The sequence below is a fragment of the Choloepus didactylus genome, chromosome 8, assembly GCF_015220235.1.
Source record: "Choloepus didactylus isolate mChoDid1 chromosome 8, mChoDid1.pri, whole genome shotgun sequence".
Lineage (NCBI taxonomy): Eukaryota > Metazoa > Chordata > Mammalia > Pilosa > Megalonychidae > Choloepus > Choloepus didactylus.
In genome coordinates this window covers 116730576-116874754 of record NC_051314.1, presented here as the reverse complement: position 1 = coordinate 116874754, position 144179 = coordinate 116730576, and the positions used below count along the sequence as shown (strand labels likewise).

General features: G+C 37.5%; 1 protein-coding gene and 1 long non-coding RNA gene across 2 annotated transcripts; one reads left to right on the top strand and one right to left on the bottom strand.

Annotated features, from left to right (window-relative positions):
• The first annotated feature begins 7320 nt into the window (after window positions 1–7320).
• Window positions 7321–17046, top strand: LOC119542100. Its single transcript, XR_005218420.1, has 3 exons — window positions 7321–7418; window positions 12268–12344; window positions 16917–17046. It is a non-coding gene; the product is annotated as an uncharacterized LOC119542100 (long non-coding RNA).
• Window positions 17047–33563: 16517 nt separating this feature from the next.
• SLC15A5 (solute carrier family 15 member 5) lies at window positions 33564–132404 on the bottom strand. The gene is made up of 9 exons (XM_037848358.1): window positions 132038–132404; window positions 127298–127520; window positions 101189–101358; window positions 91663–91883; window positions 87635–87821; window positions 66293–66481; window positions 59580–59711; window positions 37061–37169; window positions 33564–33711 (listed from the first exon to the last, which is right to left on the bottom strand). Exons 1-9 carry the CDS (start codon window positions 132402–132404, stop codon window positions 33564–33566), a joined length of 1746 nt encoding a protein of 581 aa, XP_037704286.1.
• Window positions 132405–144179: the final 11775 nt, after the last annotated feature.

Here is a 144179-nt window from a genome sequence, read left to right as displayed (position 1 = left end):
ATGGTGTTTTGGGGGGACATAATACATTGAAACTGGCACACCTGGCAATCCCACTTCTATTCCCAGAGGAATTGAAAGTGGGGACTTGAACAGATGTTTTCACACTGGTCTTGGTAGAGGCATTATTCAATATTGCCAAAAGATGGAATCAACTCAAGTGTCTATCAATAATAAGTGAGTGGAAAAACACAATGCTGTGTGTATTTACAATGTAATATTATTCAACTATAAAAAGGAATGATGTTCTGATACATGTGAAAACATAGATGAACCTTGAAGACATCACACTGAGTGAAATAAGCCAGACATAAAAGGACAGATATTGTATGACCTCACTTATAAAATATAGTTAGAATAAGCAAATTCATAGAGTTAGAAACTAGAATAAAGGTACCAGGGACTGGGGTGGGGCTAGGGAATGAGGAGTTAATACTTAACAGGTACGGAGTGTCTGTTTGGGATGATGGAAAAGTTTGGTAATGGATGGTGGTGATGGTAGTACAACATTGTAAGTGCAATTAACACCATTGAATTATATTTTTGAATGTATTTATAAGTAATTTTTGGTTGTAGATATGTTATTAGAATAAAAATTTTTAAGAAAAATTTTTGATATCTACATAGGGAAAAAAAGAATCTTGATCCTTCCCTCACAACATACACTAAAATTCACTGGATATGGATTATAGATCTAAAGACAAATGAAAAAACTATAAAGTATTTAGAAGAATATATAGGAAGTCTTTTTAACATTGGGTTAAATAAAGATTTCTTAAGATGCGAAAAGCACTGATCATAAAAAAATTGTTAAATTGTACTGCATCAAAATTAAAAACTTCTGCTCCTCAAAAGATACCATTGAGTAAATGAGAGAAAATATTTGCTGTATCTAACAAAGAACTTGAACTCAGAATATAAGAATACCACTTACAACTCAAAAGACATACAAGCCTTAAAATAATCAAAAGATTAGAACAAATATTTAAAAAAAGATTACAGTGGCTATTAAACACTTGAAAAGGTGCTAAATACCATTAGTTGTTAGTGAAATTCAAATTAAAACCAGAATGAAATACCACCCACATCCATTAGAATGGTGAAAATGAAAAAGACTGACAATACCTACTTTTGGTGATGATGTGGATCAACTGAAACTCTTCTGTTTTGCTGGTGGGAATGTATGATAGTACAGTCACTTTGGAACACATTTTGACAGTTTCTTATAAAGTTAAATATTCATTTATCATATACCCAACAATTCCACTCCTGGATATACATCCAAGAGAAATGAAGACATGTGTCCATAAAAATATCCATACACAGACCTATTCATAGCAGTTTTTTTTTTTTTTATAACACCCCCACACAGGAAACAACCCAAATGTCCATAATCAGGTGAATGGATAATCAGATTGGGGTATAGCCACACAGTGGAATATACCACAGCAATAAAAAGGAATAAACTACCTATACAGCAACATTAATGAACTCAAAACATAATGCTGAGAAAAAGAAACTGAATATAAAAGAGTATATACTGTATGATTCCATTTAGATGAAATTCTAGATAAGGGAAAACTAATCTATGGTAAAAAAATCAGATTATTGTTGCCTTGGATGGGGAAAGATAGCAGTGACTGACTGAAAAAGGGTCTGAGGGCATATCTGGAAAAGTTCTATATCTTGATTTAGGTGGTGGTTACACAGATGTGTTCATTTATCAAAACTCATCAAACTATACATTTTAAATGAGTGTGTGTTATTGTTTATAATTATACCTCAATAGAGTTGACTTAAAAAAAATCTTATTTCCTAAAGTTGCCCTGAGAATATATACATATATAACTATATATGTACAATATTTAGCAAATGTCTTGCATATGGTGTTTAGTACATTTATCTACTATAACAGTTATCATCAGGAGACTTAGAGTTTTATTGAGGAGCAGGGCAATGGTGGAAAGAAATGGAAGTGTGTACACTCACCAGTTATACGCTGCTCAGACTGACTGAAATTCAAGAAAACACTTAACTGCTAACTTTAAAAAATTCAAACTGAAAAACAGTTTAAGCTATTTTGAGAGCTCACCAGTAATCTAATATTGTGTGCATATAACATTAAATATGAGCGGCTCTGAAATACAAGAATATAAGATATGATCTCCTTTAAGTGACACTTTATAGACAAAGACCTTGGTAGAAATATTCATTACAAATGAAGAAGAAATTTTGTTAGCATAACCTTCATTTCAGTTTTCCAACAAGAGTTTGTCAATATTAGCAAGAGATATGCTTCATCTCAAGATACAGACATGTAATACCACAATGGAATGAAACCTTCAGCGTGGGCCAGCAGTGAGAAGCAATACGGGATACTTTCTGGGGAAGACTTTGATTGAACTGAAGGTAGTCTAACCAGAAAAATAAAATTGTTTTATAGTTGGCAATTGATTTGACTCATGAGTCCTATCAAGCATTAAGTGGGGGATTGCACTTAGGTAATATAAAGAACAACAATACACAATTGCATGTGCATAAGATTATTTGTACTTTTAGTAATTCAGTGCTTGATGTAGGTTTTCAGAGTAGATTTTTCTCTTAAAATCATCTAAGCAACCACCCCCTCACCCACCAAGAGAGTCAGATGCTCTCTTAGGCTGCAAAGATGGCTAGTCTCTGTTCTGAAAGGGTGAGGCAGAGACTTGCTGTAGAAGCCTCATTAGAAGGCTGATCTGGTTAGTGAAGACCACAATAATTGCATTGGATGAAGAATGAACAAAAAGGTAAGGGTCAAATCTTTGAAGGTCTATAATGTGTAAGAGAGAACGGAATTTTTCTTTGCACCTCTAAAGGCCAGAAGCAAAACTGATGAGTAGGAAGTACAATATAGGAGATTTGGGTTTCAGATGTTTTGCCTGAGCTCTGCTTCAAAGGATACGTTGGGTGTTGTCGGGAGTTTGTGGATGACTGGGCCACATGTGTCTCACTATTCAACAAGCCAGTCTGAGCTTGTTCTCAGAGCAGAGTGAGGGGTTCAAGAGAATGTGAATGTTTCGGCCACCAAAGAGCCTTGGGTTAGAACTGGTACGCTGTCCTTTTCATCAAATCCCGTTGACTAAAGAGCATCACAAGCCTAGCCCAGATTCAGTAGGTGGGGAAATAGATTGGACGAACTGCAAATCCACACTGCAAAGAGAATAGGCACAGGGAAGCTAATAATTGGACCACGAGTATCCTCAATTTATTACAAGAGGTAATCATCAGAGAGATGAGAAGTGCTAATATAACCCTATTATAGAGCCAGAGTTAGACACGCGGCAAGACATTTTGAGATTAACCATATTTAGTGTACAGAACTTCTTAAAGGTAATGGAAAGGTGAGCCACACTGGGACTGCCAGTTCTGAATTTTTTTTAACTTAAGCAGTGTTCCTAACAGATGTCCAATAAGCTGACAAATGTATAAAAATTTTAAAATAGCAGATGATATCAATTATAAAATTATAGTGTCTGGAGAAATTTGACCAGAGGTACCAGAGTAAATAGCTAGCAATATGAGTGTTCTAGAGGTATGAAGATTAATTATATAGTAAGAGAACCAGGGACTTCTGTTTACAGACAGAGTTAAATTATCACAGCAACTCTAGAGAAGACTTTTGAATTAATGACTGATTTCAAACAAAGCATTTAATGTCACCACTTGAAATGTTTCAGTAATAATTCAAATGGTTTAATTCTAAGCCACTTATGATTAAATTTCAAATATGCTAAGGTATTATTAGACATTTATGGGAAAAATCATTTTCCCCCTGCAAATTAAATGTTCTTCTTTGAGAATGATGCAAGTTATGATGGGGGTTCTTGTTTCTTTTTAATTATAGCCCAAGCACTTACATGGATGAAGCAGCAATATGGTCTCTATTTTACTTTGGAGCCATTATTACCAAAATGCAAAATATCTCAATCTCTAGCCTTCTCCCCCTCCCTCTTGGTTTTCTTTTTAATCCCGTAAAAGCATCTGTCTTTGATTTCAAGTGGAGTACCTGCTGTGCAGGATGCAATGCAAATCCAATTTGTGTGTAACAAAACCAAATGGACTGAAATGAACTCTGCATTTTAAAGATGTTTTTGTTTAATCATCACCATCACTCCTCTTTAATGAATGCATAATCAAGTTAAACTTCAGGCAAGAAAGGGAATGGCTCTTCTTAAGACAGAGAAAGCAAAATTCTTGTGATATCCCTCATTGCAGATCTACCTCCTATTCCTGTGTTGGCAGGAAAGAAATAAGAAAGATCTGCAAATGCATGTTGTGGTAAGGTGTTGGGAAGCATGGTAAGAGCAGCAACACTGCTCATTTTTTCTGCTTTCTCCAGAAATAATTACTCCTAGTGTTTTGAGCAGAAAGTTAGGATGCAGGATTCCTGTTCTCCCTTTTTGGCTGCATTTCACAGAAGATAAGGTATAATAAAGTACTTCGGGAATTTAGGGGAGGTTACACCTTTCTGTGTTATGCCTTATCTACCTGCATGTTGGTCATTTCCTAAATACAGGGTTTGTGTTCATAGTGAAACTTCTGTGTCTGTCTTTTAGAAGGAAAGAATCTCTTACAAAGACCCCAACTTGTCAAAGGACTTTTGTACAGTCATACATTGGACAGATGGGTCAATTGCAAACAAGGCAATGAGATAAGAGAATGTTTTATCATGCTAGACCCTGAGAAATAATTTAGTTTAGTCATTTTACAGATGAGAAAGCCAAACTTGAAATGTGCAGTGACTAACTTAGGGTCAGATGGTTCATGAGTGGAACAGTCAGACCTGGAACACTGGCCTCTTGACCCTCAGTCTTGCCAAAGCCGTCTGTACAGTTTCAATGTATTATGTCCCCCCAAATGCCATTATCTTTGATGCAGTCTTGTGTGGGCAGGAAATGTATTGGTGTTGATTGCGTTGGAGACTTTTGATTGGATGTTTCCATGGAGATGTGATCACTCAATTGTGGGCGAGATCATTCATTGGATAATTTCCATGGACCTGTGGCCCTGCCCATTCAGCCTGTGCCTTGATTAGTTTACTGGAGCACTATATAAGCTCAGACAGAAGGAGCAAGCTTGCTACAGCATACTTTGAAGAATGCACAGGAGCTCAGAGAGGAGCTGAAGATGACAGACAGTTTGAAGATGGCCGTTGAAAGCAGACTCTTGCTCCGGAGAAGCTAAGAGAGGACAAATGCCCCAAGAGCAACTGAGAGTGACATTTTGAAGAGGAGCTATGGCCTAGAGAGGAACGTCCTGGGATAAAGCCATTTTGAAACCAGAACTTAGAGCAGATGCCAGCCATGTGCCTTCCCAGCTAACAGAGGTTTTCTGGATGCCAATGGCCATCCTCTGATTGTTGATGCATTACCTTGGACACTTTATGGCCTAAAGACTATAACTATGTAACCAAATAAACCCTCTTTATAAAAGCCAATCCATTTCTGGTATTTTGCATTCTGGCAGCATTAACAAACTAAAACACCATCCTGAAAGAAAACATTTTGTTACCATAAAACAGAGTTAGTAGATCTCAAAGAGGAAATATATTCTAGAAAAATTGTTAGGCATTGAACTGCCTATGTAAGCCTTGTAGTCAAGGTGTGTGGATAACAATAGGGTTAGAGTCAATGTAAGCTCCTAGAAATGCTTATTTTGGTTGTCAAGCAAAAATACAGGGATTTTTGAGGCATAGAACACAGGACTCTTTCTTCTGATTATTTTTAGTGGAAAAGAATTGGGATTGGCTTTATTTATAGCTGAAAGTCTACATTGTGGAATTTGCAAAACTCTGAGACAGACAGCTTGAACATCTGCCATCAGGCCTAAAATTCCAATGTTGCCAGTTATTTTTATGTGATAAGTGATTGCCTTCTATCAAGGGGAAAATTCTCCTAGAGCAGTAACTCTGTAAACCAACATTTGTGTTTTACTCTTTAATTTCAAAAGTTTCATCAATTTGTTTTCTGTTTAAGAACATCTATCTGAGAGCAGAGTTCTGCAATTGTAAAAGACTGACCAAACTTTTGGTGACTGATGGAAAGGTGATGGCATGTTGGAAATGGCCTAGAGGGAAAGTCTGTTAGGATCTGCAGTGAGGTATAGAAAGCAGGGGGATGGACCAAAATGGAGAAAGGCTCAGAGCTAGATACATTTATTCACATGTTCTTTGAGGGTGGCTGCCTCTAAATTAAGTCACTTGGAGAGCAGATATAATAACCTATGCTCCAAAGATTTTATCGTAGGAGATCTCTTGTCCTTTACCTGAATGATGACATTTTGAGAGATTGTTTATTCTTCTTCTTCATTTTGGAGTTTGTCTATAAAAAGAGGTTAACAAATCTGTGCTAACTTATAAAATAATTTATGATTAACTGTTCTGATATTTTCTAGATAAAAGGGTTTAATAAGAAAGTTTCTTTTTTTAAAAAAAAATTTGGTTTCCTGCTCAAGAAAATGTGAACTTCAAGCAAATTATTTTGATGAGTATACTTTCACAATATAAAAGAAGCTTTAATATTTAGGTTGCTCATCAGGTATCCAAATAAGGATCTGAATTTGGATTTTAAATGGTTTTAAAATCTGCCATGTGGTAGGAAGAAAGACTATGACCATAATAATTACACCACATTTTAAGAGAACCACCTTTCTATGGTATTTTATATAGCCGAAATATTTTATATCATATGAGAAAAACACCAAACAACTTCCAATAATGTTATTCTAAAGAGGTTAAAAGACACATGTGTTCTTTCCTCACTGAAAGATTTCAGTTCCTAAATCGCACTAGCCAGTCAATCTCTCAAACGTTTTCATTTTTCTTCAATTCAAAGCTCTTTTCAATACTGGTGTGCCTCTGGGGCCAAAAGATCATCCATGCAAATGGACCAAGGCAAAATAGTCTTATATATATATTTGATGAGAGTGATGTCATCTACTTTGTTCAAATGTGGTAGATAATTTTAGACAGTGTACTATATGACATAAGTGTCCAAAAATGAGATTATTTGGGGAGATATACCACCAACTGAAATATAGACAGAAGTATACTGGTTACCAAAGAGCCCCATTTACTAAAATCTAAAAAAATCATTAAAACCAGAAAATTTTTAAGACCTTTTGTAGCACAAGGGTCTATATCAAAATCAAAACATATCTTTGTCCCGATAATTCAGTTGTTATCAACCTTCATGGCCACTGGATGTCCCCACTCTTCCTCAAATGCAGCTGAGGCATCACTTAACTGGCAGTTATAAAAACAATGCATTTTCCAGGGAGTCTTCCGAAAGATCCTGCACAAGTTCTGGGTGTGCTTGGCAGCATGGCTTGTGTCCGGATACGGCAGGGTGGACTAGAAATGAATGGGTGACTTAGAGACTGAGGTCAGTGGAAGGGATTCTTTGAGTTGTGTCACATTGCGTCAGCGCTTATTTACTTCCGTAATCCCCTCCAATTGCCAGTTATTGTAAAAAGCTCTAAAAGGGAGGTAAGTCTGAGGATACTGCTGCTGTAATTACCATAGGTGAAACAGGTATGAGTTGGGAAGGGTCAGAACATGGGAGACTGCTGACCCTGCAAAATACATGAAAAACTGCCTCATGGGAGTGAGGAATACAAAATTTATGGAATTCTTTAGCACACTAGAAGGCCTGAAGTTTGATCATTTATGTATTCTCAGTAGTTGTACCTAACCAGGTAGCAGTCGTGGGGTAGCTGAACACTGGACTTAGAGTTAGGAGACCGGTGTTTGAATCCTATACCTACGTCTTACTTATTCTGTGACACTGGGTGAACTTGCTTTGATTCTCTTAACCTCAGGCCCTTGTCTGTAAAATGGGGATAATAGTACTGCTCTAAGATTTGTTGAGAAACTTAAGTGATATTTTATATAAGAAAGAGCCTAAGACACAGCAGTTAGGAATAAATGTCAAATTTATTGGGAATTTGGGAGGCAATTACAAGTTAGAAAAAGGATTTTAAATCTTCAAAAGATCTTTGGTTTAGTTAAAATGGAAAATAGAAGGTTTTAGTTTACTTACAATATATTTTATTATCTACTCAGAGTTAATGAAAATTATTTAACCACATAGTTCCCCTTTGGAATTGTCAGAGAGGGAGAATTATGCACAGCTAGTGAAAGCCTCACCTAAAAGAAACCCTTGGAAAGTGGGACCTTCTTAAAAGAAAAATGCTACAGTTAATTTTTAGGATTTTAAAGAGGGGGAAGTAGAGTGCAAATGAAATGAGTTTCTTTACTGATTAAGTAGCTGCAGTACAGAACTCTGTGCAAAGTTTAAGCAAAACGACTTTGCACCATCAATCACATGGTGGTGTAGAAGTTAAATTGAGAGGACAAAGTGCAGTAGAATTGACATCATTTGTTCTGGAACCAGGGACTGACGCATTCAGAGAATAAGGAAAACTGAATTTTCCTCTCTGAATGGGTTCGATCAGGCTCCCAAATGAAGTCTCGTTTCTCTAATGACATTCTGCTTCTAGACTATTTTATATTCATTTGGGGAAAACAGTAAAACTGTTTGTAACTAAGGAGCAGTCCCCGCACGCAGTTCCTGCTGGGAAAACAGTATTGGAGCACATCTACAGGGAGAGTGCTCATGATCACTCCTAAGCATGGACTACCAAGCTACTAATTGGTATTTCTCAAAGGAGGAAGCAGACTTTGTCTTTTGGTGATGTGATCTCTAAAATAGCACAAATTTCTCTATATAGTTTAGTAAAAATTAAAAAAAAAATCAGATCATACTTCTGGCATTGGCAGCTTAACTAAATTAATGCAGAGATACTGTCTGATTTGAAGAAGTAAGAGTCAGAGTCAAAGGTTTTTTATTAGCTTTGGGTTGGTTGAGAGAGAATCGAAACTGCTGAGAGTTGGGGAGATGAAGAAATCATCCCGAGTCCATGGCCAAAGCACAACTCATGTAAATTGACTTTGGCTGATGTGTGGAAAGCTTCTATTGACCGTATTCTGTAAAAAGAAACCACCACAACATAACAAGGTTCTGCTTGTAACAAATTACAGGCTCTGCTGCCTTTAAGATCTCTGTCACAAAGACATAGACATGAGTTTGCCAAGAAATGAGAAAAAGTCTTACTGATATTTTCCCCTTTTTGGGAAGTAATCCTATGTCTTGATTACAGGTTAGGTACTTTTACTTAGTCAATGAATGCCAATGGCAAAAAATACTGCCCTTTGCAAATAAAATTGGTGCCCTTGAAACTAGTTTTCTGTTGTGGTAATAAGCTTGACTTAATCTATCCAGACTATTTCTTCATGTCACCATGTTGTCTAGTTGTTTATGGTTTGGGAGATGGCTGAATGAATAGGAGCCGAACCATCAAGCAAAGCTGGCTCTTCTTTCGGAGCATCCAACTATATAGCTATGACCAGCTGTACTAACAGACCACAGAAGTCTAGAGGGAGCCCAAATTTTGGTTATCAGTATCACCCAAAGGTCTTGTTTAAAGCACAGTCTTGGGCCTCATCCTCAGAGATTCTGATGCAGTGGATCTACTGTAGGGCCCAAGACTCAGCATTTTTAATAAGTATCACTTACTGGTGGTTGATACTCAGATGGTTCTTGGACCAATGGTGAGAAACATTGGTAAGCGATGCTTGACATCTGAATTCACTGGAGACTAGTCAGGACTCTGAAGAAATAAACGTTATCTTCCTGATAAGGGAAGAGATGTGATATGGAGCGGGGAAACTGGGAGAGGGAAGGAATGAAGAGGGGAAACAAAATTGGCTAGGTGTCTGTAGTATTGCCTACTGTCTTAATGTGCCAGGGCTGCTATGGGATATACCATACAATGGGTTAGCTTAAACAGCACGCATTCATTGGCTTATGATTTCAGAGGCTAGAAGTCCAACATCGAGATGTTTTCTTCCCAAAGCCTGTAGCATTCTGGTGCTGGCTTGTCACAAACTTGGGGGTTCCTTGGCTTGCGTCTCTGCCTCCCGGCACCTGGTGTTCTCTCTCTCCTTGTGTCTGCTCTTCTGGATTCCACTGACTTCCTGCTTCTTATTCCTCCCTGTGGCTTTCTCCTGACTTCTGACTTCCTGTTTCTTTTCTTTATAAGGCATCCGGTAATATAAGTTAAGACCCACACTGATTCAGATGACCACTCCTTAACTAAAAATAACATCTTCAAAGATCCTATTTACAAATAAATTCATACCTACAGGAATGGGGATTCAGAACATGGTTTTTGAGAGGGGACATAATTCAATCTACCACAAGTGATACAACCTGGGAAATGTATCAAAACTTTCTTCCACTACCAGATCAATTACTACCCATTGTTCACTTCGGGCTGTGGACCATGCATGATGTGTAGAGTAGAGGATCTGAGCGCAGGGACTCTGGCCACATGTCTAAGTTTGTCTCCTGGCCCTGCTGATTATTAGCTGTGTGACTTTAGGAAAGTTACTTAATTTCTAAGTATCTCCATTTCCTCATTTGTAAATTGGGGATAATAATGGTACTTACTCCATAGAGTTGTTATGAGAATGAAATGAGTGAATATAAATAAAAGTGCTCAGAACAGTGCCTGACCCTTAGTAAGAGCTAGATAAAGGTTACCTATTACTGCTATTACTTAAAATTCAATGCTTTTGGGGGGAAGGACAAGGGATACAGTTGGGGCTGGAAAATGAAGCAATGGGATGGGGTTTCTCAGAGTAGAAGAAAAGGATATGATGCTTGTCAGCCCTAAAGTTGTGCCAAGACATTTTCTTACCAGGCTTTTTTTTTTTTAGGATAAGGTATCTTGTAAACTTGTATGTGTTTGAACTTTCACATTTTTGGTGTTCTCTTTTGCTTTTTGTTTTGATTTGCTTCTTGGGAAAGTCCTGTGTGAAAAACTCCAAAGTGGAGGTAAAGGAATTAATGCCCTAGAGTAGGCGTTCCTGGGTTGGAGGGGATCTGTGAAGTCAAAGTTTTGCTTATATATACTGAAGTGCATTTGTAGATGTTGGGTAAAAATTTTTCCCCCAACAAATTCTGTAAGAGAACTGGGACCCAGGGAAAGGTTAAGAATCCTCCTCTGAGAGCCAGCTTGTCTGAGGCCTCTTCCTCTCTCTACTTTCAACTCCACTTTCTACAAACCTAGAAGAGTGGTGCTCAACCAAGGGCAATTTTTCTTTCTCCTTCTGGGGACATTTATCAGTGTCTGGAGACATTTTTAGTAGTCACGACTTGGGGGGTTGTGATGCCAGTTAGTGGGCAGAGGTCAGGATGCAGCTAACCATCCTGCAATGCATAGGACAGCCCCCTACAGTAAGGAATTATCTGGCCCTATATATCAATCATGCTGAAGTTGAGAAACCTTGCCCTAATGGTAATATTAGCAGAAGCCCAGAAGGAGACTGGAGGTAGGTCTGGAGAAGCTGGGCACTTAGTGAGGGGAAATGGCAGAGCTGGGGACGAAGGAGATGGCCATTCCTTTCCTTCTGGGCTGTTCCTTTAACATGAGCATGGGCTTCCTGTCAGCGAATCTGTCAGATGCCAGGGCAACTGATCTTGTTTTATGTACAGAGATACTCCTAACACTCTCTCTGTGTCAGTGTAACTTGGTAATACATAGGTGAGTTCCCATCACGTTGTCTTAAAACTTACCCCACTCATGGGTCAGATATTAGGCTTATTGAAACTCTGGATATTTGATTCAGAAGCAGGTTCATTTAAATTTCTTTTTTCTGTAGCATCCGCTTTATCAGGGGAGACATTTCATCACTTGGGTAATGGAGTCACTATAATAATTAGCACTAATTGATATCCAGGTAGGCAGCCTTAGTAGAAAGACTGACAACTAAATCACTTATAGCAGTGACCTAGGGAACTAGTCTCACAGGTGTGCATTTAGTAACATGAATGAAGTGGGAGGCAGAATTGAATGGGATTATTAAGTCAGTTCTCAGGAAGCATTATGTTTGTTGTAAACAATCAGCAAAATATTTATTTGGGCTAAAGTCGATGAAACACACACATGTACATAGACCCTGATCTCTACTTAATTATAGACAGATATCATAGGGTCTGTAAAATTATTCCTTGAATAATATATAGGTTGTGATTAGAAACCTGGGGATGAGATCACACATGTCCCAGTCATGTCTCCAGGGTGTCTTTGTGTGATTCTCACTTAACTTTTTTTTCAGATTCTCCATTATTAAAATCATCTGAAGCTCTATTGTTTTCTGCTCTGTAGCAACCCTTCCATACCTCTGGAGAACTACATTTGGAGGTGAGGCCAACTGCAGACAGAGCTGTGAAACTTAAAGAGAGGTGAGTTCATTAACTTTCTAGAGTTATAGCCTAGTTTCTGGGGAAAGAGAATATGGGATGAAAAAGAAAGCCGCTTAGAGGAAAACATTCCTTTTTGATGGATCACAGATGAGAAAATATGCAATGAAAAAACTGAGAGAGCCCGGGTATTTGCCATGAAAAATAAAATGTGCATTGGTAAGGTTTTGGCTTAATGGTATAGACCTGGAGAATAGACCCCAACAGAAGTTCTGCTTGTTCTCATAAGAGAACAGAACAAGAAGTGGTCTAGACTGTGTAAGGGCATAGTTGATGTAATCCAGAACAAGTGCAGCAGATGTCAAAGCTGTAAGAAGTGCCAGTAATCGTTGCCCTATTCTTGGGATTTATCTGTATTTGCCATTTTGGTGAGAAGAGAAAAGAAAGAACTATCTGAATTCCATTTCCAGCTTTGCCACTTAACTAGCTGAAAAAAAAAATTTTTTTTCATATGCCAAGAAAGAAGGGTTGAACTAATGACATTTACGGTCTTGTTCAGAGTTAAATTTCTATGAAAGGTGACTCCAAGAACACTAATTTCAAACCAAAATAACTTTCTATAGCAAAAATTTCTATGAGAAACAGAGTAACATTTCTATAATCTATCACCCTAGAACTCCCCAATCCTGAACGAGATCCTGGGCTCAGATCTTATCCTGGCTAAATTCATCATCAGAATTAATTTATTGCTAGTGAGTTCCAAGTTTGAGCCTAAACTGCTGTCACCCCAGAGAATGGGACACAGCTCACTCCTTTCGGCAAAACCAAGCCAGTGAGGTCATTCCCAAGGAGGCTATTTGTGCAAGAGACCTGACAACTCTATTCTCTGTCCAGAGAAGAAATTCTTGGAGAGAGTGCTGGGCACCCAAGCTTGCTCTAACTATGAAGCCTTGGTAGTCGAAAGGGGTTTGAATACATAGTAGTGTCTATATTATTCTGTTTCCAATAATACTTCCACAAGACCTGAGTGCCTGGTTACTTGGCTTTGTTATTTGTGAGGAAGATCAGGAAATGGGGAAAACCCTTTGGCAGAGAACAAAAGTGTGGTTTCAGCAAACTGAGGGCTTCAGAATATAGAACCTGAAAACCTCTAGCCAAGTAACAATGCCTGGGGCAGTGAACACACCTATGGGTTCTGACAGGTATCTAGCAGTGGGGGTACCTGAGGTGGTCTTGGTTGCACTGGGAAGCAGGACCTTATGGGTAGCCTCACTGTGGGTACCTGCTGCCGCTGTGCCCGTCTGATCCTCTTGAGTATTTTGGTGGTGTGGGGATGGGTGGTGGTGAGTATGGGTGTGTGTGAGACACAACAATGGTGCCTCCACCTGGGGTGGAGAAGGATTTTCCATGAAACTTCAGTGGGGCAGAAGAAACCACAATTGTGGGACAAGCATGGTATATAATTGTAATGCAATTTTCTCCCTCTTCTATCTCTAACATACCCATCTCTCCCTCCAGTGTCCTTCTAAAACATTCCCAGATCCCTCATGCTGGTATTCTGAAAACCACTCAGTCAGGAGTGAAATCTCCTGGGAAGTCTGAATAGAACTGAGCTGAACAGTTGCTGGGCTGAGTACTGTGATATTTGACAGCAGTTCTTATATAACAGTGAGAAATAGAAATGAGTTTTAGGGGTTCTGGGTAATTTGAGGCTAAATTTAGGATGATAATGGCTAGAGTTCCTGGAAAATGCTACAGGAAGCACCCAAATGGAGTATCCTGAAGCAGAATTTGTATACATACCAGGACTACAGCAGATGGATTGCTATACAACCTTACCTGGTGGCCCTGGCTTGGAAGGGCTGTGACTTTTTCCAGCTCCAAGATCAAGCATAATTGCTTAATTGTACTAATTTTCCTTCCTTGACACCCCAGATCATAACTTCTGCAATGGTCTCTGAAGCTGACCTCTATTTATTTTTGCTTCCTGGCATCTATTTACACTATTTTTGGTGAGTGTGTCCCAGTTTTCCTCTGGCAGACTACTCTATTCCCAACTTTCAATCTATGTGTTTCTCTCATATGTGGAATCTCCATCTTCAGCTTCTGGGTGGGAATGAGAAAGAGCCCTGAGTAATTAGAGAAGTATATGCTGGAGTCTCAGTGATTGGTTCAGAAATGGACACATGGCCCATTGGTTCCAATGAGATGTCCTGAGGCAATTGCTGGAACTTTTGAAAAAGAAACTCCCTCTAGCTTGTTTTTTTTTTTTTTTTTTTCCTAGCTTGTTTTTTGTAGCCATCTGGTAACCAGAAGAGAAGAGTCTGTTTGTGAGTAAAGCCAACATGTGGAGGAAAGAGATAGAAAGTAGAAAAAGAGGCAGTGAGTTCTGAATTTTTCTTGAGCTTTCCATAATGTTGTATCAAAGAACTCAGGACTGGCTTCAGTATGTGGGCTACACAGGCACACAGGGCCCCAAGCTTAGAAGGGCCCAGTACTTGGTTTAATACTCTGCTGTTGATGCCTTGAAAATCTTAATACACTTTATCTCTGAAGTTGTGTTTTGTAAGTGATGTCTTATGGGACAATGGAGCCTCCGTATTAGCAGAAGAGATACACGATACATATGTCTGACATTCTTTGCCACCCCATTTGCACATAGCATTCATGATGACCCATGAACACAGAATTCCAGAGGACCCCACAACACATAGGGGTTCAGCAAGACTCAAAGTAAGCACAAGGTAAGCCTGTAAGGTCAGTGACTGAGTAAATGGAGAGGGCTGGTGAGAGGGGAGCCGACAGTCCTGAGGAACCACTCTTCCCCTTCGAACCAGAACTTGCATCAAATGTAGAAAGAAGGCAGTGGAATTTTAAGAAACACAAACAGCCAAAGAAATGTGGGATCCTTTTTCACTTGCTTCTCTGTATTAGCCAACCACTTTCACTGAAAATGATGATGGAGAAGGAAAGAAACATCCATAGTTCCTTTTCCTTTCAGTCCATCCTACTTATCAGTGAACCTAAGATAGAGAGTGTTGGTAGGACGTGCACATATCAAGAAATGAAATAAAAAAGTTGAGTTAATGGTTAGAAGCATTTCCACTGTGCTGGTAAGAAAAATATACATCTGCATATGCAAGCTATGAAATAAGAATCTTACAATTTTGGTGATTCCACATGCAAGTTAAATGTCTTATATTTGCATTTAAAACTGGCATTGCACAGTTTAGAGAATGGTAAAATTCATGATAATAATTCAAAATATTAATTTTTTTTACTTAGAATGAGTCTTTAGCAATGTAAAAACACCATGACAAGTTGAGTAGAAGACCTCAAAATGGGGAAAAAGTCTTATTTTTTAGTAGCATTAATCACATTTTTTTCTCTGCTTTATGAACCACATTTTCATTTTTCACTGGGCTCTGCAAATTATATAGCCAGCACTGCAAGGGACTTTTCAATGACACAAACCAATAAATTTCCTTTTTCTTTATGACATTAGGTTCTTCTTCTTCTTCTCCTTTTTCTTTTTCTTTTGGTTTTTTTTTTTTTTTTTTGTCACTTAGAACTTTAAAAAGTGTAATTGAGATAGCTTCTCAGTGCAAAGTCCTAGCTTCTACTCCTTGTTATTCTGCCGTCCAAGGGCAATTTATTTTTAATGCTCTTATGCAACTCAGAATTGAGGGAAGATAGGCAGCTGAAGTTGCCACAGGAATGAAACCAGATGCTTGTGAAAATATACCTCCACACTTTATCCACTGAGCTCAAAAAATGTTAGGGCTAGTGGAGATCAGATATTAACCCCTTCATTTTCACAGATAATAGAATGAGGACTTGGGAAAGTCAAATTAAATCCACAAAGCTCCAGAAGCAAAGACCAGAACCCACATCTCCTCATGCCTGTGTTAGGATCCTTTCCATTCTACTCCATGATACTTCTGGGATCCTCCATGATACATTGTCCGCAGTACAGAGAGAAAAGGCATAATTTTCATCCATACATTGGTGTACCTGATTCCTTCAAACTACCAAAATATGTGCAATAGAAGAGTGTTTTTCTCATTTTAAACAGCTTATTTTATAGATGTAATGCAAATAAATTCACTTCTCATTCATTCAAGTCACAAATGCTACACTCTAAACTGAGATCTTTGTAGATGTGACTTCAGTTACAGTTTATGTAAAGTGATCAATAATTACAGAAGGCACCTTCTCTAAGGCAATATTGGGCTTCAGAGTCAGGATTGAGATTTGAAAGTGAGAGCATCGTCCATCCGTCCCCTAGAGTCAATTCCACATGCAGGGCATAGACTTTGTTCTCAAGAACTAACAGGAAGGAGTAAAAGCACTATTTTTTTCTTGCAAAAATTTCTAAAGAGGAATCACGTACAGGGTGGGTGGATATTTTTTATTTATTGAATGTTCTCAGCATTCCTCATTGGTGTCTCTAAGCAGCAGAACTAAGATCAATAGGAAGGCATAAAGTTGCAAGATGGGAATAAAAAATGAGCTTAAGAGTAATGCTTGTTAAAATGCAGATACCTGCTTGAGAGGCAGTGGAGGCTGCGTGACCCAGATCCTCACAAGCTCTTCTTTCTACTTGCATGACAGTACCAGTGCTATGACCACCTTGGAAACAGCTCTTTCCAAAGTATTGAGAGACATAAAGTACTGTGGAGACAGTGACAAGGAGCATGTGACTTCACGTGAAATGCCTGTTCAAAGTTGAGAAGTTTGTCACCGCCTTAAATGCACACAATTATAAAGTAATGGGGCTGTGTTTTGGATTGTTTCCTGTTTTTCACAAATAAACTAATAAATCCGAATGAATGTTTTCATTCAAAGTTGTCACCTTGACAATACTTATGGTATAATGCAGTTGGCCATTGCTCTAAACATCTTTGGGATTCCCTTTATTTTTTGTCCCTTGAATTTTGGAAGCTGCCAGAAGCCAGCAAATGCCAAGCTTGGTGAATAAAACCATGATTTAAGCTGACCATTTTTTCATTTCTCTTTCTTCTTTCCCTTTTTCTTTCTTTTACAATTGGTAATCAAAAATAGAGAGTCAATATAAACTAATGGAATTGATTTTCTTGTATGGTTTATTGACCGATACCAGAGGCTTAAGAAGGGCTTGAACAAGACAACATTGTAGAGTCTCCCAAGATGGCTGTTCTGAAGGGGCCAATGTTCAAATACATTTGATTATGTTTGTAAAACAGACACACAGACACATGCACCTTGTATAGTGGTTGCAGTATTTTCATGTGTCTTGTTTGTCTATGAAATATAACTTTATTTTATGTAATTCAAATAAATACACATTCAGAGACATCATTACTCCCTGGTTATAGACAACACAATCTAAATCAATTCTAAGTTTTCTCAATTTCTGGCTTAAATTCCATCAAGTTAAAATTTTTCCTTTTTTTTTTTTTTCTAATCCCTGGGGCTTTCTAAATGGTGAGGTTTTCACAGCCTCACAGTAATGGTGAGGAGATAGTATTTAGTCCTTGCTCTTTACCTGTTCTGCACTGGTCTCAACTGAGATACACAACAGTCCTATTTGGTCCTCCAGGGCTCCTCCTGTGCAGTGACCCCTCACCATGACACAAGGACTGTCTGGGTCACTTACCCGCTCTCTCATACACACACCCTCAGAGCTGCAAAGGTGGGGAAGAGGGACTGTACAGAGTGTCTTCCATACCCCTTGAAGATGCCGGGACTTGGGTAAATCTTGGACCCTCTGCCTCAGACATTCCATGAAGCCATTCATCTCTTGCTCTGGTGGTGTTGGAAAAAAATCTGTGATCAAATTCCTAGCAGGTAACAGGATCTCTATTACTGTGAGGGTAATAGCAGTACCTGAATGGCTGATTGAATGCAGTGGCTGCTTCCCAGAGTTCTGGAAGAGAAGTAGGGTGCATATTTTCTCATGTTTTGGTTTCCTCAAATTATCCAAGTGTTTTATTATTTTCTCCATTCTCTTTGAAACTAATCCTGGGGTATGGGTGGGGAGAAGAGGACGAGGCAACTTCAAAGAAACCCTACAAGAATAACTAGATCTCCAAGGACTTTCCGTCACAGTGTGGTCACTTGGGGAGGCTGCCAGATTCTGAACCGTTCCTCCTTCTCCTCTCCCCACCTGTTTGGCTAAATTCTACTCATCTTTTAGGTTTTAGATGAGACCTCTCTTCTTGAGTCTTCTCTAGACTGTGTGCTCTCTGAGGGCAAAGTCTTTGCTGTCCTTGTCATCTCGGAATTACCAGATATGTGCTGGCACATCAGGCCATCAGTACTAGTCATCAAAGGTTTAATGTGAATATGAAAGATTGAACCCTTTGACTCAGGGTATTTTGACATTTCTTAGGGTTACTGGTGTTTTCTAGATTTTACTACTTCAGTTAACTGAGAAATCTGAAAGTATTTTAGTCCTTGCTGCATCTTTGAACCTGGAGATAGTGGGTGAAGTGGGAAATGTTCTTATCTCCAAGAAAAAAATCCCTTAAACAGACTAAAACCTAGGAAGGTGATTTCATTTTAAGATGTTATTTGTCTAACTTTCAAGATAGTTGCTTTTTTTAGAAAAATCACATACATTCAATGTCCTATTAGAGTGCTTTGGGACCTTCTGAGAGCTGACAAAACCAGTCATCATGTGCACATTTTCTGTTACATAACTAACAATTCATTTCTTACATTTCAAATCCTCAGTGACTGTAAATGACTTCGAAAGGAAGAGTACTCCTCACCAACTAGTACAGGGAAATCTCCACTGTACACTTTGCACAGTGAAGATTAGTGATGGCTGGTAAATCTTTAATGGACAATTGGCTCCATTCTTCATGGGTTTATGAGAGCAGCTGCACCAAACTTGCTAAATTGAAATATTCCGCTGGAAAAGATCAACTCTTTTCTTTTCTCTTTCCTCCCTCCCTCCTTCCATACTTCCCTCCCTTTCTTCCTTCTTTAATTTTCCTATTACATTTCTGAACACCAAGTCTTTAAACTAGTTAATTAGATTTGCAGAGACATAATCCTACCTATGATTGGCACATATGGGGGTAAGAGGAGTGTTTATTTCCAGTTGTTTAAACCTCATCCATCCCCATCCAGATGTACATAGGAGCTACATTTTTAAGGATGAAGAATAAAATTCAAGGAGGATACTAGTAGTCCGGGATTTTTTCTGAACATATGCCTTCCTTTCATAAGATATCAAAGACAGAGTTATATGTCTTCAAAGTCATGACAAAAATTGATCAAGTGCATGCATTTCATCTTTATAAACTTGAGTTCACTGCAGACAGGCAGCACAGCCAATAGGAAGGAAGGAATTTAGAGTATATTGGTCCTTTATTTTAGAGTTGGGACAGATCATTTAACTATAGTTTTCAAATCTGGAACTTCTTTCACTGGGGCAAACATAACATTTTAAAAAGATTTCTTATTTCCTTCTCCTTAGTTTTGAAAGTGGTTCTTCAAAACATTAGATGGGAAGTTGGATCATCAAGAAGCATCTGTTAAGCAACTAATTGCATATGTCACTGACATGCTGGTAGTATTTATAGCACACATTTTTTAAAAGTTTTTATTATGGAATATTTAAAATATATACAAAAGTAGTAAGGGATGGTGTAATGAACTCCTATGTACCCATGGTGGTTTGGAACTGTATATACCCCAGAAAAGCATGTTCTTAAAGTTAATCCATTCCTGTGTGTATGTGCTCATTGTAAGTAGGACCTTTTGATGAGGCTACTTCAGTTAAGATGTGACCTGTCTCAATCAGGATGGGTCTTAACTCTTTTACTGGCGTCATTTATAAGATAATGAAATTCAGACAAAGAGAGAGAGCCGCAGAAGTAGGAAGGTGAAATCAATGAAAGCTGGAAGAAAAGGGAGATACCACCAAATGCTGCCATGTGCCTTGCCATGTGATAGAGGAACCACGGATTGCCAGTAGCCAATCTTCACGAAGAAAGAATCGCCTTGATGATGCTTTGATTTGGACATTTTCCTGGCCTCAAAACCATGAGTGAGTAAATTACAATTATTTTACCATGTCATGGCATTTGCTTTGAGTAGCCTGGGAAATGAAAACATTTTGGTACCAGAAGAGTGGAGGGCTGATATTGCAAATACCAAAAATATGGATATGACTTTGGAATTGGGTAATGGGTATAGGCTGGAAGATTTGTGAGGTGCTTGATAGAAAAGGCCTAGATTGATTTGAAGAGACTGTTGGTAGAAATATGGATACTAGAGGTTTTTCCGATGGGGCCTTAGACCAAAGAGATGACTATGTTATTGGAAATTGGAGGAAAGGTGATCCCTGTTTTAAAGTAGTAGAAAACGTGGTGAAATGGGTTCTGATGTCACACGGAAGGCAGAACTTAGAAGGAATGAGCTTGGATATTTAGCCTGGTTTCTCTTTGCAGCTTATAGTAAAATATGAGAGGAAAGAAATAAGCTGAGAACTGAACTCCTGGGCAAAAAGAAATCAGAAATTGATGGTTTGGAAAATTCCAAGCTTCCAGAAAGTGAGTGTCCAGAGAATAGTGGTCCCTGTGAGAGTTTAACTGAACACGGACCTAGTCAGCCATTTCAATGCAAGTCAGGATTGGAGGTGGTTATTCAGGAAGGATCTGTGGAAAGTTATACTGTCTGATGGTTTGGAACCCTGTGTACTACATGCAAAACCGGACAAGATTTTTGTGAGATCTGTATGAATGGAACCACTGACAGCCTGGACTAAAAAGGACAGAAAAGGAACAAATTGAAGGGAAAAATCACTTCAAGGGCAGAACTGTGGAAGTTTAGGTCTGTACCAAAGACATCTTCTTGGGACAAGAGAGCAGAGACCCACCAATGTGTGTGGAAAGGGTGCATCTTCCCCGGCGCTTGGAGATGTTGGGCCTTCCACCCTCTTCAGGAAGAGTGCTGCCATCCCAGTGCTTTGTGAGTGTGGAGCCTGTGCCCTGGGGATTGCAAAGATCTGGCTCCCACCTCCATACTCTGAGAGGTGGGGCGCCTGTGCCCCAGCATTCACAGAGATCCTCGACACCATCCAGATGTTTGAGAGGAAAGAGCCTTCACCGCCAATTTTTGGGGAGAGCATGGCTGCTGAGGAATCATGTAGAAGGTGTGGGACTGCTGCTTCATCAGGTCCATCATTTCATAGATGACTCTCAGAACTTGAAATCAAATGGAGTATGCCCTACTGGGTTTTGGAATTGTTTGGGACCTGTGGCCCCTGTTTTCCTTCCAATTTCTCCCTATGGGAATGGGAATGTTTACCCTATGCCTATCTCTCCTTTGTATACTGGAAGCAGATAACTTGTTCTCTAGGTTTAACAGGTTCACAGATGGAGGGGAAATGTGCCCCATGGCATACCATACACATAATCGATTTTGATGAGGCTTTGTACTAAGCATTGTTTCTGAAATGACTTAAGGCTTTTGGGATATTATGATAGAAGGAATGCATTTTGCATATAGAGAGAACTTATCTTTTTGGGGTTCAAAGGGTGGAGTGTGGTGGTTTGGAACTGTATGTACTCCAGAAAAACATGTTCTTAAAGTCAATCCATTCTTGTGGGTGTGAATCCATTGTAAGTGGGACAATCTGATGAGGGTTTTAATCTGATTACTGGAGTCCTTAATAAAAGAATGAATTTCAGACGAGAGAGAAAACCACTGAAGCAAGAAGCTGAAATCAATGAAATCCAGAAAAGAAGAGAGAGACCCCAAATGCCTCCATGTGCCTTGCCATGTGAGGGAGGTGCCAAGGATCAACAGTAATCAGTCTGTGGGAAGAAAGAACCACCTTTATGGTGCCTTGATTTGGATTTTCCTGGCCTCAAAACTTGAGTGAATAAATTGCCGTTGTTTAACCCAAGCCATTTCATAGTATTTTCTTTGAACAGCCTAGAAAACTAAAAGTGTACCCAAATCCAAACTTCAGTATTTATCAACTCACATTCAATTTTGATTTATCTAAACCCTTATGTAGTCCCCTCACGTGAATTTGAAACAAATCCTAGACATCCGGTACTATACCCATCATATTTTTGTGTTGATCTCTGAAAGATAAGGACTCTTTAAAAACATGTAACCATCAGGCCATTATAACACCCCAAAATTAACAATAATTCCTTAATATCATCAGGCATTCATCAAATATTGTCAGTGTTTGAATTCCCCAATTTTTTTTTAAATTTGTTTGTTTGAATCAGGGTATAAATAATTCCATATGTTATTTTAATCTAAAAATGGCACTACTTTTGTTTTTCTTTCAGTATATTTATTATAGTAATTGAGTTTTATTTGTCCTGTGAGTGTCTCTTAGTCTTGGTTTTGCTGATTTCATCCCTATGGTATCATTTAACATATTCCCCCATACCCTGTATTTCCTGTAAACTGATAGATCTAGAGGCTTAATCTACTTCATAGATCGTGGTGTATATTTCTACTAGGTAGCATCTAAGGTCTGTTTTTTTTTTTTTTCCTAGTGTAGCATACATTTTAACAGTGGATTATACATCTTTTTGAATTATTTATTTCATTAGTGAATATCCTATCTGCCTAAGGAGTTTATAAGGGTGAGGTTGGTTTCATATATATTCTGTGTAGTGTCTTTCCAAAGGCTGGATTCATGGCAGGTGAGAATATTAGGCATAATTGTTGACAAATATAGCAAATAAGCAGACCCTATTTCTTTATTAAGAGGTTTAGGAAAGAGAATAGGTGAATACGTAACTGCTGTTCATTAAAGAGGAAGTTAAGTTAACTCTACCAAAGCTTGCACTCAGAAAGAAGAGTTCTTATGCAAATGTTCAATGCGTGATCATGACCTTACTTATTTCTTTGCATTTTTTACAGTGATTATCTGTAGGAAGCGCTATTTCCATTTGTAATTCAGATAGGAGTGCCAAAGAATAAGATAACTGTAAATTGTTTATCTGGAAAAATTCAAAATTCCATGGAATTTGAAGACATTTTATGATATATTGGCAGGGGCTTTTTATTCTGATAAATGATATTTCTGCTTCTCCATCTTATCCAGACCAAGAATTGGACTCATTTAGGGTCTAATATCAACATGATTGGTGTTAATGGATAAATATCTTATTTGGAGTAAAATAAAATAAATGGGAAAGATGGAATTTAGTTTTCCTGGAACAATAGTGAGGAATGTAATATTAATTAACATATATTCATGAATGGTTTGGGACGCATAGAAGATATCCAATAAATATTTGGTAATTGAGGAGAAGAAAAGAGTGGGTGACCAATTTGTATTTACCATCTACCATGCCTGAAGAGCCATGCCATATGTTAGATGGATTGATAGGTAGGTAGATAGATTAAAAAGTATATATTGATAAAGATGTAAAAAGTACTGTGAAGAATATTTCATATCCCTATATTGCAGGTGTGGAAACCAGGACTCAGAGAGATTAAATATTGAGTCCAAGGTCACCTACCTATACCTGGTGGAGACATGGTTCAAATCCAGTCCTCTCTGATTTCAAAACCTAAGCGCTTTCCACCCTACCAGCATTTACAAAAATGTGTAGTGAAGAAGACCAGTGTTGAAAATGTTCCCTGAGTAAAGAATTATGTGTCCATATGAATTTATAAAACACTGAATATCAATTCCCTTTCTGTGGAAATCCCCAATGTACATAATGAAATTTCTGAGAAGTCCTGTAGAAATCAAACTGAAGAATTTGACTATGGACACTTTTCTTCTTCTCTAATAATTCTGGGAAATCTGTATGCTACAGAGCTGTATGAGAGTCAGAAGTTGTGGAAGCTTTACCAGCTAACTAGGTGTTTATCCACCAGTAAGCCACGTCATTTCTCTGAGCCTCAATTACCATATTTATGAAATGAAATTTGGCTGTGTATTCCCTCAGTATCCTTTTAACTATAAATGCTCAATAACTCTGATTGTTTTCTATATGAACAACAAAACCCACTGTGCTTTCTCTAGATCACCAACAGCTTATTAGAAATCTCCAACTGGATTTTTCACAGGCACCCCAAATTTATTATGTACATTTGGACCCATCTCTCACCCTCCTGCTCTTCTGTATGTATTTATCTAGTTAAATGGCATCAACACTCACTTAGGTGCTGTGCCAGTTTGAATGTATTGTGTCCTCCAAATGCCATTATCTTTGATGTAATCTTTGATGTAATCTCGTGTGGGCAGACGTTATCAGTGTTGATTAGATTTCCTTGAGTGTTTCTTCGGAGATACACCCCACCCAGCTGTGGGTGATGACTCTGATTGGATATTTCCATGGAGGCGTGGCCATACACATTTTAGAGTGGGCCTTGATCAGTGGAGCCATACAAATGAGCTAATGGGCAGAGGGAACTCACTGCAGCTGTGAGTGATGTTTTGAAAAGGAGCTATAGCCAAGAGGGACACTTTGAAGAAAAGCACAGGAGGTGCAGATGAGAGAGAGTTTGAAGATGGCCATTTGAAAGCAGACTCTTGCTCCGGAGAAGCTGAGAGAGGACAAATACCCCAAGTGCAACTAAGAGTGACATTTTTGAGGAACTGCAGCCTAGAGAGGAACATCCTGGGAGAAAGCCATTTTGAAACCAGAACTTTGGAGCAGATGCCAGCCACGTGCCTTCCCAGCTAACAGAGGTTTTCTGGACACCATTGGCCATCCTTCAGTGAAGGTACCCTTTGTTGATGGACACTTTATGGCCTTAAGACTGTAACTTTGTAACCAAATAAACCCCCTTTTATAAAAGCCAATCCATTTCTGGTGTTTTGCATGCCAGCAGCATTAGCAAACTAGAACAGGTGCTTACACCAGAAACCTAGTAATGATCCTGGACTGCTTGTCCCCTGCCACCACCACTTCCAATCATTATAATATGGTAATTAAGTGTGTGGGATCCAGTATTGGTCTGTATGAGACCTTTGGATCCTGGCTGTAGTTATGGATAATAGGGAGATAGTTTGGGATACTCTCTGTGTCTCAGTTTCTTTAGCTGTAAAATGGGGATAATTCCAAGATCATAGTTATTGAGAAAATTACACAAGATAATTAAACACACAATGGAAATTCACTAGTTTCTTTCTATCATTCTACATTTGAATCTCTTATATCCTTTTCCTCTTTTCCATTCCCAGTTCTACCACCCTACCCCCAGACCTCATTATCCCTTACCACTATCATTCTGTAGTCACTTCACTGGGCTCTCTAATTCTCATCTAGTCCCTGCCAACTTATCCTCTACAGTTTTGGCTGAGTGATCTTTTTGAGTCACAAATCTGTAATAATCCTCTGCCCTTGAGTCTTGGGCTCCAGTCACACCAAACAACTTGTAGTTTCTAAAGTCTGCTGTGCTATTTCACACTTCACTATCTTTCTTATGCTACTCCCTAAGGTTACCTGGAATGCTTCTGCCACTGCCCCTTGTTTGCTTAACAGATTCATATTTAAACATAATATGAATAGCAACATTTCTGGTCCCAGATACTTTTCCAGAATCTTTCTACTCATGAAGAGATGGAGCTTATTCAATCCCCACTGAAATCTTGACAGGACTTCTTGATTTCCTCAATAAATAGAATCAGTGAAAGTGATGCTGTGCAACCCCCTAAGGCTAGCTCATAAAAGACAAAAGGGCTTATGCCTGGCTTTCTTTCTTGGGAGGCTTGCCCATGGATACTAGCCACCATAGTGTTGAAGAAATCCCAAGTAGCCCATGTGAGAGATGACATGGAGAGTACCACACGGAGAGGAAGTGAGGCTCCCAGCTGATGGCCAGCATCAACTGCTGACTAGGACTCTGTGTGTGTGTGTGTGTGTGTGTGTGTGTGAGTGTGTGTGTGTGGGTGTGTATCCCTGTCTTCATGGACTACACGTTGTATCTATGAGACAAGAAGAGAGTCCTCATTAAAGTATCCTGTTATATAGACTTACTTGCATGCAAAATCGTTTACTGTTTAGCATGAATTAGAAGAGAATGCTTGAAGGTGAGAAAGCCTTTGTGCTTGTCTACCTGCTCGTCTACCCAGTGAACTGCAAGGACAGTTATACACTCTAGCTTCCTTGTAATTTAAGCCTTCTCTTGTGTGCTGCATATGGTGATCTGGGCTAGCCGTCTGGGATGTGACTCCTGCTCCAAGTACAAGGATAAAGTTGCTAGCACTCACTGTCGTTGTGGGAAGCAGACTGTTGTTGAAGTGTTATTATTAATGAGAATTACTGCTGGACAGCTTGAACTAGAGGATAATTTATTCTCCGTGAACTTCTAATTGCAGTGAAACAGTTCATTCACTGCCACACTTGTCCATCTTGCATGTTCCTGTCTTTTAGGCATGGTTGGCTGCAATGATATAAGGCAGAACTGCACGAACTACACCAGAAACAGAATCTGCATTCCCAGAGACACCACGGAAACTGGTGAGAAAGGTTTAACTCATGTAGGAGAGGTTTTTGAATATGATAAAAAGCTGTCTGACATGCTCAAGGGTGTTATAATTGATTCCTATGAATTAAGGCACCTACTATGTGCATGACATTATGCCAAAATGGGTACTCAGTGTTTCCAGATGGCCTCTCACTACTCTCACTTTGAAAGTTCACACTTCCTCTCTGGCATTTTTCCAATCTGAATGATTTCTTATTTGCTTATTTTAAAATTCAGCATGTCCTCTCCACTCCCTTTCTCATTTTGCTTGAATAGATTGCTTTGGGAAGATGAAAACTGTCCATGATGATGACATGTATATTTTTTTGGTAATATTGTTCCTTCCCCCAGATTTTTGCCAAATCTCTGCCTACTGTTGATTCCATTCTCCTTCATCTTTTATCCCTGGTAGATGTTTGGCTTATTCTTTGCATAAACATCATCAAATGTGCTCTGACTTGCTGCTACCGTGGTAATAGACATTTGTCATGAGCTATTGACTCATTACTGCATTATATGAGATTTGGTCACTTGTAGCTTAGCAGGCTTAAGAAGCAACCTAATTCTTGACCAGTAAATGGATTCAAACCTGTCTATGATGGATGATAAATTAGGGTTTAGATCCTATTATTATTTAATAGTAAAGTCTCTGAGTGGACTGGTGACAGTGCATCATCACCTGAAGAAATGATCCTGGCTGTCAGATAACATCCATTTTACTATAGATGATCTTACTGGGACACAAAGCCAGAGAGAGAGAGACTGAATCTTGTCTTTTCTCCCATTCTTAATAATTTTATGCTCACTGGAGAACAGGGCTAGAGGAGTCCCAGGGAATGTCTGTAGATACTAAGGAAGTGGAGAGCGTGTTTGACTTCAGCCTCCCCTCTTGATCGAACTAAAATTGTTTACATGAGGAACAGATGGCTTACGTTGTGACTTGAGGAACACTGGGAAAGTATCCATACAACAATTCCTGCTTAGATATGTCCACTCACTGCCACAGAACCTGAAATTCTGCTCTTAGAGTCATTCCTTTGGGTTTAAGCAAGAGAAAGTAATTATTCGTGATTGGGGAGGGAGGGACACAATGTAGGGGTGTTGAGAATCACTCTTGTTGCAATCTGGTAGTTACTGATGGAAGAAGTCATATTCTGCTGTGTTGGGACAGAAAAAGACCAAAATCCATGGGGCTAAGGCATTGTCTTCTCTGGTATTCCCCTAAGAATATATAAAAACCCACTGAGGACCACAGCCATACCGAGAAGCATTTATATAGAGAGAGTTAGCGTCCACATTTTGCAGCCAGACTCCCTGGGTTCAAATCTTAACTCTGCCCTTATTGCCTGTATGCCTTTAGAATGTTATTAGCTTTTCTATACGTCAGGATTCTAATCGATAAAATGCAGATAACAATTACACTTAGTTCATAGGGTTTTTCAGAGGATTAAATGAGCTAATATACTGTTCTAGTTTGCTAGTTCTGCTGAAATGCAGATACCATAAAATGGGTTGGCTTTTAACAATGGAAATTTATTAGTTTACAAGCTTATAGTTCTGAGGCCATGAAAATGTCCAAATCAAGGCACCATCAAGGTGATGCTTTCTTCCTGAAGACCAGCTGCCAGTGATCCTAGACTCTTCTGTCACCTGGCAAGGCACGTGGTGGGGTCTGCTGGACTCTCCCTTCTCTTTCGGGTTTCATTGCTTTCAGCTTCTTGCTTTCTTGGCTTTCGGTTTGTATTCATCCCCCCCTTTCTTTTTTTTTTAATCTTCATTTTATTGAGATATATTCACATACCACGCTGTCATACAAAACAAATCGTACTTTCAATTGTTTACAGTACCATTACATAGTGGTACATTCATCACCCAAATCAATCCCTGACACTTTCATTAGCACACACACAAAAATAACAAGAATAATAATTAGAGTGAAAAAGAGCAATTGAAGTAAAAAAGAACACTGGGTACCTTTGTCTGTTTGTTTCCTTTCCCTATTTTTCTACTCATCCATCCATAAACTAGACAAAGTGGAGTGTGGTCCTTATGGCTTTCCCAATCCCATTGTCACCCCTCATAAGCTACATTTTTATACAACTGTCTTCGAGATTCATGGGTTCTGGGTTGTAGTTTGATAGTTTCAGGTATCCACCACCAGCTACCCCAATTCTTTAGAACCTAAAAAGGGTTGTCTAAAGTGTGCATAAGAGTGCCCACCAGAGTGACCTCTCGGCTCCTTTTGGAATTTCTCTGCCACTGAAGCTTATTTCATTTCCTTTCACATCCCCCTTTTGGTCAAGAAGATGTTCTCCGTCCCACGATGCCAGGTCTACATTCCTCCCCGGGAGTCGTATTCCACGTTGCCAGGGAGATTCACTCCCCTGGGTGTCTGATCCCACGTAGGGGGGAGGGCAGTGATTTCACCTTTCAAGTTGGCTTAGCTAGAGAGACAGGGCCACATCTGAGCAACAAAGAGGCATTTGGGAGGAGGCTCTTAGGCACAACCATAGGGAGGCCTAGCCTCTCCTTTGCAGCAACCGTCTTCCCAAGGGTAAAACCTGTGGTAGAGGGCTCAACCCATCAAACCACCAGTCCCCTATGTCTGTGGTCATGTTAGCAACCATGGAGGTGGGGTAGGCGAATACCCCTGCATTCTCCACAGGCTCCTCAACGGGGCACTACATCTTTTTTTTTTCCTTGTTTTTCTTTCTTTTTTTTTTTTTTAACTTTCCCTTCTTTTTTAAATCAACTGTATGAAAAAAAAAGTTAAAAAGAAAACAAACATACAATAAAAGAACATTTCAATGAGACCATAACAAGGGAGTAAGAAAAAGACAACTAACCTAAGATAACTGCTTAACTTCCAACATGTTCCTGCTTTACCCCAAGAAAGTTACCTAATATAGCAACATTTCTGTGAACTTGCTCCTACTATATCCATCAGAAATTAACAGACCATAGTCATCGCCTTTTTAAAGGACCCCAATAAGGGAATTAAGACCCACCCTGGACCACCCCTTAACTGAAGTAACCTCACCAAAAGGTCCTACTTAAAATAGGTTACACCCACAGGAATGGATTAGCTTTAAGAACATTATGTTCTAGGGTACATAACAGCTTCAAACCATCACATAAACAAACAAACAAAAACCAATTAGAACACTCTTCCACTTAACAAGTACTACAGATGTCTCCACAATTATTAATAATACTTTTTGGGGTAAATCTGTTTTTTCTCAAACTGCTCTTTTCTTTGGCAGTTTGCAATTGACTGTAGTGCATCCAGGGTATTTTGATGGAAAGAGAGGGAAAGAACAGTTTTGAGCCTGTATACTGCTCCTTACTCCCCAGCGTTGGCTCAGTCCGGGTGGGTCTCTTCTGTGGGGAGCTTCCGACAGCCTGTGGTGCACAATGAGGACAATACGCAGCTTGAGAGCTGAGTGAGAAGAGATGCAGGGGAGATGCTTGCTTTTGTTAACCATTTTGCCAGGGTCTGTAGTCATGACATGATCTTCCCTGCCATTCACATTTCCTCTGTGACACTATAGAGAGGGTTCTGCTGAGGTTTTTGGGGAAGATGCAGTGTTGGCAACACATGAGTGCTGTTCATAGAAGGAACTGGCACTTTAGAGACAGTAGACCGGGCTCAAGTCCTGTCTGTGCCACGTACTACCTCTGTGACTCTTCATAAATCGCTTAATATCTCAAAGCTGCATTTCCTCATTTACAAATGGCCATACTAAAATGTGCCTAGCTCCCAGAGTGGTGGTGCTAATCAAATGTGATGATGTGCATGACAGCAACTTGTAAACTGTAAAGGGTGACATAGATATGCCTTGCTATTATTAGTGGTTCTTTAATTTCCCTGCTCTCTACCAGCAGACCTGAATTTTAGCAGCACCTGTGTGCTGTCATCACCTAGCTGATGGTTTTATTTGAGGGCTTTACTTAGAAGGCTGTGACCAGTAATTGCACGCTGGCTTCCTTTGCATTGGAGAAGGTGTATGCCCATTGTGGGACTGGCTCAGGGTACTAAGGCTGAAGCCCTGTTCTTGCAAAACAAGGGAGCCTGACAGTTTTCAGCAGGGGTTATTCTCTCTCCTTCAATTTGTAAATCACACAATATTAATAGGAAACTTGTTGCAATCATGAGCTATTTTTTGGTGATACTGTTAGTCTGATAGTGGATAAAACACCCTCAGAAACCAAGAGAATTAAAGGTTGGCCAGGGTGGAATGAATGCTATAAATCAGGATTACCTGAAGAGGATATGAGAGATAAGGGATTAAGCTGTGTAAAGAGATAACAAGGGGAAATATCCAAGGAGCTTGGGAAATTTACCAACTTCCAGGAGCAAGTCTCTGAATGCTATTTTGTGCCACTAAAAAAGCTACTCTTATGGAAACATTTTTACTTGTAAATTCATGTGATAAGAATGATGGTTTTCTTAATTTTGCATACCGGGTTCAGTGTGGTGATTTTCGACTGCTTTGGCTTGAAGCGTTACGAGAAAAGAAGATGAAGAGGAAAGAGATGTCACTGTCAGTTTTGGACAGAATAAGATGAGGTCAGACCTGTGTTCTGGGGGTGACAAGAAACATTTTTTCAAATACCTTTCCTTACTGATCTCAGCCATGGACAGAAATAGAGTACAAGAAGGTGCTTCTTAGGGAAGATTTCATTTTCCAACCTTTCACCACTTGAAAAACGGAGCCAGTGAGTGGCTGGGTAGAGACCCTTGGCACTGAGAGACCCGGAGTAAATGGGACACTGCAGGGACATAGAACTTTGCCCACCACTGAGCATATTACTGGAGAAATACAGTAGGGAACTCAGCAGGCTTCTGCAAACAACACATCCCTTTAAGTTAATTGGTGTTCTATAAAAGCTGAAATGCTCCGCTTATTTGCAAAGCTACAGATTTATGTAAAGCAAAACCAATTACACTTAATGCCTAAACTATTCCAGGTGCTCAATGATAATGTTGCAGGCAGTAGAGAAGAAACTGCTGTGTGAATGCATCCTGTTCAGACTGGAAGCACATGTAGTCACTGCAATTTAGCTAATCATGGGTGTCAACCCCAAAGTGAGAATTCCAAGCTCTTTTGGTGTTTACTTTGGGTCAACTTTGTAATTACGTAGATCCCTTTTCATCTCTAAGGACGAATGAAAGCATAATGAACACCTTTTTTATTATGATGTAGAAACTAAGGACATAAATGTAAATTTGGGGGGAAAAAACCCAACAAAATAAGGTCGTCCCTTTTTTAACAGTGAGAGAAATGGCAAGAGCTCCTCACTTGTTCTGAGGTGAGGTGTTTCAAGGTGTCTTGAACTTTGGAGTGTTTATTAAACCTAACTTGCAAACTTGGCATTAAAACCTTTTGCAGCAAAGGAAAACTTTTAAGGCATATCGGGGGTCTGCTTACTGTTTTGTCAGAGAATGAACGCTAGGCAAAGAAGGACTGGAAAAAGTTGCCAGAGAAAGAATTTATGCCTGTAAGAGATAGTCTTTTCACTTGTCCTCAACACAAACAAATGAAAAAACAAAAAAAATAATTTGAGTAAAAGAAATGCATGGTGCTTTACAGCTGCTCTTCTGCAATTAAAAATGTACATCATACCTAATCAAGTTGCATAAATATTTTATTCTACAGACCTAAAATATTTTATGTACACATAATGGGGTGCCTGATTACAAGATCATTCACAATCAGTTGACCTACACATCCATCCTACCCAACATGAATTGTCCTGGGAAGCAGCAGGTCTCAAACTTTAGGAAGGATTAGAACAATTTGGTGTGCTTAAAACCACCTCTTCCTGGACAGTACCTGGAAAAAGGTTGGAATTAAGGCAGTTTGTGCATGGGCCAGAGACGTTCGCCTGGAGCAAGTGATTCTCAACCAAATATTGACAAACTGCTACAAAGGCAACAGGCAGTAGTTTTATTTTACTTTTTTGTTTAAAATGAGTTTCCAGATTTCTTTGTTTATAAAGGGAGAATCTCTTTTGGAAGATGACCCTGCATGTGTTTGAATGGGTAGCAGTGGAGACCAGAAGATGTCATTTGGGTTAAGGACTCCCTTAAGCATCTCTTTTTGGTTTGGTCATTTCCCGTCCTCTCAGCACTCTTATGAGCTTCGTTAATTATCTTCTTCCTGTTAATCCCGATAGTTCCCTCATTTACATTTATTTTATAAATTCTTCAATATGTGGATATTCTCTCTTTGGGAAGGCCCTCCATTTTAGGAACTGTGTTTCTGAATTCAGAGAAAATTTCCTTAATCAATTCATATTTTGATAATGAGAAATCAAGAAAATATATGGTAAAATGGTATATAGATTTATTATTTACTCTATTACATAGAAAGCCAATGTTCATAATGTCTGGTATGTAGTAAGTGCTCAATAAATATATTGGAAGAAAGAATATACATATACTATTATTTTGCTTTCAATGGCTCTTATTACACCTCCTCTAAACAATCACATATGTTGCTTTTAATGGCCAAACTATTGTAAAAGTTGTAAAATATTACGATGTATAAGAAATTATAATTTTCTTGGAATAGAGCAATCACTTAGATTTGAAACCACCTTATTAATTCTAATGCATAACACAGTACAAAAACATAATAGTTTGCTAGAGAGGTCATACTGGTCTTCATAAATGAAATAGACATATGATATTCATAAAGCCACTCCCATATATATCGGCTCTTATACTAAAGTGCATGAAGTGTTAGACTGAAGCAAACAGCGAGTACTGTGCTCAGAAGGCAGGTGGAGTCAAATAAAGTTTCATAGGGCTGTCTCCCAAAAATCAATACTTGAAGAAAATTCCTGTATACTGCCATAAAATTTCAGAGACTTTTCATGGAGGAGAAATGTTTCTTCAAGATTACTTCCACCGATGTTCTGGGCATTAAAATGATTTAGATTACAATATCTAAAAAAAAGAAAGAAAGAAAGCTTTTCTTAGGACTAGATGCAGATGACTTGATAAATCATTTGCTCTCCTCCTGTGCTTGTCTACCTTTCGTGAAGGGCCCGTAGATATTGGCACAACAGTGGTGATTATTTAGGAGCCCTGCTCCCCAGAGTAGGCTCTATAAAAAGACAGAAGGAGCTTTAGTACATATTAGGGTGTCTCATAAGGATTTTTAGATGGCGCTCTTCTACAGCCTGCAGTGAGTCTGTTTTCGGTGCTGACAGAGACAGACGGAAGGTCTGAAACCCCACTGACTTTACAGATTTCATGGAGGCAGGACCCAAAAGGTTAATCAGTTGGCAATGGAGATTAGTAAATTTGGTGCTGAGACTGTGGAAAGCACCATTGTTGAAGAATGAAACCATGAATATTTTTCTGGAAAGAGCACACTCCCCCTGCCCCACCATCCCCACACTCAGAAGAAACCTTTTCTTCAGAAATGGCTTCCCTGAGTAACTTCTGTGTACCACGTGCTGTGCTAGGGCACAACACTGACCCTAACACTGAATTCTCTCTCTGATTTGAGAAGGATGGTATCATCCCCATTTCACAGATTGGGAAACCGAAGTTCCAAGAAGTTAAATAATTTTCTTGGATTTAATGTCAAGTTAAATAGCTTGCTTATTGAATTGGGGTTATTGACAGAGCCTGTGTTTAGAACCAGAACTCTTTATTCTGAATCCTGGGTTTTCCCTCTGTGGTGTGGTGCTTCTAAAGACAAATTGTTTTCTTAATCGCTTTTGTGTAAGCTCCAGGAGGGAGGGAATATCTGACTGCTTTATTCACTGCTGTATTCCTACCGCCTAGACCAGTGCCTGATACATAGCAGATGTTCAGTAAATATTTGTTGAATGAGCAAATGTAAATGGGCTGTAAGTTTGGTTTTATCAAATGGATGTATGTTTCTAGGGTTGGACATTTATTTTTGGTTTGTGAAGTTTTCAAAAGCTAACTTCACCTTTTTCTTCTCAATATTTAGCTAAGACTAACTGTAAGAGAATGAATACTGCCTGAATCGCTATGGCCATATGTCTCTGATTTATGTGTCTTTCAATAATTGGTACAGATTATGCACAAAAGATTACTGGGATCTATGTAACAGGGAGGTGGTGGAGATAAAGTTAGGTTATTTGTGTGTGCCTAACATCCTTCCTGAGACATAGGGGTGCTCAACATATGGCGAATTAATTTCTTCCCTTCATGCTTTGTTTCATCCTCTTCATTCCTTACTTTAAAGGCATGCAAGGGAAAAGGAAGTAGTCAGGAAATGGAGATATGGTAAAAATCAGATTTATTTCTGAAAAAACCCTACATTATCATTTAGTCCCAACTCATCTGTGGTTCCTCCAATGGTGCTTTGTTTTTATTCTTACCTCCTTCTCCATATTCCACCTCACAGTATCTCACTTCTTTATAGTAGCTCACTTACTCAACAACCAGAAAGACAGAATCACACTTAAATATTCTAATTTGAGCAGTAGATGCCAACTCCATGTAGACAGGTACTTTGCTTTGTTTAACTCTATTTCTTTAGGGCCTGTAACAATACTTGGCATGTTTGTTGAATGAATGAATGAATAAGGAAATCCCTGAGCTAATAAATTTGATGCTCCAAAGAGATTTGTTAGATCAATAAAAGAATTGGGAGAACTAACAATGGATGAGATAACATACAACTAAATAGCTAGTTAGCTCTATCTGAATTCAGGGCATAATCATGATCATCTTGGTTATACATCCAGCATGAGTATAGAAGAAGAATGAAAAGTAGATTGGATAGAACACAAGGCAAAGTATGAAGGACATTATTACCATTATTGTTGACATTTTTGAGCATTTACTCATCCTGGCAACAACTTTATGAGGTAGTTACTATTCTTATTGTTTCCATTTTACAAATGAAAAAACTGAGGCTTAGTGAGGTTGAACAGCTTGCTCAGGTTTGTACAGGTTGATAAGATATGGAGTTGAATTCACTTGGGCTGTCTCTGCAGGTTGCCTTTAAACCACTGCATGAAAGATAAGGGTAAGATCTTATAGTGGGAGAAAAAGTAAACCTTTTGAAAATAAAGTAGAGTTTTGTGAGAATTGGCAGGAGGACACCAGTTATGCTTTTGGAGGCCATGGATGGAGGGGAAAGAGATTCTATCTTCAGATTCAATTTTCTTTGCCTGCTGTTTTGCTGCGAGGCTGAGGAAGTTCCTTTCAGATCTTTCTGCAAGAGTCTGATTCTCTAATTTGTTTTTCGATCTAAGAATGAGACTCGTGTTTTAGGGAAATCACACATTGTCGAAGGTGAGTTCTATAAATATAAACTTTGGATGGTAAGAAATTTAAAAATTCAGGGAGCCATTAAAGCTCTTGAATTTGTTGTTAATATACTGCCTTGCATGGGGTTTAAGTGCCTCTCCTTTATACTGGATCACAAGCTCCATGAGAACAGGAGCACAGATGGCATTAAATAGTTACTGACTTACAACTATATATCCTTCAAGTCTACTGCAGTACATATCGCATGGCTGGTGCCCCAAAGAGATTTGTTAGGTCAATAAAAGGATGTCTCAGGCAAGGTAGAAATGACAATGGATAAGCTAATATACTACTAAATAAATGAATGGAGAGAAGTGAAGAAAGTGAAGATCTGTTTAGTCCCTACTATATGGCAGAAATTGTGCTTGGCCCTTTATTAAAACTCAGCCCCCTAAAACCCACTTGATAATTGTTTTTGTTTTACACGTGTGAGAACAGAGAAGCTAGGCAATTTGCTCAAGGGCACACAGCCATTCAAGAATATGTCATTGGGAGAGATGGGCTGGTGATGGATTAAGGGTAGATGAGATACATTAAGCCACTGAATGGTCTCAGGTGACTGGCTAAGCAATTTTGCCTAGTTTTCTATTGACCTTGAAATGGTCACTGCTGACTTAAAGGCCTGAATGGGATCCAAATCTTAATTGTCATTATATTCCTAGCTATTTGTTTAATGATATTTGCTTCTGACGATAATGTTCATTCATTCTTATTATCAATATGGTTATTTCTAATTCTAAAGTAGTAACATATAGTGGACAAAAAAGTCTTGCTTTAGAACATGTTTTAGAATTTGGTTAAGCACTATTTTATTATGACTATCAATGGAAAAAGTGAAGTCTAAATTGCAATTTCTTGCTCTGAATAATCTGTCAAATTTTTCTAATATGCTGATTTGTCCAGTCATGGCATATAGGATTCCCATTGCTTCAGTGATGGTTCCCAGACCAATATTTCATGGTCTCAGAAATTGTTCCTCTTACCCACACTTAGTTACCTTTGTGAAACACTCCAGAATCCCAGGACGTTCAACAACGTTAATGATGCCAGGAAGAAGAAGAAGCTTTCTAAATTGCCTTTGTTTAATGTGTTTGGAAACCAATTGCCTGTTTGGAACAAATGTAATTGTTATTCAACTGCAGAGGTGTAAGTTTCTCTGAATATTTTATCATTCCACAATTCATAGAGCTTTATTCGCTTCAGTAGTATCTACAAGGCAACAATGCTCATCTGAAACTTCATTGTCAAAATTCATTTAATTCTGTAATTAACAGTAAAATGATAAGCAAAGTAACCCAAATAGTATATGTATTTTGAAGGTCAAAAAACTAAATTTGCATTACATGATTTTGGTGTCAGAATAACTAGGTTCCAAAGGTGGCTCTGATTATGCTGTTAATTTGCAGGAAGCATGTTTGTCTTATTCATTCTTATATTTTTAGTACCTAGAACAGTGCTTGGCATGTAAGGATTGTTCAATAAATATGTATTGAATGAATGAGAAATATTTAAAAGTCTCTCTCATATGCTTATTTTTAGGTTAGTGAAATATTTATAGATGAAAGATGTTATATTATTTTGACAACTTGGATCAATCCAGTGTCACCTTATTACAATACAACAGACTCTACTGGTGAAATTATTTGCAATATCTGGTTGATACGGAGATTTTATTTTGATCTGGTAGGTAATACCTTCAATTTAATATCCCAAAATAAGGGATCCCCACTTCCTTATAATGCCAAACTGTAGGAATGGGACTATCCAGAATCTAAGGTAATTGCTGTTACCTTGCTATTAAGTTTTGACTTTTTCTTTGGATCTTTGCTGTACCTCTATATCTCTATCTGTCTATGCATCTGCTTGTTTTTTCCTCTTTGGGTTTGAGGTATTATTGAATACATTATATAAAATATAATGTAATATACTATATATATTTTGTATGCAATATTAATTTTATACAATACTTTTAAAACAGTAATGGGATCTAGTATTACCAAATATATTACAGATAAATAGTATAGTGTTTAGGATATTGTCTGAAAAGGAAAATCTATCTTCACAGGGCTTCAATTACAGCTCTGAATGGGTAAAATCTTGCAAAAAATAAATATTTTGTGAATAGGAATTGATCATCTTTGAAGGATCAAATGCTAAGGTTTTAATTCCTTGCCTTTTGGTAGGACTAGCTCCTATAATGGATGAGGAGGAAGGGTGTGGGACCAGAACAATCAGGCTATTGTCCCAATAGACTTGATCTTTGGTGTCATCCTCGACACATGGGTTGTGGGTTGTTTCCCGAACTAGAAAATGGTTCTTGGCTTCTTCCTTGACTGTGCATGCTTTGAATTGGGACTTGAATTAAATGCTTTGTTCAAGGTTGATAATCAGCAAGTAACTAAGTATAACAGCTCTTATTAATTATGCCACTTCTCATATAAAGCTGTTTCTCTTTTGTCACTTAACTTCCCAATGGCCATTCTTATGATCAACCATGAAAATTAGCTTGGGTCCATTGTAGTTTTGAACCCATAAATGAAAGCTGGAACTGAGTTTAAAGCTATTTTGTAAGTTCCACTTCCCCATTTTATTATTTTATGTTCTATTGCAAAGAAAATCATGGTTGTATTGCTTTATTGATGTGATGCTTCATCTGATGTTTGGATATAGTTAGATCTTTTACTGACTGTTTCTCCACATGTCTGTCTACTCAGAATTTTGTAGCCCTTTTAGTATGTGTGTGTTTATGTTTGTGGGTAGGAACTAAACATTTGATTGTACTTGAATGGGGGAGTTGGAGTGGAGGTCAAGATAAGGTGAGATAACATCCTGCTTATTTTCAGGAAGAACTAAACCATCCTGCCAAACTACTCAAACAGTCCTATTTTCTTATTTTTCTTAAATTAATATCCTAGCCATATTTCTGCCCTTTTCATTTCACATCAGAACTTTGCATGTCACACGATTATATCATTTGATCACCGTGTTTCTATGGCTGGAGTAAGAAGAGTTGCACAGAGTATGTGAAGCCTTAGAATTAACATGACAGTAATTCTTCTTGGAGCATGAATTTTGATCCATAATAAGCAATTGAAAAGACTACCTTTATATTATAGCAAAGTCAGATGAGGGAGAAGAATATAAATTTTGTAAGATCTTTAAGGGTAGAACATAATATTTCTGAGAAATTGTGCAATCACAGCAAATAGACGCCCTTCAGGAGAGTGCACCAGATACTTCCGGGCATGTCGGCACATGTCAGTGAGCTTGCATCTGTTGTTAGGGATACTGTGGTGGACACAAATGAGCAGCACTGAGACTCGGGGTATGATGGTGTGGGGTGACAGGAGGATGTTGTACTAGAAAGATTAGAGAAAGGTGGTGGAAATTTGCAGCCACACACAATGCATTTTGTGAGTGAGGTTATTAGAAAATAAAATGAAAGAGTGCCCTATCACTTATTCAAATAATGTTCCCATATTTCTTTTTAAATATCATTTTCAGGATGCAGCTTTCTTCCTAATGCTGATCTTTATTTTAGCCCCACATTTTTTGCCTGATTTAACTATAATTTACCATTCTCCATGTAGCTAATTTACATGGTGAGCTTCATTGTAAAGAGAACCATCACTTAAATTGATAGCATGGAAAAAATACTAGCATCAGATCTGTCAGAGAGATTCTTTCAGACCTTAAACTTGCTTTTTTTTAATATAGAAATTATTATCTGACTGTAAAGAGACAGCATTGGGTATAAAAAGATATAGAAAGAGCATGGACTTTGGAGTCAGACAGGCTTTTAAAGTCAAATCTTGCCTCTATTATTTAACAGTTTTGTTGTCGGACAAGTAACTGGACCATTTGATCCTCAGTTTCTCCTCTCTAAAATGAAGAAAACAATACCTCTCTTACTGAGTCATTATGTGATATAAAAGAGATAATGAATGTCAAGAGGAGACACTCCATAAAAGTTGGATTATTACCCTCCCCCTGCCCCTTTTCAAGGTAGTTCACACGAAATCATGTAGTCTGAGCTTGATCTTGGCCCATTTCCTGTCAGATATTTCTTCATGTTCCGTGTGCCATTTTTTTTTAAATCATTATCCCAGGACTGGTTGTAAAATGTTCCATTTAACATTGTCAGTTGACTCAGCTCTTAGGTACTATAACTTTATTTTAGTAGCTTATAAACTTTTATTGTCATAATTCACATTTGTGCCATTTTTCATCTGCCATTTCCAGTAGCTGATTGAAATCTGGGGCATCCTTGCAACAAGAGTTAAAGGGAAGACTTTTGGTCTAGAATGGGAATAACTAAACTTCTCTAGATTTCAGCTTGGGTGGACAGGAGGGTTAATAACATGAGAACAAGTTTGCCACATAAGAAGGCTAGTGGGTCACCACGTATCATTTGCCAATGCTCACAGTGTACTCTAGCAAGGCTCTAATAGTGTAATCAGCTAATGACTAATGAGTGTTAGGCTGTTAAAGTAATATAGCACTTACAAAATATCTCACATTGTTCAAAAGTCACCCCAATACCTCCAGCTCAGTGAGATTTATTTTTTCATTTTAAAATCATTTATTAAGACCTTTTCATGTACTATGAAATGATTATTCCAAGTTGCTTCAGAAAAGGAGCTCATAGATTAATCAGGGAGGCATGCAAACAAGTAATTACTCTTACAGATACTAAATAAAGTTTTTCTGTATATCCTAAAGTATCATAGTCATTTTAGAGACAAAAGGACTATAGAATAATCTCATATATTTCTTTTATTTTATATATTAAAGAGTGAAGGCACTGAGGGAAGGTGAAACATGAGTCAGTAGAACCCTCATCTTACTCTTAACACAAATACTCTGCAATAGCCCCCGTTGGTGTGAAAGGAACTTTCGATTTGGTTAACTTAACATCCCACCAGTTTAAAAATGTGCTTGGACTGCTGTCTTTGAAATAGCCTACCCCAAATTCCCTCTAAAACACCTAGGACAACATCTCCACCTAAATGGGATTGGTGTTCAACCTGTTATAAGGATCTTGGAGTAATTTGCTCTAAATGTAAGGTTTTTGAAACTGGATTGAGAAACATATATGCTTATCTACACATGCTGTGCTATACTATAAACAGCAACAGTTGCTAATGTAAAACAGGAATATAGTTTATTCCTTTTCCATCTTTCCCCCCCACCACAGAAATCAAGGTCAGTTCTAGTCAAAATATTAATAGCTGTTGCTCTAATGCATAGCTACTGGTTTGGAGAGAAAAGGAGCGTCTCTCTATACCTCTCTATTCTGGTACCTAGAACCAAGTACCTCTGCTTCTAAAGTACATCAGGCAGTGCAACTCCCATACAACCACAGGCAACAAGTAATGGGATACAAGCATGGCGCCCTGCATCCCAGGAAGTGTAGTTTCCAGAAGTAAGGCATTAGAGATGAGGGTGAGCCCCTTGCCTATAGCTAAAGGGGAGCTCCTCATAGCCCCGTGTGCTTGAGACTGCAGCATGGGATTACTCAATCTGATCAGTGTTGGAGAACCTGACAATGGGTGTAGATAAAGTCCTCTGCTTGTTGTAGTAACTTGGGTTTTAATGGGACACTTAACTGCAGACTTGAACGCCAAAATGGAAAGTGAGCAGGGTTAAGGGAATCCATATATACTCTATTGGTAAACACTGCCTCTCGGTATCTCTCTTCTTTTGAGAATAAGTAAATAGAAAAAAAGGCCAATATGGGGAAGGAAAAGTGACTAATATTTGTACATAAATGTTGCTAACAAGAAACACCCCCAAAACAAAATGATATAGGTAATCATCACCATCATCATCATCATCAACATCAACTCATAAGGCAAAGACAAATAAAAATAAAGTAGTGGAAAATATTAATTTCAGGCGAAGTTGAATTCAAAGGAAAAATCATTCAAAGGGACATTGAGGATCATTTTATAATGATAAAAAGCACAATCCAAATTAAAAATATACCAATGAACATCTAATAAGTAATGAAAACATAAAATCTATGAGAAATACAGGGATAAAAAAGGTAGAAAAACAATTCTTGTGAATGATTATATCACATTTTAATCAGTCTTTGATAGACTGGACAAAAAAGAAAATGATGTAGAGAATTAGAATAATGAAATTAATAAGACTGTAATGAAGTTATAACATTGTTTTGTATAAAGAAAGAATATACCCTTTATAGAAGTTTAAATAATAGCAAAACCTAGCAAAATCACCTAGATATTAAAGAGACTGCTCCTAAATAGATAATTGATCAAAGAGGAATTCAAAACCACAATCGCAAGCTACTTAGAAAATAAGGAAAATGAGAAAATTGCATTTACAAATGTGGGGATACAGATATAAAACTCTACTCAGAAGCACATTTAAAGGTATACGTTTTCATTTTTAAAGCAAATATGAAAATAAATGAATTAAACAATCAAAGCAAGGAATCAGGAAAAAAGAATAAAACAAATCTAAGGAAGGTAGGACAAAGGAAATAAAGATGAAAGCAGAAAATCAATATATTAATGTATATTAGATTTAATAGTTCTAAGCGCTGATTCATTGGAAGAAAATATAACAAAATATATAAAACTGGCAAATCCAAACAGAATATATATCAAACGATATAGAGGATAAAAATGTTGAATTATGAGTCTGCTATAATAATGTTGAAAATCTTATGGAAATGGGGTGATTATCTAGGAAAATGTTAATTGCCAAAATTGAACCAAGAAATGAAAAATTGTAATGGCCAGTAATAATGGGTAAAAGTAACAAAGAATGATCTCTGAAAGAGACATTTGGCCCTGAATTCACCTTTTAATTTTCACAGAAGAAACAGATCTTTCCCCTGAAATGTAAAGAGTGCCAGAGAATAGCCAAAGGGTCATCCATCACTACCAAGTATTATTTATCATACATAGGTAAAGATGGTTTAATATTGAAAAATCTATTAGTTAAATATACCATAATGTTAGCTCCAATAAGAGAAATCATGAAATAATCTCAATAGCTGCTTAAGAAGCATCCAATAAAATTGAACCTGACTTGTTTAACCAAGAAATAAAAATTTTCTTATGATAAAAAAAAATCCTTTAGGATTACCTTTATAAACTTGCAAATATACTTAATGGCAAAATAAGGGAGATAATGAGAAAGATAAAATGATCATTGTCACTATCTTCTGATACTAATATTGTCCTGGAAGATCTGTGTTTTGATAAAGGCACAAAGCACTGGAGTTAATATTAGAAGTAAGGATATAAAATCATATTTGGAGGAACCTAAGATGGTGACTAGGTGAGACAGAGAAAAAAACACCTCTGTGGAAAACGCTAGATAAAAAACCAGAAAGGACCCAGAACACCACTTCCAGAGTAGCACCAGCAGGACAAGTTCTGCTAAAGCCACAGGGAACGTGTGCTTGGTGAAACCAGGAGTCTGCATTCTGAAATGAGTGAGTGAGTTGGCTGAATCCCTTGGCCAGGCTGCGGTGTGGGGAAATGGTGGGTTGGCAATTTTTTTAAAAAAAAGAAGCCCAGGAACAGCTGCAGATAAGACGGGAGCGGTCTGGACTAACGCCTCAGTGTCTGGGGTGGAGGATACCCCTTCCCACACCCACTGCTGATTGTCTCGGGTCCAGGGGAGCAAAGGGGAGACGCACGACTTGCAGCCGTCTCCCCAGCAGGCAGAGCTACTCCTGCTCCGGGGCCGAACACACAGCACAGAGCCAAGCCAAGAAACCCAGCCTGACAGGGAATCTTTCCTGCAGCACCGCTCACACGACACAATACTGGCCGTGGCCAGTGGCCTTGAATACACCCACGGCTGATTGTCCCGGAGCTGGGAGAGCGGAGCTGTGCGGAAAGGGGGAAGTTAACGCGTCCCATTCAACCATCTTTGAAGCGGGCTGGGAACGCCCCTACACAGCCCGGCGGCCCAGGGCTTCCCTGGAGGCCGGCGCTCACTTGTGACGTGCACAGCCCTCCCCCCCCTCAACAGAGGTCCTGGAAAAGCACAGCAGGGAGGGGGGAACCGCTTGGAAATCCCAGGGAACCTACGCCAATACCAAGGACTTTTGTGTCACTGGCAGAGAACAGCCTTAAATCTCTGGGAACACCTGGGAGGTTTGATTATTAAACCTGCCCTTCCTCCCTAACTGCTCAGGCACATGCCCCTCATTGAGGGCAGACAGCACTGACAACACACCCAAATTAAGTGCATCAATTGGACCCCAAAAGAATCATATACCCACATACCACAAAGTTGGGGAGAACTGACTTGAGGGGAATAAGTGACTCATGGACACCATCTGCTGGTTGGTTAGAGAAAGTGTATGTCACCAAGCTGCAATTCTAACAAATTAAAGAACAAGTAAAGCAAATGCCAAGAGGCCAAAAACAACAGAGAATCTTAAAGCATATGATGAAACCAGATGACATGGAGAACCCGAATCCAAACACTCAAATCAAAAGATCCAAAGACACACAGTTCCTGGCAGAATTAATCAAAGAACTACAGACAGGCAATGAGAGCATGGCACAGGATAGAAAAGACTTGAAGAAGAGCATGGCACAGAATGTAAAAGACATAAAGAAGACCCTAGAAGAGCATAAAGAAGATATTGCAAGAGTAAATTAAAAAATAGAAGATCTTATGGAAATTAAAGAAACTGTAGGCCAAATTAAAAAGACTTTGGATACTCATAATACAAGATTAGAGGAAGTTGAACAACAACTCAGCCTCCTCGAGGAGCACAGAACAGAAGATGAAAGAACAAAAGAAAGAATGGGGAAAAAAATTGAAAAAAATTGAAATGGATCTCAGGGATATGATAGATAAAATAAAATGTCCAAATTCAAGACTCATTGGTGTCCCAGAAGGGGAAGAGAAGGGTAAAGGTCTAGAAAGAGTATTCAAAGAAATTGTTCGGGAAGACTTCCCAAACCTTCTACACAATATAAATACACAAAGCATAAATGCCCAGTGAACTCCAAAGAGAATAAATTCAAACAAACCCACTCCAAGACATATTCTGATCAGACTCTCAAATACTGAAGAGAAGGAGCAAGTTCTGAAAGCAGCAAGAGAAAAGCAATTCACCACATACAAAGGAAACAACATAAGACTAGGTAATGACTACTCAGCGGCCACAATGGAGGCGAGAAGGCAGTGGCATGACATATTTAAAATTCTGAGAGAGAAAAATTTTCCAACCAAGAATACTTCATCCAGCAAAACTCTCCTTCAAATTTGAGGGAGAGCTTAAATTTTTCATAGACAAACAAATGCTGAGAGAGTTTGCTAATAAAAGACCTGCCCTACTTCAGATACTAAAGGGAGCCCTACAGACAGAGAAACAAAGAAAGGAGAGAGAGAGAGATAGAGACTTTTAACAGACATATATAGAATATTACATCCCAGGTCACTGGGACAAACGTTCTTCACTAGTGATCACAGATCTTTCTCCAGAATGGACTGTATGCAGGGACATAAAAACAAGCCTCAATAAAATAAAAAATAAAAAAATGAATTTGTTCAAAGCACATTCTCTGACCATAGTGGAATACAAATAGAAGTCAATAACCATCAGAGACTTGGAGAATTCACAAACACCTGAAGGATAAAAATGAGAGGGAGATGAAAACATCCCTGGATAGTCAAAAGCTGAGGAACTTCATCACCAGTAGATCAGTCCTAAGCAGGCTGAAAGGAAGGGACACTAAACAATTGACTGAAACCACATGAAGAAATAAAGATTTCCAGTAAAGATCACATGGTAAATATAAAGACCAATACTACTGTATTGTTGATTTATAACTCCACTATTTACTTCCTATAGGATCTAAAATACATAAACTATAATGATAAATCGGTGGTTTTGGACTCAATGTAAATATGTAATTCTTGACAAGAACTACATAAAGGTGGGGGAATGGAGGAGTATAGGAACACAGTTTACTTGTCCTATTGAAGTTAAGTTGGTATCAAAGAAAAACAAGATTGTTATAGATTTAAGAGGTTAAATTTAAGCCCCATGGTAAACACAAAGAAAGTATCAGAGAATATGACCAAAGAGATGAAAAGTAGAGTAGGGGTTATGAGAAGTGGGGGAAGGGGCAATGGGGAGTTAAGAAATGAACATAGGGGCTTTGGTTTGGGGTGAAGGGAAACTTCTAGAAATGGATGGTCGGAAGGTGATAGCATTGCAACATTCTGAATGTGATTAATCCCACTAATGGAATGCTAGGGAGGGGTGGAATAGGAAGATTTAGGCTATATATATCTTTCCACAATTGAAAAAAAAAAAAAAGTCTAAATAGATGACAATTAAATGCCAAGGATGATCCTGGATGGGCTCCGAGGTCGGAGGAGAGGAGGCTCAAAGGACACAGATGGGACACAAGGAAAAAAAAAAAAAGGAAATATAGAATGTAAGCTTTATATCAATGTTGAATTTCTGGAACTTCTTAGCTGCATTTAATGAGATTGCATAAAATAATGTTCTTGTTCATGGGAAAGGTATATGTGAATTATATTGTTTGTTCAAAGACATGTGCAGCTTGCTGTCATATGTTCAGAGGACAGAGCAATAGATGATGGGTGTTAGGGAGGGAGGGAGGGAAAGAAAGAGACAGTGGTGTGACAGGATCTTAAAGGTGATGTATCGGGGTATCGGGGAAGGGGGTCGGGGTATGATGGAGTTCTATGTATGGGGTTTGTACTGTTTTTACAACTGTTCCTGTAAGATTGAACTTATTTCAAAATAAAATTTATTATAAAAAAATCATATTTACTTGAAGAATGGATAATTTTGCTACAAACTTAAAAGGATGAACTGAAACACTCTCATAAATTTACTAAGAAAGTTTAGGGAATTGGATGCAAGATGAAGACATAAATGTTAATAGTTTCCCTATATAATGTTGAAAACTTTAGTTGAGTTGTAATGGGGGAAAATAATTCAGTTCATAATGGCAAGAAATAAAATAAATTAAAATAAAATAGCATAAAATGCTTACAATAACTCCAACAAGAAATTTTGAGGGTATATATGAAGAAAACAGCAAAATCTTACTGAGCAGAATTTTAAAACATTGACTAAATTAAAAAGGTATTTGGATGAAAATATTAAGTATTGTAAAACCTCAGTTTTCTAAAATTAACTTACAAGTTTTACTCGTTTTATTAAAATATAAATGGGATTTGGGGAAATTGATAAAATGACTCTAAAAATATTTAGATTGTATTCTAAGGACACAATCAGTGATGTACTCAAAGATTGTACATAAAAATGCTCACCTTAGTAATATTTATAGCAAAGAAAAATTGGAAACAACCTAGATTTTCTATAAGAAAAGAAAGGGAAAATAAATTAAGATACACACTTATAAAAAAAGATATATTGCTAAAAGTGACCTTCATATTTTTCTTTTTGGGGAATTTCCAGTGTCATGGAAATATACTTGTAATATTATTTAAGAGAAGAATAAAAGGTGGAGGACTGATACAAATTTGTCTATTGAGCATTCAGCAAGGTCCATTCAGATTCTAATCTTGTTTAAATCTATGTAAAAATATATGAATTTAATAAATGCACACATAACACATATACACAAATAGAAAAAAAAAATGGAAGAAAATTTACCCAAATAATAATTACCATAATTTCTTCAAAGTGTTTTTTTTTCTCCTTTCTGGTTTTGATTCATTTCATCATATACTACCTTTACAGCAGAAAAATAAAATTTTAAAACCACTTCATCAAACACACTTTTCGTAAAATTTGATTCTAAAAATTATTTCTGATTCATTTTAATACAACAAAAGGGGACAGTTTCCTATTTCAATCAACTTTTCTTTAGCAATTCAAGTGTGGGACAGCAGGCCTGTTATTAGCAGACTAGATACTGTAACTTGGAAGTTAGGTTGTATTTATAAAACTGTCTTACCCTAGAAATAACATAACCCCAAATAAACAACAAGTAGTTGATTCTGAACCCTAAGACTTAACTCACTTCAGTGATATGACACTGTATTCACTACTGAAACCACAGATTTACCAAAAGCTTCAAGTATCGCATTATTCTAAGTGCTACAGAATATTGCTTTTGATTGGAGGCAGATTTCTGTTATCTCTTTTTCAGATGGAAGATGCAACATTTCCCCTTTTTACTAGTATTTTAGTTTTAATGTGATGGAACCTTGAAAATCTTAAAATGCACCCTTTGGAATTTCTTCAGATGATAGTTGCACACAGTGAGCAATTATTTCCTCCACACTTCTTTGGATTTTTTAAGAAGTTATTTTGTACTGCTGATGCTGTAGCAAATGTCCAGGATTGTTGAGACAATTTTGAAATGGCTTTTAAACACTGCTTCATTTTAGGCACATCTTTCACTGCATTGTGTGTTTTTTTGCTTGGGAGCAAAGAAGTATGGAATTAAAAGATATAACAATCATTCTCCAGGGTGGGCAAGCTCAGTACCATGGGAAATAACCCAGCATAGTGAAAAGACCTTTGGAATCAGGGAGCCCCTGCTTCAATACTGCTATATGATTTGAGCAACTTATGCAAGTTTTTCTGAGCTCATTTTCCTCTTATATTTGATGGGGCTATGCAGATCTACCCCCGAAGAATTGTTGAGAAGATTTAATGAAATAATATCTTTGTGAAATGCATATAGCAAGGTCTGCATATAACTGACACTTAATAAATGTTAATTTCTTTCCTTCCTCCTTTCAGTAACCTGATTTAAATGCTTCATTTGAGATTCATAGCTCTCCTACCTGAGTTAATTTTTAAAACACATTAATTTTCATGGTACCTGAAGGAAATAATACCTAACAACTGTATTTTAACTTTGACTTTTCTACCATTTTTTTCATATTTATCTAATAAGAACTCGAATTGCTATTACCCTCAATTTACAGACGAGGAAACAGAGGCACAGAGAGGCTGGACTATTTGCCTAAAGTCATATAAAGGAGACAGAATAAATATTTGTTGAATGAATGGATGAACTGAGACTGGGCCCCAGATCTGCAAATGCTTAATACTTTGCTACCAATAAAAATATGTGTGTTGTGACTAATTTGCATTTCTAGTTCTTGGGAATTGTGGATAAAAAATGAAATCAGGTTGCTGTTTCCAGGAAGGGACAATGTGTCTTTCAAACTTTTAGAGAAATAGCTATGCATTGTTCACCTGACCTGTAGAGAGAACAGGCATGGGTGTATTTGGCATCAGAAGCTTCCCTATAAGGAGGAGTTCATTCTTTCTAAGAGCACTGGGAGGTAAAAACCCATCAAGATAGTGTGTTCTCATGGTGATTTCAATGAATTATCATGGAAATGAGTTTTAGAAGAGAGGTAATGCTTTGTGATAATAGCCCGATAATGCCATTAGCTATGAACTGTAATTGTAATAGCATTAGTCAAATGAATATATCTGATATTAATTTGAGTGTCAAATATTTCTGTAAGATTCTTCTTGTTAATTAAACATCAGCCTTGGTATTATGAATTCAGTATCTAGCCAACGATTGCACATAGTAGGAATGCAATATATATTTGTGGACTTAATTAATTAATCTCTAAGTGGAGCTATTTAAAATAGTAAAATACTGAATTTAAATAATATTACTGATATAGAAGAAACTAACTTTTGCCCAATATCTGCTTGTTTACATAGTCTTTTATCTTCATTTGCAACTCCAGTTAGCTAACGGTATAGACTTAATTTCTGAATTTGTGAGAAGAAAGCTTTTCTAATATTTTGCATATTTGGGTGGAAATAGCCTATAAGATTTACCCCAAATTACTTTAATTCAAGATTAAAGTAGAGTTTGTACCTTTTTATCCTGTGTCTTGTGATCCACAGACCATTTTTAAATTTACCAGGCATATTCCTGCCTGCACTGGGTACCTGAATATTGCTGGGCAAAATCATGCTTTAGGTAGATTGGTATCCCTTTCCATGGTCACCAACATTAACTGGGCCTTCAACACTGCTTCTCTTCTAAATTATCGTCTCTGCTCTCACACTGATGGGTTCACATCTCCTTGCTCTTCCTACTCTCTACCCTTATCCTAATCTCCCTTGCTTTCATGATTGGCTTGCTATGTATTTCAGAAAGAAAATGGGAGCCTTCGAAAGGAGGTCCCTGCATCTTCTCAATACCAGAACCATACACCTGCTTGCACCTGCACCCATCCTCTCCTTTCTCCCTTCTGTTTCCACCCAGGAAGGAGAATCCTCCTCCTATACGGAGCCAATCTCTTTCAGGTGATTCTTGACTGCGCCCCTCACCCCTTTCCTCAGTGCTTCAGCTCCATCCATTCTCCCCTCTTTTTCCTGTATTTTTAAACATTCTGTTTATACCAGATATTTTCATCAGTGTTAAATACACTCAAGCATTGCTCATAAAAAGGAAGTATCTTGAATCCACATCTAGGATTGCCAGATAAAATGCAGGACTTCCAGTTAAATTTGAATTTCAGAGAAACCACGAATTACTTTTTACTATAAGCATGTTCTACATATTGAAAGAATAATCTTTAGTATAAGTTTGTACCAAATATTGCATGGGATGTACTTATACTTAAAATTATTCATTGTTTATCTGAAATTCAGATTTGACTGGGCATCCTGTATTTTATTTGCAAAATCTGACAGCTCTACCCGTATCCCCTCCAATCACCACTCTAACTCTTAAATCCCCTTTAGTGCCAGTTTCTTTAAAAGAGTTGTTTAAACATGGTGCCTTTATTTCCACAATTCCTAGATATTCTTCATTCAACCCCGAGCTGGTTTTCATTTCCATCTCACCAAGACAGCTCCTGCTAAAGTTATCAGTGACCATACTGTTACTAAACTTTATGGACACTTTCCGTTCTTCAACCTACTTGATCTCACTGTAACATTTGACACAGCTTACCATTTCCTGCTTGAATCAGTCATCTCTGTTGTATTCAAAGAATATATATATATATATTTATAGGTTATATAAATATATAATATATTATTATGAATATATATACTTACACATATATATTCACACGTATTTTTATTAATTTATATTTCACCTTGCTTTGGCAGGATATTTCTCCTCCATCTAACCTACAGTGTTGGGGTTTTTGAGGTCTTGGTCCCAGGCCCCTATTTCTCCTCATTCTTAATATCCATACTAGGTAATTTTATTCACTTCAGTGGATTCACATGTTAGTTTTGTGCCAAAGATTCCATATTTATGTTTCTAATCCAGATTTCTTTTCTAAGCTCCAGATATTGCTATTTGGATATCTCACAGGAATGTCAAACAATGTGTTTAAAAATGAATGGGTGACAAATTTCTTAATCTGTTCTTTTCCCAGTGTTTTCAATTTCATGAATGGAGTTTATATCCACCCAGTTGTTCATGCCACAATCTAGGATGTTTCCTTGGTACCTCCTTTTCTATCCTGCATCCTGCCTCCCCTGACTGTGTATGGAAACCATCACTAAGCATTACTGATTTTACCTCTACTATATAGCTGTATCCATTCACTCCTCTCTGTCTATTACCTTTCTAGTTCATCACCACTCTAGACTTGCCTGGCCTACTTCAATAGTAACCTCTCTGCTACTCCCAAATCACTCTTTTTCCTTTGCCAATTATACTGCATCCAGAGTGATCTTCTTAAAACACAAATAGGTTATGTTACCCACCTATAAAGTCCTTTATGATTTCATGTTACTTTCAAGTTAAAAAAACATCCTGGTAAGCAAAGGTCCTACAGGATTTGGCCTCTGTCTAATTCCCCAACCTGATTTCATGCCATTCTCTCTCCCTCTTTCTCTGTCTCTCTCTCTCTCTGACTATTTTCAGCTTACTGCCCTTCTCTGGGTTCTTTGGATGTCCCTAATAATTCCCCATTTCAGGTCCTCATCATAAGCACTCTCAGCCAGAAATACTTCACTCCTAGGTTCACCAAGTAAAATACTACCCATTTTTCTAGTTTCAGCTTCAATACCATTTGTAGAGACTCCTAGTGTGATCAGGGATGTGTCTCTAACTCTCCCTAGACTTATAAATTTGCCATGCAATGGAGGATCCCTTAATGACATGGTTGCGTGAAGCCAAGAGGAAGCTCAGAGCACTGCTTTATTTCTTCTGATTGGAATCTGGACCTGGAATTGGAGTAGAGCAGAACAACTGAGCCCTGCATTTATTAAGCATATACATTTGTTTTGAGAATTATTAAAGTGTCATTACCAAAATATCATATCCATTGGGAAAGCATTGAAAGATCTCACTGAAATCACAATAACAACACAAACCAGTATTTTTGTAAGCCTATATTTATCTGATACTTGGTATCTATTTCCTCTAGTACCCCCAATAATTTTGCAAGGTAAGTTGTTAGGAAGATTATCTTAGAGAAGAGAAATGGAGACTCAAAGGTTAAGTAATGGGCCCAAGATCTCACATCTCATTAAGGACTGAGATGACTTTGAACTCTGAATTTCTGACTAAAAAGTTGGTCCTTTCTATCTCTTGTGAGCCAAACGCAGCAGCAACAGATTGTTTTCCATATTCTACAGGATAATTTGGGCTCTGCCCTGATATGGTTATGACCCAAGGTCTCTGACCAGCTTCCAGGATTTCTGTGGAGCCAGAGTTGAGGGTGTAGAGTAAATTGTTTCTCAGATACATAGCCCCATTGTTTGAGGAGGAGTCTGTATCTAATTCTAACTGGGGCCTGTGGGCAGTGTTGGCCTGAGGGAGCCTTTGGGCCCGCTGAATTGGCCACAAGGACACTGCCACTAAACCACTGATGTACAAGCAGAGTATGGGCAGGCCTAAAGATGGATTATAGACTAACAAGCTGTTTCTCTTCCCCTCTATCTCTAAAAAACTATAATCTCCAGACCCATATGAAGTTGGACCTGAGGCAAGGCACTACATTTGAAGAAAAACACATCTCCTAAAAAATAGACATGGGCCCATAAAATCCAGTCAAACACATTTCTGTATGCATAAATATTTTCTTCTTTCAAGTTTACTGCAACTGCAAATTCCTGTTTCAAGAGCAACTTGGTGATTCATGCTGACAGGGCTGTCAGGGGCCTCAATAATCATAGATATTTAAATAAGGATTTAAAAACAGCTCATTTATAATTTAAAATTATCTTAATCAGAATTAAGCGGCTAAGTTCTTTGCTCCTTTCCTGAATTTCAAGGACTCAGAAATAGAGGGGACAAGAAATACACTTTGACCTCTTAATTCTGCCCAATTATCCTTTTCCTTTTGGACATTTTGTTTTGGATCTTTCAATTACCTGCACATCCATAACTAAGATGTCACCTTTCACTGAAGTCTATTTTGTTATTTTTGTCAAAAGGTAAGTTTGAACTCCTGAGTGTGAGAAAAGTGATCTTGTTGCTAATGGAAATCGTGGAAATAAGCAGTTTGACTGACTTCTTCACTCCCTTATATTAGCATTGCTACTTTTAGATAAACTATTCCTGAAATGATTAGTGTAGGAGGATGGGTTTAGTTTTGTGTCTTCTCCTTTAAAGCACTCCGAGTTAGAGATCCCAGAAGGATCAGTTTTCTCACTTGTACTGAAAATGTCACTCTAACAGTTATCTGTCTGCACAGTCAAGTTTTGAGAAATCTTTTGAATTTACCGCATTCACACCATTCTCCATCACAGTGCTAAAAATGACTAATGCAGCTTGGAGACTGGGAGACTGTGATAGCTAATCATCTTTTCAAATCGTACACTAACACTCACATACTCACGTATACACATGCTCAGCTGACATTATGAATCCTTAATGCTTTAAAATATCCCATGTGCTAAATGGAACGCTGAGGGATATGAGTGGCCTAAACATATAGCTGTAGTGTTGGTTTCACTGTGGTTGGTTCTGTTGAAAAATTGGTCCATTTGTTTGACTGAATAGACTGATCTTGTTTTTAATCAAATGGGCCATTGTAGTGGTTGACTTGATTTTTATATTTAAAAATAATCTCTGACATTAAAAAATTCAATACCTTATTTAATTTTATCCTCTCATCTCTGAGGAAAATGAAGTGCAGCATCCTCAGCATTACCTTTTTAAAATAGGATGAAACCGTCTTTGAGAGGGAATGACCTACCTGAGTTCAGGCTTATGGTCAAAGAGTCACTATCTTTTAATGCCCCTAATTAGTCACTATGAGCCAGTATAGGGCCACTAGAACAAAATCATCTCAATGAACCTTATTTCCTTTCTTGAGAATGATATCCTGATGGTTCAAGGAACTGTCATAGACAGACATATTCTCCTCCCAGAAAGACCTATGACAGTATCTCCTACTATGTCATGTAGAACATGATGGAGAAGTGTGTGGGCTGAATGATAGTGATTAAGTGACCTGGTAGCTGATTACATCCCAAAAGGAATGATTAATTGGTTGTTATTAACTTGCAGTAAGGTGTCTGGGAAATTTCCATAAAGCTCTATTGTTGGTCCTGTCCAATCAACAATTTTGTCAATTACCTGTAATAAGTCCAAGAAGTTGCTTAGCAAATTTGCAGATGACACAAGGCTAGCAAAGAAGTAAAAATTAGTAATTCAATGGGTGAAAGAATCAAGTTTCAAAAATGTCTGATTAGGATGATGGGTTGACATTTATTAACTATAGAGTCCTGCATTTAATTAGAAAAAATAACCTTGATAAAATGAATGGAATTGAAGAGAGAGCAAATGCTAAAACACAAAACAGCTTCAGGGTATAATTGACCATAAGCACGATGCAACCACTGAAAAAAGTCAACACAATCTCTGAAAGAGAGAGTGTTGGGATGATAAAAGTAACATATATATTCTGGTTGTACCCTTCTTCAGTCTTGTTTAAGTCTGGAAACTGCATTTTGGATGGAGGGGCCTTGATAGTGAAAATCAGGGAATCAAGCCATATGAAAAAGCTAGGAGTGGCTTGTTTGTAAAATAGAAGGGGATCATGATAGCTTAATCTGTGTCACAGACTATTCTCAATATTTCTTGTATTAATTCACTTAAACCTTAGGAAAATATGATGCGGTAGTTATTGTCAATACTGACATGGTAACTGAAGACACACAGCTAGACTGCCTGCATTCAATTCCAGATAGTCTGCCCCTGGAGTCTACTCTCTTAACCCCTATACTGTATAATTTCTCCAAATATTTATCAAATGTTGAAGAGCTACTAAGTGGACAGAAATAGACTTCTTCCATGGAACATAACTAGTTACCAATAGAAGGGATGACTCAGGTTTTATCTCAAGGTAGAGAATTTTTCCAGACTCTAGAAGATGCTAGTACATCAGATTTTGGTACAAGGTTAGACTAGATGTCATCTAGGGCACCATCCATCTGTAAGATTCTAACTTATTGGGGTATGCTTTTATGTAACACAGTATTGTTATAGACAGAAAGAAAAAACATGAAGAAGTAAATTAAATTAGTGATCATTTACATGGTGTTCCCTAGAGTACAAGTTTAGAGAGTACCTTACACATTTTCCAACTTGCTAAGATATACTTCCTTGTATCCTTGGTAACCCACCTTCCATGAGCACCAACTCTGCCAAAGTTATAATAAGTTAGTTCACTTATGTTTGGGTTATATCTAGAATATTATTAATATTATTTTATGTTCAGACACCATCTGTTTTAGTTTCCTATGCTGCTTAAGCAAATACCATACCATGGTTTGGTTTAAACAATGGAAATTTAGTAGCTTACGGTTTTGAGGCTAAAAGAAAGTCCAAATCAAGGTGGAATCAAGGCTATGCTTTCTCCCCAGAGACTGTGGCATTCTGGGGCTGGCTGCAGGTGATGCTGGGGCCCTTAGCTTGTCACATGGTGTTCTGGTTTGCTAATGCTGCCAGAATGCAAAATACCAGAAACGGATTGGCTTTTATAAAGGGGGTTTATTTGGTTACACAGTTACAGTCTTAAGGCCATAAAGTGTCCAAGGTAAGGCATCTACAATAGGGTACCTTTACTGGAGAAAGGCCATTGAAATCCAGAAAACCTCTATTAGCTGGGAAGGCACATGGCTGGCATCTTCTTGCTCCCAGGTTTCAAAATGGAGTTCTCCAAAATGTCATTGTCAGCTTCCAATGGACGTCTTCAAAATGTGTCTCTCAGCTGCAGCTAGCAGTGAGCTCCTTCTGTCTGAGCTTTTATAGGGCTCCAGTGAACTAATCAAGGCCCATGCTGCATGGGCGGGGCCACACCTCCATGGAAATTATCTAGTCAAAGTTATCACCTACAGTTGGGTCGGTCACATCTCCATGGAAACAACCTAATCCAAAGGTTCCAACCTAATCAACACTAATATATCTGCCCCCACAAAACTGCATCAAATATAATGGCATTTTGGGGGACATAATACATCTAAACTGACACACATTGCAAGGCACATGGCAGCATCTCCTGGTCTCTCTGAGCATTGGGGTGATGGCCAGAGTCTCTGCAACTGCCAAGACAGAGGCTTCAGCGTCTCTGAGTACTGGAGCGGTGGCACTCTTCCTAAACAATGGGGCGGAGGGCCAGCCCTCTCCAAGCTCTGGGGCAGGCTCACCCTTTCCATACATGTGGGTGGGTCTGCTCTCTTGGCCAGAAAAGATGTCTTTGGTCCAAACCTCAGGTTCCATGTTTCTGCCCTTGAAGAGATTTTTTCCTTCAATTTGTCCTTCCTCTGTCTGTTTTAGTGTCTGTTCAGTGGTTTGTTCAAATAAATTGCACAAAAGTTTGTCAATCTTGCATGTAGTACACAGGGTTCCAAACCATCAGACAGAATAACTTTTCACAAATCCTTCCTGAAAAACTGCATTTCCAGTCCTGACTTGCACTGAAATGGCTGACTGGATCCATGTTCAGTTAAATCCTCACCTGGAGCACTATTCTCTGGGGACTTGCTTTCCAGAATCTCAGAATTTTCCAAACCATCAATCTGGTTTCTTTATGCCCAGGAATTCAGTTTGCAGCTTAATCCTTTCCTCTTGCATTTTACTATAAGCTTCAAGGAGAAACCAGGCTGCCCTTACCACATTTAGCTTGGAAATCTCTTCAGCTAAATATCCAAGCCTCTACCCATTACCCAATTCCAAAGCAGTTTTCATATGTTTAGTATTTGCAATAGCAGCACCCCACTGTCATGGTACCAAAATCTGTTTTAGTTTCCCAGGCTGCTTAAGCACATACCATACAAAGAGTTGGCTTAAACAATGGGAATTTATTAGCTTATGGGTTTGAGGCTGAAAGAAAGGCCAAATCAGGACATCATCAAGGCTTTTTCCCTGAAGACTGTGGCATTCTTGGGCTGGTTGTTCGTGATCCTGGGGTCCTGAGCTTGGCAAGGCACATGGCAGCATCTCCTGGTCTCTCCCTTCTCTTCTGCTTTGGCGTCTTGCCTCCTGTGGCTTTCTCTCTGTGGGTCTGAATTTCATTCTTTATAACTTATAAAGGACTCCAGTAATAGAATTAAGACCCATCCTGATTGAAGTGGGCTATACCTTAACTGAAGTAACCTCATCAAAAGGTCCTACTTAAAATGGGTTCCCACCCACAAGAATGGATTAACTTTAAGAACATGTTTTTCTTGGGTATATACAGTTCCAAACCACCACAGTATCCAAGGAGGTTCAGTTACAGAAGTAACAAATGTCATTAAAAAGCCTTTCTTTGGGGGACTCCTAACAGCTGCCTGGTGTGTGTCAATCAATATTGGAATTGGTTTCAGAGTGCCAAGGTTTGGATCTCTGCCCAATAGAGTTGCAATGACTGGAACAATTCACTTTCTCTTTTCTTCCTTAATGGTTACATTAAAAAATATGAATGTTAATATTACTGCCTTTATACGATTGTAGTAACAAATGAGTTAACACATGTAAAACCTCCTGCTACATTATGTGGATTCTCAGTATTTAGGTTAGCAGTGAAATATATTTGCAAAAGTAGATGCTTAAGCAAGTATATGAAAAATTTAGATTTATATAAAAGTTAACTAGTAAATAATGTTTGCTCTTACAGTTCTTCTAGAATATATCAATTATTACTTGATTATAATTAAACTTTTTAGCAAATTTTCAGAAATATCCCCCTTGAGTAATAAGAAGCAAAGAAACAGTGTGTTCAAGGCCTAAAACATTTTGGTTAAAGATACAGGTAAGACTTCTCCAAGTTATCTTACAAAATCCTAATAGCATTGCTTCATCACTTTTCACATATTAGGAATCTAGAGAAGTTGGCAACTTGCTGCAGTTTACCAAATTAGTTACAACAGGTTAGATTTAAGCTCTTTGAGGACTGATATCTTTGAGGAGCCATATCTCACATAATTCTGTGTTGCACATGCTAAGTATTTACTATGTGCTTTTGCTTACCTTTCTCATGTAACTAAGAAAAGGGCAGAGCTTGATCTTGTTAACTATCAATCAAGGATTGGTGGGTTCAGACTCTAGAACTGTACTATACCTATCATTGAATTTATCATTCTTAATTTTATTGTTTCCCTGCACCCTTGTAAATTTTGTGGTGCCTGGCACAGAGTGGATCCTCAAAAAATATTTTTTGAATGGAGGCATAGTGTCCAAAGGAGTTTCTCATTCATAAATGTTAATTTTTCTACAGTTTGGAAGTAGGTAAATTAAATGTGTTATAAGAGAACACAAATACTTTCTTTACATTACTTTAAGTGTACAGCTATATATATATTTGAAAGTAGGGAACAAAAGCTTATAGTATTTTTATAAAATATGTAAAAGTACATTAGAATACAATTTAAGCTATGTTAACATCTTAGAACAAAAAAAAGAGAAAAAATTCCCAAAGTCCATGAATTTAAAATACAAAGACATTTCATTGTGACCAGTCATCATGGTCATCTTGTTTATTTTTCCACCAGTGCACCTAACTAAAAAGTAGTACTTTTTATGTTTGCATCTGAATTTTTCAGTTTGGTTGTTTCTTCTAATCAAAATATCTATTGGGAAAATTTTCCATGATCATTTGTTATTCAACTCACAATTTCTCTTTAGCCGCATAGACAAGATTTCTGGCAAATCAAAAGGAAAAAGATCAGCCAGATACCCTACCTACCTATATTTACATGGCACTTTATCTTTTCTGAGATTTGTCTATGCCAGCTATGAGGCATTATTGAATATGGCCTCATAGAAAGACCTAATAAGAATATAATGACCAGTTTGTTTCAAAATGCACTTAAAAAAGATAGCAGACAGGGTCTCATGAGAAGTGACATTCTGTAATTACCTTCTTCTATCAAAAGAAAAACAATTCCCAGAAATTAATGAATACAGCAAGAGTTTATTTCCTATCTTAATTCCATCTTAATTGCAAAAGTGGATCAATTAAAAATAACTATACTGGCAAAGCCCCTCTCTTAAGGTTTTGTTTCCCAATTCTCTGGTCATCAAATCAATGTGTATAGCATACCATGAACCAATTTTTACCTTCTGAGATGAGATACACCAACTCCACCAGCAGTGCCCCCAGGAAACAGCCAAGTCCATTGAACAGTGTCAAAAAATTCATAGAGGTTCCTCTGATGTTACTTGGAACAAAGCTGTATGATATTACAGAGACTGGGAGAAAAAGAGGTCATTTCAGAACATCCTCTCTAAAACACTTCATACTTATTATCCAAATTAATGTTGATTATTCCTCAAATAAAGTGTGCTGATACGGTCAAATTTTGAGTAACTTTGTTGAAGTTACTATAGTTAGATATATTTTAATGTTACAGTTTACAGATGTCTACTGGAATAAAATATGGCAAAATATACCCTTTTATAGATATCAGGAGAATTTGATTACTTGGTGGTTGGGTGTCCCAAAAAATTTCCTCAAATGTCACTCCATTTTGGTAATTCGAACATTTCTGATGAATTTGGGATTGAGGTAAGGTCTCCACTAGACAATATCATCACAATCTATTAGTAAGAGCTATAATTCCAGGATTCTATGTAAATCGTTAATTTCCTTGTGGAAAAACTTGAATTTATCCTATACAGTTAGCATAGCAGTTAAAAGCATGGGCTCTGGAGTTAGAGAAGATTGTACTGAAATCCTAGGTCAACCATTTAACTCCTCTGTGACTTTAGATAAGTTACTTAAACTTTATAAGCCTCAATATCTTCCTCTATAAAATGAGAATAATATCATTACTCACCTTGCTGAACTATGAGCCCGATGTATTGTATATAAAATGATTACCACAATGCTTGACTTGTAGGGATTGAATAAAGGTTAGCTATTTTCAATATCAATCAAATAAAATAGCACTTATTTTAAACAAGGCACTGCACAAAGCTCTTTATGAACACTATCCCATTTAAGGACAGAGGACTTAGAGAGAAATAATAGCTTAAGCACTGGGTCTCCAAAGTGGTGATCTTTTTTTTCCCCAGTCATTGTTGGGGTTTTAGCAGTGATGATGGCAATAGATTGAGAGAAAATTATGGAAGAAATTGTTCAATTAAAAATAATTTTTTGAAATAATTTTTAGAAATAGATGAAAATAGGTATATGTGATTTTTATATACCATATTAACACAATTGTGTTAAAATATTCATGGAAATATTAGTGATATACTAAAGTATTTATGATATTTATTAGAATATGATGTCTGGGATTTGCTTTAAAATTATACAGCAGAAAGGATGGGTGGAAGGAATATGCAAATGAGGGTAGAGATGAAACAAGCTTGTCCATGAGTTGAAAATTGTTGAAGCTGGAAGATGGATACATGGGAGTTTAGTATACTAATCTCTCTCTTTTGTATATGTTAAATTTTTTCATAATAAAGTTTTTAAAAATTCGATGGCAGAAAAATTGTAAAGAACACATCAATAACATTGATAGTTTTAGCTTAGAGTAGCTGAATTATTGAACTGTAGTTTTTTCTTCTACTTATTCTTCTACACTTTCCAAATTTTCTGTGGGAAATTGTAAACAAATATTAAGGTTCATTTTAAAAAGAAAAGGGATAATAGAAAATTGATGTTACCGTAAACACTAAACCTTTAATTTCCCTCTCTGTAAGAAGAGACATCTTATTATCTCCTCTTTTCCCTCTCAGGAATATTTCACCCCTAATTTACTTGTTCTTTACCTCAGTAAAACTCTGCATTTGCCCAGCACTTTTAATTGAACTTACATACTGTAAATGTCTTAATGTTCCTTCCTATATTAATTTAACATTTCTGCCTTAGTTTCTGTGCATCCTCCGCAGGTTTGTATTTATTTATCCAATAAACATTTAAAGGAGTCCCTGTTGATGCCTTAGGAAAGGTTCCATGTGCTCAGCCTGAGGTGGGAAAAGGTATCACTGTATCTTTCCTGGATTTTAAACTCTGGGAGGGCAAAGAGCAGAGAGATGTACAGTTCCAAGGGCAGTGCCAAACTCTTACACACTTAATACCGCCAATAAAGATTGGAGGTGATGATAACCACTGTAACAAATAAAATACCGTGGAGAAGGGGTTCAAATATTTGGCAGCAAGAAGCAGTATGCACCACAGCTCTCTTGAGCAGCAGTGTTCAAATCACTGGCAGGAGCCAGAGGCCAGAACTTCAAGTTTTTTAAGGAAGGTGCAAATGAGAGTATGTGGGAAATGCTGAAGAAGCTTGGGAAGAAATGATTCACAGTAACAAAAGGGAACTTGGCCGGTGCACTTTCCTCTTTATAAATACAGGCAGACAAACAATGGGCAGAAAGACTAAGTAGGCCTATCTTTTTCACAGAGAAAAAGCAGAAGTACAAGCCCATTATTACTCTGCTAGTTAATTATTAATCCTATGCTTTTCTCTTGCTAGAACTTCTGGTGCAGTATATAATTCATGAACACACTTGGCCAGCTCTCTGCCTGCTGGTTAATCTCTCTTTGGTGTCATTTTAGTCATCTTGAAAGTCTCCAGTTCTCTTTTATAGGACTTCGCTTTTCAAGCCCTAGGATCTCCATTTTCAGGCATCTACTTGCATGTTTTGATCATTTTCAACTTTAGTGATCATCAACTTGATTTTTAGTCTCCAAAATTCTTCTTTTAGCCCATTATTTTAGAGATATTATCCAAAAGTGTGTTGCTATTCTAAAATTCTCATTTTACTATGAAGACACAGTAAAAAATATTCAGAGTGTATATGAAATCTGGTTTTCTTGCGAATGAGAGCTAAAATATGTCTCCAGGTGGTGGCTGGTTAGTGTTTGCAAAGATGCCATGTGAGAGCATATGCAGGATCTACAAAATATGGGGCCATAACCACCTTCCTAAGGCACCTGGGATTGGGGACTCATTGTCGGAAATTTTCTTCACTCCAATTATTCTTAAACAGTTGAAAAATCTTTATTGTGTTTGGTGAGAAGTTGTTGTGAACATGTAGAAGAGAATTGCAATCTCAGAAATGGAACTTTCTCCTATTGCCATTTTTGGACCATTATTCCTTCCCCATCCCTAAAAAGCCTCCGCTTTGTATCTCATGCTATCAGATTATATTAGCGAAAACTTCCCCTTTGTGCTATCATCTGCTCATTTCTGGGCCATAGTTCTCTATTTCTTGATGTTCTGTCTTATTGTCACACTTTCCAGTAATAGTCCTGCCTTAATTCTTGACAATCCTAAATTACATATAGATCATCTGTCCAACCTCTATCCTCCCAAATGTTGGCTTCTTAGTTCCTTGACCTCCTCTCCAACGACCTTGTCCTCCACTCCACTTTAGCCATTCTGCCCAAAAGGGGTTAGCCAACGAAGGCCAGGTAAAGACTGACCTGCCACCTATTTTCATGAATAAAGTTTTATTAGAACATAGCCAGACCCATTCATTGTATATTATCTATGTCTGCTTTAACATCACAGCAACAGAGTTGAATAGGTGTGACAAAACCTATCTAGCCTGAAAAATATCAACTATTTACTACCTGGATCTTTACAGAAATAGTTCGTGAGCCCCTGCCATATACCAATAACTGTGACCACTCCATAATCTCAATTTTGTGCATCACACATAACCAGCTTCTATCCTCCCAGTGTTCTTTTTGCTATTCTGTCCTCAAAATACTTTGTTTTCTCCAGGTCCTCTGATCATTTCTCCTGTCATTATTTTCATGTCTCTCACCCCCTTGATGGCCCACACTGCTGTTTTTACCCAGGTTAAGTTCCATGTTCAACTATTATAATTCTGTTCTGTCACACACCCTTAGTCCCTAGCCCATCTCTTGCTTTTTGGATCTTGATTGGCAAACAGTCAGCTCTCTGCTATCTGTCTTCATGTATCCATGTAGCCTAATGTGACTGGAGAAAAACATACAGCAAGTTAACCAATTCATTTTATATTCTGCCCGCAAACCTCAAGAGGTCTCCTAATGCTCCCTGGGTCATACTATATTTTGGGAAGTGATCCACTGTGCTTCACTGCTCAGTGCCATCAATGTAGGACATTACCAATAATTTGAGTAGTATATTTTGTTGCAGCAGTAAAAAATATGGGTAGATTTCATTCATTCATTCATTTGTTCACTGGTTTATTCAATCAAAAATATGTGTTAATTGTGCACTTTCATGCACTGTGCATGCACTTTCCAGAAAGGAAACTTGGGGATGAACAAGGACAAGAGTCCTGACTTCAAGGAATGTACATTTCCATGGTGAGAGGCAGGCAACAAACCTACAAATATAAAGAAGTTTAGATGAGAAAATGGGACAGGGTAGTGGAATGGAAAGTGACAGGGGGACCAGGGAGAACTCTCTAAAGAGGTGAATGACTTTGAGAAGACTCAACCATGAGAGAAGTCAGCCTTTGAAAAGAGAAAAGGGGACTCCAGGTAGAGAAAAGAGCAAGTGCAGAGGTCTTAGGGCAGAAATAAGTTGGGCACTTTTGAAGACTATCAAATTTCTAGGGAAGTGGTCAAGGGACAGAGTGTTACAAAATATGGTTTGAGCACCACACAGAGGGTAACCGGGTAAAATCTTATTCACCATGGTAAGGAATTTGCCTATGAAACCCCACTGCAGAGTTTTAAGCAGAGGAATGATAGGACCTGTTTTGGAAAGAGCACTGAAGCTGTTCTGAGAACAGACTATCATGTGGCAGGAGAGGAAGCAGGGAGACCAGTCAGGATGCTCTGGGAGAATTGGTGCTGGAGATGATGGTGCTGTGGCTTAGGATGACAGTAAAGGAGATGGTGAGACAAGAGCATACTTGGCTTAGATTTCAGAGTGAAGTCTAAGACTTGCTGTTACATTGGAGGTGAGAGGTAAGGGAAAGGGAGGGATCCAGGATGACTCATGTAAGAAAGACACAATTCTGATTATACCACCCGGTCTCCTGAGTTGGAGTTTGAGTTGTGTGAAGTAGGAAGAGCAGGGAGTAGGGCACTTGTGCTTGAGTCCTGACTCTGACACTGTTCATTCATGCGGAAGATAAAAATAACAACAGTAACCAAACACATTTTATAGCTTCTAAGAATTGAGTGACTTCTATATACCAGGCACTGTGCTTGGTGCTTTATGATAAAATATTCCACTTAGTTCTTACAACAACTCTTCTCCATTTTGTTGATGAAGAAAAAGGCTCAGAAATGCAGAATATTTTTCCCAAGTTCACATAGCTAGTCAGTGGCAGAACTGGGTTTGAATTTAGATCTGTCTGACTTTAAGCCCACTGAGCTTAACCACTATGCTGTACTGACTCCTGGAAGAGTAATATTTGACTTTATATTTTAAAATATCCTTTCATGTATTATCTCATTTGATTCTCAAGGAGTATTCTCCCATTCCATAGATTCCTAAACTAATGCTATGAAATAAAAAAGAATTGTAATTATTTCCACTTTAAAGATGAGAGAGGTGAAGTTTGGAGATTAAATGAGTTCCCGAGGTCACACAGCTGGTAAGTGACAGAGGTGGAACTTCAATGAACGACTTCTGGTTCCTACTTCATGAATGCTAAATCAGTTGACTTCGTTGGATCATTGTTTCCTGATGGGTAAAATAAGGTGGGGGTGGACTAAGTGATTTATATTATATAATCTGCCTTTTAACAGTCTATGGTTGTAAGTACATCTCCAGCTGTCATATCTTGCTTGAACCAATGTCGCTAAGCTGGTTGGGAATTTTCTGACCGTATTCACTCATTACCTGCTTCCACATCTATCCTGAAAATTTTGATTGACTCCTTCCATCGATTTTCTGGAAATAACATCAGGAAAGATCACAATGTTTATGTAGTAGCATTCTTTTGTATTTTTGTATCCCTTGCAGTTCACAGTGTTGTCCCTATCATAGAATCTCATAAAATAATTTATTCATATAAAATAAATGGAATGAAATTATTTAAAATTATATTTAAAAGTTATATGACTATATACAAATGTTACAAATTATTTTATTTTTATTTTTTTCATTGAATTTCTTTGGTATCATATAGATGTGTTTGTGTATTTATATATATATATATATATATATATATACACACACACACACACACACAGACATATATTATTCTATTGCAGGAAGTCACTGAAATATTTTGATGAATTTTAAACTGACTAGTTTGATTAATATAAACAACCCAGATAATCCAGAAACCCTTGAAATTTAATAAAGTTGCTTCTGAATCTGTCTTACAAAACACTCGTGATTATACTTAATTTAATGTACCATAATTTAAATACATTGAGTTATCTGGAAAGTTGGCTTAAATTTTTATTTCATTTGCATGTTTATAAAACTCAAAGTACATTGGATGTCATTTTTGGAGGGGGTCTGTGTGTGAGTTTAACTGTAAGTAAAAAGGAGGGAGGTTGGAAAAGGAAAGGAAAGAGAAGAGAGGAGAGTTTTCATTTGAGTATTTTGGAGTTTCCTTCTGGGTTTGAGCAGTTTTACCCCTTCTGTTGTGTATTTGACCAAATAGTAATTGCCTTTAGCCTACCTAGAATCAGGTAATAATAATTATAATTGTTCTATATGTGGTAGAGGAATCAAGAGATATTAGACACTTTAAAAAAAAAATAAGGGTAAGAAATAGGCTTGTTCTAAGGGATTGTGGGAAATCGCCAGGGAATGTGTAGACTGGCAATCATTTTAATTGTCTTTGTGAAGGTGATGTATTCTGTGGAAAGCTTCAGCATGTTCTAACACTAGTTGATTCAAATTGTTACTCACCGGCTGGGTTTACCAGTGTTTCAGCCACTCCAAGTAAAACGTACTGAAGAACCAGGTGGAAGCAGGGCATGGAAGAAACAGTGAGAACTTTGCCTGAAGTAGTCTGCTCCACTGGAGGGAAGTGTTTCCTGTGTATTTCAGAAAAGCCAGCTACCATAACAGAAGATGCAGCAGTAAGATTTCCAGCAACTGGAGGAAAAGAATGCAAAAGAAAAAGATTTAAAAACAAGCTAGAAATTAGTGTAATCAACCAGAGTGTTTCTTATATATTAGCATTAGGGGATGTTTCCCCAATATTTTTTTGCCTGGGGTCATCCAGGAGCCAGCTAAATGTTGTATATCCATTCCGTGCCTGGGCTCTGGCTTCAGAGAAGCTGTGTTGGTTTCCTCTTTCCCAGCTTATTAGTTACATGACTGCAGACTAGTTACTTAAGTTCACATCACTTTCCTCAGCTTTAAGATGGGGTTAGTAATTTTATGAATTATATATATTAATTAATGTAACATCTTAATTATAGTCTCAGGGTCTGAGATTTAAATAAGATAATGTACTAGTATTATAAGGGTTTCTAGTAACGATTAGGAACAATTCATTATTGTTCAAGAATTTATTATTGAGATAAAGCTATGGTTTTGAACTTTTATCCCCAGATGTGATATATGATTATAGATAATATTTTTGGATATATATGAATCAAAAATGATACTGGGGAAATTAAAATAAAATTATCTCTTCATATGGTTTTAATCATATTTTAAAAATGGTTTTGAAACAACCTTTAGGCATTATCTGTCCTCAGATTTTCTGACATTTCTCTAATTTTTGCAGAAAAAGTAAAACAGCTGTTAGAGAATTTAAGGACTGGAGACTTTAGGTTAGCAAACTTTTTTTTTAAATGGGTGAATTAGCTAGATGAAAAGTATAAATGGAAGCATTTTTCAGATAGTAGTCTAGATCTCTTCCATTTGCCTTTAAGGAATTTTCTAGGGAATTTTGGTTGGAAAGTGAGTCATGATTTTGTTACAGTTTATATCTACTGCATCCATTATATTTCTCAGTTTATCTTTCATATTACTGGACTTAATCCCATTGTTAGAGCAGAGGCAAACTTTAGCTTGATGGAATTTATTTGAAATTTAGAGATAGTCACATTTTGCTAACTTGCATAAACTTTTAGATAAGGTAAAGCTTTCAATTCAGAAAAATCAATCTCATTTTTAAATAGCTTAGTGTTTTGTTTTGGTTGATAGCGAAACTGGTAGGTAATTTTTTTGATTATATCTCAGCATTAAAATATATCAATTAAAGTCTGCTCTTTCCTGGGTCCCCAAGAAATAGAAACTGTAAAAAAGGAGGAAACCTGAATAACAGTTTAAGAATTTAAGGATTTTATTTTTTATTACTATTTCAAATTGAATTCCATAAAGGCCCATTCATAATGAAGTAGAGACTGTGGTTCTGAAAACAGCTCATATGGAAAATATGAATTTCACAAGTTAACTGCCTTTAAGACCAAATTCATCATGTAATTGTATTTATCTAGATTACTTTGCACATTATAGACCCATGAGAAAGAGAGCTAATATGTCAATTCAAGTTAATATTTACTCTGTTACTGCTATTTGCAAGGCACAGTGGGGGATGCACGATGAACTAGATCTGTTCTCAGTCATTGCAGACTATTGTCCTGTTGGGGAATATAAAAAGAAGAATTTACTTCTAGTTGGAGAGGTGAGAGACAATATTTTGTGCCTTAAAGGAAGTTCTCAATAGGAAAAAATGAAGGCAGCACAAATGGCAAAGGCACAGAGTTGTGAAAGGGATGGAAAAATTTTTAGAATGGTGAGAAGCTGAAGTTACTTGGGATCAGGGAAGAAGATAGATTGGGGTCAGATCATAAGAGGCATTTAATACCCTTCATAAGGAATTCGGAAATTACTCTGAAGATAATGGATTCACTTAAGATTTTAGATACAAATGAAATTATTAGAATTGTCATTTAGGATGATTACTCTAAAGGTTGTGTGCTAGGTAGTTGAATGGGAGAGATATTGGGAGGTAGGATGACAGGAAGCTATAGAAATAACCTTTGTAAAGTTTAATGGGATCTTGAATTACAATCAGGGCTCCCACTGCAGGAAAATATAAGGAGGAAGAAACATAAGATGCAAGAGATTCAACTGATAAAACCATAGCAACTGAAGCAAGGAGCAAGGAAGAAGCAGATCAATGTTGAATATGAGTCTAGGTGACAGGAAAGATGGTAGTGACATTAATATAAATAGGAACTATTTTAGATTTTGCAAAAGATAGTGAAATTTATTTTGAACATGCTGAGTTTGAGGTACAAAGGGATCTTCTGAAGAGATGTGCTCAGAATATAATTGAAATTGTGAAACGTAGCTAGCTGTTCTGGTTTGCTAATGCTGTTGTTATGCAAAATACCAGAAATGGATTGGCTTTTAAAAAGGGGGTTTATTTGGTTACAAAGTTATAGTCCTAAGGCCATAAAGGTGTCCAAACAAAGGCATCAACAATAGGGTACCTTCACTGAGGAACACTGATGGTGTCTGGAAAACCTCTGTCATCTGGGAAGGCATAGGCACAGGTTGGTGTCTGCTCCAGGGGTCTGGTTTCAAAATGGCTGTATCCCAGGACATTTCTCTGTACGTGTCTGGGGGTATTCTCTTTTTCCCAGGCAACTCTGGACTAGCAAAAGTCTACTTTCAATGGCTATCTCCAAAATGTCTCTCTAAGCTGTAGCACTGAGGTCTTTCTGTTTTTGAGCTCTTTTATAGGAATCCAGTGATTAAATCAAGACTCATGCTAAATGGGTGGGCCATACCTCCATGGAAATAAGCTAATCAAAGGCATAACCCACCGTTGGGTGGGTCACATCTCCATGGAAACAACCTAATCTAAAGATTCCAACCTAATCAATACTACTACCTCTGCCCCCACAAGACTGCATTAAAGAACATGGCATTTTGGAGGAAATAATACATCCAAATTGGCACATTCCACCCTTTGGACCCCAAAATGACATGATGTTTCCATATACAAAATACATTAATCCCATCACAATATCACAAAACCTTAAATCATTTCAGTAACAATAGGCAAGTACAAGATCCTATCAAAATCAGTAACAGGCATGGTCTGTCGTAAAGCAAATCCCTCTACCTTTGGACCTGTGAAACTTAGAACAAATTATCTGCTACCAATATACAAAGGAGGGACAGTTATAGGTAAACATTTTCATTGCCATTAGGAGAAACTGAAATGATAACAGGGTTCAAGGGACCAAAATAGTTCTGAAAACCCACAGAGCAAACCCCATTAGATTTCAAAGTCTGAGAGTCACTTATATAGTGATGTTTTATCCTTGGGGCTTGAGAGTGCAGGAGTCCAACCCTTTCTAAGGGCCTCTGTGGCAGCCCTTTCCTCTCCAAATGCTGGGGCAAGTGCTCCAACATATTCACACATTGGGGAGACCACCTTTTTGACCCCATGCTCCTCAAGCATCAGGGCAGCACACAGACTCTCTTCCATCTCCAGAGCACATGCTCAACCCCTTCAGAACAGTGGGGTGGTGGCCAGACTCTTCCCAATCCCCAGGGAATGTGTTCCACCCTCTCTGAGCCCTGGGGTGGCAGCACTCTTCCTAAGTATCTAGGCGGAAGGCCCACCCTCTGCCTCTGGGGCAAACTCACCCTTTCCATGTGCACAGGCCACTCCACTCTCCCTGCCTGAGACCTCTTGACTCCAGACCTTAATTTCCATGGCTCTGTCTTTGAAGTTGTCCCTTCTCTGTGCCCCCCAATCCAGACTGGCAGTGGTTCCATCTATACAGATCTCGCAAAAAATCTGTAGGCTTGGCATGAAGCATACAGGGGGTAAAAACTGTCATACAATAGGACTTTCTACAAATCCTTCCTAGATAACTCCATCTCCAATCCTTCAGTTTGTACTGAAATGGCAATTGTGTTCCATGTTTGGTTAAATCCTCGCATGGGGCACCATTCTCTGAGGTCTCACTTTCTGGAAGCTCAGAAACTTCCAAACCATCAGTTTCTGGTTTTCTTGCACCCAAGAGTTCAATTCTCAGCTTATCTCTGTCCTGTCACATTTTACTATAAGCTGCAAGGAGAAGCCATGCTACATCCTCCACTTGTAGTCTGGAGATCTCCTCAGCTAAATATCCCAACTCATCGCTTTCAAATTCTGCCTTCCATCCAACAGCAGGGCACAATTTTGCCAAATTCTCTGCCCCTTTAAAGCAAGGCTTACCTTTCTTCCAGTTGGCAATGACACATTCAACATTTCTTTCCAAGATCTCATCAGAGCTATCTTTACAGTCCATATTTCTACCAACAGTCTCTTCAAAGCCATCTAGGCCTTTTCTATCAAGCTCCTCACAATTTTTCCGGAATTTTCCCCTTATCCATTTAAAAAGCCGTTCCAACATGTTTGGTATTTGCAAGCTCAGCAGCACCCCACTCCTGGTACCAAAATCTGTTCTGGTTTGCTAGTGCTGCCATTGTGCAAAATACCAGAAATGGATTGGCTTTTATAAAGGAGGTTTATTTGGTTACAAAGTTATAGTCCTAAGGCCATAAAGGTGTCCAAACAAAGGCATCAACAATAGAGTACCTTCACTGAAGAACACTGATGGCATTTGGAAAAACTCTGTCAGCTAGGAAGGCACAGGCACATGGCTGGCATCTGCTTCAGGGTTCTGGTTTCAAAATGGCTTTCACTCAGGATGTTTCTCTCTAGGCATCTGGGGATGATCTCTTAGTTTCTCCTAGGCGAACTCTGGACTAGCAAAAGTCTACTTTCAATGGCTATCTCCAAAATGTCTCTCTAAGCTGCAGCACTGAGGTCCTTCTGTTTTTGAGCTCTTTTATAGGATTCCAGTGATTAAATCAAGACCCACACTAAATGGGTGGGGCCATGCCTCTCTGGAAATAATCTAATCAAAGGTGTCACCCACAGTTGGGTGGGTCACATCTCCATAGAAACAACCTAATCCAAAGATTCTAACCTAATCAACACTACTACCTCTGCCCCTACAAGATTGCATTAAAGAGCATGGTGTTCAGAAGATTGGTTGGCTCAAGAGAGAAATATTTATGAATCATCTGCTTAGAGATTCATAAATTAGATGATTTCCACCATACTAATCCAGGCCATCACAATGTTAACCCAGACTATGTGCAGTAACAATAACTGGACTTCCTGTGCCACTGTTGTCCACCTTTAACCTATTAAGCAGAGTGATCTCATATAAATGCAAATTGAATATTATTCCTCTGCTTAAATTCCCTGTGATTTCCCATTCAGTTAAGATTAAATCCAAAATCCTTAACACGGCCTGTATGATCTGGCCTGTGATAATTACTGCACTGTGATTGCTTACTTTCTCCTATCTAACATGTTTCAGTCACTGTTTTAGTTTTCTTGGTTGCTTAAGCAAATGCCTTGCAATGAGTTGGCTTACACAATGGGAATTTATTAGTTCAAGGTTTTGAGGCTAGGAGAAATCCAAATCAAAGCATCATCAAGGTGATGCTCTTTTTGCAAAAACTGGCATTCTGGGTCTGGCTGCTGGTAATCCTTGGTCCTGAGCTTCTCTGTCACATAGTAATGCACACAGCAGCCTCTCCTGGCCTCTCTTCTACTGACCTTCAGCTTCTTGCTTTCTGTGCCTTTCTCTCTGTGTGTTTGAATTTCATAAGGATTCCAGTAATAGGATTAAAACCCATCCTGATTTAAGGTGAGCCACATATTAACTGAAGTAACCTCATCAAAAGTGTTACAATTGGTTCACATCCACAGGAATGGATCAAGTTTTAAAATGTGTTTTTTGCAGTACACACAGCTCCAAACCACTATACTCACATTGGTCTTTGTGCTGGTTTGGATGTATTATGACCCCCCAAAAGCCATTATCTTTGATGCAATCTTGTGAAGGCAGATATATTAGTGTTGAATAGGTTGGAACCTTTGGATTAGGTTGTTTCCATGGAGATATGACCCACCCAACTGTAGGTGATAACTCTGATTAGATAATTTCCCTGGAGTTGTGGCCCCACCCATTCAGCGTGGGCCTTGATTAGTTTACTAGAGCCCTACGTAAGAGCAAAAAGAGAAGGAACTCCATGCTGCAGTTTAAAGAGACATTTTGAAGATGGCTGTTGAAGGCTGAAACTGACACTTTGGAGAATGCCATTTTGAAATGCAGCCTGGGAGCAAGCAGATGCCAGCCATGTGCCTTCCCAAATAACAGGGTTTCTGGACACCATTGGCCTTCCTCCAGTGAAAGCACCGATTGTTGATGCATTACCTTGGACACTTTATGGCCTTAAGACTGTAACTTTGTAACCAAATAAACCCCCTTTATAAAAGCCAGTCCATTTCTGGTATTTTGCAAAATGGCAGCATTAGCAAACCAGAACAGTCTTCTTTATCTTTCTTGAATATCTTAAATTTTTTCCTACCTTAAGACTTTGCCATGCTTTTCCCTTTCTCTGAAACATTCTCCCTTCACTTGTTACTTGCTAATGCCTACTGATCCTTCAGGTATGCAGTTCATAAAATCTAAACTAGATCCTGCCTGTTAATCTCCCTGTAGTATCTTTTCCTTTCATCATACTTATCGCAATCGAATGTGAGGACAAGAACCAAGTTTGTTTTGTTTACCACTTTTTATTAGCCAGAAAGTGCCCAAACTCACAGTAAGCAACACACATCCCCCCACCACATGCAAATGCTCCATCTCATAATTGAATACATGAATAGATAACCATAGAGTTAAATATTTTGAGAGATATAGGATAATGAAGGTGGTGAAAAGGCAACTGTATTGATGAATGGATTATTGCTTACCTTTTACAATGAACAGAACTCCCAGGGCAGAATCAGAAAGCGAGGGGTTGAATAATGAGTGGGTGGTGAGTGTGTGTAAGTAGTGTCATCCAATCTTTTAAGAAGTTTGGTGGTAAAGAAAAGGAGAAAGCTAAACCTGTAACTTAAGAAGTAAGCAGGGGGATTCTGGGAAGATGGCAGCATAGAAAGAGGTGGAAGACTTAGTCTCCCCCAGAACAATTCATAAATGGACAAACAACCAGTTAATAACCTGGAATGGTAGCGGGGAGACAAATGTGACAGTACACTCAACATCCACTGACATGAATTGGGAGGAATGCCCGAGATCACAGCATAAAATCTAACCCTATCAAGCAAAACAAATGCCAAGAGGCCAAAAACAACAGAAAATCTTAATACATGTGATAAAACCAGATGATATGGAGAATCCAGCTCCAAACACACAAATCAAGATTTCGGAAGAAACGTTATTCCTCGCAAAGTTAATTAAAGAACTACAATCAAAGAACGAAAACATGGCAAAGGATTTAAAGGACATCAAGAGGACCATGGCCCAGGATATAAGCGCAATAAAAAAGACCCTAGAAGAGCATAAAGAAGACATTGCAAGAGTAAATAAAAAAATAGAAGATCTTATGGAAATAAGAGAAACCGTTGGCCAAATTAAAAAGACTCTGGATACTCACAATTCAAGACTAGAGGAAGCTGAACAACATCTCACTGCCCTAGAAATCCACAGAACAGAAAATGAAAGAACAAAAGAAAGAATGGAGAAAAAAATTGAAAAAATCGCAATGGATCTCAGGGATATGATAGATAAAATAAAACTTCCAAACTTAAGACTCATTGGTGTCCCAGAAGGGGAAGAGAAGGGTAAAGGTCTAGAAAGAATATTCAAAGAAATTGTTGGGGAAAACTTCCCCAACCTTCTACACAATATAAACACACAAAGCATAAATGCCCAGTGAACTCCAAATAGAATAAATCCAAATAAACCCACCCCAAGACATATTCTGATCAGACTCTCAAATACTGAAGAGAAGGAGCAAGTTCTGAAAGCAGCAAGAGAAAATCAATTCACCACATACAAAGGAAACAATATAAGAAAAGTAGTGACTACTCAGAGGCCACTATGGAGGCGAGAAGGCAGTGGCATGACATATTTAAAATTCTGAGAGAGAAAAATTTCCAGCCAAGAATACTTTATCCAGCAAAACTCTCCTTCAAATTTGAGGGAGAGCTTAAATTTTTCACAGACAAACAAATGCTGAGAGACTTTGCCAATAAAAGACCTGCCCTACTTCAGATTCTAAAGGAAGCCCTACCAACAGAGAGACAAAAAAAGGAGAAAGAGATATAGAGAATTTTAACAGGCATATATAGTACCTTACATCCCAAATCACCAGGACACTCATTTTTCTCTAGTGATCACAGATCTTTCCCCAGAAGGGACTATAAGCTGAGACATAAAACAAGCCTCAAGAAATTTAAAAAAAAAAAAAAATGAATATACTCAAAGAACATTCTCCAAACACAATGGAATACAAATAGAAGTCAATAATTTTTGAACTATAACTCCACTATTTACTTCCTACATGATAAAAAATACACAAACTCTAAGGACAAATCAATGGTTTTGAACTCAATGTAAAATATGTCATTTTAGACAACTATATAAAGGTGGGGGAATGAAGGACTATAGGAACATAGTTCATGTGTCCTATTGAAGTGAAGGTGGTATCAAAGAAAAACAAGATTGTTAGGGATTTAAGAGGTTAATTTTAAGCCCTACAGTAAACACAAAGAAATTATCAGAGAATATAACCATAGAGATGAAAAGTTGAGTCTGGATTAAGAGAAATGGGGGAAGGGGCAATGGGAAGTTAAGAAAGGTGTGTAGGGTTGTTGTTTGAGGTGAAGGGAAATTTCTAGTAATGGATGGTGGGAAAGAGCATAACATCATTCTAAATGTGATTAACCCCACTAATGGAAGGCTAGGAAAGGAGTGGAATGGGAAGATTTAGGCTGTATATATGTTTCCACAATTGAAAAAAGAAAAAAAAAAAAAAGAAAGAAAGACAGTCTAACTAGATGACAATTGAATGCTAAGGATGAACTTGGAGGGGATTAGAGGGTGGAGGACAGGTGGCTCGAAGGGACACAGTTTAGACATAAGGAAAAGGAAATACAGAATGTAAGCATTGTATCATTGTTGAATCTTTTATAGTTCTTAGCTGGGCTTAATGGAATTACATAAAAGAATGTTCTTGTTCATGGGGAGTACATACGTGAATTACAGTGGATGTTCAAGGATGTGTGCAGCTAACTCTCATATATTCAGAAGACAGAAATATATGATGAATGATAGGGAGGGAAAGAAATAGTGATGTGACAGCATGTTAAAGTTGGTGGATTAAGCTATTGGGGGAGAGGGGTCAGGGTATGATGGAATTCTGTGTATGGGGCTAGTATTGTTTTTGCAACTATTCATGTAACTTTGAATTTATTTCAAAATAAAATAAAAAAATAATTGAAAATTAAAAAAAAAAAAAGAAGTAAGCAGGATTAAAGGAAGATGTTTTGTAAGATGTGGAAGTTTTGGCCCTGTTTGTATGCTGAGGGAGGAGCTAGTGGAGATGGGAAAAATTAAAGATATGAGCAAGAAATAAATAATAAAGAAATGTCCTAAAGTAGGCAAGAGAGAGAAAAGCATCAAGGGCCCAAATATGTTAGTTATAGAAAGGAGGAAAAAATTCATCTTCTAAGGCAAAAGAGAAAATGTATGCAATGTTTGAGAATACAGAGGATGCTGAGAAACAGAATGGTGAATTTGAAGAGAGTCACACCATATGACCTTGATCTTGCAACCTAGAGGAGCCAATCATTTGTTAAGAGTGAGTGGATGCACATGAAATTGATGGAAAAGAGGGGAGAAGCTTTTCAGCAACCACTGTTGCTGGGTTTAGCTGAAGATGGAGAGCCTGTGGTAGAATTAGAGCTGGTGGCTATGATTTGCAGCTGACGTTACTAAGTCAGTTTTTTCTCAATAGTGTAACAGCTGAACTATCCCAGACAATGGATGTGCAGTCCTATATTTTTTCCATTATGCTTTGCTTTAGACATTGTAGTAAACAATTAGAATGATACTCAATTTGTTTACAGAATTTAGATGAATTGTCTTTATGTTTCACCAAGAGGATAATGCATTGGAGTCTTTATTTTTTTAATTTGTATAAAAGGACAAAAAATCCTTAAACAATTGTACTCTTCAATTTTCAATTAATCAAGTTTGGGACTACATAATGGTTAAATATCTTCCAAATTGAATAGCCACTAATGGCAGCAGATAAAGGATAGAAAAAAAGAATCCAGGGCTGAGTATACCTCTTGTTAGTCACGTGACTGTGGGCAAGTCAATTTGCTTTAAAGAGTCCTAGTTACTTTTTTTTTTCTGCAAAAGCTTTGCTGTTTACACTCGGTTCACGGCTTGTTAGAGGGTGGCAAGGTGGCTGGTTAAGAAGATGCCTCCTGGCTGGAGGGAGGGACTCAGGCAGAAGCCTGGATGCCAGGGGAATGCAGAGGAATCCCCCCACCCCCCACTCACACACAAAGGCCTCCAGGCTCCAGAAGCTCCTAGTCATGTGAGGGTGAGCCTTTTGAAGAGATGCTTACCCAGCCTGGCCTGTGGCCCAGCCAGCCTGTGGAGGTTGGTCAGGAGGCCACCCATCTTTTTGATGAGTTTTACCTCCTCATCTAGGAAATGGCTCTCCAGGAAGTCACAGAAATGAAGATGTTGGCAGAATCCAGGGCATGCAGACCCAAAAGGGCCTGGTTCAGGGTCTTCTCCAAGACTGGGGAAGCTTCCATGGATCTTTGTTATTACCCCTCTTACCCTTGGAAGAGGGCACAGTGGCTGTGCTGGCTTTGTATCTTTGAGAGCCTCTCAGCATGTTTGGGCTTCTCTTTCTCCAACTCACAGAAGAAATGGTCCACACCCTTAAGGGCCACATCATCAGAGCTGAAATAGAAGCCCAGAGAGAGGGAGGTGAAGGAGGTCCACAGATGCAGGCTGACCAGGAAGTTAACAGAGGCCTCCACATTGGCAGAATAATTCTGATGGATCTGGGGGCTCATGGTTGCTCGACCGTGAGGAGCTATCCACAGGTAATGGTGTTAGCTGGTCCCAGAAGCAGGGGATGACTCAGAAGATGGTCCAGGAGGTTGCCACTAGAGAGGCAGTTGGAGGGTGGTTGAGGCTGAAGAGGTGACAGGGAATTGGGTCTGTTCCATTCAAACATTGTTGAAGCAAGAGACAGGTCTGCTGGGTGCACTGGGTCCCAGTTACTTTTCATACAAAACAAGAATTATTAGATCATGTAGGTGAAAGTTCTTTGCAAATTGGAAAGAATGTTGTAAATTTAGAAAAAAAATCAGCATTCTCTTCTACAGTTAAATAGATTTTTTTCTACATTCCAATTTCTAAAAGAGGATAGAGAGACCTCCAGATGGTTGATTGACCACACAATTTTATTTCTCTCCTTCCTGTGATCTCAATTAAATAACGATAAAGGGATTTTAAACATGTAAAAAGCCAGAGAGGGAGGAGACTCTGGTGGACAAGAGTTTGAAAGAATATTTGGAAATTGGAAAGAGAAGTGGTAACTGATTTAACAAAAAAAGAAAGATCTACAACCTAAACTCACTGCTGAGGGAAATACTTAAGAAGTGTCATCCAAGTCCCCCTGAAGCATCCTTCAGAGGCTTATGACTTGGAAGCATCAGATATTTCAAAAAATGGGGGATTTTGTGAGGGTTGATTTCTGAGCTCTCAGTTTGATTCCATTGGTCTGTATGTCTACCCTTGTGCCAGTACCATGCTGTTTTGATTACTGTGGCTTTGTAATAATTTTCAAAATTGGAAAGTGTGAGTCCACCAACTTCAGTGTTCTTTTTCAAGATAGCTTTAGCTATTTTAGGCCCCTAACCCTTCCATATAAATTTGATGATTGGCTTTTCCATTTCTGCAAAGAAAGTTGTTGGAATTTTGATTGGGATTGCATTGAATCTATAAATTGCTTTGGGTAGGAATGACATCTTAACCATATTTAGTCTTCCGATCCATGAACACGTAATGCCCTTCCATTTATTTAGGTCTTCTTTGATTTCTTTTAGCAATGTTGAATGGATAAATAATATATATAATTGAATATTATTCATCCATGAAAAGGAATGAAGTCCTGATACAGGTGACAACATGGATGAACCTTTGAGACATCATGTTGAATAAAATAATCCAGACACAAAAGGCAAATATTCTATGATCTCACTGATTTGAAATAATTAGAATAAGCAAACTCATAGACTCAGAATCTAGAATATAAGTTATCAAGGGATGAGATGGGGATAGAGAGGCGGACGTTAAAGATTAAAATGTACAGAGTTCTATTTGGAGTGATAGAAATGTTTTGTTAATGGATGGTGGTGATGGTAGCATAACATTGTGACTACAATTAACAGCACTGAAACATATATCTGAATGCAATTAAAAGGGGTAAATGTTAGATTGTATATATGGTGACAGAATAAAAATTAAAAAAAAAAAATCCATGGAACTACATTTCACAAACAGTGAATCCTAATAGCATGATTGTAAAAATCTGCTTTCATCAATTGTAGCAAATGTTCCACAGCAATGCAAGGTGTTAATAATAGGGCGGTATATGAGAATCTTGTGTTTTATGAAAGATTGTTCTATAAATCTACAACTTCTCTAATAAGGAAAATTTTTAAAAGGTGGGTATAAGACACAGAAGGAAAAGTTGGAGGACTAGTTGAAAGTCTGTACACTAGGCAATGAAATCCTCAAGTTATCCAGGCCTCATTCTCTCCCTCTGCAAGAAACTGGAGATGTGCTCTGGAGAGGTTAAATAGGTGAGAGCACAGATGAATGAGACTGAAAATTGGGAAAATGTAAAAATTAGGATTCTGAATGGTGAGATCTCTTCTTCCTTCCCCACCTCATACTCAGCTTTCAGGAATATACCTCAAAGGAGGACATTGGAGGAGTCTTATCTCAATAACCCAAATGACTCAATTAAAAAGTCATCTATATTTAATATTTGGGAAGGCAGTTCTCCCAATTAAATGGCTGGTTCTTACCAAAGGATTTTACTTCATGAAACCCACTATTTCTTAAGTTTGAACTATGTAGGCAGAAATTCCTCAGTCATACTATTTGTTTAGTGTCTATATGAATGGATAGCTGAAGATCACAAGACATTTGACAATATCCTCCAATAAGAAAAATAGAGGGACAAATAGGAACCTGAGGTAATCTCTAGTTAATATCATCAGAGAAATGAGAAAAGCTATTCCATCTGTAAAATATGAATAGATAGTTATAAGAAAGGGATGAAAAGAAACTTTGAAAAGATGACTACTGAAATTCAAAATTCAAAAGAAAAATTGGAGGCTAAAGTCAAAGAAATCTAGATAATAGAACAATAACAACCAAAAAATAAAAAGGCAACAACAACAAAACAAACAACAACAACAAACCCACAAAAAAACAAAAAGCAAAACCACGGTTAGACACCTGGAGAGGAAATATTAGACTGAATGGGTTATTTTAGATGGGTCAACATCTGATCGATAAGAATTCAAAAAAGGAAATACAGAGAAAGTGGATGGGAGGAAATTATTTTTAAATCTAAAAATAATTCCCTGATTATAAAAGCCTGTCTGTTTAACAGTACAATGGGTGAAAAACACTTTCACTAAGGCACAATAACATGACATTTTAGAACATCATGGATACAGAGAGGGTGTTCCAGTTAGGAAAACACAGGAATGAGAATCCTCTGCAGTAACTTAGGCCACTGGACACTATGACTGTGAGTAAGGCTTTACAATTCTGATGAAAAATGATTTTCAACGTATAATTCTAGAGCAGGTATAAGGGTAAAAAAAAAAAAAAAGCCATTTTTTTTGATCATATAAGTGCTTGGAAAATTTACCTCCTGTGTACCCTTTCTTAGGAAGCTGTTAAAAGATGAATAAAACGAGACAGTAAACCAAGAAAGAGAATGACCCAGGTAAGCAGAGGTCTGGCAGAGGAGAGCACTAGGGTTTGTGAAAAGATCTCCAATACAATGGGTATTAGTCTACTGTTCTACATGTTTCAGCATTTGGGAAAAGCTAGTGACAGTATGGTGAAACTGATAAGAACAATTTGAAAATTTAGGGGAAAACTTAGTAGGAAAAAAATTACATAATTATTAAGTACAGAGAAATTATTTTATATGAAAAAACTGAATCATAAACCTTTTCTTAGGTTTTGCAATAATATTTGTAACTATAGTGATATATGTGTGTTTATTATATAAAAAGCTGCTTATTGATTTTAGTAAAAAATATCCTTATAATCATGTTATTTAGCAATATTTACTTACACAAATAACACCTAAAAGATTTAGAGGTGATGTGGCTCTGGGAACTATAACTTTGTGGAAGAAAAAGCTAGAGTTGGAGACTGTTATTTATTATTATAAGGCTTTCATCACAATTTTTTAACAAACCATGTTTCCCTGAATCTAAGATTAATTCGACTATAAGAAGTAACATTTTTTTTAAGTAGTGCTGAGAAAGAAAAAAATGCTGCCAATACATCATAACACATATCCCAATTCCAGAGATGTGCATTCATACATTGTATGTTCTGGTGTACATAAAATTTGTTACTCAAATTGAATAAATTAAATTGTCCCTTGATAAGCAAATGAACTTTAGGGAAAGTGTCAGGTGGGTAGGGATAGAGTTTTCAAACTTTCTTTGGTCCCTTGTTTTAGAATTTGAATTCTATGAGTATCCTACTAAACACCCCTCATCCTAAGTAATTTAGGTTAATCTAGATTTTTTAAAAACTCATGGTTTTTGGTTATCATCTCTATAGCTGTGCTATATAAAAAATATTTTTTATCCAAGAAAGTTTATTAGCATTATATGCAATAGTTTATACCAGGGTCAGCAATTTTTTTTTTAGCGAAAGGCCAGATGATAAATATTTTAGTCTTTGTGGGTCAAAAGGAAAAACTGAGAATGTTGTTTAGGTATGTATGTAACAGGAGAGAAAATAAATTTCTACAAATTTTTTATTCCTGAAATTCAGAGTTTAATAGTAATAATTTCAGGGGGATGGGTGGTAATAAAATTTCATTTATCTGGAGTACAAAGTTAGTGCTTCCCATCATCAAATCAATTGCAAATGTTTGTCTATGGAAACTATTCATAGCTTGTAGGATTTACCAAAACAGATGATGAGTCAGATTTGGCCTGTGTACCACAGCGATTTGCCAACCCCTGGTTTAGTCATCAGTTCTCATTGCCTGCTTTTGAATTTTTACTCTGACCTGGTGAAAAATGGTGGCATTTTACCTGGGGGCCAGTGTTGCCTGTGCACATGAATGAAACCTGGGAGAGCAGTCTTTTTGTCTCTTTTTCTGTTCTTGCTACCCCATAAGTCCATGACCAGCTGCAAAGATATCATCCCCAGGTGTTTGTTGGACATGCAGAATCTCAGGCTGTCTCCACTCTAGAATAACTGAATCAGAATCTGCATTTAAACAAGATCCCAGGTGATCCCTTTACATGTTAAATTTCGAGAAGTTCTGCTCTGACTTAGATCACCATCAGACTTGATCTACCAAAATCCAACCAAAATCCTTGTCCAGATAATGTTGAGCAAAACACACATGTTCCAGTTTGCCAAAGCTTCCATTATGCAAAATACCAGAAATTGATTTGCTTTTATAAAGGGTATTTGTTAGGTTACAGATGTACAGTTCTAAGGCCATAAAAGTGTCCAAACTAAGGAATCAACACAAGGATACCTTCACTGAAAAATAGCCGATGGCCTCGGGAACTGTTAGTTGGGAAGGCACGTGGCTGGTGTCTGCTGGTCGTTTGCTCCCAGGTTCTGGTTTCAAAATGGCTTTCTCCAAAATATCTCTGGGCTTCTGTCTCTCTTCTCTCTCTCAGCCTCTGTGCATCTTTGTTCTCCCAGAGTGTCTTTCTCTAAGCATCTGGGTGTCCTCTTTTAGCTTCTCTGGGGCAAATTCTGGGCTTCATCTCTTAACATAGCATCTCCAAATGTCTTTCTGTCTGCATCTGCAAGCGTTTGGATCTCTGTCAGCTCTTAGCTTCTCCCAGAGGCAAATTCTGGGTTACATATCTTAGCATCTCTCCAAAATGTCTCTCTCAGCTTCTTTGAGCTCCTTTTCTCTGTGAACTCTCTTGAAGGACTCCAGTAAACTAATCAAGACCTGAATGGGAGGGGCCACACCTCCATGGAATCAAAGGTCCTACCCACAATTGTATGTCACATATCCATGGAAACAACTTAATCAAAAGATCCCACCCACAATAAGTCTGCACCCCCAAGAATGGATTAAAAGAACATGGCTTTCCTTGGGTCCATAACAGTCTCAAACCATCACATACACATATTGAACTCACTTAGCCAGATATTTCAGGGTAAAGAATATTTCATCTGAAAAATATAGATGACTTCTTTTGTTCTCTAGTTTTATTTGATAATGTACTCTGATGCCAGTGAAAAATGACTTTTTTAAAATTCGAAACAAGTTTGATTCCAACCTAAATTTAATCTATTCTATTTTTATTTTAATGTGTATGAGATCATAACATTTCCAAACGAGAGTGCAGTTTATCAGAATGCACACATTTTAAACCTCTAGCAGGTCTGTATTTACAAGATAAAGCACAATGGTTCCAATGGAGATATTATATTCAGATAAATAATGTTTTAATATTGGCTATGTGGTTGCAGGCAAGTCCATAAGAGTCTTGAAGCTCTTATGGTTTATTCTATTATCCTACCATGTAATACATTTCCAAATTAGACCACAATGAAATATAAGAAAGTCAGAATACGTTCAAAAATTGAAGTTACACTTGTCATTTTATATTGGAGCAAAATCTTTATATTAAAAATATGGATATTTTAGGAGTCTTCAGTTATTGGCTGAATTTACTCACTATGAAAACTATGGGTTTTCTATAGGTAGTCTGATGTATGAGTATATGGTATGTAAGCTCAGAACCATAAATATGAAATTCTATTGAGTGCTTGAAATAGTCCCCTTTGATCCATGATTTTCACAAATTCCCAGAATAGGAAATTTGCTCATCCGAGAACACACTGGTACTCATAAACCACTCTCATAGAGGCAGCTATAATTTTATTGTTGTATGTATCTTCTGCCTTAGGGAAAGATATTTCTCACACACTATTAGGTTGGCATATGCTTTTTATTTTTATTTGCTTCTCCTATTAGTAGTGTGTTCCTATATTTGAACCGAGTTGTCTACCTTCTTTCCTTTGTTTCTTTTTTGACCATAGAAACTTATTTCAGGAGATTTAACTTCAGTTCTTGTTTTCATTTTTGAATATGGGACAGATAACTCATTTACATGGAGATCAGATACACAAATATATCTCTATAAGGAGTCAACGATTATTTCAGATGGTGTACTAGATAGCCACTTTACTTCAAATTTAGTTCCAAGGTTGATGTCAACTTTAAAAATATGAACCTGAGAAAATTGATCTGCTTTTATTAAATAAATGAACAATTGCATGCATGACTTACTCAGGCAAAATATTTATAGATTATTTCTTTTGAGGTTTGTGCAGTTCCATCTATCTGGTACTTTTCAATGGATATACATTGTGGTGTTTCTTGGTAAAATGTTATCAGTTCTGAAACTATAAAAGAAAGAAGTAGTTTTGCCCAAGATAATCCTTCTTCCAATGAAGGTGACTGGATCCCTGACTTGGCTTTTAGTTTACCAAACACTTTGGTCTCAGCTAAATAATAAACAACTTCCATTTATTTGAACTAGTAGGAGTAACTGGTTATGTACAAAGGGATCAACACCCTCACTGTACCCATATCATAAAGGACCTTTAGTTAGAATTTAAATTTTCAGGATTTTGTTTTAAAGAGGAATTTCTTGTAGATATTTGGGTATACTTCATTTGCATTCAATTTAGATGTTATTTAAAAGTCAAGATAATTGCTACCTATTGTGTTATATACTTCTGCTTTGTGTGAGGCTTAATAACAATGTTAATTAGGCTAATTTTAGTCAGAGTAATACTTGTGTGTGTTAGCAGTAACTACTGAATGCCACATACCGCTGGATTTAATTAATGCTAAGGAAAGGAAATACTCATGAAGTAAACATTTCTGTACTGAAAAATACTAAAGTGAAGTATGCCCAGTTGTAAGAGAGGATAAATCACAATAGTATCACTAATTATAGATTTTTTTTTGTCTGAAACAATGTTAGGAAATGATAAGGAAACACAGTCTTGATAAAGCACTCTGTACACATTATACCTTTGCATTTCACAGTTACAGAAGTTTTGAAGAATTTTTATTGTTAGTACCTTGGCATGCTTCTTGATTTTATTAGGTGATGATTTCAGGAACGTGTATCTTGGTTTAGAAACACCCACTATCACTTTGCTGCACTGTTCAAGAGTTAGGTAAAGGAAATAAGTTTATCGGTGTTTTTTTTTTTTCCTTCATTATTTCAAGTTTGACCAACTGGCCAAGACTTTCCATTTCTCATTCTTGACCTGGGCTGTGATTATGCATGTCAAACACAAGGTATTGGCATTGTGCACACTCTGACTTCTTAAAGATGTCAGTCCTTAGACAGGGAATGACTAAATGTGGAAGGGAGTGGAGACGTGTAACACCATGTATTGTGGTGACAAAAGGGTTTTTCCATGTACTTCATAGAGTCTATTAGAAATAGCAGTGAGGATTCCAAGCTAACACTGATAGTTTAATATAATTTAGCTTCTATCCTATATAGCTGGTAGGTAGTATAATGATAATGATAATAATAATGATAATAAAAATAAAATAATAAAGCAATGGCCTTAGTTGACCTGAATTAGAAGACCTGAATTCGAAAGACATTTGTTATCTTTGTGACCTTTCATCTACTAAATGATGGTCTAAAATGAAGTTAAATGTGATATGGATATGAAGATGCCTGGGTTCAAATGAGGAACTCAATAAACATTTGTTAATTCATAATTTATGTACTTATAAACGTCACCCACATTTTCAAGGCACTTGAATTCAAAGTGAAAGGAAATTTTAACATAAGACTAATTTGATTGTGTAAATTACTATTAAAAAGTATCCTACATTTGTTTTTTTGTGTCCTGATAAAACGTGTTAATCTTCCATAATCATAACCAGAATATGGAAAACTTAAGCAAATATATAATTAAGATAAATATCATTACACTTTTTTATATTCCCATAGCAAAATATTATGCAAATAAATAACCAAGTATGCAAATGAATGGAGTCTGGTTTAGAAAGAACTGAATTCACTATTCTGTACCCAGAGGAATTTAAGTCAGGTTCATTTGAAATGAGTCTAGTTTTCCTTCTTTCCTGCAACAGGTCTTTCTACTAGTCTTGACGGGGAATATCTAGTTCATAAACATCAAACAATATACTAGGTAACTCTGTCTAATGCCCCTCTGTCCAGCAAAAATATACTTATCCTTAAATCGTGCATGATTTCAAATTACACAAGCATAGAGCAATGTCCAAGAGAAAGTTGTCCACATTTAGAGTGAATTTGAGACTTCTTATTCTCAGGAAGGATTTCTAATATAGTCCTTTCTGCATATTGTACAGAATATTTTCCTGAAGTAGCCCAGGTTTGTTTATTTATTTTGTAATTAAGCATAATTTGGAAGCTCAGGCAGGGATATTTCATGATACTGTACAAGGCTGCCAAGGTTTTGGCATTGCACAATATGAATTTACCCCCATTTTGTCTTGCATTCATTCTGTTTCAATAGCATACTTGTTGAGGCTGTATTCAATGTCTTGCCTTCCTTTCTTAGGTTCAAAGGGCACAGGATGGTGCTGGGCATCCCCTAAGTACTGACCAATTTTGGATTTCACATTGGCAATTAAAAAACACTTTCTAAGATTTAGGGATTATCAAAACCAAATCAGATTTACAGTTTGCCAAAAACCTATCATAATAAATAAATATGGGGGTTACTGGATTAAGATATAAAACAAGTGAAGTTATGTATTAGAGGCCTCAATAACTGAAGATAATAAAATAAACTATGGTGAGTTTAGTCACTTTGAATTCTTTCCAAAAACAAACCCATTATTTGATGGCATGGATATATTACAGGAAGAATGCACCTTAGAAATTAACTTCCATGAGCAAAGAAACAGCAAAAATATAATGTACTAGTAAGTGTGACTAGAAGGCTGTATGATCTCCACAAGTGTTTAAAAGGAAGAGATTAAAAATAAGAACAGGTTAGCCAAGAGGAAAGAATCTTCTAGATGCCTGATCCAGACTATTTCAATGGAATTATCTCTCAAGTAGAGGATAAGACATCAGGCTACTACTGGGCTATATTAAAGAGTTTTAAACTCCTTTTGCTTTCTGTTTAGGCTTACCAAACAATTAGACCTGTCTCATGCAAATTGTCACTCATAATTATAGCTAACATTTATAGAACTTTCATTGTGTGCCAGGAGCTATGTGCCATGCTCTGATGTCATCCCAAATCATTTCAAAAGTCTTACAGAATAAAAGGGACCAAAAAAATCATCTAGTGTAAGTCCTTAATGAAAAAAAAAATTGGTGAACTAGAGATAAGGAAGGTTGAGTGACTTTTTCAAAGTCACCCAGCTATTCAGTTCAAACTGAAGACTAGAACCCAGATCCCTTATTCCTAGGCTGAGCCTGGTTTTCCTTTACCAGCAATGGACCTCGTGTTCATGAAGTTGCCCGAGGGACCACAGCTGGGTAGAGGAGGCTGTGATCAGCATAGACTTCAGTTCTTCTCCCATTTCAATCAGAGAAATTCTATTTTATGTTCTCTTGATTGTGTTCTGATGTCATAAATTTTTTCACTTATAAATATGTTTTAAAATCATTGCTATACACCTCACTATTTGAAGAAGTATTATATTGAAGCTGTGAATCAAATACTAATTTTTAATAAAATTCACTACTAGTTCAGAAATTAGTGTCTTTCAAGTATTACTTTTTAGGTTCATGGACTTTGTTAATTTTTAAAGAAATATTCAGCAGACTTAGGACTAAGGACAGCCCTACTTGAAAAGGAATAGGCCAACTGGCGTTGCAAATTTCACCATCTCTTTATATCAGTTGTGTCTTCTGAGGAGGCATAAAAGGATGAGAAGGAGACAGGATATGGAGGTAGAGATTTGGGGAACTGGATAATATCACCCACAAACTCAACTTCTTCCCAATTTGCAAAAATCTGGAGCTTAGAGCTTACATTAATTTTTTTTAGAATTGTAAATGGTTCACTTAGGATGCTCAATTGTACTTACTGATGCATGCCAACAGAAATGGTCCATCTCTCTTAGAGGGAAATAGGCAGGTGCTGAAATACTCCATAAAAGGAGCCAGAATTAATAATGGTAAGATGCTAATCACATTCATAGCTGCAATTGGCAGAAGAAATCCATCCAAATTCAGGTTGGAATTCATGGTCTGCAGATAAAATCCTGAAGGAAACTGCATTTGAGGGGGGGGAATAGTCGTTCATTAAGACAATGGTTTAACTTAGGGGAAATTCATAATATTGACAATACTGTGGAATAATTTTTTGTTATCTCATTTGTCTTCTTACTTTTCCTATACAAAATAAAGTCATAATTTTGTGCTTAGGATAACACCTAAGAAGTTAACTAACTTCAGTTCTGCATATAAGCAACTAGACTTTTTGTTCCACAGACAACATAGTTAAAACCAGCACAAAGTATTAAGGATGTTTGTTTTCACCCCAGTAGGGGAAAAATGTTTTTTGCTAGGATAGATCCTTTAGCATCTAGTTTAGAGGCAAAATAGGAATGACTTTTTTTCTAAGAAGAGGGACTGTATGGAAAACACATTACTGTTGTAGGCTGTTTTTGTGGGCTCCATGGATTAAGTTTCATCTCTGATGTGAGCCAAGTAACACAAGAAGAAAAGAGATACAACATGCCAGTGCCCCTACTCTCCTACTAAATTAATTGTGTGGTACTAATGGACTGCAAAGGGGACTACACAAAAAAGTAAAAACTGCCCTGCTCCCTGCAAACCCTCAATGTATTGTTAGAATTTCTTCATTTTTTTAAATAGCCCCAATCATAACTAAAACCCTAACCCTAAACTGAAGGCTCTTCCTGTGTTCCAAGCCTCTCCAGAACTAAGATGCATCATCCTGTGAAACTTGCTGCAATCATCAGATCATCATCCTTATCATTAGCAGTGTCTGGTATTTCTTTAATGCCCCGAGGCACAAAAAGCTACCCAGAGGGATGGAGAGAAAATCAGTTCTCTTCTCCTGGAGGATGGATTCTCCAAACTGTCTTTCTCACAGTGCATGATCTGCATTAGGTTCCTGCCTCACCCAAATCTTGGAAAAACAACCTGCTCAAGCATCCAGATGGAAACTTCTCATTTAAGACCTTCACTAACTCCTTCTTCTATAATAAATTGTAAATGTTAGGAGAGAATGAGAAGAACCAGAGTCATGGAGTCAGTTCAGCAGTTACTGAGTCCACCTTTTTAAAATGAGCCTTCTGCTGTGTTAACTGTCAAAAAGAAAGAATGGACCACATTCTCACCAAGTTTCTTCTTTCTATCTGTAAAATATGTCCTGGTGATAATTTATCTTCCAATCTTTAATTTGACCCTTAGGATAGTAAACAAAGATTATTTTGGTTGGGTACAGATGGTGAGAGTGAAGGGAAGATTAGCCAGTTCTGTCCTAGTTCAATAAAATTCATAAGCACACATCCCCCAATCAGAGAAAAATGAATGATGTTTTAAAATGAAGTGCTGGCAGCAGAAATACTCCAAGACTGACAGGCTCCCAGCACAACTTGGAAGTTTCTGTTACTGATTTCAAATGAGAATTATTGTTAATAGGAATAAAGTTATTATCCACATGAATCACAGACACAGAAACCTGTTAACTTAATAATGTGGCAAATGTACTATTAATCTTTAGTGAAGCAATATTAATATATTGCCTAATCTAAGAAAAGGCTCCAGAGTCTTGAAAGCTTGAAATCATTTCTGCTTCTGCCTCAAGTTCTGAAATCATCCCCTTTTAAAATTTTAAATACTTTTATTTCATACAAGCCTCTGAGTATTCAGGAATAATTGCTGTCAATAGAGATTCATTGTCACCTTTGAGTGGCCAGTAATGTCAAATGGCAACATCATCAGCCTTAATATCAACATATTTTACATGTATGTCTTGGAGCCGAAGGTCAATAATGTCTACTAAATTTAAAATATGGAATCTATGATGTTTTATTCTTGGTACTTTGATTGCCTTTGTATGGGTGATTATTTCATGGGGAGGGGGGGAGGCAAAAAGGTAATCCCAGCCTATCCCAACGGAAGTTTCCTCTGCCTCCCAGTGGAAAAGAGGCTCGCCACTTTCTTTGATGTTTCTGGCACAACAATACTGTCTGTCATTTGGAACCTAAATGGTCCCTATCAAGGATTTTTAACCCAGCCACGAGACAGGCATTGCCATGACAATACAGGCATAGGCACTGACAGCAGCCCTGAGCTGGAATGGCTGCTCTGCAGACAAGTTACTTAATATCTCTGAGGCTCAGAGATAGGATAATAATATCAGCCTTTGCATGTTTGCTGTGAGGATTAAATTAGACACTGTGAAGCCATCTTTTAGAAGCTAGGACTTATCAATTAATATTAGTTTTTTACTTTGAAATAAACTGGGCATCTAGAATTGGTGAAATGCTTAAAAATTAGTTTATCAAAATGTATTCTAATTGGTGTGAAATTTAAAAAAAAATCTAAAAGTTTGCAGAAAATGTTCAAATTTAATCAAAAGAAATACCAGGTACCATTATGAAGATTATGCAGATTAGAAGTAGGTAGTTTGTGCTGTTTCCACAGTAGGTTTGAGGCTAGCTATGGACCATGTAGGAATTTTTGTTCTCATTTTTAATTTCTCCATTCTAAACTTTTAAAATGATACTAAAATCATATATTTGTGTAATATTCCTGCTGTATTCTGTTTTTGTGCCAGCCATTCTTATAGAGTCAGAAGGGAGGCTGAATCTGCTTAATCAGTCTAGTTTTAATGCATTGCTTACAGCAGGGTCAGAAAACTTTCTGTAAAGGGCAACATAGTAAATATTTTCACATAAAGCCTCTACTGCAACTAATTAACTCTGCTATTGTGTGTAAGCAGCCATTAATGAGACAAACAAATGAGTGTGGCTGTGTCCCAATAAAACTTTATTTATGGACACTGAAATGCAAGTTTCCTATAATTTTGTGGGTCACAAAATATCATTATTATTCTTTTGATTTTCTCAACCATATAAAAATGTAAAAACCTTTGTAGCTTATGGGGCCTACAAAAATAGGCAGTGGGCTGGATATGGCCTGCAGGCAGTAATTTGCTAACCCTTGGGTTAGAAGAAGCAGCATTGTACTGAGGCTCAGAAGGTAGGTTCTGATTTTCCTTTCAGTACTAATTAACTGTATGATCTTCTCCCCCTCAAATCAATATAGTTTCCAACAAATCCAACAAATGGGGTAGGCGAGTAAGTTAATCCTTAAATTTCTTTTTACCTCTGTTGGTCTATGATTTATGAATATAACTCACTATTAGCCTTCCAAACTCCATGTTGGGTGTTTGCAATGAAGAAAATAGCAAGTTTGTTCAGAGATTTTTATAACCATTTATTTTTCTTCTTAAACTAGTTTGTCTTTGACCATAACCACATTAAGTACCACTTAAATCACATATATTTATAAAAAGTACTTTGGTCTTAGTATTTTTCCTCCGATTTATGCACAGTGTCGGTAGTGATTCACCAAGGAACCGAATAGAGTGGGTGGGGAGAGAATCACTTGCTCATCAGTACTTCTTAAGAGTGCGGGGGAGGTGGTAGCAAATCAGTCAATTTTGCTACTTGCTAGCGCCACATTTTTAAGGCTTAATGAGGAGGGAGGGCAAAACCTTCGGCTAAAGGGAGATTTTGTAATTGCCTATGGATCCAATATTTTTGTGTGCTGCTCCCGTGCCTTTTGACTATACACTCTGAAATCTTGTCCATCCTGGGCACTTACTGAGGGACATTGATCTCTATAGGAGATCAAAGACAAACAATGCCAAGGTACTGCTCAGGTAGCCGCCTTCCTGACCCCGCTTAGCCCTTGAAATTAGAGCCTGTAATGGTTACAAGCATTTGTGGGATAACTCCTGGAAGAAGTCTGTGAAGCATTTGCTGGGGTGACAATAAACGTTTACTTATAGTGTTAATCTGTATCCACTATTATTGTTGTTGGGGTACCGTAAGTATCAATTATTCTTCCTTACCTGAGTAACGCACATTCTGTAGAAGAGCTGAGCAACGAAGAGAGGGAGAAGCCTGAGGAAAAATTTTGTGCCTTCCACTTGACGTTCACTGTAGCAGCCACCATTTTTTGCCTTGGCATGATCTAACCAGCTCACTACATCTCTGCCAAGATGGTAACAGTGCAGACAGCACATTTTCAGTGCATTAACAAACACCCCAAAAGTCATCAGGAGGGAGCAACCTGCAAATAATGGGTGATATTATGCATTAGTAAAGGCATTGTTCTTCAATTTTCCAAGACGACGATCAGAAAGATGACAATTGCATTGATGCAATGCAGCAAAGTAACTGAGAAGGTTTTAGCACCCAAGGGGTTGGATTCAAAGGAACAAGCTTCTGACAGGGGTTCTGGCATCCTGGTGACCAGCCCAAGGTGGTGCCTGACAGCTGATATAAAAAATGAAAAAGATAAGATCAATGGGAACATATTTAAAAGGGAAGAAAGGTGACAAAATAAAACACCAAAGTAAAGGATTTCAGAATCTCTCAGAAGTCTCTAACTTTAACTCATTAATGAATGACAGCCTGAACTTTCTTTTACATCCTTAAGACAAAGAACTAGTACTATTTTTTAAAATATAAATCATTATATAAATAATCCTCACTTTACTTGGCAGGTAGTAGGCGGTTTCTTATTTTGACATGGAGATGAAGGGAAATGTATTCTCTGCTTTGACTTTATCCTTGAATTTCAGACATAAGGTTAAACTTTGAACTCTTCAAATGACTTTATACATGTTGATGGTGTCACCAAAAGTTCAGATTGGATTAGTTGGCTTTTGACTTTTTCCAGTAGTTTCCCCTGGGTTTATGTGGCTATTGCTTTGGTTTCAGAAAAACTTTATTGCTTCAGATGTTAGCAGTCACCTACTGCTAGTGATTTGTAACCTCATTGTTGCTTCTTTTTATGATCTTTCAAATTCTACCTTTTCTTTTACTCCATTAGGACTTCCTGATACAATGACCCATTACTGACCCCTGGTTAGTTAGCAGTTCAGCTGTGCCATCATGATTGTTACAATTTCTCATAGCACTCCCTTTGATCAGATAAATCCTTCTACAAATTACATAGACATTAAACCATGGTTGCAAGATAAATGGCATAGTAAATACAAAAAGGTTTGTGTTTCTCCTAAAGAAGGCTACTATAGAAACTCAGAGTATAGTTTGATCATCATTTTGATTGTGTTCAAGTTTCCTGTAATAAAATTCTGGTTGAAAGGCTGAATGAATTCATTTAAAAGCCATAGATTATTGGTTATTTATATTAAAATAAAGAATATTTATTGATATTTCTTTTATGGTTATAGAGTGAGCTATATTGATTTGATCTGGTCTATTTTTTAAGCATTGTAATGGACCTATTATGTCAGTCTTTGATTAATTGAGGAAGCTGGGGGCCTGGTAATTGGATATGGAGCCTTTCACCTCTAAGTCACTGAATCAAATCCAGCCCAAATTGGTAGTGACCAAGAATGATTACAGCTGTGGCTCTTTGGTGGCCTCTGTGAAGTATATTTAGGTCATTGGAAGTATGTTGGGATAATTGCTGACGGAACATGGGCTCATCCCTGTAGTCACTATTGCCCTTCTGTAGGTAGATGGGCAAAGTTGTAAGGCCCAGGGACTGATAAAGCCAAGAGACATCTCTTTATTATTGCAGAAAGAACTGCTCTACTCTGAGACTTTCCTAGCTATTTCAATTAGTTTACCTAAGGCTTTAGTCAGATGAGAACTGAGAATTTGTTGATGAACAGTCCAGAGACCAAATGTGAACAGGCCGGGGCAAGGGGCTTAATTTCCTAATGTTCCCTTATAGTCTTGTCTCATGCTGCTCATCAAGATGTTCTCTGTTCAACTTTTGCAAAACAGTGCTGTGTAGACTGTAGGGTTGTTATTAGCATTGGTCTACCTTTCCTCCATATTTTCAAATAGGCTTTATTATTGAGAAATAACTATTTGCAGGATGAAAGACTATTCTCAAAGACATTTCCCCCAATTTCCTCTCATTTTTTTAAACTCAGGAGCGTCTATTGATTACAATATATTTTTAACTTACTATTCCCACTTTTAAACTTGTTGCTATTATTATTGTTGCAAGATAAATTTGGATCTGCTCTTAATGAGTGACAAATTGATATTTGCAATCTTAAACAATTAAGCATCACTGTATTTCTAGAGAGAGGTAGCTTAGATTAGTGCTTTCGGAACTGTGTTAAAGAATCATTTTTAAAAACTTCTAAACTATCATGATCAATACATTTGTGAAATACAATAAAAATGAAATACCTGAAAAATAACACACAAATTATAAATTCTAATTATTACAGTCAAAAGATATAAAATTACCAAAACATTCTATAAATTTCTAAATGTTTCTCTCATTTTCTACATTTATTTAATCACCAGCCAGTAACAAGAGTTCATAGACCAGTGCTGCTCCATGGACCAGGCTTTGAGTAGCACTCACATCAATTGAGTACACATTTGAAAAATGAATTTATTTAAGCAAATAAAATTGTATCTGGCATAGTGATATAAAGCAACAAAAACAAAATGGTCAAGAAACAAGAAATGGGTAGGTATGAATGAGGGCTAAAATTCCTTGCTCTCATAATTATTTTTCAGATAAGTCTGAGTTGAGCTAGCATAGCAAGTGCACATGATTGATGCCAAACAAATGTGCATGCAGTCATTCATTCATTCATTCAACATATTTATTGAGCACCTACTATGTACCAGGGTCTGTTCTAGGATGTAGGAATGTAGCAGTGAATAAGACCTAAAAAGTCCTGAGTTTTCGCTGGGGGAGACACTAAGTAGAAAAATATTAGGTAAGCTCTATAATGAAAGCAAAATAAGCTGATATGAAAGAAACTCACTGGGGGAATAGTATGTAGGGGAGACCTCCTAAGGAGTTGACATTTGAGCTGAAGCTTGAATGAGTAGAAGGAGGCAAAAAGATCCAGAGGAAGCACTGGCAGACATACCATGAAGTAGAAAGGAGCTGGGAATAGAAAATGCCAATGAAGCAGTAGCTCAGTTAGTAAGACTATTGCAAGGAGATGAAATCTACGAGGTGGACACAGGGCGAGCCCTTATAGGCAAAGGTAAGGACCTTGGAGTTTATTTGCAGTGTTATGGGAAACAATTGAGGAGTTTAAAGCAGAATAGAGATATGCATATTTTTGAAAGATTACTTGGTACTCTGGTAGCTGTGTGGATATGGGTTTTAGGGGACAAGAGAGGAAACTGAGAGACAGGCAAGAAATAGTGGTGACTGGAGCTAGTGTGGCAGTTGTGGCAATGTAGAGTAGGATGCGTATTTGAGGAATTGATAGGATTTTCTGACGTGGGAGTGAAGAAATAAGATTTGAGGATGACTACTTTTTTTTTCCTTTAAAGAATTGGATGTTGGTGACTTATACTGAGATGGAAAAGACCAGAAAGGACAACTGAGATTTGGCCAGGTTAAGTTTGAGACGACTATTAGATAACTGAGTCAAAATGTCAAATAGGGAGTAGGATATGTCAGGAAAGAGGTCAATATAAAATTGAGTGTTGGTGTGTAGATGGCATTAAAAGCTATGGGACTAAAAGAGATTACATAAGGACAGTGTGGGTAGAGGTGTATCAGGGTCCCTGGTACAAATCCTGGCATTCCATACAGTTGGGAATGTAACAGAGGAGAAAAGTCAGACAAGGAGACCACAAAGGGGTGGACAATGTGCTAGATGGATTGTGAGTAAGAGAAGGAAGGCAGAGAAATAATGAAGTGATCAGCTGGACTGAATGTGAGCCAATAAGCCAGTTAGAGAAGGCAAGAAAATGAACTGCACAGTACAATCTCTCTGCACAAAGGGAGCAGCTGTTGTCCCATGAAATCACAGGGCTATTCCTGAATGTTAGGAGGGTTCTCTTATTGAAACCATCTACATCCAAACCTCAAAGCACCTTCTTGAATTAAATCCGTTAGACAAAAGAAAACTCATACCTTCCATACAAATAATTTGGGGTGTCAGGTAGTCCTCACCTAAAAAAAAATCCACTGTCATTATAATTCTCAAATTGCTTTTCTGTACCAGGAGCAGAAATGGGAAGCTGAAAAAAATCTGGAATTAAAAATTCAACTGAGACTTCAAGCTTTGGTTTAAATGTGCATGGCAAACACACCAGGCGTGCACATTTTAAAATAAAACAGATGAGCTATTTTAAATGTTTTATTGCACAACTTAAAGATTGTAGCTATTACTATTAAAAAAAAAAACTTTTAGAAAGCAATTTTTCTATTCTTTGTACTTTTAAGTCCTTGGTTCTGATGTTCTGCTCCTTTGACCTTGATCTAATCATGAATATCTGAGCTACTTAATTATAATAAAATAAGCCTACATTGCACTCTAGATGGTAGATGCACATTTTTTCTCCTTTGGTCACCTGCCAGTTCTCAAAATTATAGCAGTGGGAAGAAATGCAAATGAAGGCTATGCTTGACAGCTAAACATAATGGAATGAATGGTCCACATTTGAAAAGTTACCTTAAAATAAAAGGTAGCATATAAAAAATCATTTCTTTAAGGTCACCTATGGCTTTGAATTATAGCTTTGAGAAATTTCCAATTTAGTCATCAGAGAGGAAGAAGCCAAAATAAGTATTATATACTTTGCTAGAGGGAAGACAAGAGTTTTACTTCATCTTAGTTGGATGATCTTTTAACTTAGAAATAGTTTTTTAAGAAAACAAAATTTTCATGTTATAAAGCACTGTGTAAAGAAAGTAAACCACTATTTTCTGTACTAATTGTACTTGTAGTGAACAAAGTTTTTCTTGTTAATATCAAAAGAAAGGTTACTTTCTCATGTGTTAAAATATGTCATATATGGACTATAGTAGGCTGGCAATAAACAAGGTTGATTTTATAGATCTGTATTACTTGAAAATAATTGTATTTATTCAGATAGATGTATTTTCAAATAAGAGATTGGTATGCAAATGAAGGGATGCTCAATAGTTATTTACAAAATTTGAATGTATGAATAATATATATATATTTATATTCACAAAAGCCTAACATTATTTGATAATTACACACTCAAGAAAATGCCAAAGTGGTCTCCCAGTAAAAAGTTTATAATTAACATTTCCCCTCTTTTTTTCTGTTCAGGACTAACAGTGTATATCTTGGGCACCTTTCTATAAATTGAATCTGTTACTTAGACTACCAGGAGGGCATGCACTGCTGAGCTGTGGTCCACAGACCACATGGTTCTGAGAAAATGGATAAGGGCTTCTATGGATAATATTTTCAGTACTTTACTGCCTCAGTATGTGGTTATCATATAATGTGCTCTGGCCAGAGGAAAATGAAACCTGGGTTCTGGTTTCACTTCAGCTGTTTTCTGTGAGATCTTGGGCAAGTCATTTAACTGAGTTATGACTCAGTTTCTACATTCAGCTTAACAATGACTGGCACTGATTGAGCACTTACTATAGTCCAAGTATTTACAAGACACAGGATTTTCTAATGATACTCAAAAAGAGGTAATTTCAACATAATGTGGATAGTAAAATAGTAAAGATGGGCTCAGGGTGTTACAAGAACTGAAGCAAAGCAGATAGTCTAGTCTGTAAAAGGATACAATGGTACCCTTCCTACCCATCTCATAGGTTTGTAGTGAAAATAAAGGAATAGGAAAATATGCTTAGTTAAAAAAATAACCATGGTCATTCCTGAACATACCCATATCATTATCGGTTTGTTAATTTTTTGTGGTATGGTAGGAACATATTGGAAGCAATGAAGTTATATCAGGATATTTGTTTTTCCTGTTCCTTTGTTTTATTTTATCTGGAAATGTTTTTTTTTTTTTTTGGATAAAGTTAATTAAAAAAAAATACAGCCCATTGCATTGCTATTAGTGGTAGTGGTATAGATGAGTAATAGAGACTGTGATATTAGTAAAAGGAATATATGTTAGAAATGAAGGTCTGGGTTAAAGAAGATGAATGAGTAGACAGACCAAAGGAACAGAGTAGAAACTCCAGAAATGCAAGAAGCAATTTAGTTTATGGTGAAGGCATCATCTCAAATAAGTGGGTAAAATATTGACTTTTTGATAACTGGGATTTGGATAACTGGCTAGCCATGTGGAAAAAAGATGAAATTGGGTTCATTTTTAAAACCTATTCTAATATAATTTCCAAATGCCTCAGAGATGTAAAGGTTAAAAAGAAAAAAAAGAAATCATGTAAGTACCAAAAGAAAATATGTGTGACTTCCTTCATAATCTGGGAGTGAGGAAAACTTTTCCATTGTGACTCAAAATCCAGAAGCAATAGGGGATATGATTGACAAAATTTTACTTCAAACAAGCAAAAAGTTCAACTAAAGACAAAGCAAACAAACTCAGAATGCTTGTGCATGGCAAATAACACCAGAAACAAAATAAAAAATAAATGACAAATGGAAAATAATATTTACAACTTCTAGCATAGACAAAGGATGAATATCCTTAATATATAAAAAGATTTCTGAACATTGACAAGAAAAAGACTATAATCTATAGAAAAATAAGGATCAGAAATCTGAACGATAGTTCAGAAAAAAATACAATGGCTCTAAAGCAGTGAAAAGATGTCCAATTTTTCTCATAACAAGAGAAATATAAATTAAAATTACAGTGAGATTCTATTTATCACTCTCAAATTGGCAAAAATCCAAAAGTTTAACAACATATTCTGTTGAAGAGACTGTGGGGAAATGGGCATTCTCATATATTTTTGGTAGAAATACAACATAGTGCAACACTATGGAAGAGAATTTGGCAATATATAGCAAAGTTGTATATGGATTTACTTTTTAACTCAGCAATCATATATCTAGGCTCTATCCTAAAATTAGGATGCCTAAAAATAATGCAGAGAGGTAGACACAAAGCAGTTGATTAGAACCTCTTTAATATAACCAAAAGTAAAGAGACAACCTAAATGTTTATCAATATGAAACTGGCAAAATAAATGCTGGTTCATCCACAGTCAAGTACTGTGCAGCTCTGAAAAGGAATGGGGAGTTTTTAATATATAATTATGAAGGGATCCTCGGCTTATATTTAATGAGAAAATCAGCTGAGAAAGTTATGAATAACATGCTACTGTTTATATAAGAAGGGGAAATACACATGCACATATATACACAAATAATTTTAAACTTTGTCTTTATTTTTTTAAAAATGGAAGGATAAACCGTAGTTAAATGGTGACCTATAGGGGAGGAAGGGAATAGAGTGGATAACAGTGGAGGGATATAATTATTAGACAGTTTCATACATGAAATTTAGATATATGAAAATATTGATGTGATTTAAAACAAAATTACGTTGAAAAGTATAAAGCAGAAAACAAAATGAAACAAAAGCACTTTATTGTATATCACGTTAGTAGCAAAACCACAGACAGGAAATACACCAAGTGACTTTAAAACATAATAATTTGAGTATACATCTCTAGGGTTTATAATATAAGGACAAAAAAACTGCAAGAAAATTATTGAAACTATTTTCAATAAACATATGACTGATGGTAGTGTTGGGAGACTATTGAGCATGTCTTTAGGGATAATACAAATGTGTAATCATATTGATGTCACTGAAAATTGAGATTTTTGGCAGTTACTGATGCTCAAAATTCCTATTCCCTTTCCCCCCATAGGTCACTATTTAAATATGGTTTATCCTTCCATTTTTCTTAATAATGGTAAATATTAAAATCATATGTATGCATGTGTATATATATGTGTGTGTGTGTGTGTGTGTGCATAGATATCTAACTCAGAATAAGATCTGAATTTGATGAGGTTAACTAGAAATCCTATAGCAATGAATTTGGTTAGGGCATTGTTATGATTCATATTGTATGTTATCTTTGGGGAAAAAAGAGAACATTTTTAAATTTTGTGCACTGAAAAGACTTAGAAAGTAAGACAGATTAAGTAGCAGTGAGCATCTCCGTTGCCAAGATTGTAGTTTCTAAATACCATTATTTACTAAAAGGAAACAGAGCTCTTTGGAGAAGTAGCTGATTCCAAGTTAAGGGAAGGAAATGATGAACATAGAATATTTTTTCATGCCAGAAAGCAAGCAAGCAATCAAAGACAACTAGAGGCTTTCCCAAAGGACACTGCACTGACATGAAGTAGACCTCTCTGCCCAAATGTGGGAGAATTTGAGCATCAAAATTTTGGTTTGAAACACATCAAAGATGTTTACATTCATTAATTCATTATAATGGTTCTTTTTTAGTGTCTAATGGTCATTTTGCAAGATGCTAATGCCCCAACTCATTAATTTGAAAAACCTATAAATATAGCAAAAAATTAAATATTTATCTCCATTTTCCTATATAAATTGTACCTCTATGTAACTAAATAGTTGTTAGGGGATATTTCTCTTCATTGAATTATTTCGGCTAATAAAAGAGGAAGGAATAGAGAGTATCACTACTTTGCAAGCTCCCATAGAATAGTGGATTTAGGGAATAATCATCAAAGGATGCTGGCACTACAAAGCCAGATATAATCAGAAATTATACCTCTTGATTGAAGAACGTAACACCATCTATGAAGGAATTTTGCCAGAAAAACAAACACAACCACCCTGAATTTGACTGAATTTGATCAAGCATCTAGATCTAACACAATTTATAGGAAATGCAGGGGAGAGAAAAACCTGTTAGGCTACACCGTGTGCATGCAAATAGCAAAATCCATACTATGGGAAATGCTACATGAAAATTTACAGATTTCTTATGAAAAATAAGAAACAGAAAGGGGGTAAATATACATGAGTTTAGGGAAATAGCTGCCATTTGGAAAGTAGGGGCCTTATTTGAATTTGAGATGAACAAACTATGAAATAAAACAAAATAAACAAATAAAAAATTGAAACAGATTTTAACAGTGATGGGATATTTGATAATGTTTAGGAATTCTCTCTCTATATATATACATATAATTAATTTATTTATTAATTTAGGTGTAATAATGACATTGAGATTATGTTTTTATAAAAGGTACTTAGCTTATATATACATATACACAATATATATACAAATATGTATATATTTACAAAAAGAATGATATAATATTTGGTTCTTGATTAAAAATTATCCAGGGTAGGATTGGGGAAAAGAGTAGAGACGATAATTGCTGAAGCTGAGAGGTAGATAAGTGGGTTCACATATGACTTTTTAAAATTTTTCTATGTGTTCATAATATTCCATTATTAAAACATTTTTAACAAGGGAAAATAAAAGCAAATAGAGATTTTGATATACTGAAGACTAAGTTGCTAAGTGTAATAACTGGTAGAATCCATAATCTCTGAGATGAAAGAGAAGCAATAGGGAATCAAAGAGGAAGGATACTTGGCAAAAAAAAAAAAAAAAAAAAAAACAATAAAAAGTAAAAAAAAAGTAAAGTATGATTTACTTACATTTTTCTGGCTGATAAATCAGTTTCCAATACATCATATGAAGGGTTATCAGAGCCATAAGCATAGACGTAAAAGGAATAATTAAAACAAGGGCTTGGGACGCTGAGTGCTGGATGTAAGATATTCCCAGAAAGACAAAAGTTGCATTTAGGTTCAAAAGCCAATAAAACCTGGGTATACAGACAGACAAAAATAAAAATTAAAGTGTATGTCAGGTTATAGTTGCTAATTTTAATACTTTTATACAAATATAAGCCATGAAATGGTGGCATGCTAGTGGACCCAGAGTTTGAAAATGTTATTAGCTTTCCTAATAAGTGTAACCCACCAGCCACATTCTTATCACTTATGTTATTTTTGTTTCTTTGCTATGTAGAGTAGATGTAAAAAGAGTGAGCTCTATTTTATCTAAACCAGAGGATGACATACTTTTTCTGTGAAGAGCCCAATTGTCAATATTTTAGGCTGTACAGGCCATATGCGCTCTGTCACAACTACTCAGCTTTCTGTTGTGCTGCTAAAGAAGTGATAGACAAGAGCTAATCTAGAACCTGGAAACATAAGATTTAAATTTATGTTTAAATAGTTGAATCTCCCTGTTTAATTAGCTTTTCAGTGGAAAGGAAAACAAAAATCCTGGGAAGGGAAACCTACAGTTAATAAAGTCTCAAGGTTATCTCCAAAGCAGGCATTAAACCAAATAAATGAATGATATTTGAATAAAACTTCTAAGGATTAGTGTTGAAATAGGTCCCCGCTCCATTTGTCTGGTTTGCAGATTTGGGGGAAATAACCTTTACCTCTTAACCTTTCACTGGGTCTTAAGTCAGACAATAGAATCCCACTGGGGGCAAAGTATTGAGGTAAAACAAAACAAAACAAAATCCTTCCCTTTTAAAGTATAGTTTGATTAGTTTGGATTTTAATTGTACAAACACCAACAGACTTAAGTTTTAGAACACTTACATCACCTTCCAAATTTAACGGGTTCATCTGATTAGGTCAGGGCCACCCAGGATAATATCGCCTTTGATTAATTCAAAATCAACTGATTTGGGATATTAAGTATATCTGAAAAATCCCTTCACTTTAGCCATATAATGGAACATAATGAGGGGAGTGATATCCCATCATCTTTGCCATAATATATTGGTTAGAAACAGGTCAGTGGATTTGTCCACACTCAAAGGGAAGGGACCATAAAACAGGGTGACTCATTGGGGTCATCCTATGTCCATCATATATTTTAACTCCCCCTCCCTCCTTCCTTCCTTTCTTCCTTCCTTCCTTCCTTCCTTCCTTCCTTCCTTCCTTCCTCTTAGGAACACAAAGTCAACAGCTAGATGGGAAGGGGATATTGAAGGCTTGAGTAGAAAAGGAAAGGTAAGAAACAGTCATCGAAAAGAGGAAGAGAGAATGAATGGATATTGCACTGTATACTTGCTATGTAATATTAAGGGTCCACTTAGGTTGGCAGTCATGGATTTAATGGGAACATAGAACACGTGATTTTCTGTTTATCTCCAGTCATGTTTGGCTGTGTGAGCACAGTAATGGAGTAGGTAGAGAGTTAAATTCTAATCAGGATAGTTTCCCCTGTTACTCAAGAGATTACAGTAAGATTGTATGAGTGTGTGTGAAAGGAATTGAGGATGTGTGAAGTTAGATTATTAGTTAATTGATGACTAGTACTCAACACCCTGCTGGACTCAGCTGGCAACAGAAGAAGGAAGGAGCAGAGCGCACTAGCCCAGTGGGGCTGGAGTTCATTTAGGACCTTGAAGTCCACGGTGAGGGATTTGGATTTTATTCTTAGTGCATTGGGAAGCCATTTGAAGGGGAGTGAGTGGTGGGCTGATATGATCTGATTTTAAGTGGGGGGAAGAAAAGAAGATTACTATGTCAGTTCTATAAGTTGTAGATGGGCATCTTAAGGGGACTAGTCCCAGCTATTGTAGTAGCCTGGATGAGAATTAAGACTGAGTTGGACTGGAGTGGTTGCAAAGGAAAAGGAGACATGTGGCCAATCAGGCTTGTCTCCTCACTGTCCTTTAAACAAACGTGCTCATTTTCTTTCCTATAATTTTTCATGTGCATTGGCATGCCCTATCTCACCTTCCCACACCCATATCCCATCCATTCATCTATGTGATATGTTCTTGAATAGTCTACTTGTTCCTTTCTCTGAACTTCTAAAGCAAATATTCATTTTCCAATTATTTTGCTTTTGCCAGTTTTGTCTTCTCATTTATAGATTGCAAAGCTCCCTGGTAGGAGCAATATCTTATTCATTTCTTTATCTCCACAGGACCTAGCACAGTACTAGGTTCACAATATGTGGACAGTAAATAACTAATGGATGAATCTATGGCATCTCTTATCAAAAATCAATCAATCAGGCTTTGCCTGTGGCGCACTTTGGGCCTGGTGCGTTTCCCGCAGCTCTAGGACTGACATGGACACAACCGGATGTGACCTTCTGCTTGAAATATCTCAAGAGCTTTAGAAATATGAGTGCACACCTGAGGAGTTTACATGGGGTTGTGACGGAGGTGCCAAGGAGCCCCAAGGATTGCTGACCAGACAGAAAATACCAACCCTGAGAGGAAGCAAGACATCAAGCCTCTGAAACCTTATAGGAACAGTTGCAAAAACAATATTAGCAGTGGTGAGAAAGAATGAAGACCAAAGGGTGGGGCAAGATGGCGGAGTGGTGAGGAGCAGAATTTCGTCTTTCCCCTAGAGCAGCTGGCAATTACCCAAGAACTATATGAAACAGTGTTTTCAGGGTCTCCAGTAACCAGTCACACATTGGACGCAAGTTTGGAATTGGAGGAAAAGCTGAGATCGCAGCGAACATTGTAAGTTCCCCAGACCAGGGGTCTGGCACCCCTCCCCACCAAGACCTCACAGACTGTCTTGCTGCCGGCTCCCTGAAAGGGGGGAAGAAAAACACCAAAAAACAGCAATCTGCTGAGGGCAAGAAGGGAGGCTCAATCCAGCCTCAACTGCAGAATTAATTAACAAATTAATTAACTAATTTTGGGAGCTGGGGTGCTAAAGAAGGGCTGGGGTCCGAGAAGTGGGGGCACGTAAAAGCGGGCACCCATTCCCAGACTCCAAAAAAGCCATTTTTTTCCCCCTACATTTTGTCCCTTCTGGCTTCTCACTGATCCCTTATCTTTTTCCATTTCAATAGCCCCCGGCAGGGGTGCAACTGAAGCTGTTGGAGAGTAATTATCAGACAGTAGCCCAAAGCATATCTTTAAATGCTCTATTCTGACACTGAAAAAACTTCCAGGCTGGGGAAAGACTTTCAAAAGAGACTTTTTTTTTTCTTTTTCCTTTTTCTTGTTTTTCTTTTCTATTTTTTTTTTAATCTAAAAGTAATAATATGTGGTTATTTTCTATTGGAAATAGCCCAGGTTGAGGGACTAGGCTGGGCTGGGGGTGGGGACAGAGTACCCACAGTGTCTTTGAGTTCTGTATTCACTACTGAAGGTCTCCACCCCCCGTCTTTAATTGGCAACTCAGGTTGACCAGGAATCTACCTGGAGAGGCCCCAAAGAGGAGAGGGGAGAAGGGAACAGTGACCCTGAGAGACAGCTGGAGTTCTGAGGATTGGGAGAGTGGAGGGAGGTCCAGCTCAACTGGCAGTCCTCCTTCTGGGAACTCAGACCCCAGGGGCTGGAATTCAGATTCCGGCTTCAGTCAGCCATGCCCCTGACAGGATCCGAGTCACCAGGAGAACTAACGTCTCCATACCTCCTTACACTGGTGGGGGAGCTGTGGGATGGCCAGCACCACCTGCTGGACAGGAGAGGAAAAGCACCAATTCTAAAGGCCTCATAGGAGGGTCTCATTCTCAGGAAAACTCCATACCCTCCCAATGAGACCTGGGCCTCACTAGACTGGGAAAATCTGACTAGGGTCGACCATATCTGAGGAGACCCACTCACAAAAAGGTTACATAGAGGCAGAGCAAGAAACAGAAAAAAGAAGAGGGGAAAAATTCTGATCAACTAAATAGAACCTAAGTTAGAGGTCTAGAATAAGTTGAACTGAATAACAGAGGCCAGAGAACAAAGCCAACCAACAAGAAAACCACTAGGTAAAAGATAGAAAACAAGCTCCAAAATAAACTAATCAAGAAAATCAGATGCCTAGACAACTTAAGATAACAAGCCATACCAGGAAACACGAAAACATGGACCAGCCAAAGGAACAAACTAATAGCTCAGCTGAGACACAGGAGTGGAGGCAACTAATGCTAAATAAATTTGATGAAATGAAGGAAGATATAGCAAAAGAGCTGAAGGATATAAAGAAGACACTGGCTGACCATAAAGAAGAATTCATAAACTTAAAAAAACAAATGGCAGAACTCATGGGAATGAAGGCCACAATGGAGGAGATGAAAAACACAATGGAGGGACACAACAGTAGATTTGAACAGGCAGAAGAAAGGATCAGTGAACTGGAAGACAGGTCATTCGAATTCATACACACAAAAGAACAGATGGTGAAAAAAATGGAAAAATATGAGCAGGGTCTTAGGGAGCTGAGTGACAACATGAAACGCACAAATATACGTGTTATGGGTATCCCAGAAGGAGAAGAGAGGGGAAAAGGGGCAGAAAGAGTAATAGAAGACATATTCACTGAAAATTTCCCAACTCTTATAAAAGACAGAAAATTAGAGATTCAAGAAGTACAACATACCCCAAATAGAATAGATCCCAATAGTCCTACTCCAAGACACTTACTGGTCAGATTGTCCAATGTCAAAGACAAAGAGAGGATTCTGAAAGCAGCAAGAGAAAAGCGATCCATCACATACAAGGGAAAGTCGATAAGACTATGTACAGATTTCTCTGCAGAAACCATGGAGGCAAGAAGACAGTGGCATGATATAGTTAAGATACTGAAAGAGAAAAACTGCCAACCAAGAATTCTATATCCAGCAAAACTTTCCTTCAAAAATGAGGGAGAGATTAAAACATTTTCAGACAAACAGACACTGAGAGAGAGTTTGTGAATAAGAGACTGGCACTACAAGAAATACTAAAGGGAGTGCTACAGGCTGATAGGAAAAGACAGGAGAGAGAGTTGGAGAAGAGTGCAGAAATGAAGATTATCAGGAAAGGTAAAAGGAGAGGGAAAAATAAGATATGACATATAAATTCCAAAAAACAAAATGGTAGTAGAAAGACCTGCCCTTACAGTAATAACACTAAATGTAAATGGATTAAACTCCCCAATAAAAAGACACAGACTGGCAGAATGGATTAAAAAACAGGACCCATCTATATGCTCTCTAAAAGAAACTCACTTTAGACACAAGGACAAAAATAGATTGAAAGTGAAAGGTTGGAAAAAGATATTTCATGCAAACAACAACCAGAAAAAAGCGGGAGTAGCTATATTAAGATCAGACAAGTTAGACTTCAAAAGCGAAACAATTAAAAGAGACAAAGAAGGACACTATACATTAATAAAAGGGTAAATTCATCAAGAAAACATAACAATCATAAACATTTATGCACCAAGCCAGAATGCCCCAAAATTCATGAGGCAAACACTGCGATCACTGAAAGGAGAAATAGATACCTCTACAGTAATAGTTGGAGACTTCAATACACCACTCTCATCAATGGATAGAACATCTAGACAGAGGATCACTAAAGAAACAGAGATGTTGAATTGTATGATAAATGAACTAGACTTGACCGACATTTATAGAACACTTCATCCAACAACAGCAGGATACACTTTTTTCTCAAGTGCTCATGGAACATTCTCTAGGATAGACCACATGTTGGGTCACAAAGCAAGTCTCAACAAATTTAAATATATTGATATTATACAAAACACTTTCTCAGACCACAATGGAATGAAGTTGTAAATAAATAAAAGGCAGAAGGTCATAAAATTCACAAACATATGGAGGCTAAACAACACCCTCTTAGAAAACCATTGGGAAAGGAAGAAATTACAAGAGAAATTAGTAAATACTTCGAGGCAAATGACAATGAAAACACAACTTATCAAAACTAATGGGATTCAGCAAAGGTGGTGCTGAGAGGGAAATTTATTGCCCTAAATGCCTATATTAAAAGAGAAGAGAGAGCAAAAATTGAAGAGTTAACTGCTCACCTGGAGGAATTATGGAAAGAACAGCAAACTAACCCCAAAGCAAGCAGAAGGGAAGAAATAACAAAGATTAGAGCAGAAATAAATGCAACTGAGAACAGGAAAACAATAGAGAGAATCAACAAAACCAGAAGTTGGTTCTTTGAGAAAATCAATAAAATTGATGGACCACTGGCTAGGCTAACCAAAAAAAAAAAAAAGAGAGAGCAGATGCAAATAAATGCAATCAGAAATGGGAAAGGAAATATAACTACCGACCCTGCAGAAATTAAGGATATAATGAGAAGATACTATGAGCAACTATATGCTAATAAACTAGACAACTTAGATGAAATGGACAAATTCCTAGAAAAGTATAAACAACCAACATTAACTCAAGAAGAAATAGATGACCTCAACAAATCAATCACAAGTAAAGCGATTGAGTCAGTCATCAAAAAGCTCCCAAAAAGGAAAAGCCCAGGACCAGATGGTTTCACATATGAATTCTACCAAGCATTCAAGAACGAATTAGTACCAATCCTGCTCAAACTCTTCAAAAAAATTGAAGAAGAGGGAAAGCTACCTAACTCTTTCTATGAAGCCAACATCAAACTAATACCAAAACCAGGCAAAGATACTACAAAAAAAGAAAATTATAGACCAATTTCTTTAATGAATATAGATGCAAAAATCCTCAACAAAATACTCTCAAATGGAATCCAGCAGCACATTAAAAGAATTATACACCACGACCAGGTGGGATTTATTCCAGGTATGCAAGGCTGGTTCAACACAAGAAAATCAATTAATGTAATACACCACATCAATAAATCAAAGCAGAAGAACCACATGATCATCTCGATTGATGCAGAAAAGGCATTTGACAAAATTCAACATCCTTTCCTGATGAAAACACTTCAAAGGATAGGAATAGAAGGGAACTTTTTCAATATGATAAAGGCAATATATGAAAAACCCACAGCTAACATCTCACTCAATGGGGAGAGACTGAAAGCTTTTCCTCTAAGATCAGGAACAAGACAGGGTTGCCCATTATCACCATTGTTATTCAACATTGTGCTGGAAGTTCTAGCTAGAGCAATTAGGCAAGGAAAAGAAATAAAAGGCATCCAAATTGGAGAGGAAGAAGTAAAACTTTCACTATTTGCAGATGACATGATTCTATGTAGGAAATCCAGAAAAATCTATAGCAAAGCTACTAGAACTAGTCAATGAATGCAGCAAAGTAGCAGGCTACAAGATCAACACGCAAAAATCTATAGTGTTCCTATACACAAGTAATGTGCAACAAGAGGAGGAAATCAAGAAAAAAATCCCATTTACAATAGCAACCAAAAGAATCAAGTATTTAGGAATAAGCTTAACCAAGGACACAAAAGACCTTTGCAAAGAAAACTATAAGAAACTGCTAAAAGAAATTGAACAAGCCCTGAAAAAATGGAAGAACATACCATGTTCATGGATTGGAAGACTAAATACAGTTAAGATGGCAATTTTGCCTAAACTGATTTGCAGATTCAATACAATTCCAATTCAAATCCCAACAACTTAGTTTACAGAAATAGAAAAACCAATAACTAAATTTATTTGGAAGGGTAAGGTGCCCCGAATAGCCAAAAATATCTTGAGAAAGAGGAGTGAAGTGGGAGGTCTTACACTACCTGACTTTGAAGCATATTACAAAGCTACAGTGCTCAAAACAGCATGGTACTGGCATAAGGACAGATATACTGATCAATGGAATCGAATTGAGTGTTCAGAAGTAGACCCTCGCATCTACGGACAACTAATCTTTGATAAGGCAGTGAAGCCAAAGCAACTGGGAAAGAACAGCCTGTTCAATAAGCGGTGTTTGGAGAACCAGATATCCATTTCCAAAAGAATGAAAGAGGATGTCCATCTCACACTTTATACCAAAATTAACTCAAAGTGGATCAAAGACCTAAACGTTAGCACCAAGACCATAAAACTCTTAGAAGAAAATGTAGGGCAATATCTTAAAGATCTTGTGATAGGAGGTGGTTTCTTAGACCTCACATCCAAGGCGCGAGCAACCAAAGAACAAATAGACAAATGGGATCTCCTCAAAATTAAACACTTTTGTACATCAAAGGACTTTGTCAGAAAAGTAAAAAGGCAAGCTACACAATGGGAGATGATATTTGGAAACCACATATCAGATAAGGGTTTAATATCCCGAATATATAAAGGAATCCTGCATCTCAATAACAGAAAGACAAACAATCCAATTAAAAAATGGGCAAAAGACATGAACAGACATTTTTCTGAAGAGGAAATACAAATGGCTCAAAAGCATATGAAAAAATGCTCAACTTCACTGGCTATTAAGGAAATGCAAATCAAAACCACAATGAGATACCATCTCACACCTACCAGAATGGCCATTATCCAAAAAACAGAAAATGACAAGTGCTGGAGAGGATGTGGGAAAGAGGCACACTTATTCATTGTTGGTGGGAATGTAGAATGGTGCAACCACTCTGGAAGACAGTATGGAGGTTCCTCAGGAAGCTAAATACAGATTTGCCATATGACCCAGCTATTCCATTGCTAGGTACATACTCAGAGGAACTGAAACTTAAGTCACAAACAGACATTTGTAAACCAATGTTTATTGCAGCATTATTCACAATTGCCAAGAGATGGAAACAGCCCAAATGTCCATCAAAGGACTAGTGGATAAACAAACTGTGGTATATACACTTGATGGAATATTATGCAGCTGTAAGACAGAACAAAGACATGGATCATGTAATAATGTGATGAACCTTGAGGGCATTCTGTTGAGTGAAGTTAGCCAGAAACAAAAGGACAGATTCTGTATGGTCTCACTAATATGAACAGACTTTAATGAACAAACTTTGGGAGTTAAAAGCTGACAACACAGGTTACCAGGAGATAGAAAGAGGGCAGAGATCAGCCATTTGATGCTGAAGGACTACAGAATGTTTAGGATTGATTGCATAGATCCAGAAATAGATAGCATAATACTGTGTGATGGTAGCACAGTGTTGTAAGTACACTGAACAAAGATGTCTGTGAGTAAAGCTGAAAGAGGTGGGATAGGAGAATGTATGACACCAGAGGTAAAGATAGATGATAAAGACTGGGACTGTATAATGTGGAAAAAACTGGAGTGGCCAATGACTGTTACTAAATATACAAATATAAAAAGGTTTTTGCATGTGGGAAAGCAAATGAATGCCAACCATGTAGAAATTTGAAAAGGGGATGGTATTCAGGAAAAAACGTAATCAAAACAAACTGAAGTCTATGGTCAACAGTAACATTGTAATATACCTCCATTAAATGTAACAAAGGCAATATGCCAATGCTAAATGTATATGAGAGGGGGATATAGGGGAGGAATATGGGATTCTTGGTAGTGGTGTTATTTGCTTTCCTTACTGGTATATTGTATTGTATGACATGGTATTTTTCTTTTTATCATTTTTTGCTAATTGCTAAGAAAAAAAACAATTTTTCTTGTAGTAATCAGTATGTTCAAGTGCTGATTGTGGTGATAAATGTACAACTTTATGATGATATGTTGGGGACAATTAAGGTAGCATATATAATATTCACCTTCAGCGATACCGGTAACATGCAACATGGCCACCAGGGCTGATGCAAGAACAGCCTAAGCTATAATTAGCCTTCTTCAAGGAAGTAACAGTAGTTCCCGCCTAAGCAGTAGCTAGTTCACGCCTAAACAGTAGCCGCCCATTGGCCATCCACCCCAGCAACAGCTACCACCAATCCCAGACCCCCAGCAACAGCAACCGCCAATCCCCCTACATCTGCCTTCCACCCTAGCAACAGCAGCAGCCAATCCTAGATCACCACCCATACTTACTAGCCACTCCCTCCACCCTTAGAGTATATATACCCTGCCTCTTCAATAAAATTTTGCAGCTTGATCAGAAACCTGTCTTGCTGTCATTACTCGTGTCTCTTGTCCCATACCATTCTTCCTTCGCAGGACTTGGAGCCTTGGTTGATTGTCCCGCGGGCCGGGACAATGATACCGCGAACAACTGATTGTACACTGTGGATAAATGTATGGTATGTGAATATAACTCTATAAAATTGTAGGAAAATATATATATAGGAGTAAAAGTGTTGGAGAAAACATGGTGAAAGGGATGATGCCTCACCAATATGGACTAACTACAATGTGTAAACTCAGAATTGAATCTTAGAACATAGCCTAACGTGGACATAATAATTGTAATAGTCCCTAGATTGTAAGCTCTTACAGCAGTTAACTCTATCCCTGAATTGTAATGCCTATCTCTAAACTTTGAGATGCTGATCTCCTAGCATATAACCTGATTGGTCTCTGGAACAATGCATATCTCTGAGACACCTGAAACTCAGAGCTAGAGCTCGGCAGATATGAATGTCAGTATTAGTGCATACAGCCACTGTCAAAAAAAAAAAAAGCTGAAAAAGAGCCCAGACTTCAATTAGTGATATGAATGAAGCAGGTCTGGTTAAGACCAGGGCAAGCCAGGCCAAAGGGTAAAGGTTGAAACTCATTGTGTTTTAAAACTTCAACTTCCATATGAGACCAAGGGAATAGATATCTATTTGGTACAGGATCTAAATTTTGTAAATGGTACAACTCTACAATCGATTTGTTCAAACACCACAATTGCATGGAACTTTGAATAGGAAGTGAGATACGGTAGGTTAGTATAGGCTGGAGTGAAATAGTGACACATCCTCGAGTAATTTGGGCAGATAACAAAAAATATATTTACAGCCTCCCCCTCCCCAGCCCCAAGGCTCTGGGGGAAGGTGTGGATGTGTTGGACATCCTCACCTGGACTGGTGTTGATGTTGTCACAAACATTGGGACTGGCGGTTTGATGTGCTGAGCCCTCGAGCATGGGACTTGCCCTTATGAAGCTCATTACCACAAAGGAGAGTCTAAACTTGCATGTAATTGTGCCTAAGAGTCTCCGCCTGAGTACCTCTTTGTTGCTCAGATGTGGCCCTCTCTCTCTCTAACTGAGCCAGCTCGACAGGTGAACTCACTGCCCTCCCCCCTACATGGGACCCGACTCCCAGGGGTGTAAATCTCCCTGGCAATGCAGAATATGACTCCCGGGGATGAATGTGGACCCAGCATCATGGGACTGAGAGTATCTTCTTGACCAAAAGCGGGATGCAAAATGAGACGAAATAGTTTCAGTGGCTGAGAGATTTCAAATGGAGTCGAGAGGTCACTCTGGTGGACATTCTTATGCACTATATAGATAACACCTCTTAGGTTTTAATGTATTGGAATAGCTAGAAGTAAATACCTGAAACTACCAAACTCCAACCCAGCAGTCTGGACTCCTGAAGATAATTATGTAATAATGTAGATTACAAGGGGTGACAGTGTGATTGTGAAGACCTTGTGGATCACACCCCCTTTATCTAGTGTATGGATGAGTAGAAAAATGGGGATAAAAACTAAAGGACAAATGGGGTGGGATGGGGGGATGATTTGGGTGTTCTTCTTTCACTTTTATTTTTTATTCTTGTTCTGGTTCTTTCTAATGTAAGGAAAATGTTCAGAGATAGATTGTGGTGATGAACGCATAACTATGTTATCATACTGTGGACAGTGGATTGTATATCATGGATGATTGTACGGTGTGTCAATGTATTTCAATAAAACTGAATTTAATAAAAAAAAAAATCAATCAATCAAATACACAAAAACAACAGAAAAAACTCTCAACAATTGACCTAGGCATGTAAAAGAATGTCAAACATGACCATGCTCTGCAAACTGATTTACTGTGATTCACTAATGGAAACTTATTGCAATGTTGGTCAAGTACAAAGTTACAATTTTCTGGAATGACTGGGTAGTCTCCAGGCTCAGCTTCAGATGATCCTCTCACGCTGCTGCGCACAGCACACTTGAGTTATGAGTTGTGACTATAACAACTGAGAGAACCTGGAGAAGAAAGCAATGTTATAGCTCTTTCAGTCTTTAGGAAACCCCATTTTTAATGTTAAGTATTGTTGAGAAAATCTAAGAGAACACTGTGTGACTCTTCAGTACACCACATAGTGATGTAAAACTGAATTGCTTAAAAGAGGGTCAAGGAAAATTACAATTATTCCGAGACTTAAATCTTCCGAAAGGCAGTTAGAAACCTAAGAATTATGGTGCTGAATATCTATGTATAGGAAGAGATTTCACATAAAATACTAAGTGTATTTTAACAAATGTCATGCAATGTATTTGATTGTGTAATTTTCTGAAAGAATTACCCAGTTCAGGCATGTTTTATATATGTCTTTGTTGATCCATGGACAGAACAAGCCATAGATAATTAAGGGTGAAATTGTATATATATTAACTGTAAAAAAAAAGAAAAAGAAAAAGAAAGAAAGAAAAATCCAGTCTTCAAATTCACCATTAAGACTCCTTTCATTCCATAGCTCACTAACAAATTGAATATATAAAGCACCTCTCACACAGAAAGTCAGAGAGCAAAGCACTAAAGCAAAACAAATACCAGTGATTAAGGAAAATTGAAAGCAGCAGTAAAAATATGTTTCTTTAGTCTACCTTTAAATACAGGCTGGGAACTGCAAATAACGGAGTATGTACAAGTGGCAATATTTATTTGTCTTCATGGTTCTATTGTGTTGAATACAAGTAAGAAAAAAAGTTGCTGCAAACCTAAGCAATTCTTTTGAGTTTACCAATTTTTAAAATTCATCTTAATTTATTTAGTAATAATTTTAAAATCAATTATTTTGTCATTTCTTAGATTGACCAATTTTGACATGCTTCAGATTTCTTTTAAGTGATTTTGAGAGAAATGGTTATAATAGTCTTCTCTAACCTGAGGAGTCATCAAAGAAGGGAGACAAATTTTCTGCAAGTTCCAGGGAATTCCTAGCATTAATGGAGATTTAAAAAATCTACAGAGAGAATATTTTATTCTACACTGAACAAAATTGAGATAATTCAGAAGGGGATTTGTGACTCTTGAATGAGATAAAAGTAAATTGTTTAGATAAAATCAGATGTGCATGGTTGCTGCGTTGCAGGATCGGTGGCCGTGACGCGTTTCTGTCTGCGGAGAAGATTGCCTGCGCCATACCTCTGAGTCGTGGAGTTGCCTGAGCTGTAGGCCGGCGGGAGCGGCGGGAGCGGCGGGAGCGGCCGGAGCGGCCGGAGCCGCCGGAGCCGCCGGAGCCTTTCGGTGCTGTTTGCGGCGTTTTGGATACAGGCTCGTTACGTTGCCGCTGTGCCGTTTCGTCTGTGAATTCCTTTGAACTGCGGTGGGAGCTCAGCCTCGTCCAGTAGCCGGTAACAAAAAGTACAGAAATAGTGGTTCATCTTCACTCAGCACCTCCCAACCAAGAACCTGGTCCATTCCAAAGAAGTAAGAATTCCTATATCAAACTCTCCTTCAAAGAACTTGGCCAGACTGAAGAAAGTAGGTAAAAAGCCAGGAACTGCGTGGACTGGACACCACAGAGCAATCTGTCTTTGGGCATACTTCATACAACACTCATGAAAACGTGGAACTGCTGAGATCAGCGAAATCTGTAAGTTTTTGCGGCCAGGGGACCCGCGCCCCTCCCTGCCAGGCTCAGTCCCGGGGGAGGAGGGGCTGTCAGCTCCAGGAAGGAGAAGGGAGAATTGCAGTGGCTGCTCTTACCGGAAACTCATTCTACTGATTCAAACTCCAACCATAGATAGACTGAGGCCAGACACCAGAGACTCTGAGAGCAGCCAGCCCAGCAGAGAGGAGACAGGCATAGAAAAAAAACAACACGAAAAACTCCAAAATAAAAGCAGAGGATTTTTGGAGTTCTGGTGAACACAGAAAGGGGAAGGGCGGAGATCAGGCCTTGAGGCGCATATGCAAATCCCGAAGCAAGGCTGATCTCTCTGCCCTGGGCACTTTTCCTTAATGGCCCTGGTTGCTTTGTCTATTAGCATTTCAATAACCCATTAGATCTCTGAGGAGGGCCGTTTTTTTTTTGTTTTTTTTTTTTTTAAATCCTTTTTGCTTTTTCTAAAACAATTACTCTAAGAAGCTCAATACAGAAAGCTTCAAAGAATTGAAATTTGGGCACGTCAAGTCAAGAGCAGAACTAAGAGAGCTCTGAGACAAAAGGCAATAATCCAGTGGCTGAGAAAATTCACTAAACAACACAACTTCCCAAGAAAAGGGGGGTGTCCGCTCACAGCCACCATCCTGGTGGACAGGAAACACTCCTGCCCATCGCCAGCCCCATAGCCCAGAGCTGCCCCAGACAACCCAGTGTGACGGAAGTGCTTCAAATAACAGGCACACACCACAAAACTGGGCGTGGACATTAGCCTTCCCTGCAACCTCAGCTGAATGTCCCAGAGCTGGGAAGGGGGAGCAGTGTGAATTAACAGAGCCCCATTCAGCCATCATTTGAGCAGACTGGGAGCCTCCCAACACAGCCCAGCAGCCCAGAACTGCCCTGGGGGGACGGCACTCACCTGCGACATAGCACAGTCATCCCTCAACAGAGGACCCGGGGTGCACAGCCTGGAAGAGGGGCCCACTTGCAAGTCTCAGGAGCCATACGCCAATACCAAAGACTTGTGGGTCAGTGGCAGAGACAAACTGTGGCAGGACTGAACTGAAGGATTAGACTATTGCAGTAGCTTTAAAACTCTAGGATCATCAGGGAGATTTGATTGTTAGGGCCACCCCCCCTCCCCGACTGCCCAGAAACACGCCCCACATACAGGGCAGGCAACACCAACTACACACGCAAGCTTGGGACACCAATTGGGCCCCACAAGACTCACTCCCCCACTCACCAAAAAGGCTAAGCAGGGGAGATCTGGCTTGTGGAGAACAGGTGGCTCGTGGACGCCACCTGCTGGTTAGTTAGAGAAAGTGTACTCCACGAAGCTGTAGATCTGATAAATTAGAGATAAGGACTTCAACTGGTCTACAAACCCTAAAAGAACCCTATCAAGGTCAGCAAATGCCACGAGGCCAAAAACAACAGAAAATTATAAAGCATATGAAAAAACCAGACGATATGGATAACCCAAGCCCAAGCACCCAAATCAAAAGACCAGAAGAGACACACCTAGAGCAGCTACTCAAAGAACTAAAGATGAACAATGAGACCCTAGTACGGGATATGAAGGAAATCAAGAAGACCCTAGAAGAGCATGAAGAAGACATTGCAAGACTAAATAAAAAAATGGATGATCTTATGGAAATTAAAGAAACTGTTGACCAAATTAAAAAGATTCTGGACACTCATAGTACAAGACTAGAGGAAGTTGAACAACGAATCAGTGACCTGGAAGATGACAGAATGGAAAATGAAAACATAAAAGAAAGAAAGGGGAAAAAAATTGAAAAACTCGAAATGGACCTCAGGGATATGATAGATAATATGAAACGTCCGAATATAAGACTCATTGGTGTCCCAGAAGGGGAAGAAAAGGGTAAAGGTCTAGGAAGAGTATTCAAAGAAATTGTTGGGGAAAACTTCCCAAATCTTCTAAACAACATAAATACACAAATCATAAATGCTCAGCGAACTCCAAATAGAATAAATCCAAAAAAACCCACTCCGAGACATATACTGATCACACTGTCAAACATAGAAGAGAAGGAGCAAGTTCTGAAAGCAGCAAGAGAAAAGCAATTCACCACATACAAAGGAAACAGCATAAGACTAAGTAGTGACTACTCAGCAGCCACCATGGAGGCGAGAAGGCAGTGGCACGATATATTTAAAATTCTGAGTGAGAGGAATTTCCAGCCAAGAATACTTTATCCAGCAAAGCTCTCCTTCAAATTTGAGGGAGAGCTTAAATTCTTCACAGACAAAGAAATGCTGAGAGAATTTGCTAACAAGAGACCTGCCCTACTGGAGATACTAAAGGGAGCCCTACAGACAGAGAAACAAAGACAGGACAGAGAGACTTGGAGAAAGGTTCAGTACTAAAGAGATTCGGTATGGGTACAATAAAGGATATTAATAGAGAGAGGGAAAAATATGGCAAACATAATCCAAAGGATAAGATGGCCGATTCAAGAAATGCCTTCACGGTTTTAACGTTGAATGTAAATGGATTAAACTCCCCAATTAAAAGATATAGATTCGCAGAATGGATCAAAAAAAATGAACCATCAATATGTTGCATACAAGAGACTCATCTTAGACACAGGGACACAAAGAAACTGAAAGTGAAAGGATGGAAAAAAATATTTCATGCAAGCTACAGCCAAAAGAAAGCAGGTGTAGCAATATTAATCTCAGATAAAATAGACTTCAAATGCAGGGATGTTTTGAGAGACAAAGAAGGCCACTACATACTAATAAAAGGGGCAATTCAGCAAGAAGAAATAACAATCGTAAATGTCTATGCACCCAATCAAGGTGCCACAAAATACATGAGAGAAACATTGGCAAAACTAAAGGAAGCAATTGATGTTTCCACAATAATTGTGGGAGACTTCAACACATCACTCTCTCCTATAGATAGATCAACCAGACAGAAGACCAATAAGGAAATTGAAAACCTAAACAATCTGATAAATGAATTAGATTTAACAGACATCTACAGGACATTACATCCCAAATCACCAGGATACACATACTTTTCTAGTGCTCACGGAACTTTCTCCAGAATAGATCATATGCTGGGACATAAAACAAGCCTCAATAAATTTAAAAAGATTGAAATTATTCAAAGCACATTCTCTGACCACAATGGAATACAATTAGAAGTCAATAACCATCAGAGACTTAGAAAAGTCAGAAATACCTGGAGGTTAAACAACACACTCCCAAACAATCAGTGGGTTAAAGAAGAAATAGCAAGAGAAATTGCTAAATATATAGAGACGAATGAAAATGAGAACACAACATACCAAAACCTATGGGATGCAGCAAAAGCAGTGCTAAGGGGGAAATTTATAGCACTAAACGCATATATTAAAAAGGAAGAAAGAGCCAAAATCAAAGAACTAATGGATCAACTGAAGAAGCTAGAAAATGAACAGCAAACCAATCCTAAACCAAGTAGAAGAAAAGAAATAACAAGGATTAAAGCAGAAATAAATGACATAGAGAACAAAAAAACAATAGAAAGGATAAATATCACCAAAAGTTGTTTCTTTGAGAAGATCAACAAGATTGACAAGCCCCTAGCTAGACTGACAAAATCAAAAAGAGAGAAGACCCATATAAACAAAATAATGAATGAAAAAGGTGACATAACTGCAGATCCTGAAGAAATTAAAAAAATTATAAGAGGATATTATGAACAAGTGTATGGCAACAAACTGGATAATGTAGAAGAAATGGACAATTTCCTGGAAACATATGAACAACCTAGACTGACCAGAGAACAAATAGAAGACCTCAACCAACCCATCACAAGCAAAGAGATCCAATCAGTCATCAAAAATCTTCCCACAAATAAATGCCCAGGGCCAGATGGCTTCACAGGGGAATTCTACCAAACTTTCCAGAAAGAACTGACACCAATCTTACTCAAACTCTTCCAAAACATTGAAAAAAATGGAACACTACCTAATTCATTTTATGAAGCTAACATCAATCTAATACCAAAACCAGGCAAAGATGCTACAAAAAAGGAAAACTACCGGCCAATCTCCCTAATGAATATAGATGCAAAAATCCTCAACAAAATACTTGCAAATCGAATCCAAAGACACATTAAAAAAATCATACACCATGACCAAGTGGGGTTCATTCCAGGCATGCAAGGATGGTTCAACATAAGAAAAACAATCAATGTATTACAACACATTAAAAACTCGAAAGGGAAAAATCAATTGATCATCTCAATAGATACTGAAAAAGCATTTGACAAAATCCAACATCCGTTTTTGATAAAAACACTTCAAAAGGTAGGAATTGAAGGAAACTTCCTCAACATGATAAAGAGCATATATGAAAAACCCACAGCCAGCATAGTACTCAATGGTGAGAGACTGAAAGCCTTCCCTCTAAGATCAGGAACAAGACAAGGATGCCCGCTGTCACCACTGTTATTCAACATTGTGCTGGAAGTGCTAGCCAGGGCAATCCGGCAAGACAAAGAAATAAAAGGCATCCAAATTGGAAAAGAAGAAGTAAAACTGTCATTGTTTGCAGATGATATGATCTTATATCTAGAAAACCCTGAGAAATCAACGATACACCTACTAGAGCTAATAAACAAATTTAGCAAAGTAGCGGGATACAAGATTAATGCACATAAGTCAGTAATGTTTCTATATGCTAGAAATGAACAAACTGAAGAGACACTCAAGAAAAAGATACCATTTTCAATAGCAACTAAAAAAATCAAGTACCTAGGAATAAACTTAACCAAAGATGTAAAAGACCTATACAAAGAAAACTACATAACTCTACTAAAAGAAATAGAAGGGGACCTTAAAAGATGGAAAAATATTCCATGTTCATGGATAGGAAGGCTAAATGTCATTAAGATGTCAATTCTACCCAAACTCATCTACAGATTCAATGCAATCCCAATCAAAATTCCAACAACCTACTTTGCAGACTTGGAAAAGCTAGTTATCAAATTTATTTGGAAAGGGAAGATGCCTCGAATTGCTAAAGACACTCTAAAAAAGAAAAACGAAGTGGGAGGACTTACACTCCCTGACTTTGAAGCTTATTATAAAGCCACAGTTGCCAAAACAGCATGGTACTGGCACAAAGATAGACATATAGATCAATGGAATCGAATTGAGAATTCAGAGATAGACCCTCAGATCTATGGCCGACTGATCTTTGATAAGGCCCCCAAAGTCACCGAACTGAGCCATAATGGTCTTTTCAACAAATGGGGCTGGGAGAGTTGGATATCCATATCCAAAAGAATGAAAGAGGACCCCTACCTCACCCCCTACACAAAAATTAACTCAAAATGGACCAAAGATCTCAATATAAAAGAAAGTACCATTAAACTCCTAGAAGATAATGTAGGAAAACATCTTCAAGACCTTGTATTAGGAGGCCACTTCCTAGACTTTACACCCAAAGCACAAGCAACAAAAGAGAAAATAGATAAATGGGAACTCCTCAAGCTTAGAAGTTTCTGCACCTCAAAGGAATTTCTCAAAAAGGTAAAGAGGCAGCCAACTCAATGGGAAAAAATTTTTGGAAACCATGTATCTGACAAAAGACTGATATCTTGCATATACAAAGAAATCCTACAACTCAATGACAATAGTACAGACAGCCCAATTATAAAATGGGCAAAAGATATGAAAAGACAGTTCTCTGAAGAGGAAATACAAATGGCCAAGAAACACATGAAAAAATGTTCAGCTTCACTAGCTATTAGAGAGATGCAAATTAAGACCACAATGAGATACCATCTAACACCGGTTAGAATGGCTGCCATTAAACAAACAGGAAACTACAAATGCTGGAGGGGATGTGGAGAAATTGGAACTCTTATTCATTGTTGGTGGGACTGTATAATGGTTCAGCCACTCTGGAAGTCAGTCTGGCAGTTCCTTAGAAAACTAGAGATAGAGCTACCATTCGATCCAGCGATTGCACTTCTCGGGATATACCCGGAAGATCGGAAAGCAGTGACACGAACAGATATCTGCACGCCAATGTTCATAGCAGCATTATTCACAATTGCCAAGAGATGGAAACAACCCAAATGTCCATCAACAGATGAGTGGATAAATAAAATGTGGTATATACACACGATGGATTACTACGCGGCAGTAAGAAGGAACGATCTGGTGAAACATATGACAACATGGATGAACCTTGAAGACATAATGCTGAGCGAAATAAGCCAGGCACAAAAAGAGAAATATTATATGCTACCACTAATGTGAACTTTGAAAAATGTAAAACAAATGGTTTATAATGTAGAATGTAGGGGAACTAGCAGTAGAGAGCAATTAAGGAAGGGGGAACAATAATCCAAGAAGAACAGATAAGCTATTTAACGTTCTGGGGATGCCCAGAAATGACTATGGTCTGTTAATTTCTGATGGATGTAGTAGGAACAAGTTCACTGAAATGTTGCTATAGTATGTAACTTTCTTGGGGTAAAGTAGGAACATGTTGGAAGTTAAGCAGTTATCTTAGGTTAGTTGTCTTTTTCTTACTCCCTTGCTATGGTCTCTTTGAAATGTTCTTTTATTGTATGTTTGTTTTCTTTTTAACTTTTTTTTTCATACAGTTGATTTGAAAAAAGAAGGGAAAGTTAAAAAAAAAAAAAAGAAAAAAGACAAACAAGGAAAAAAAAAAAACAAAAAAAAAAAAAAACGATGTAGTGCCCCCTTGAGGAGCCTGTGGAGAATGCAGGGGTATTCGCCTACCCCACCTCCATGGTTGCTAACATGACCACAGACATAGGGGACTGGTGGTTTGATGGGTTGAGCCCTCTACCATAAGTTTTACCCTTGGGAAGACGGTTGCTGCAAAGGAGAGGCTAGGCCTCCCTGTATTTGTGCCTAAGAGTCTCCTCCTGAATGCCTCTTTGTTGCTCAGATGTGGCCCTCTCTCTCTGGCTAAGCCAACTTGAAAGGTGAAATCACTGCCCTCCCCCCTACGTGGGATCAGACACCCAGGGAAGTGAATCTCCCTGGCAACGTGGAATATGACTCCCGGGGAGGAATGTAGACCCGGCATCGTGGGATGGAGAACATCTTCTTGACCAAAAGGGGGATGTGAAAGGAAATGAAATAAGCTTCAGTGGCAGAGAGATTCCAAAACGAGCCGAGAGATCACTCTGGTGGGCACTCTTACGCACACTTTAGACAACCTTTTTTAGGTTCTAAAGAATTGGGGTAGCTGGTGGTGGATACCTGAAACTATTAAACTACAACCCAGAACCCATGAATCTCGAAGACAGTTGTATAAAAATGTAGCTTATGAGGGGTGACAGTGGGATTGGGAATGCCATAAGGACCAAACTCCACTTTGTCTAGTTTATGGATCGATGTGTAGAAAAGTAGGGGAAGCAAACAAACAGACAAAGGTACCTAGTGTTCTTTTTTACTTCAATTGCTCTTTTTCACTCTAATTATTATTCTTGTTATTTTTGTGTGTGTGCTAATGAAGGTGTCAGGGATTGATTTAGGTGATGAATGTACAACTATGTAATGGTACTGTAAACAATCGAAAGTACAATTTGTTTTGTATGACTGCGTGGTATGTGAATATATCTCAATAAAATGATGATTAAAAAAAAAAAAAAAAAAAAGTAAATTGTTTAGAAGAGTCAATGAAATATTGAGGGCTGATTTTATGGTGATTAACTATTGTCAATTGTTGATTCTTTTCATATAAACATTGGCTCACTGAACTACTTCAAAGCATACTCTGGCCACCGTGGATTTGGAGAAAGAATTAGCAAAAAGAAATTTTACAATCCTTTTTTATCTGTAAATTTTTTTTCAACCAAACAGTTCAAGAAAAGGCAATTTAATCAAGGAAAATCATTGATATTGGTGAATAGGTAGCAAAATTAAAGTAAAAGTTTAATTTTTAATTAAGAAATGTGGGGGAATGTTTCATTCTCTTTTCCTTGCTCTCACTCTTTGCCTTTCTCATTCTTTTTACTAGCATTCATTCCCTTTTTCTCCTTCTTCCTCTTTCCTTTGCCAACAACCCAATTATAATAGTTGTTTACATAAGTCATTTTCTTACTCACTGCACTTAAGATCTGTGAACCATCACGTTTTAGAGTTTACCAATGAAAACAAGTCCTGACTTATGTACCCACTAAGTTTAAAAGAGACTAAGCAGTATTTAAGAAAAATACAGGAAGTAGTAATAACATTAAGAAATGTAAGAAATTTGTCTCTTTTTCTTTTTTTTTTTTCTTCCAGTTTTCTTTGATTTCCATAGTTAAATATATGTCTGGAGAGAAATTCTTATATTTCCTGAAGGCTTACAATTTTAGCAATGGTAAAGGAGGCGGAACCTGTTGTTATTAGGGTGAGAGGGTAATATTTGTTAAACTTAGCTAGAGCCAGTGCAAATAGAATTTTGGAAGGCCTAGTTTTTTTTTTCAAAGCTATGTGCAGGCAATTCCTCAATGTGCACAGAAGATTTTACAAGTATTAATGAGATTGCTTGATGAAATTCTTTGAATTTGTTGGCTGGAATATACCTTATAAATTATGATATTATTATGACAGAATATAAGAACATTTATGTTTCGTTTCTCTCCCTTCTTTTATTATGTAGAATTTCTCAATCAGGTAGATTGCTAAATGTGGTATAGTTGTTATGAATCGTCAAAATGTCCAAAGCAACCTAGCACATAGTGCTCTATCTGTTTTTAGTTCCATTTCTTTTCAGTACTAACTCTGCACTGCCAATCCCCTTTCCTTGAGGCTCTGGAGTTGTTTTCAAAATTTGCATGATCCTCTGGCTCACATGAAGTACTTCGTTAAAAATGTACATTCCCTGGCTGTCCTCCCAGGAAATTCTGATCCAGAAACACTTTCTAACAAGGCCTCAAGTGATTCTTAAAATCAGGTAACACTGCAACAGAGCAGTGGCTCTCAACACTGACTACTCAGGCAGCTTGAAAAAAGAAATTACTGGTGTCCGGGCCCCACTTCAAACCAATGCAATGTGAACCTCTGGTGGGTCCTGGGTATCCGTACTTTAAAAAAGTGTCCTCTGTTGGCTTTAACGTGCATCTAGGATTGAGAATCACTGTTCTCAAACAATGCTCAGGTGAATATTAAAACAGATTGAGGAAAAATGCTGTGGGATAATAAATTTTTACCACTAGTATTTCTCTAAGATGAAAGAGATTAAATTTGAATAAGTTCAGTTACAATCAGAAATATTTCATTATGGGACAGATATCATGTGGGGACAATTTGAGTACTAGATATTCAAAATTTCTGGGATGCATTAAATTGGTTTCTAGACTTTTCCAAAACTTTACCAGTACTCCGGGCCTTTGATCATGTATGATTCATTCTAGTAATTCATTAGCAATGGACTATGATATCAGATGGCATGCAAATTATCAGGTGAAGTAAGTAAAAAAACGCAGCAGCAAGATTTGAGGTTAATTGTGGTAGAGTTTAAAATTATGGCTATGAAGAGACTTAATTATCCACTTTCTCTTCTCTTCCAGAAAAGAATGTGCACAGGTGTATTTACCTAGATGATCTCCAGTGTGGTGACTCTTAATTGTGCACCTCAGATTTTAAAAAATGCCGAAAGAGCCAGATTCCAAACTGGATAATGGCACAAGAATGTTGGCAAATTCTTATGCCTCTTGATTTCAGGGAGTTTAGCTTTATTCTCTCAATGAGGAAGATCCAGTACCAGATGGTAATGTTGGCTGGGAATGGTTTTCTCGCCTGCATTTGGCAGCTCTACTCGGAAGCGGCACTTTCAGTGCCTGAGACTCCAGTCTATACTATGTAACATGATCACTGAAAAGCTTTAGGTGGTATAGATGGCAATGACACATCTCGTTAAAGGTTTGATAGCTATGAATAGCTGACATCTGTGCTGAAAATAGGACTGGATGCAGCCTTCAGGTGGTTATAGATTCCAGTGGTAAGTTATTTGTTGCAAGTCACTACTGAAATTCATTCTATTAACCAAGCTTGTAATTTCCAGAGGCATTTTTGACTTGAAGAAGTAGGATATGAGTTGATGGGCTGCCTGTCTTAAAGATGGTCTCCTCCTAAATGGGTTCCCTCCTTAACAGCATTTAGACAGTGATTTTAGCTGATGATTTATTCATCATCATCATCATAGCTATCATGACTTGAATGCTTATTATGTGCTAGACTATTTTATGTATAAGTTATACAACAGCTGCCTAAGATATTACCATTGGACGGTGAGGACCTAGAGCTCTGAGAGGTTAAGGAACTTGCTCCAGGCCATTAAAACTCCTAAGTGACAGAGCCAGGATTCTGCAGCTGTCTGACTGCCCAGCAGGGTCTCTGCCCATCTTGCCATCAATCCCTACAGGAATTGATGTCTAGGAATAGCATTAGCATTCATTCTTATAAACTGCAATCTGTGGCTGTTTATAAAAGTTTTCCTATAGTTTAGTATTTAAACTGGAAAAATAAAAAAAAAAAAAAGAAAATTCAACTAGATTCAGTCTTCAAGGAGCTTATGATCCAAACAGTTCTTTATCACATTAAAGAATAATGCCCTGGTTCTTCGTATACATTTCTAGATGCCTTAACTTTAGGTTTTAAAACACTACATGATTCTTTTTACCAGAGATTTTAATGAAATTAGAAAATAATTGAACAAAAATGGAGCTAAATGTGCTCATCTTAAATTTGACCTGGTTCTGCAGAGCTGCAGAAATTCATTTTCACTCCATTCCCTATCCCCCTCCCCAAAGTCCTAAAGCACAGACCCATTGGGAGCCCCCTCCATTTCCCAAAGGAGGTATTTCATTCATATAATGTCTCCTTTGTAATCAACACTGAGAAATGTCACTTTGATTAAACACAACTCTGAATGACTAAGACCATAGTACAATAAATTCTCCAGAGCTATCTTTCAGAACAACTGATTGCTCTCCAGTCTTAATCCTCCAGAGTCTTATTTAATCAAAATGATGTTGCTAATTAAGGATTAAAACCTCCGAATAGAATAAAAAAGAAGGATTTTTCTTTCTCCTTTGGGCAGGTCAAGGAGGCAGAATTTGCTATAAGGAACTAAAGAGTCCCTTCCACCTTTGGTAAAACTGCATTATTTTCTGACATTTGGACTTAATCCCAAACAGGCCTATGGCTTTGTAATATTAATATAATTAGAAGAAAATGGAAGGAAGGGTGGAAGGAAGGAAGGAAGGGAGGGAGGGAGGGAGGGAGAGGGGAAGGAAGGGAGAGGGGGAGGGAGGAAGGGCCTTGAATAGCTAGTTGCTTATATGCCAGAAATTATTTATGCAAAAATTTTTCAGTTAATGCTTTTAATATGAATTTTCTTTAAACATTTTGTCTGATATTATCTGTGCATTGTTTTGATCCATTTGATAACACTGATGAAAAGACTCAGAATATTTTGGAAATATGTTGGCAATCAATTTCACAGAAAAGAGAGAACAAACGCTTAATGTATCTCAGATCTATTTGATGTCCACCGAAGAAAAGCAACAGAAAACGACAAAAAATTCTATACTTAATACCGACCTGCTTTCCCTTCAGAACTAAATTTCCAATTTTTCCTTGAATTTGTATTTGGTGATAGAAATTGGTTCCTTAAAAACCACATAAACTGTAGAAAAACTCATTGTGAGAGATGATTCACGTGGAATACAAACTATTCAAGGTGTTGGGGTAGAAGAGGATGAGAAACAGAAGTGCTGGGTAATGCGGTAAGCTGCAAAATACTTCATCCTCATCTTCTGTCTACATTGGTCTGTGAATTTATAATCCTTGCCAAATTAGTCTATTACAACGTAGACATAACTATTAACAGCTACTTTTTATTGATCACCTACTACATGCCAGGTTCCCTGCCAATGAAATACCTATTATTACCTCTAATCACCAGAGAGGCGGTATTATTATTCCCCTTTACAAATGAATAAATTGATGCCTAAGGAGAATAAATGACTTGGCCACAGTCAGGTGGCTTGTGTTAAGGAGAGCTGAGACTTCCACACTTTTCAGTCTGGCTCCAAAGCCATGTTCTATCCAATGTGACAAACCACTTGGCACATGTTCATGTGGAGGATAAATTTATCAACGTGTTGAGAAGGTGCTGGTGAGGTGTATTCGTCTGGACCTGACTCATTTGCTCCTACAATAACTGATGGAATCATCACCACCTCATCCATTACATCAACATGGGGCCAGAAAGCAAACAATGAGAAGTCCCCAAAGAGAAAATAATGTCATAAACTTGTTTCCTCTCCTAATTGATACTACGTACCAGTTAAAAAAACACATTCGCTTCTTTGATCCATACTCCTGAAGGCCGTAGGCACCCAGTGGGCAAACGATGGCTCTTATCCCGCCTGTGCCCAGGCAGATGGTCAACAGTGCTACATAAAACAGTCTGTTCTGCTCCTTTTGTGCTATGTTGTTAATCACATGGTACGTGCCTATATAAAAATCTTCCAAGGGAAAAGCAACCACAGATAACAAAGCAGTTCCTGTAGGTAGAGCAAAAAGAGGAATAAATATAGCATAGACCAAACGAATCACCATATCCCATCATAAATAAGTACTTTCCTCTGAAAGAAGGATTATTATGTGATTGTCTTATTAAAATATTTATGACAATTATTGAAATTTGAGGGATAATCCAATTTTTCTAAATGTGAAATTTCCTTCAATAGATATTTTAACTAATTTAGAGTCCTTTTATTTTCTCCCTTCATAGTTGAACTATCTTTTCTCTCAGAATGTTAAGCAAATCATGCCCATTTTAACAAAATTAAAACGATTCAGAAATACATCAAGTAAGAAACAAAGATGCCTCTAATTCCACCCTGAGAGAAAACCACTGTTAACAAGGGTCATCTGTTCTTAATCAGTAGAGTGATAGAAAACTCAAGGGTCTCAGAAACCTCAGCGGTCTGTTAAATTTTTAAAGGAAGAATATTATTCTAGTTAAGGAGAACATAGCCTCTATTTTCCTTTTCTCCCTTCCCTTTCTTCTTTCTAATCCCCTTCTTACTTCTCTCTTTCCTTTTCCAAGCAGTTGGATGGAGCCTTCTTTGCCCACACACAGAGAGGTGAGAAGGCTGGGGAAAGGAGAGTGTGAGGTGGGTGATAACTGCACACGTGGACAAAGGAGAAAAGGACAGAAAGTGACAAAGGAGAGCTGAGGATCCTTCTCTGAGGAAGGAGCTGAGTTCCACCTTCCAGGGACCACACTTGAGGAGTCTCCTTATCTAATAAAAATTACTATTCAATTTCTTTTGTTAAGCTCTTACATTTTGCAGAACATTTCCATGTACTATATTGTTTTATCTGGGAAAAACTTTGTGATGTTGGAGGGTAGATTTTATTATTCCGATTTTTCAAATGAAGAAACAGGATCAGTGAGGTTAAGTGATTTGTCCAAAGTTACAGAGGAATCCAGGGGTGATCGCTCTCTTCTTGGAATTCCCATCACCACTTGTCAAATCGTCAGTTTTTTAAATAGCAATTTTTCCCCCATAAGATTACAAAAGTAATGCATTCTTATTTCAGAAAATTTGAAAAATACAGAAAGACACCAAGAATAATTTTAAGATACCAAAATGGTGTAACCCAGATATAGTCTTTGCTATTTATTATAATTTTATGAATACATTTTACTTAAATAACAAACTGAGATTACACTGTTGATTCTTTTTAACATAACCAAATAGCATGAACAATTTCTAATATCTTCATATATTCTTCTTCAAAATGATTTCTAATAATGATAAGGAATTCCAATCATAATTTGTTTGAAAATCATTTTTCAGTTATTTTGAATGAATATTGCACAAAATATCCTTACGCATAAATTTTGTGCACATCTTTATTTCCTCAGCATGAATTCTCAGACATTCATATTTTTATGGCTTTTTAATGCCATTGACAATATGTTCTTTAGAAATATAACGATTTAACCTCCCACTATCATTATATGAGACACAGATGTCATCAACACTAGTTACCATTTTTAATCTTTTTTTTGCCAATTTAATGAGTGAAAAATGTCTTCTCTGTTATTTTTGTTTTCCATTTTATTAACATGGCATTAAGATTTTTTTTTGCTATTATATCTTTTCTATAGTTGTTTTCTATGGTTGTATTCCTCATTTAGACTGTCAGCTCTTCAAGGGCAAAAACCAGGTCTAATGTCTCCTCTGTAGTGGTTTTCTCAATGGGAAGAATAAATGTACCAAATAGTTATTTGCTAATTGATTGATTTGCCAACAGTGTGGACTTTTTACATTATTGAGTTTGAAAAGTTTCCTTTTGTGGTTAACCAGATGTGGAATTAACCTTTGTCAGTCTCTCTCTTCCCACTCAGTCCTCTCCTTTGGCAGTGTGATATGAGAGGCCTGGCTAGGCAATGGGTTACCCATAGAGGACGGGCAGAGGAATTGCTTCATGCAGTAACATTTGTTTAAGGACAAGGCACTTTTAGTCCATATGGTGCCTTTGTGTAAGTTAGAAAGACATTTTACCCCCATCTTTTGGGAAAATGTCATAATATAATGCTTTCATTGAATCAAGACTTTATTTCTAACTCCTGTAAACTGATGTACTAAAAATACAAATGAATGACATGATAAAATTTCTCCTCTTTGACGTGGTGCTATTTTGCCCTGCACAATCAGCATACTTGTACTTGGTAGCTCTGTATCAAGCACCGTGATGTGTCATATCCCCTGCCAGGTGCTCTGTTCTCCAGGAGCTAATGAGTCCATTAGGCAATGTAGACATGCAGGTAGACAATTATATTATAATGTGATAAAACAAATCATATAGGTATGATCAGAATGAGGTTAGACAAGCACAGAGGAGCAAGCAATAAGCACTGTATGTGTCTTGAAAGAAAAGTAGGAGTTTTCAGCTCTTGGATATGGGTGGAAAGCTGAGAGAAGGTAACAGTTTAAGTTGGAGAAGAGAGCACATGTAAGATTAGAAGAGTAAGGAAGACATTAAGAAGTTCAACATGGTTGAGGTGGCATACCGAGACAGAAGTCTGGAGAGGTAAATTTGGTATAGATTGTGAAGGGTCTTGTGTGCTAAATTTATGTTTGGATTTTATCTTTTGGATAATGGAACCAGAATATAGATTTATTTTTAGGAATTTAGTGTTGCTGGTAGAATGGTGTGTGAAGTCAGACTGATGACTGGCAGACTGGGAAGTAGGCTATTGTAATGGTCAAGAAATAGAAAGCTGCATTTTTGAGTAAAAGTTGCATCAATTCCAACAGAAGAGGCATTTCTGATAGAACCTGTGTTATTTAGTGACTGGTTGGAACTTGATGGCAGCTGTGAGTCGGGGACACAAGTAGATGGCTTTTAATAGGAAAATGAATGGACATGGATTGACTTTGCCAAATTCTGAAGTCGGGACTTCAGTCCTAGTCTGATAACCTACACAGGAACTTGGACCTATAGGTATTACCATGTTAGACACGAAGTTACGAAATGCTACTGATGTGGCTAGTAGGATAGCCTGCCACTAAGTTGAGAGTAAATTATTCAGGTCTCTGCTTAAAATGTATCCTTATCAGAAAATATTCCCTGACTTTTCAATACCAAATAGCAGCCCTCTCACTGTCTATTCCCTCCTGTCTCCTTACTCAGTTTTATTTTTCTTCATAACACCCATCATTACCTCATCAACATCTATTTACTTGTTAACTTTCTCTTTCCCTACACCAGAAAGTAAACTGCAGCCAAGCAGAGACTGCTTTTTGCTCTCTTAAGTTCCCAGATCCTGGAACAATGCCTGTCAGAGAGCAGTCAAGAAGAAATATTTGTTGAATGTTGAATGAGTACTTGCCATGCAGTGACTTAGTTTTTATTCCACAGAACTTAAGCAATGAAGACATTTACAAGTTTGAATCACACTCTGATCTTGAATCAGCGAATGGTAATTTACCACCTGCCTGAAATTGTGTGATATGTTGAGTGCCCTTCCTCATTCACACCCTCTCCCTCCAAATGCACATTTCTCCTGCACATGTCATTATTGGTGAACAACACACTAAGTTCCTCAGCTCATAACCTTGGAGTTCATTTTTGTTCCTCCAGCGCATTTGTGCCCTTATTTAGTTGCCAAGTTTTTTGTTTCAACAGTTTTTCTCATGATCTCTCCCAAATTGATGCTTTTCCATTGCCAAGACCATTATCCTGAGATTCTTCTGGTCTCTCTCTATTTAATCTCTCTCTGTGGTTGTCCATCCTGTTTATTGATGAAAAACATTTTCTAAACATTGGTTTCATCTTATCCTCAGTGACTCCTTGTTGCTTAGAAGAACAACTTGAATTTTTCAGCCTAAAATTCTAGACTATTCATCAACTGGCTTTCTACTCCTTAGCAAACTATCTTGATGTTTCCCCAACATCATTTCACACAATCACTTTCCTCCCAAACTTTTATAGATATACTTATTTTTCTCCATGTAAAGAATCACAGGTTAGTGTATGAATTCATCCAATTTTTTAGCATATAGTCATAGCTCATAACACAGAAATCATGCCTTCGTATGCAATCTAAATTATTATATGACTACCTAAAGGACCACTTTTTGATGAAAATATATTTCTCATTTATTCTATGTGAACTTCAAAAACCATTTTAGCACATTTCATCTTAATTGTGAAGCAAATAAATTTCATGCTTCACGTGGAATTTGTCATGAATTTAGGTTTTGGGGTAGGAAGGAGGAAAAGGAAGGCATTTTAAGTAGTACAGAAGTCAGATATGTAAACATAATTATTATACAATATAATAAGTGCAATGATATAGTATCAAAGCACCCTCTAACGCACACATATACATGGTTAATAACATCCTTCAAATAATAAAGAGAATGAAATGCATTGAAACAACATTCTTAATTTACTACATTTTACCTTAAGACAGTATGGGAATAATATAACCAAAAAATTTTAACAAAAATTCATGTAATGAGTTTGCAAAACAATCCAACCCCAATAGGACACTCACCTAGAAAATGTAGAAATAAGCAAATATATACCAGTTTGTTTCTTCCTAGACAGACATCTGCAAGCCATCCCGCAAACACAGGGCTAAGTATTGAAGTTCCAATAAAACACAAGTTCAAAATGGCTGCCTGGTAATTGCAATAGCCAAGCTTGACAGTGCAAAAGGGAATCAAATTGCAGACGACTTCGAAGAAAGTGAACCTCTCACACAGCTCCACCAAAAGCAAACAGAGTCCAACCTGAATTTTTTTCACAGAGCGTGATGAAAAATAACCACCATGTCTTATAGTTTTCTCCTTCTCAATGCTGTCAATGCTGTGATTTAAGGGCCCTTTCTCATCAGCTATTTTGAAGTCGGTGACAGACATGACTACCTTCCCTGAATACAACTTGTGTTTGTGATTTGCACTTGGTGATTTTTTTACCCCTGCCCCTCTCATGAAAAAATAAATAAGGCCTTTGCTTTGAATTTCACATATCCATGCTAAAATTTCATAAGGTTTTTTTTTTTTTTGCACATCACTGTTGTTCATTTTGATTATTCAAGAGTGCAGAGAGGAGGCTTGAGTATAAAACATTTATGGTAGTCCAATGTAGTCAAATCGGATTTGTTTGTTTGATTACTTAGAGGCTAAATTAGACTCTTCCTCCAAAATTATATTGAATTAACATGAATCCAGTCGAATACATGTGGAAACTCATCTGCCTCACACTGATAAAGGTTTAAATACTGAAGCAGAAGATGCCGTTTTTCAGGAGAATTTGAGCACTATATCAAGAAATAATTTGAGTCTAGTAATTTCTGATACTTTAATTAAACAAGCCAGAACAGTACCAAGAGATAAAGCGTGAGAGAAAATATGTTTTGAGGGGGCAGGATGCCTTATCTTTTTTATATTTAGTGTTATTTTTGGTTGGAATTCTGATAAGAAAGTTAATTAGGTAACAAAAGTGCTAGTACATTGAGGTAACAAGCAGAGTTTACAAGAAAGTAATTTAAGTGCACTAATGAAAGGAGAAAATATTAAACAAAAACCGTCTTCTTTACTTTGACCCCATGCTTGTAGAACAGCTTCTCAGAGAAAATAAAAATCAGAAAGCACTATTGGAATACCTTATTATTAGCCAGCAACCAGGGATACAGCAACCAGCCTACACACGCTTCGGGGATTATCGGATCTGGTATCACCCTGACCCTCCAGCTGGGTGAATGGATGTTGGCATTCTGTTTTAGAGAGCAGGAGGGCACCAATTAAATTTTAAAAAAACCAGCAGCAAAAGAAAACACCTTTACATTTAGATGTTTAGCAGCAAGGACATAGGAAGGCAAGAGAATGGTGCTATTGAGTCAAAGCCTTAATAATTCAGCATGTAAGGAGTGAGATAAGAATGGTATCCTCAAGTTGAATCAAAAGTAGAAGACTGTTAAGGGCTTTTGAGTCTAATTCTTATCTTTTATTCTGAGAGATTGGAAACAAAATTCTTTGCTTTGACCCCTTCTAAGAGTCTCCGTATAAAGACAGCTATTTCAATCTGCTCAGCCTCACTTTCCCCTTCTTTGGTAACAATGCCCTGTTTTTCCTATATATATATAGAGTGAGCATGCCATTTATTATTCAAACTTGGACTTTTTATGAGTGAAAGGATGCTATGTATAGTTATTCCTGGACAACAGGGATACACAGGGTCTGTCCAGGGCAATTCTACCTTTGGAGAGCCTCTCTCCCCTATTGAGATCCTGGTGAGGCTATTAATCAGGGAATCCCTTTCTTTTGGCAAGCTTGAGTAGTGCGTAGCTTAAGATGGTCCATTTACTTTTTCTCCCAAGGAATTTTCATCATGAGTGGAATGACTCAAGAGTGGATATGGTGGAGGCTGAGTCATGGAAATGGCAGTTCCCAAAAAGGGCTTGCCCACGAGGCCCTGATGGAGAACGCAGTGCTGCACTGCTTCTTATGCTTCAGGAGGTATGACTGTAAACTACTGGAACCCTTCTAATCTGTTTCAGTTTAAGTTAGCCACACCTGCTTTCTGTGTAACAGACCTTACATTTTTGTTTGCCCCAGATGCATTGCTCTCCAGCCAGTGACTGATATAATTAGTCCCAGTGCCATTCTCCAAGCAGGTAGCTCTGCCCCTTCCCAGGGCCTGATTATGATCTGTTTGAATTCTTCGGTTGCTCTGTGTATCTCTGCCCAAGAACTGGCCATGTGTTGTGGAAGCATGTGATTTGGGGTGACTGGCTCAGGGAGAGCAACAGCATTTGCCTCTTTGAGAGGCTATTTGATAATTCTTCAAGATAGCCACCTACTCAGAAATAAAGTTTATTTTGTTATCTGTGACCGACAACAGTATGTAATAAAGACAAAATAGCAGAAAGACTACTCACTGAATTGGGAGTTAGGAGACCTGAGTTTCATTCCTGCCACTTCGTCACTTAAGGCAAATTGCTTTACATCTATGAACCCATTTCATCAGCTGTGAAATACAAACAGGAGAGCTTACTTCAGAAGGTCATTTCTGAGGCTTGTTTTAGAAAATGATGGAATGTCGAGGATCATACATGAAACAGCCTTTGTTATTATTTGTTCCTATATTCCTGCATTTTCTAGCTACCCTAACCAATGAGCCATAGAGAAATGTGGAACCATTTCCAAATTGCCAGTTTGCACAAAGGACAGAAGTCAAGGGGACTAGATTACTCCCAGTAGAGTTGAAGTAGAGGAAAAAAAAAATTCCTTTTTATTTGTTGCTTGCCTACTAGTTCTCAATACCAACCTCAAAGTGAGCTTAAAGGATGAGTACCAACACCACTTGAGAATAACACTTGGGGAATATTGAATGCCATCATCTTTACCGACAAATCTTGAGCTTTTGAGTGGGGACTTACACATAGTTTAGTTTTATGCAACACTCCCTCTCTCCGCCCTCCACCCCAGGCTTGTTCTCCATTTCTTTCTCTCTTTCTATAATGAAATGATATTTTTTCTCCATTGTGAAAGCAATATATGCACATTGTATATAGTTGGAAAAAATATATATATATAAAAGGAAGAACAAACAGTGAAAGTTTTTAGAGTATTTCTTTTGATTTTTTTTCTCTATGGCTATTTGTCATTAGTAGGTTTTAAATATTTGAATTGTATAATTATATACAATTATCAGGTAATACATTTTCTTCTCCTTTTGTGGGAAATGTTATAAGCATTTGAACATGCCAAATGAATTCTTTGTAAATAAAATTTTTTATGTTTGCATTAATAGATACATTATTTGCTTAACTATCCTTTCATTTTCGGTTAGTTACATTTGTCTCACTTTAATAATGTCAGTCTTTCTCTAACTTTGAACATGTACCTGCATTTAAAAAAAAAACTTCATAAATAATATTAGAATGAATATCTTTGGGCATTAAAGCTTCCCCCACTCCTAGGTTATATATATCCTTTGGCTGAGTTTTCAGAGGCAATATGACTGAGTGAAAGTGTGGGAACTTTTTTATACCTCTTGATACATAATATCAAATTTCAATATAAACTTCAGGCATTTTTTTAACTGAAAAGTCTATGTTGTGTTTGGAATGCAAAGATTATACTCAACACTAGAATGCTTCATTGGAAAGACAAAGGTTTTAAGTCCAACATGTGAGTTAATAATGTTGATCATACTTATATATAGTAAAATGTATATAATTTAATAGAGAAGATTAGCCAGAGGACCATCTGATAAACTAATGAATCACCCACATGGTCATGTTTGCATCAGATCCTTTATGGATTATATTGGGAATGTACCAGAAATGCAATCCCTGCTTTTAAGGGGGCTATTTTTAACTATGTAGTATTAAAAAGCATCTCTATAAGTTATCTCTAAGATGATTATGAATTCTGAGGAAACTATTGTGCCTTCTAGAGTGTTTTAGAGTATGTTGCTGTAGTGCTTTTTCAGGTTATATGTATTTCCAGAATAACTTTTCACAGATCCTCTAAATACTTAACAAGGAATTTTTTTCTTGTCCTGAACATTGAGAGTAGGTGCAGTCTACATGAGGTCATTGAATCTCAAGGGAATATTGCTGCTAAATCGTCCAGTGCTTTGATCAAAGTGATGGGTGGATGAATTGGGTGATATATTGTTTTACCACCTAGAACATCAATGAGGATCTGAACACTAATGACTGTAGCTGTCTCTCTTTAGAAATCTCATATTCTAAAGAATCATGAGGACGAAGTCATAGGGAAAAACTTGAAAAACAAATCCAATATAGCCACTGCTACCATACTCACTGTTCTGCCTTGTACCTAGATGATAAATCACATTACTGGACTGGATAGGCAATCTAGCAGTGGAGAGCTGCAAGTGGGTGGCATTGTTTTTTGCTATACCTCTCTCTGTTTTTAATCCAATTTTATTGTGATATATTCACATACCAGATAATCATCCAAAGTGTACAATCAATGGTTTGCACTATCATCATATACTTGTGCATTCATCACCACAATCAATTTTTGGACATTTTCATTACTCCAAATAAAAGAATAAAAATAAAAATAAAAATAAAAAAGAACACCCAAAACATCCCATATCCCTTATCACCCCCTGTTGTTTATTTATGATTTATCTTTATTTTCTTACTCATCTGGATAAAGGGAGTACAAGTCACAAGGTTTTCAAGGTTACAGTCACACTGTAAAAGCTATATAGTTATACAGTCATCTTCCAGAATCAAGGCTACTGGATTACAGTTCAACAGTTTTAGATATTTCCTTCTAGCTATTCTAATATGCTAAAAACTAAAAAGGGATAGCTATATAATACATAAGAATAACTTCCAGATTGACCTCTCAATTCTCTTTGAAATCTCTCAGCCACTGAAACTTAATTTTGTTTCATTTCTCTTTCCCCTTTTGGCCAAGAAGGCTTTCTCAATACCATGATGCCAGGGCCCAGGCTCATCCCCGGGAATCATGTCCCATGTTGCCAGGGAGATTTACCCCCCTGGGAGTCATGTCCCATGTAGTGGGGAGGGCAGTGAGTTTACCTGCAGACCTAACAAGCGTTTTTTTTTTTTACTTCAGTTTTATTGAGATATATTCACATACCATACAATCATCCATGGTGTATAATCAGCTGTTCACAGTACCATCATATAATTGTGCATTCAACACCCCAATCTATTTTTGAACATTTTCCTTAGACCAAAAAGAATCAGAATAAGAATAAAAAGTAAAAATAAAAAAGAACACTCTAATCACCCCCCCCATCCCACCCTATTTTTCATTTAGTTTTTGTACCTAATTTTTCTACTCATCCATCCATACACTGGATAAAGCGAGTGCAATCCACAAAGTTTTCACAATCACACTATCACCCCTTGTAATCTGCATTGTTATACAATTGTCTTCAAGAGCCAAGGCTACTGGGTTGGAGTTTGGTAGTTTCAGGTATTTACTTCTAGCTATTCTAATACATTAAAACCTAAAAAGTGTTATCTATATAGTGCATAAGAATGCCCACCAGACTGACCTCTCAACTCCATTTGAAATCTCTCAGCCACTGAAGCTTTATTTTGTTTCATTTCGCATCCCCCTTTTGGTCAAGAAGATGTTCTCAATCCCATGATGCTGGGTCCAGATTCATCCCCGTGAGTCATATCCTGTGTTGCCAGGGAGATTTACACCCCTGGGAGTCAGGTCCCATGTAGTGGAGAGGGCAGTGAGATCACCTGCAGAGCTAACAAGCATTTTCAAGAGAAGCACTTTACTAGTGCCCAGTAGGCACAAAGGTCATTTGAAGATTAATTCATTTTCCCTTATCAATTCTATTTAATTTTACTGACAATGAGGCTTAATAGCTGGTCTGAAAACATTTTAGAGAACATGAGAATTAGCCTTTCTGTATTTTAATTACAAAAGTTGGGCATCAAAACTTTGCTGAACTGAAATTCTTTGCTGCACTGTTCAAGGTGTAAAGTAGAAATGGAAAGTAATACATGGACTTTATTTTCTGTTTTATGAAAAAGACTTTCTCTGTGTAAACTTCTGCTCCTTCACGATAAAGGGTCTCTGACAATTGTATTATCTAGCCTCTGACCCTTTTGTCCACTGCAAAGGAGAATAACTTTAGCCCCTAGCAGATAATAGCTCATGCAGTCCCAGGAACACCTCAATGTTCAATTCTTCTCCATGAAATGTGTCTTCTTTCTGGGAAAGACAAAGATTGAGGCCAATTGCACTCCTGTTTTAGTTTCCTAGGCCTGCTATAACCAAGTCCCACTGGATGGTTTGAAACAACAGAAATACATTGTCTCAGTTCTGGAAACTGGAAGTCTGAAATCAAGCTGTTGGCTGGGCCATGTTCCATATGAAATCTGTAGGACAGAACCCTTCCTTGCTTCCTCAAGGTCCTGGTGTTTGCCAGCAATCCTTGGCATTCCTTGGCTTGTAGAAGCATCACTCCAATCTCTTCCTCCTCTGTCTTCACATGGCCTACTCCCCTATGCCAGTCTTGGTATGTGTTTGAATTTCCTCTTCTTATAAGGGCATCAGTAGTGTTAGATTAAGATCCACCTTAATCTACTCTGACCTCACCTTAACTAATCACACCTTCAAAGACCTTCTTTCCAAAATAAGGTTACATTCACACATTATGGGGACTTGAACACATCTTTTTGGGAGACACAATTCAACCCATAACAACTCCTCTGAGGTTTTCTTCCACACCATGTTAATAACCATAATTAACTTTGCTATCGTGCTGACCTGAGTATAGAAGATGTGTCTGTATAAAATAAGGTAGAGAAGAGCTTTCACAGGGATACCATCTATATTGTTGCCGTTTTTCTCTCTTCTGTTTCTGCTCTTACTTCAAAGTAAAGACAGGCTTATGAATAGGGAATTGATAATTCCCAAATCTCTGTTTAATCTCTCCTGAGATCCTGGTGGACTTCTCCATCTAAATTTCTCACTGAAAATTCAAACTCATATTGTAAGCTTAACTCATTATCTTCCTTCCAGAGTCTGTGCCTCCTGTTCTGTTTTCTTTCTGGCTAATGGCATCACCATTTACCAAAATACTCAATTGAGAAAACTATGAGATAACTTAGATTTTTCTCCACTGCTTCTCCACCTATTCTATTACATTACATTACAGCATAGTATATTTTTATATAGCATATCATATTGTATATCTTTTCCAGCAAATATTTATTGAGTACTTAGCATATTCCAGGCACTATCCCAGACTTGGGAAAAGAAGTACTGCCAATGCAACCTTCTGTATATCTCACAAAGCCACCTTTTTTCTTCACCTTCTCTGCTATAGTCTTAATTTGGGCCCTCAACCTTTCTCCCTGCATTGCTGCCTCCAGTATTGCTTCCTTCTAACCCAAACCTCAGGTCTTTGAGCATCATTTTCATCAATTTGCTGTAGCTGCATACTCTCTTCTCTGACTGTCCTGATTTATGCCATATCTTGTATTATTTTCTTAGTAGTCTTTTTAAAAAGGATTTTTAAAAATCAAGCAAATCTAATATGAATTAACATTGATAAGTGAACTTTGAGAGTTAAAGTTGAGAGCACAGGTTATCAGGAGATAGAATAAGGTTAGAGATAGGGCATTTGATTATGAAGGAGTAAGGAAGTTTCAACAGGACTGACTGTATAGATCCAGAAGTGGATATCACAATACTGTGTGATGGTAGCACAATATTATAAGTACTCTGAAGAAAAACGAGTGTGAGCACAGTTGAAAGAGGAAGGCTAGGGGCATGTATGACACCAGAAAGAAACACAGAAGATAAAGACTGGGATTGTGTAACTTAGCAAATCCTAGATTGGTAAATGATGGCGATTAAATGTGCAAAATAAGAATGTTTTTATGTGAGTGAGAACAAATGAATACCAATAATGTGAGGCATTGAAAATTGGATGATATAGGGGCAAAAATACAAACAATGAAAACTAGGGTCTATAGTTAACAATACCGTTGTAAGATAGTTCCATCAATTGTCACAAAGGCAATATATCAAAGATAAATGTCTGTAAGAGGGGGATATAAGGGAGGGGTATGGGATTTTGGTGGTGCTGTTGTCTGACCTTTCTGTTGTATTCTACTTTATTTTATATTTTATTTTCCTTCTATCTTTTATTTTTTTTCTTCATCATTTTTTTGTCCTCTAGTGCTTTCTTTGTGGAAGAAGTGGAATTATCCTCATACAGATTGTGATGGTAAACACATAACTATTTGATTATACCTTGAATCATTGATTATTTACTTAGAATGAATTGTGCAAGGTGTGAATAAAGCTGTTTAAGAAATAAACAGAGGGATACAAGTGCTGCAAAAAAAAAATCAAGTAAATCTATTTAACAAGGAAACTTTATATCACTATCATAAGTGGAATCACTTGCCATAAATAGAAGATAAAAATAAGTATAATAATACTAATTAAAATAATAGTTAACTTTTATTAGTGCTTTCTTAATGGACTCAGTGTCCATTCTAAGTATTAATTTATTTTATCCTTAAACTATCCTATAAGGCCAATACTATTATTTGACAGTTACGGAAACTGAGGAATAGTGTGCAAATAACTCATTCAAGATCATTAGTAAGTAGCAGAACATGGATTTCAGCCTAGGTGGTCTGGCTCTAGATCCTTTATTTAAGCAAAAAGATTGAATGATAATGCATAAAAAATCCTTGTTCTTTAAAGCCCAAACCACATATCACCTAAAATCATCTCCAACTCCAAGACGTTGGGAAACACTCTTTCAATCAATCCTCCCTACAACCTCCAGAGCTCTTTTATTTTCATCTGAATTTGATCCATTTGCCCTCCTGCTTAAAGTCTCTGAACAGTCCTTGTAAATTTTCGACTGAGTTAAAAATTCTTTGCTGACACATGGGATTTTTGTGATCCAGTTCCTGCCTTGTGACTGAGTCTTCCCTTGAGAGTCCGCCACTGAGCTGGAAACATGCTCATAGCTCCGTGACTATGCCATGCTCTTTTACCTCTTCCTACTTTCTCACATGCTGTTTTCTCTGCCTGTAACACTTTCATTTTCTGTTCACTTAGGCAACTTCTCATCATTCTTTAAACCTCAGCTTAAGTATCACATCCTCAGTGATGGCTCTCCTGATTCTCAGAGACAAAATTATCTTTTGTGCTTTTAAATCACTATGCACATCTCTCTCTTTTAATATCTATCAAATTATGTTATCATTATATTATGTCACCTTATGTTTTATTATATTATATTAATGTTTACATGCCTATTTTCCTCACTGATGATGAGTTCTTTGAGAACAGGGGCAGTTTTTTACTTATCTTTATCCCACTGCCTAGCATGGTAGCTGAAATGTACCAGTTACTTCAACACATGTCTAAGTGGCTGAGAGTGGCTGTGCTATGTGCCATACCCAGACATAAATAACTTTTATTCAGGCAGAATTTTGCAAGCAGTGCCATTTATTTAGTAATTCCCTGTCTGCTACCAGGATCTTGACTCTAAATAACTGGGTAGGATCTCCTTGGTACTGAGATATTGAAACATTATGAATGAATGAATGACTTTCTGAATGAATAAATGAAAGAATAACAGTTTAGGTTCAGCTAGTCTCAGGATGTTCTGAAGGAAGCAAAAGCATTGTTATGGACTATAGAGACCTTCTCTGACTACTAATATATATGGAACACCTAGTAGAAGCCATGAACTGGGGAGCCCATGATGCCAGAACATCAAACCCTGGCCCTGTAGGGCTTGCAATCTAGTGAGGGATAATAACAATTAAGTGAGAACAAAACTCAATGAGCTATGTACTATCATAGAGGAAGAGGAAAGTGGAATAGAAGTATATAGCAGGGTGCTTCAGTTTCCCAGCTGCCGAAACAAATACCATGCAATGGGTTGGTTTAAACAATGGGAATTTATAGGTTCACAGTTTTGAGGCCCGGAGAAGTCCAAAATCAAAGTGTTATCAAGGCGATGCTTTCTCTCAGAAGACTGTGGCATTCTGGGGCTGGCTGCTGGTGATCCTTTAAGGTGAAGAGTGTTACTGACAGAGAGCATGCCCCCAACCCCCCCCCCCCCCCCGTAATAAACAGCATATTCCTCTTTGAGGACTTGAAGAAGTTATCTTTTAGGGTTCTAGGCAGGAGAATATTTGGAAGGTCTGGGCTAGGGAGCTATAGGGGAGTAGAAAGAAAGGAAGGAGGTAGCTGAAGAGATAAGCAGAAACCAGATCATAAGACACTGTATTAGCGCCCAGGATGGCTGTAAAAAAATACCACCAGCTGGATGGCTTAAAAGAACAGAAATTTATTTTCTTACAGTTCTGGAGGTTAGAAGTCCAAAATCAAGGCATCAGCAGAGTTAGTTACTTCTGGCGGTTCAGAGGGAGAATCTGTTCCATGACTGTCTCCTGGCTTCCAGTGGTCATCTGCCATGCTTGGTGTTTCTTGGCTTGTAGATGCTCCATTCAATCTCCATCTCCGTCATCACGTGGCCTTCTCTGCTCTGTGTCTCTGTCCAAATTTCCCTCTTCTTATAAGGACACCAACTTCATAAGTCCTAATCCAGTATGATTAGGACTTAGAAATGACAAGTCATTTCTCTTGTATTTGCTGGACTTGTCCAAATAGAGTGAATTTCTAAAATGAAACCATGTATAAAGGACTAAAGCCATTCATACCAAACCATTTTTCTACTCAAGATCTGACGTAAGGGCATCAGTTAGGAGGTACTGATAAGATTCCATAATTTTTAGCTACTTCTTTTATTACCACAATTACCACTATCACTGCTGCTTCTACTACTAATGTAATGATTCAGGAAAAAATGGAGGTAAAAAAAATACTAGGATTTGGTAGAGAATTGGATTTTTAGGATTGAGTGGATGTAGGTCATGAGAAAGAGCATCAGGGATGATGTGCAAGTTTCTAGGGTAGGCATCTTGTTGGAGAGTCGTGCTATTCAGTATAAAGACAGAGGTCTGGGGCAAGGGGAAATGGCTATACCATTGACATGCTGAGTGTGAGGCATCCAGGTCACATCTAGTAGGTGATGAAAGGAAAATTAAGCTCCTTTTTTTTTGTGGGAAGAGTCCCTTCTTGCTTTGAGTGAAGGTGAAACATGTCCTCTGCTTTATAGAAAAATACACAATGACTTTTCATGTAACAGTGTTACATGGAAAAGGGAATTGTGGTCAAGCCATTGTTTTGTGGTGACTCAAGGAAAAAGGAGCTTAGAACATGACTGTTTAATCACCCTTTAATGAATAAGATTGAAATTTCATGAGAATTTATGGAATTACTATGCCATTCTTAGAGAAGGCTGTAGAAAACATAGAAATGCTAAACATAAGCTATGGACTAATAATAAACTTTAGAAAAAGTTAAAGTTTTCAATAAAATAGAAAAATGTACATGTTTTAGTTAGTTTGCAATTAATTACAAAATACTAATCTAAATTTAATTTTAATTTTTTGAGTCATTTTCTTATGTCATTTCTTTGCATAAAGTAAGCAGTTGGGCTGTTATAGTCACATCAGATTATATTTTCATTAAAAGAAAAACACAAGCAGTTGAATCATGTACTGTGTTAATGAATGCAAAGGTAAAACTAACTCTTTCTTGTACAACTCACATTTGGATTTTGCCTGTACCGCTTCTATGAAAGATGTGTAGGAGGTAAGAATTAACCTGTATGGTACTAGTCTTGAAAACTTGAAGAGTTGATTAATGCAAAAGACCCCATTCTTAAATAAACATTTGCTTAGAAAATCAGCTTGGCTGTAAGTTAACAGGCACATCTTGAAGGAAGTGATGGTTCCCTTAAGGAAGGCATCAAACAGTGTGGGGGAAGGGGATTGGAGTTGATGGATACGGAGGTAGGACAGGAAACATCCGATTTTAAAAGTTCCTAATTTTAGACCAACTGTCCCCTAATTTCAGCATTTGACAATTTTGTATTTGGAAAAGGGCATTTTAGCCAAGTCTCTTGTTTTGTCATGAGCCAATGGATGATGTGAGAGGTGTCATAACTGGACTAAGCTAACTTAACTCACTACTAGATTGTTTTGAAATAGAACTCATGCCCCTTTGCTGTCAGTCCAATTTTACTTCTATAGCATTATGGTT

Bases quoted from the DNA above. Each gene is read 5' to 3' on its own strand.
- SLC15A5 (XM_037848358.1), bottom strand. From the start codon at position 132,404: ATGTCTGTCACCGACTTCAAAATAGCTGATGAGAAAGGGCCCTTAAAT. The intron at 101,359-127,297 runs GTACGTAGTATC...CTGTATACCCAG, and splicing joins CGAATGTGTTTTTTTAACTG to GTTTTATTGGCTTTTGAACC. The intron at 66,482-87,634 runs GTAAGTACAATT...CTTTTCCTCCAG, and splicing joins ATTTCTGTTGGCATGCATCA to TTGCTGGAAATCTTACTGCT.